At 46.7% G+C, this 113,753-nt stretch overlaps 3 protein-coding genes and 1 long non-coding RNA gene across 7 annotated transcripts; 3 read left to right on the top strand and 1 right to left on the bottom strand.

Moving 5' to 3' along the window:
• Window positions 1-12,982: 12,982 nt before the first annotated feature.
• Window positions 12,983-63,345, top strand: SMYD1 (SET and MYND domain containing 1). Of its 2 annotated transcripts, XM_082194975.1 has the most exons (10): window positions 12,983-13,175; window positions 39,045-39,221; window positions 44,502-44,715; window positions 47,162-47,292; window positions 50,132-50,170; window positions 54,412-54,604; window positions 55,317-55,409; window positions 56,585-56,748; window positions 59,463-59,631; window positions 62,930-63,345. In XM_082194975.1, exons 1-10 carry the CDS (start codon window positions 13,054-13,056, stop codon window positions 63,086-63,088), a joined length of 1,461 nt encoding a protein of 486 aa, XP_082051101.1. In that variant the 5' UTR covers window positions 12,983-13,053; the 3' UTR covers window positions 63,089-63,345. The 2 variants fall into 2 exon arrangements, with proteins under 2 accessions (XP_082051101.1, XP_082051102.1); XM_082194976.1 differs by lacking the exon at window positions 50,132-50,170.
• Window positions 63,346-64,923: 1,578 nt separating this feature from the next.
• On the bottom strand, window positions 64,924-71,816 carry FABP1 (fatty acid binding protein 1). The gene is made up of 4 exons (XM_082195194.1): window positions 71,671-71,816; window positions 70,439-70,611; window positions 68,203-68,295; window positions 64,924-65,039 (listed from the first exon to the last, which is right to left on the bottom strand). The coding sequence occupies exons 1-4, from the start codon at window positions 71,735-71,737 to the stop codon at window positions 64,989-64,991; spliced, it is 384 nt and encodes a 127-aa protein (XP_082051320.1). The 5' UTR covers window positions 71,738-71,816; the 3' UTR covers window positions 64,924-64,988.
• Window positions 70,626-85,339, top strand: LOC309516430. Its single transcript, XR_014212913.1, has 2 exons — window positions 70,626-70,768; window positions 85,236-85,339. It is a non-coding gene; the product is annotated as an uncharacterized lncRNA (long non-coding RNA).
• A 4,484-nt stretch (window positions 85,340-89,823) lies between these two features.
• THNSL2 (threonine synthase like 2) lies at window positions 89,824-109,129 on the top strand. Of its 3 annotated transcripts, none has more exons than XM_082194978.1 (9): window positions 89,824-89,960; window positions 93,256-93,495; window positions 97,097-97,291; window positions 99,096-99,248; window positions 101,384-101,614; window positions 102,598-102,746; window positions 104,671-104,796; window positions 107,133-107,284; window positions 108,798-109,129. In XM_082194978.1, the coding sequence occupies exons 2-9, from the start codon at window positions 93,273-93,275 to the stop codon at window positions 109,006-109,008; spliced, it is 1,440 nt and encodes a 479-aa protein (XP_082051104.1). In that variant the 5' UTR covers window positions 89,824-89,960; window positions 93,256-93,272; the 3' UTR covers window positions 109,009-109,129. The 3 variants fall into 3 exon arrangements, with proteins under 3 accessions (XP_082051104.1, XP_082051106.1, XP_082051105.1); XM_082194980.1 differs by having other exon boundaries at window positions 89,852-89,989; XM_082194979.1 differs by having other exon boundaries at window positions 89,945-90,082.
• The last annotated feature ends 4,624 nt before the right edge of the window (window positions 109,130-113,753 follow it).

Here is a 113,753-nt window from a genome sequence, read left to right as displayed (position 1 = left end):
AGAGGACAGAAAAGTCAACAGAGATACTGACTGCGCAAGTTGTCAGTAAATATACCCAATCTGATTTAAGCCTGTAATTCTATAATATTGGGACTTCTGAGTACAGTGGTGCCCCGCAAGACGAATGCCTTGCAAGACGGAAAACTCGCTAGACGAAAGAGTTTTTCGTTTTGGAGGTGCTTCGCAAAACGAATCTCCTATGGGCTTGCTTCGCAAGACGAAAATGTCTTGCGAGTTCCTGCGGTTTTTTTTTCCCTCCCCCCCTTTTCTAAGCCGCTAAGCCGCTTATCAGCTGATCCGATAAGCCGCTAAGAGCGCTAATCCGTCAATGGGCTTGCTTCGCAAGACGAAAAAACCGCTAGACGAAGAGAATCACAGAACGGATTCTTTTCGTCTTGCGAGGCACCACTGTAGATGTGTACAGGGCTGTGTTGTAAACAACTGGAACTGCAGTTTGCTTTCCTCCGTCATGTACAAATAAATAGCATCATGGCAAATATATTTGCTGTCATGTTTGATATGGGGCCCTGCATTACAGTGCTGAGCTGAAGGCAGTCAATATTTTTGCTCTACTGGTAGTTTGGAGGAAAAGACGACTACAAACACATGGACCCGTGAAAGGGAAAATAACACCTCACGATGACATTCTTTAGCAAAGGTGTTTCATAGTTGTGTGCCTTTTTTCCTGTTGTTTAGTCAAGTCCGACTCTTCGTGACCCCCTGGACCAGAGCACGCCAGGCACTCCTGTCTTCCACTGCCTCCCGCAGTTTGGTCAAACTCATGTTGGTAGCTTCGAGAACACTGTCCAACCATCTCGTGCTCTGTTGTCCCCTTCTCCTTGTGCCCTCCATCTTTCCCAACATCAGGGTCTTTTCCAGGGAGTCTTCTCTTCTCATGAGGTGGCCAAAGTACTGGAGCCTCAGCTTCAGGATCTGTCCTTCCAGTGAGTACTCAGGGATGATATCCTTCAGAATGGAGAGGTTTGATCTTCTTGCACTCCTAGGCTGCAAAAAAACTATAGATTGAGGGAATGGGTGTGTGAAGAGGCTAAAGAATATTATCATTATTAAAATTTCTATACCACACTTCATCTGATAATCACAGTGGGGTTTTCAATATAGAAACACAAAAAGACATAACATAATTATAACCATAAAACAATGCACCCTGAAGTGAGTCCAAAGTGAATTCACAATTTTCCATAACTTCTAAATTTAAAAGCTGAGAAAGGACGGACGCCTTGGTAATTTCCAACAATTGACAGGAATAAAACAGATTTATTTTCACAAAACCTTTGAAGCACACTAGTTAAATGTCCCCCCCCCAAAGTCTTTATCACAACAGGTCTGTTTTATAGGCTGCAGCTGCTTTTGTACAAGACTATGTATTGTGGGGACTATTTGGGGACACGGGTGGCGCTGTGGGTTAAACCACAGAGCCTAGGACTTGCTGATCAGAAGGTCAGGAATGTGCAGGCGACCTTGGAACGGACAGCTCACGGAAGAACCCCGACCAAACCCAAGAGGAGGCGTGTAGTGGTGATAGGGGATTCCCTACTGAGGGGAACAGAAGCAGTGATCTGTGGGCCTGACAAGATGTCTCGGGAAGTGTGCTGTCTCCCCGGCGCTAAGATCCAAGATGTAACTGAACGACTGCAAGGAATCATAAAACCCACTGACAAATACCCCTTCCTCTTGGTTCATGTGGGAACCAATGACACTGCAAGCAATAGCCTCCAGAATATCAAAAGAGACTACGAGGCTCTCGGCAGGAAATTGAAGCAACTAAATGCACAAATTGTCATCTCATCTGTCCTCCCAGTTGAACGACGTGGCCCAGGGAGAGAGGGGAAAATAGTGGAAGTGAACAGCTGGCTTCGCAAATGGTGTAAACAGGAACGGTTTGGATTCTTAGATCACGGACTGCAGTTTCTTGAAGATGGACTTCTGGCAAGTGATGGGCTGCACCTCACAACGGTTGGGAGAAATGTTTTTGCCAAAAATCTCAGAAACCTCATCAGGAGGGCTTTAAACTGACTAATGTGGGGGAGGGAGACAGTGCTCCTGAAGGTAGGAGCCTATCAATTAATGAAGATGATCATCCAAATGTCATAGACCAAATGGAGAAAACAGCACACGGACCTAGTGGTGGGAGGAAAAAATCCTTAAATAAGAGACACGGGGGAATGATTAATGGACTTCAATGTCTGTACACTAATGCGCAAAGCATGGGAAATAAACAAGATGAGCTTGAGCTCTTGGTACAGCAAACTAAATATGACATAATAGGCATCACTGAAACCTGGTGGGATAAGTCCCACGATTGGAATGTAATAATGGGGGGATACAATCTATTTCAGAGAAACAGACCAGACAAGAAAGGAGGAGGAGTGGCGTTATATGTCAGGGATGTGTATACCTGTGAAGAGATCCAAGATTTAGATCCTCAAAGCCAAAGTGAGAGCATTTGGGTCAAAATTAAGGGAGAGAAGAATAACAGAGACCTCATTGTGGGAGTTTACTATAGATCCCCAAGCCAAACGGAGGACATAGATGATGCCTTCCTGGAACAGATGGCCAAGCATGCAAAAGGAAGGGAGATAGTAGTAATGGGGGACTTCAATTACCCGGATATTTGTTGGACGTCAAACTCAGCCAAGAGCATAAGGTCAAACAGATTCCTCACTGGCCTTGCAGACAACTTCATTGTCCAGAAAGTGGGAGAAGCAACAAGAGGAACAGCCATTTTAGATCTGGTCCTAACCAATGTTGATGACCTGGTTAGTGGGGTAGAAGTGGAAGGATCATTAGGCGCGAGTGATCATGCTCTTCTGAAGTTTACTATACAGCGGAAAGGAGCAGCCAAGCATACTAGGACTCAATTTCTTGACTTTAAGAAAGCCGACTTCATAAAACTTAGGGAAGTGCTGGGTGAGATCCCATGGACAACAATACTAAAAGGAAAGGGAGTTCATGATGGCTGGGAGTTTGTTAAGAGGGAGATACTAAAAGCACAACGTCAGGCAATACCAATGAGACGGAAACATGGAAGGTGCCTAAAGAAGCCAGGGTGGCTATCTAAAGAACTTTTAACTGAATTAAGATTAAAAAAGGATGTGTACAAAAAATGGAAAAGGGGGGAAACCACCAAAGAGGAATTCAAACAAATAGCCAGCACATGTAGATACAAAGTCAGAAAAGCTAAAGCACAGAATGAACTCAGGCTTGCTAGAGAGGTTAAAAGCAACAAAAAAGGCTTTTATGGGTATGTTCGTAGCAAAAGGAAGAACAAAGAAACTGTGGGGTCACTCAGAGGAGAAGATGGTGAAATGCAAACAGGGGACACAGAAAGGGCTGAACTACTCAATGCCTTCTTTGCCTCAGTCTTCTCCGATAAAGAAAACAATGCCCGACCTGAAGAATTTGGAGCAAATGATTCAGCAAAGGAAACACAGCCCAGAATAACTAAGGAGATAGTACAAGAATATTTGGCTAGTTTAGATGTATTCAAGTCTCCAGGGCCAGATGAACTGCATCCAAGAGTATTAAAAGAACTGGCAGATGTGATCTGAGAACCACTGGCAGTCATCTTTGAGAGTTCCTGGAGAACAGGCGAAGTCCTGGCAGACTGGAGGAGGGCAAATGTTGTCCCTATTTTCAAAAAGGGGAAAAGAGAGGACCCAAATAATTACCGCCCAGTCAGTCTGACATCAATAGCAGGGAAGATTCTGGAGCAGATCATTAAGCAAACAGTCTGTGAGCACCTAGAAAGGAATGCTGTGATCACCAATAGTCAGCATGGATTTCTGAAAAATAAGTCATGTCAGACTAACCTGATCTCGTTTTTTGACAGAATTACAAGCCTGGTAGATGAAGGGAACGCAGTGGATGTAGCCTACCTTGATTTCAGCAAGGCATTTGACAAGGTGCCCCATGATATTCTTGTAAAGAAGCTGGTAAAATGCGGTCTTGACTATGCTACCACTCAGTGGATTTGTAACTGGCTGACTGACCGAACCCAAAGGGTGCTCATCAATGGTTCCTCTTCATCCTGGAGAAGAGTGACTAGTGGGGTGCCACAGGGTTCTGTCTTGGGCCCGGTCTTATTCAACATCTTTATCAACGACTTGGATGATGGACTCAAGGGCATCCTGATCAAATTTGCAGATGACACCAAACTGGGAGGGGTGGCTAACACCCCAGAGGACAGGATCACACTTCAAAACGACCTTGACAGATTAGAGAACTGGGCAAAAATAAACAAGATGAATTTTAACAGGGAGAAATGTAAAGTATTGCACTTGGGCAAAAAAAATGAGAGGCACAAATACAAGATGGGTGACACCTGGCTTGAGAGCAGTACATGTGAAAAGGATCTAGGAGTCTTGGTTGACCACAAACTTGACATGAGCCAACAGTGTGACGCGGCAGCTAAAAAAGCCAATGCAATTCTGGGCTGCATCAATAGGAGTATAGCATCTAGATCAAGGGAAGTAATAGTGCCACTGTATTCTGCTCTGGTCAGACCACACCTGGAGTACTGTGTCCAGTTCTGGGCACCACAATTCAAGAAGGACACTGACAAACTGGAACGTGTCCAGAGGAGGGCGACCAAGATGGTCAAAGGCCTGGAGACGGTGCCTTATGAGGAACGGCTAAGGGAGCTGGGCATGTTTAGCCTGGAGAAGAGGAGGTTAAGGGGTGATATGATAGCCATGTTCAAATATATAAAAGGATGTCACATAGAGGAGGGAGAAAGGTTGTTTTCTGCTGCTCCGGAGAAGCGGACACGGAGCAATGGATCCAAACTACAAGAAAGAAGATTCCACCTAATCATTAGGAAGAACTTCCTGACAGTAAGAGCTGTTCGACAGTGGAATTTGCTGCCAAGGAGTGTGGTGGAGTCTCCTACTTTGGAGGTCTTTAAGCAGAGGCTTGACAACCATATGTCAGGAGTGCTCTGATGGTGTTTCCTGCTTGGCAGGGGGTTGGACTCGATGGCCCTTGTGGTCTCTTCCAACTCTATGATTCTATGATTCTATGATTCTATGATTCTATGATTCAGGGGTTCGAATCCCTGCCACGAGGTGAGCTCCCATTGCTCGGTCCCTGCTCCTGTCCACCTAGCAGTTCAAAAGCACATCAAAGTGCAAGTAGATAAATAGGTACCGCTCTGGCAGGAAGGTAAACAGCGTTTCCGTGCGCTGCTCTGGTTGCGCCAGAAGCACCTTAGTCATGCTGGCCACATGACCCAGAAGCTGTATGCCGGCTCCCTCGGCCAATAAAGCGAGATGAGCGCCGCAACCCCAGAGTCGGTCATGACTGGACCTGATGGTCAGGGGTCCCTTTACCTTTACCTTTATGTATTGTTTGGACAAAAGGGGGAAAAAATTGTTCCCATAAAGTCAGGTCCACAAGTGGAAGGACAAATGCGCTCTCCAACGAAAGTGCCTATTCGTTTACATTAGTAAGACCAATATGCATCTCAGCACTCTAAGCTTATCTGATTTTTTTGCATCAGAAATCCCAGAAGTGTGCACCAGTATTTTAGACCCTAATGGGCAAGCCTCCAGTTAAAAAACCATATCTGGAAATAGAGAACCAGGAAACCCAAGGCAAAATCCTAAAGGTGAAGAAAAATGGGTTTTATAGATTAATCCTTCAATAAGAATATCACTTTCCTGTCAGGGAATTTTAAAAGATATTCTGCACCAACATATATTTTCTCCCCCTGCTCTTGCTAAAACCAATTGCTAACTATATTACCTTAGTTCTATGGGGCTCCTTAAGGTCATTTAACTCCCTTCTTCACAATTTTAGCTGAATTGGGGCCAATATTTTTATTTTTCAAATGCAAATTATTTGTACTGCAGAAGAGACCAAGCCAAATTAACCTTCCATGCCAAATAATGAAGCTCTAGGTGACAGTTTCCTGAATTGAGGCTGCCCAGTTTTTCACCACATGATGGGGCTATATTATCAACTTATGTCTAAGCTAAGAGAAGCCAGTCTTTTGAATGTTTGCAGCATTCTGGAACTAAAAAATCCCATCCAATGCGGTAATCTCTGGGTTGTCTTGTGAAAGGAAGAATATCTGCTGGATTGCTTGAACTGCTGGCTGCACATCAGCAAATTTCAACAAGGCATTTTATTATTTCAACTTAGCTTTCTAATTGCAGTTCTGGGTATTACTCTGTTTGTTTGATTAATATACATTCACTGTTTGGACTAAGGGACGCTGGTGGCACTGTGGGTTAAACCACAGAGCCTAGGACTTGCCAATCAGAAGGTTGGCGGTTCGAATCCCCATGACAGGGTGAGCTCCCATCGCTCGGTACCAGCTCCTGCCAACCTAGCAGTTCGATAGCACAACAAAGTGCAAGTAGATAAATAGGTACCGCTCCAGCAGGAAGGTAAACGGCGTTTCCGTGCGCTGCTCTGGTTTGCCAGAAGCGGCTTAGTCATGCTGGCCACATGACCCAGAAGCTGTATGCCGGCTCCCTCAGCCAATAAAGCGAGATGAGCGCTGCAACCCCAGAGTCGTCTGTGACTGGACCTAATGGTCAGGAGTCCCTTACCTTTTCACTGTTTGGACTACCTGTGTCTTGGTCTGTGTGTATTCTAAGAGTGGTATATCTCGCTCCACAAGTTGCTTGTAGATTCATTTGATTAAGATTATAGTGTCGCCGACAAAGGTCCATATAGTTAAAGCTATGGTTTTCCCAGTAGTGATGTATGGAAGTGAGAGCGTGACCATAAAGAAGGCTGATCGCCGAAGAATTGATGCTTTTGAATTATGGTGCTGGAGGAGACTCTTGAGAGTCCCATGGATTGAAAGAAGAGCAATTCTGAAGGAAATCAGCCCTGAGTGCTCACTGGAAGGACAGATCATGAAGCAGAGGCTCCAAGACTTTGGCCACCTCATGAGAAGAGAAGACTCCTTGGAAAAGACCCTGATTTTGGGAAAGAGGGAGGGCACAAGGAGAAGGGGACGACAGAGGATGAGATGGTGGGACAGTGTTCTCAAAGCTACCAGCACGAGTTTGAGCAAACTGCAGGAGGCAGTGGAAGACAGGAGTGCCTGGCGTTCTCTGGCCTAGTGACCTCCAGGAGTAAAGGCAATGTAAGGAACCCTGAGCCCTTGCCCCAGGATAAAAATACAATAAAAATACAGTGGTACCTCAGGTTACATACGCTTCAGGTTACATACGCTTCAGGTTACAGACTTCGCTAACCCAGAAATAGTGCTTCATGTTAAGAACTTTGCTTCAGGATGAGAACAGAAATTGTGCGGCAGCAGCAGGAGGCCCCATTAGCTAAAGTGGTGCTTCAGGTTAAGAACAGTTTCAGGTTAAGAACGGACCTCTGGAACGAATTAAGTACTTAACCCGAGGTACCACTGTACAGTTGTACCTTGGTTTTCGAATAGCTTAGTTTTCAAACGTTTTGGCTCCCGAACGACGCAAACTCGGAAGCGAGTGTTCTGGTTTGCAAACTTTCTTTGGAACCCAAATGTCTGACGCAGCTTCCAATAAGCCGTGCCTTGGTTTTCGAACATTTTTGGAAGTCGAACTGACTTCCGTTTGAGAACCAAGGTACGGCTGTAATATGACCAAATCCTACCTACATTTTTAACATCATGAAAGCTGTTTGGAAAGAAATGCTTTTTTTCAGAAACGAGCCGGCCCCCACCTAAACCTAATCTGAAACACCCTCCTAAGCTAACCCAATCTATCTGCTCTTTCCTCACTAACACCTCTAACTTTCCTTCCTCTTTCTCTTAATGCCTCTCTTCTGATTCCATCACTGGACACTTCTGGCAGCAAGAGATGTCACGAAGGAGGGCAGGCCACTGTTCCCTGGACAACCCACCATCGGAATTTGATGCTCCTTCAGAACTTTCAGACAGAAAGTTGGTCTGATGGTCTGCCAGGTTGCTTCAAAGTTCAACATTTCACTCCATTCCTCTATCTCTTTTTTGGGTTCCAAAGGCACTGGAACAGGCCCTATAGATGATTTCCCTTATGGCAGTGTAACACAAGGAAACTTAGTGAAATGGGCATAAAAGGCATATTTTCAGAGCCCAGCACAGTGGGCCGGGGGTGGGGGCACTTGGAGGAAGGGTTTAGAAGCAACCAAAATGTCACTACACTGGCTTGGGATAAAAAATGACCACAACTTTATTGATTCCAGATGTAAGCTGGTTTTGGCATAGGCATTAGGTATGTATCCTGAATCAGCCAACTCGATTGCTGAGTCATAACTCCGTCAGGGTTGATCCTGGGGTTAAGGATCCCTCCATGTCTCAGATCAAATAAGGCAATTCCACCAGGATGCCATCAATCTCCATCTGAGCTTTTGGACAGAACCCTACCCTTGGAGCCTTTTACCAGGGTGCCCCAAATTTTGATCCCCTAGGTTTTTGACTAGATAGATAGATAATCCAAAGACCAGCTCACGTAACATAACACAATAAAAACAGCGTTCATAAAGATAAAATATACAATCGGAGCAGATTGCAGCAATAGCTCATAAAATTGAGATATATACATGCACCTATACAACTGAGATTTGGGCTACCATAAAAAAATTGACCTTGAGGTGCCTCAAAGAGCAACTTCAGCATTTACCTAGTGAGATATTTTATTCTAGAGGGTGATATGTGTTAAGTTGTGGGTGAACATATCAGACAACACAGAGATTTTTCAAACAGCTCTTGTTTATTCACAGGCCAGAACAGAACTGAACTGAGGGGTTCAGTCAGCCTGCTTATATAGAGCACCACTAGAACGCAACAGTAACCATTTTCTGTAACTATCCAATCACTGAATGTCACTTTCAATCCCTTATTTGCATATGTGGACCTGAGTGAAAACTATCTACAGTATCCCCCTGCTGGCCCAGGGTGAGAACTTCAGTACATAACAATCAGTGCCTCCAGATATGGGCACAGAATCTGGCTACCAGCCAGGTCGTCTTGTGATCTTTGCCTAAGAGGAGAGAATTAAGTTTAGACTTGTCTGAAAGATCGGCGAGCCTCTTCAGCAAAGGATCAATGGTGTCTCTACAGATCTCAACATAAAAAGGACATCTAAAAAATATATGTCCAGGGCTTCCTATTTCCCCTAATGGGCAGGCACAAAGTCTCTGTGCGTACAGGACTCTTCTATAGGAGCCTACCAGAACCGGTGAGGGCAAGGCTGAGCTTCCAGCAAGAGTAAAAGCACTTCTTGCGTTTCTGGATGTGAGGAAATACAGATATGTTGCTGGAGCGGCTACGTATCTCCCATTTTCTATTATTTTATAATCGGGGACCCTTGTACAGTCCTGTTGTCTCTCTATGTCCATGATTCTTTGCCTAACCACAGATCTAGCTTGGCCCAGGCCCATAGTTATGAGGGTTTGGGGAGCAAGGTTCAGTTTCTGAAGAGTGTTTACAACTGCTGCCTGCCTGTCAGACTGAAACTGGTCGCTCAGAATCAATGGGGCTATTCCTCGGGGAAGCAGTTTCAGAGTTGTTGTTTAGTTGTTTAGTCGTGTCCGACTCTTCATGACCCCATGGACCAGAGCATGCCAAGCACTTCTGTCTTCCATTGCCTCCTGCAGTTTGGTCAAACTCATGTTCGTAGATTTGAGAACACTGTCCAACCATCTCGTCCTCTGTCGTCCCCTTCTCCTTGTGCCCTCCATCTTTCCCAACATCAGGGGCTTTTCCAGGGAGTCTTCTCTTCTCATGAGGTGGCCAAAGTCTTGGAGCCTCAGCTTCATGATCTGTCCTTCCAGTGAGCACTTAGGGCTGATTTCCTTAAGAATGGAGAGGTTTGATCTTCTTGCAGTCCAGGGGACTCTCCAGAGTCTCCTCCAGCACCACAATTCAAAAGCATCAATTCAGTTTCAGAGTTAGCCACTTATATATATTGATGTTAGACTAATATGAGCTTCGACTTTCATCATGCCTGTTTCTAGTCTGACCCATGCATCTGAAACTCATCTAGGAACTTGTAGAAGGGCTCTGAGGAGTTTGGATTGCACTCTTTCAAGGGGAATGAACGAAGACGGTAGGTTTTTGACTAAAGGATCCAAACCCAATGTCTTTCTGCCAAAGTAGGGGCAGTTGCTATAAGGATAACACCCCCCCCCCCAGACCGGTCCAATTTGTCTGCAGGCAAATTCCTCCCTGGCCCCGAATACAGCAACTGAGTAATTCCATAGCAAAGCCATACACATGCAATGCCTGCGTAACCCCTGGGCAGAGCCGCAGGATGACCAATTTCGGACGGCACTGCCTGATCACAGTGCAGCCAGTTTTTAGGACCCGGCAGCGGACCTGACAGAAGACTGGCTCTGCCAGGTCCACTGCCAAAGGACCACCCCTGAGACCACCAGGGTCATGATTGGCCCAAATGAGTTTAAATTTTGGCAGGCAATCCCACCAGCCCCCATGGCTGAACAAGGCCAACTGGGATGCTAGCTGGTTGCATAGACTAGAAAGTTGGCCTTGTTTGGCCATGGTAAAATACATCTTAGTGTATTTTTGATCTTTGTGGAAGCCACCCAGAGTGTCTGGGGAAACCCAGCCAGATGGGCGGGGTACAAATAATAAATTATTATTACTATTATTATTATTCTCCAGTGGCTGTGTGGGGTCTCAACGGCCGCTGACGTCTGGATACAGAAAGTGGTCTTTCTATTTTTGTGCCGTCCTCCAGAGACATACCAGACCTGCATACCAGACTGGTACATTGATACCACCCCCTTTCCTATCTCGAGCCAATATTTTTATCTCTCCTGTTATAAAAAGAAAACACCTTAAGTCTCTTCCGTCTTAATCAATCCACCTTTGTAGATTAGTTGAGTCAGTCATGTTCACAGCGAGTGCTATTTTTAACTTTGATGCTTTCTAGCCTCAGATTTGAGTCACATTCTTGTACAATTTAGATTTTGATTGTATGTCTTTGTAACTTTTATCCAGTTGCTCTTTTTAAAAATACAAAAAGCCATTTGTGTTTGTTGTACAGTGGTACCTCGGGTTACAGACACCTCAGGTTATAAACACTTCGGGTTACAGACTCCGCTAACCCGGAAGTAGTACCTCAGGTTAAGAACTTTACCTCAGGATGAGAACAGAAATCGAATGGCGGCCTTATAATTGCACACATGTGCTTTAAGGTCTGTGGACAATGACTGATGAAATCTCCAAAGACAGGAATTTCAGAAATAAGACTTCTACTATTCAGGGGTGGGGTTAATCTTCAGAATTCTGCTTAAGCTATTTGTTTTTCTCTGTGACTGAGCGGAAGTAGAATGAATTAAAAGCTACAATCTATGTTATGAACAGTTACAGTCACCATGCAAATGTGCTTAATTTGCACGTGGAACACATCTATTATATATCATAATCTGGTCTAACGTAGTGTGGGGTTTTTTGAAGGTATGTATATCTTGCCTAGGGATGTGGGTGGCGCTGTGGTCTAAACCACTGAACCTAGAGCTTGCTGATCAGAAGGTCAGCGGTTTGAATCCCCACGACAGGGTGAGCTCCCGCTGCTCAGTCCCAGCTCCTGCCAACCTAGCAGTTCGAAAGCACCTCATAGTGCAAGTAGATAAATAGGTACTGCTCCGGAGGGATGGTAAACAGCGTTTCCGTGCACTCTGGTTTCCATCACGGTGTCCCGTTGTGCCAGAAGTGGTTTAGTCATGCTGGCCACATGACCCAGAAAGCTGTCTGTGGACAAATGCTGGCTCCCTCAGCCTGAAAGTGAGATGAGCGCCGCAACCCCATAGTCACCTTTGACTGGATTTAACCATCCAGGGGTCCTTTACCTTTACTATTTGACTCCAATGTGGTTTGAATCCCTGCAACAGGGTGAGCACCCGTTGTCCGGTCCCAGCTCCTGCCAACCTAGCAGTTCGAAAGCACGCCAGTGCAAGTAGATAAATAGGTACCGCTCCGGCGGGAAGGTAAACAGCGTTTCTGTGCACTGCTGTGGTTTCGCCAGAAGTGGCTTAGTCATGCTGGCCACATGACCCGGAAAAAATGTCTGCGGACAAGCGTCAGCTCCATCGGCCAGTAAAGCAAGATGAGCGCTGCAACCCTAGAGTCGTTCGCGACTGGACTTAACTGTCAAGGGTCCTTTACCTTTACCTTTATATCTTGCCTACACTCCCAAGCAGGTTCATGTTTGTTGTTGTTGTTTAGTCGTTTAGTCGTGTCCGACTCTTTGTGACTCCACGGACCAGAGCACGCCAGGCACTCCTGTCTTCCACTGCCTCCCGCAGTTTGGTCAAACTCATGCTGGTAGCTTCAAGAACACTATCCAACCATCAATGGTTCATGTTTACATGAGTATAATCTCATCTTCACCCAAGGGACAAGCAAAGATGTCATGTCTGCTTGGGAGAAGGGTGCCAGATTTCTGCAAGACCTTTGAGTGACTTCCAAGTGCAGGTTGCGTGGCTAGTGCCCTCTGGGCAGCTTATGTGCTTAGGGGACATCTTTTCAGTGCGCAGTCTTCAAATGCAGTCCCACATAACTCCGCCTGTGTGTCAAACAAAGGCAGCATTGTTGAATTTCTTTTTAAAACAGTGCAAACAGCGTCGAATGTTACTGGGCATTGCACACCAGGCATGCTACTTAGCACTTTCACAGCTGTTGGCTCCTGACAGGCAGAAGCATGTGGTTTCTAAAAATACACACAAGAACACACATTATCTTTCCAGTAGGAGGGTGTAAAGTAAATGTTGTGGCTGTCGCATGCACAATAATTTTCATTTTGGGGGAAAATAATGTTGTGTTATTTCATTGGGCTAATGAAACAAACTGTGATCCTACAGAACAAAACTCTCCTCACCCATCCAAGGACACTTTGAAGCTGTTGTTGTGTCTTTGCTATGGAAATTTGGTGTTAGTTGGGAGGTGCCAAGGCAGACCATTTATAGGATTGGCCATCTGGAAGCTGGGAAGCCTTTAAAGAGCAGGAGTGATAAGAGATTTGAGTCACTTGGAAGCCCTCGTCTTACGAGCTTGGATGCTTTGATATAACAAAAGGGGGCATGGAGAACGTGGATGTGTTCACCTGCGAAGCCAAAGGCAGGGGGCTGAAGGCCGTGAAGGAATTTTGGGCAGGAGATGTCATTTTTGCAGAACGAGCCTATGCTGCAGTAGTATTTGACAGGTAAGGACAACCAAAATAAAATGGAAGTGTGTTGCTGAAAATTTGGACCTTGCTGCTGACAGTGAATGGAAGAGGGAGCTGATGTGGAAACAGCTGGCTTTAATTCATCCCAGTCTTAGCAGGGGGACTGCTGTGACTCCTTGTCTAATTTACTAATGAGAAGCATTTCAGGAAGAGAGATGCATTTGGCTGTTAGCTAGAAGGTTAGTGGTTCGAGCCCACCCAGGGACAGCTGTGGACAGGATTCCCGTAAGGGGTTGGACTTGATGACTCTCGAGGTACCTTCCAGCTCTACAGTTCTATGATTCTGGCGGTGCTGTGGGTTAAACCACTGAGCCTCTTGGGCTTGCCGATCAGAAGGTTGGCGGTTTGAATCCCCGTGACGGGGTGAACTCCTGTTTCTCGGTCCCTGCTCCTGCCAACCTAGCAGTTCGAAAGCACATCAAAGTGCAAGTAGATAAATAGGTATCACTCTGGCAGGAAGGTAAACGGCGTTTCCGTGCGCTGCTCTGGTTCACCAGAAGTGGCTTAGTCATGCTGGCCACATGACCCGGAAGCTGTATGCCGGCTCCCTCGGCCAGTAAAGCGAGATGAGCGCCGCAACCCCAGAGTCGGCCACGACTGGACCTAATGGTCAGGGGTCCCTTTACCTTTACCTTTACGACCCTATAGCCAGAATAGAGCTGGTGCAGAGTGGCAGCTCAAAGACTGAGCTGCGTCAGAAAGTTCCCAGTTAAATTCTCACCTCTGCTGTGATCTCACTGGGTGGCCTTAGATAGGTCACTCGTTCTCAGCCTCAGTCTCCCCCATTTGTGCCTTGTGTGGGAATGTTCAGGGATGCAGGAGAGGATATATTGTCTGCTTATATCCTTATCCAACTGGTGTTGACAAGTCCCCCAATATCAGCAGAGTAATACATTCCCCTTTAAGTTTGCAACGGCAGCGTTTGCTTAGGCTCGCTAAAGCCTCTATAATAACTATTCTGGTAATTTCCCCTTATTCCCTCATATATATATATATTTAAAGATATTTATTGAAAGTTTTTAAGATATAACAAAAAAAGAAAAATAAACATACAAAATAAAAAACAGTTAAAAACACACATTAATTTTCAATAACATAACTTCCATACACTTGTTTCCTTGGACCTCCTCATACCTCCCTTCTTTGTATTCCAGTTCGATTTGTTAGTTCAGCAAATCCTTACCATTAAACTTTTACCCATTTGTAAAATCTTTTTTCTTCTTCTCATATCTCTTAAAGCATTACAGCTGGAAACCGCTTAGTTTCTATCCAACATCCTTCTAACATTCATTAATTTTACAATGTTTCTGTAAGTAGTCTTTAAATTTCTTCCAGTCTTCTTTCACCAACTCTTCTTCCTGGTCTCGGATTCTGCCCGTCATTTCTGCCAATTCCATATAGTCCCTTATTCCCTCATAAAATAGAATAGACGACACAGTCTTTTACAAAAGTATAAAAAGAGTTTACTCACATTCTGTTCACAATCAGATCCCAGAAGGCAGACTTAAGCTTAATGAAGTAATATACATTTGGAGTCTATCTCTTAAGAAGACAGTCCCTTTGTCCCCTCTTGGCTGGGAGCCAAGAGGGCATCTTTTACTCAGTAGATGTTGCTTCTTCAATGCATGTGGTGAAAAAGAGATGGAAGAGGGAGATGGCTGCCCTGCCCTGTGCTTTTATCATTACCTGCACAGGTGAGGCCACACCCACCTCTAGTCACATATAGAGGAAGTCTGTCCCAGCCCAGAAGGAAAAAGGAAGTTTCACCTGCTGGCTAGACAAACATCCCTCTCCATGTGCAAACAATAAAAAAATTCCTTCCAGTAGCACCTTTTTATTTTTTTTATTTTGACTATGGCAGACCAACACGGCTACCTATCTGTAACTGGAACCATGTGCAAACATGTTCACTCTGGGAATGTTGTACTTGACTGCTCTTGTGTTTCACATCCCACAACTTGGGGGTAATAATACTGATCTGCCTTACATGGCTATAGGAATTACTGAGCTATGAAGATGCTTTAGCATTCAAAGCACTGCATGGGTGGCAAACATTTATCACCATGGTCACCTGACACTAGAAGTCCTGTATGTCAAGCATATAAATGACTTGTTTGTACTATTCCTCTGAGGCTACCAGATTGCATGCTACAGGGATATTTCCACCCATAGCTGTCAACGTCTCCCTTTTTTTAAGGGAAAGTCCCTTATTCCGAATAGGATTCCTTGCAAGTAAAGGGAAAAGTTGACAGCTATGTTTCCGCCTCTCTTTTATTAATACGTTTACTGTACTGAATTTTTCAGAGATATGTCTCTCAAGGGGTGGGAGTAGGATTAATCAACCTTTTTATTTTATTTTATTTTATTTTATTTTATTTTATTTTAACAAGATTTATATAACAAGAAAACCTCTAAGCTGTTTACAGAAATATAAAACTTTAAAAATCTAAATTAAAAAGTCTAAAACAGGAACTTAAAATCAACAGCAGCTACAAAAATTAGAAAACACATGTAACTTCTGCATGTCTGGATAGGCTTTTTTAACCATTTGCCCAAAGACCCCCAAGATGCAGTATACCAATGAATATTTCCCCATTGAGTTCCTACTTTCCCTCTTATTCTCTCTTTTATTCCTTCTTCTCTGCTACTAAGTGGATGCTTAGTGTGATTGTTTTCACATAAATATATTATGTGATCAAGGATTTCCCCAAATTACTGGGAATCAATCAATTATTATTATTAATAATTTTTATTAATTTCCAAGGAAAAGGATATAAGCATAACATTGTCAAAACAATTGGTCCCCCCTCTTCCACCCTTCCTCTGGAACAGAAGACGAATGCAGCAAATTTGCACATAAACCTATATGTGTAGTTGGCAGATACCAGTCATCAGGGCACTTATTTGAATACTTTATAAAGGGATGCCATGTTCTAGCAAAATCATCCATATCAGTTGCATCATTCAGGGTGTGAACTCTTAGTGCGTTTCTCAGATACTTCCTGTTTCCATGGTGTGATATGAAACGACCAAGTCTTTCCCAATCTTTTGCTATGAGCAACCGTGTCGCTACAAGAAGAAAAATGATAAGTTCCTTGTGCAACAATTTACGTTGAGTATCTTAAAAAATTCTTGATAAACCCAAGCATGGGTTGCATTGTACTTCCTAATTCGCAATTTTGCTTGTTTCCGTAAATACCCTTTTCCAAAATGGTTGACCTATCAATTAACTGAAATGCTTTTTGAATCGAGCAGTTGTGATGTCCCAACTGGCTCCACTGACTCACTCCACCTTGAAACAATGCACTTGCAAAGGTTTCTATAACTCCTTTCTCCCTGGTGTGAACACTATAACTCCTCTGTGCACTGTAGTCAGGAATGGTGAATTTGTAGTGCATGCTCCCCTTAAGTAAAACCCAGCCTCAAGTGTCTTCCTTGAGACATTGATCTCCTGTTGCAGGCCTGTGTTGACAACCTCCCAGGGGGCTGCCGGTAAATTAGTAAAGGTAAAGGGACCCCTGACTATTAGGTCCAGTCGTGTCCAACTGGGGTTGCAGCGTCATCTCGCTTTATTGGCCAAGGGAGCCGGGGTACAGCTTCCGGGTCATGTGGTCAGCATGACTAAGCCGCTTCTGGCGAACCAAAGCAGCGCACAGAAACTCCGTTTACCTTCCTGCCGGAGTGGTACCTATATATCTACTTGCACTTTGATGTGCTTTTGAACTGCTAGGTTGGCAGGAGCAGGGACTGAGCAACGGGAGCTCACCCCGTTGCAGGGATTCAAACCGCTGACCTTCTGATCGGCAAGTCCTAGGCTCAGTGGTTTAGACCACAGCGCCACCCGCATCCCTAGGCAAGATATACATACCTTCAAAAAAACCCTGCACTATATTAAACCAGATTATGATATATGAAAGATGTGTTCCACATACAAATTAAGCACATTTGCGTGGTGACTGTAATTGTTCATCCCTAGGTTTAACTCACAGTGCCACCAACCAAGTAAATTACTCTTCCATGTTTGGAGCCTGAAGTCCAGTGCTATTTTTCTAGAAAAAGGTGCTGGAACTCACAATGAACGTCTCCCTCATTCTCTTAAAATAGCAATGGTGCCCACCTGAGAGGTGCCAGAACTACCGTATTTTTCGCTCTATAAGATGCACCAGACCATAAGACGCACCTAGTTTTTGGAGGAGGAAAACAAAATATTCTGAATCTCAGAAGCCAGAACAACAAGAGGGATCGCTGTGCAGCGATCCCTCTTGCTTTTCTGGCTTCCGGGATAGCTGCGCAGGCTGCATTCGCTCCATAAGACGCACACACATTTCCCCTTACTTTTTAGGAGCGAAAAAGTGAGTCTTATAGAGCAAAAAATACGGTAAGTTCCGGTGCGTTCCAGCTGAAAAAAGCCCTCCTGAAGTCCATCTTCAAGGTTCAGCAGACAATGCACACCCCTTTAGTAGGCCGTTCAAATTCTTACTTCAAGAAATAGGCAAAAGATCTTCTAACTCTCCCTACTACTGAAAGGTAGTAAGAGTTCTGTCTTTGCACATGTCATCTTCTGAATTCTGGGCCCCTTGTAGTACCCAGGTCACAAAATTTGGCAGAGGCTCTGTTGTTGTTCACACTTGACTTAAAAAGCACCCTTTCTGCATTTGGACTCACACAGGAGAAAGTGGAACATATGCTGCAGGCTATTTAGGGCAACTTTGGAATCGGAGGTTGTGGCCGAGGCTGGGTGAGGTTGGAATAAAGCTGGTTGTAAATGAGAGTAAGATATTTCTTGTGAGGTCCAGAAGAGAGTCATGAATTCTCGAATTGCTATTTAAAACAAGTTGATTGCTAGAAACCGAAAATTGCCACGTATTCTACCGTATTTTTTGCTCTATAAGACGCACCAGACCACATGACGTACCTAGTTTTTGGAGGAGGAAAACAAGGGAAAAAATTATTCTGAATCTCAGAAGCTAGAACAGCAAGAGGGATCGCTGCACAGCGAAAGCAGCAATCCCTCTTGCTGTTCTGGCTTCTGGGATAGCTGCGCAGCCTGCACTCGCTCCATAAGACGCACACACATTTTCCCTTACTTTTTAGGAGGGGAAAAATGAGTCTTAAAGAGCAAAAAATATGGTATGTGCTGCCTTCAACCAGTTTGCACTTTAACAAAACTGAAAAACGGGGAAAATTTGCTTCGCTTTATCTTTATCTTTTTAAGGATCTGGTGTACAAACTTTAAAACACTGAAGTTGGTACAGTTTTAAGATGTGCAATGTCTTCCATGCTCACTTGGGTTTGTTTGTTTGTTTTTAATTAACAGTTTTATTGGAGGTTTTCCACATAAATAGGCAAGGCATGAAAGATGTGCAGGCCCATACAACAATGTCTCATTGTGGAATTCTTGATCATTATGTACAGCTGTCTTCTGACAAAAGGGTTTATATGTGTAGTAGCAGGAACTGTTGATGTTACCCTTAAGCTTGTTCCATATCACCATTGCTTGGATAGTAGGTGGTGAACATGCCATTGCTAAATAAAAAGGTAAAGGTAAAGGGATCCCTGACCATTAGGTCCAGTCGTGGCTGAATCTGGGGTTGCGGCGCTCATCTCACTTTATTGTCCGAGGGAGCTGGCGTACAGCTTCCGGGTCTTCTGGCCAGCATGACTGAGCCACTTCTGGTGAACCAGAGCAGCGCACGGAAACACCGTTTACCTTCCGCAGAGCGGTACCTATTTATCTACTTGCACTTTGACGTGCTTTCGAACTGCTAGGTTGGCAGGAGCAGGGACCAAGCAACAGGAGCTCACCCCGTTGCAGGGATTCGAACCGCCGACCTTCTGATCGGCAAGTCCTAGGCTCTGTGCCTAGGCTCTGTGGTTTAACCCACAGCGCCACCCGGTCCCCTGCCATTGCTAAATACTGTATGCACAAACAGATGGTGGTAGTTTCCCCCCTGTGCTGTTGCACAACTTAGAAACCATGGTTGCTCAACTGAAGACTCATCTATACACTTTTGCTTTTTCCATGACTTTCCCCAGAACACAGGACATCCAGAATTGTGTGTGAGCCTTCTTTTGATGAACATTTAATCTGGCTCATTCACCCTGCATGGAAGAAACCAACCATGACTGGGGATCTCACCATGTGGTCTTGGTGAATGGACTGCTAGTTTTAATCACATGAGACGATTTTATTGGTCTGGCACATCACCGGGATGAATTCTGGTCTTCATTGTGAAGCGCATACAGCTTTTCTATTAAGGAACAAACTCCTTAACAGAATTGCTCGCAAGTGTCAAAAAGAAGCCGAGGCCGTCTTGGTGTTTCTGGGTAATAATCCAACACAGATTTAAGAATATTCAATTCTATACTGAATCAGTGTGTTCCAGTAGCTTCTGAGAACAGAGAAATACATTGCACTGGGCCCAATCCTTGGTGCTTGCAACATATCAGATGCACAACAGCAAAGAAAATCTAGGGCGCAAGAATGTCCAACATGTGAGTTGATTGCAAGGGATAGCCAGCCATGCATTCCCAAATCTTTTCTAATCGCAGGGATCTAAAAGTTATTGGTGATATGTCCACATGCCTTAGGACTTCAGTCTCTCCACTGAATGTAGCTGGTAGTCTCCAGAATGCAATGTACTGGAAATCAAGGAGCACATTCTAGAGCTTGGCTCTGTCTCTAATGCGTTGACAGCTTATTCCAGTATCTCACGTTACACTCAAAGCATTCATGTTGGGAGGGAAGCTATGGCAGCTTGTCATAATGTAATGAGCTACTGTCCTGTATCCAATTAAAAGCTTGCATCATTGCTTCGGAGGATTATGATGAAGCAGTTTTTAACAGATGAGATATTGTTTGGTAAAATATAATTGAGGATTGCAGCGCTCATCTCGCTTTATTGGCCGAGGGAGCCGGCGCAGCAATCCCTCTTGTTCTGGCTTCTGAGATTCAGAATATTTTGTTTTCCTCCTCCAAAAACTAGGTGCGTCTTATGGTCTGGTGCATCTTATAGAGCGAAAAATACGGTAGTTCTGGCACCTCTCAGGTGGGCACCATTGCTATTTTAAGAGAATGAGGGAGACGTTCATTGTGAGTTCCAGCACCTTTTTCTAGAAAAATAGCACTGGACTTCAGGCTCCAAACATGGAAGAGTAATTTACTTGGTTGGTGGCACTGTGAGTTAAACCTAGGGATGAACAATTACAGTCACCACGCAAATGTGCTTAATTTGCATGTGGAACACATCTTTCATGTGGCGCTGTGGTCTAAACAACAGAGCCTAGGACTTGCCGATCAGAAGGTCAGCGGTTTGAATCCCTGCAACGGGGTGAGCTCCCGTTGCTCGGTCCCTGCTCCTGCCAACCTAGCAGTTCGAAAGCACGTCAAAGTGCAAGTAGATAAATAGGTACCGCTCTGGCGTTTAGGGAAACTTTTATTGTTTGATGCATTACTATATTTTAATATTTTGTTGGAAGCCGCCCACAGTGGCTGGGGAGGCCCGGCCAGATGGGCGGGGTATAAATAATAAATTATTACAGTGGTACCTCGGGTTAAGTACTTAATTCGTTCCGGAGGTCTTAACCTGAAACTGTTCTTAACCTGAAGCACCACTTTAGCTAATGGGGCCTCCTGCTGCCGCCACTCCGCCGCAGCACAATTTCTCTTCTCACCCTGAAGCAAAGTTCTTAACCTGAAACACTATTTCTGGGTTAACGGAGTCTGTAACCTGAAGCGTATGTAACCTGAAGCGTATGTAACCCGAGGTACCACTGTATTATTATTATTATTATTATTATTAAGCGAAGCACCCACGCTACACTAGCTCTGCATTTATGATGAAGCAGGAATCCTCTTTCAAACCTCTCCTTTCCCCTTCATCTTCCCAATTTTCTTATTTTCCCTCACAGCCCCCAGCACACCCTGTTCCCTGTGACTGGAACATGGCCTTATCAAAGCTGGCAGCATGCCAGGCAGTTGTCCATACTTGACCCCCCCCTTCACGTGTTGCTCATAAGAGAAGGGGGGCACCACACGAGTACTAACATAACACCGGTCTTGAAAGACCTACATTGGCTCCCAGTACGTTTCCGAGCACAATTCAAAGTGTTGGTGCTGACCTTTAAAGCCCTAAACGGCCTCGGCCCAGTCTACCTGAAGGAGCGTCTCCACCCCCATCGTTCTGCCCGGATGCTGAGGTCCAGCGCCGAGGGCCTTCTGGTGGTTCCCTCACTTCGAGAAGCCAAGTTACAGGGAACCAGGCAGAGGGCCTTCTCAGTGGTGGCACCAGCCCTGTGGAACACCCTCCCACCAGATGTCAAAGAGAACAACAACTACCAGACTTTTAGAAGACATCTGAAGGCAGCCCTGTTTAGGGAAGCTTTTAATGTTTGATGCATTACTTTATTTTAATACTTTGTTAGAAGCCGCCCAGAGTGGCTGGGGAAGCCCAGCCAGATGGGCGCGGTGTAAATAAATTGTTGTTGTTGTTGTTGTTGTTGTTGTTAAGTGTGGGTGAACATATCAGACGACACAGTGATTCTTCAAACAGCTCTTGTTTATTCACAGGCCAGAACTGAACTGAACTGAACTGAAGGGTTCAGTCAGCCTGCTTTTATAGAGCTCCAGTACAACGTAACTATAACAATTTTCTAAAACTATTCAATCACTGAACATCACTTTCAATCCCTTATTTGCATAACTATCCACAGTATCCCCCTGCTGGCCCAGGGTGAGAACTTCAGTACATAACAATTATTATTATTATTATTATTACTAGGATGGGTATGTAGCCATTATCTCTGGGATGAGAAGCATGACATCATACATTAGCATAGTTGTCTGCAAAGCAAAAAACCTACATGTGAATAGCTGCTTGCCCATAGGCTTCCTTGCAGCCTGCCAGGACCGGCTCACCCATGAGGCAACATGAGGTGACTCTTTCAGGTGGTAGGAGCAACCGGGGCAGCAGATCCTGGTATAGATCTTTATCCCGCCGTGTTCTTGATGTTCTTTCCTGGTGGGGAGTTGGGCACCATTTTGTGGTTCACCTCAGGTTTCTCTTCCTGATTTAGGTTCTGTTGCCGCCTTTTGCTCGACTATGGAACCAGCAGAAAATAAGCTACAGAACTGATGAGAGATGATAGTTAATGATATTTTAATACAGGTCTTTGAAATGAAGATGTCGCACCTTTGCTCTCAGAAGTCACTGAAACCTTGTTTGTTAGGCAGGCTCCACTACCTTGCGTGCTGACAAGGTCGACAGATTTATGTGGTCTATTTTTTTCTCCCTGGCAAGCTGTCACAGCCAAGACTTGGAGAAGGGCAAGTGCAGTCTCCGTGGGTTTCATTTCAGGGACTTGAGAAGTTCACGTCCAGGGAACTTTCTGAGGAGGGGAGCTTCTGCATCCTCCGAGTCAGATGACATATGGAAGCTGTAGCCCTCCCAGGGTCGTAGGACTTCAGCTTCTATCTCTGTGGCTTTGGTGGCTGGGTGATGGACTTCAACAGCATGTGGAGAGCGGCAGATTCCTCTTCTCTAGTGACGAAACACTTGCAGGAATGGTCATCTTCAGCATACCTGCCTTATGTGATTCCATCCATCTGTCCATCTATCCATCTATCCATCCATCCAACACACAGAGGCGCAGAACATGTCTATGCCCACCAGGCCTGCCGCAGCATCACACATCCCAAATGCCTGCACATTGAGCGCCAATGTTGAAACATATTTGTGCAGGAGTAAATATCCGATGTATATAAAAGACAATTGTAAAGCGTTAAAGACAGTGGATGGCTTGGAATAACTTTTACAATGGGTGGAAAAATAAGTTAATTAAACAAAATACGTAAGGTTAGAAAATATATGATACTTACCGAAGGGGTGGAGGGAAGTCCGAAGCTCGGCAGAGCTAAAGATAATTATGTGGTGCATATAAACTATAAATGTGTTGTAAATGTATGTTTACTGAAAATAATAAAAATATATTGGGCGGGGAAAAGAAACATATTTGTGAACAGCTGCATATGAATGGGCTCTCCACTCAGTCAGGAACCCTGTGTGGTCAATGCTTTCATGAGCTGTATCTTTACAAAGTCCACCTTGCGCGCAACCCCCCCTTGATCAAGGCTAGCCCTCTTATGGTGGTGAGGGTGGTGCTGTGGGTTAAACCACAGAGCCTAGGACCTGCTGATCAGAAGGTCGGCGGTTCGAATCCCCGCGACGGGGTGAGCTCCCGTTGCTCAGTCCCTGCTCCTGTCAACCTAGCAGTTCAAAAGCACGTTAAAGTGCAAGTAGATAAATAGGTACCGCTCTGGCAGGAAGGTAAACGGTGTTTCCGTGCGCTGCTCTGGTTCGCCAGAAGCGGCTTAGTCATGCTGGCCACATGACGCGGAAGCTGTACGCTGTCTCCCTTGGCCAATAATGTGAGATGAGCGCTGCAACCCCAGAGTCGGCCACGACTGGACCTAATGGTCAGGGGTCCCTTTACCTTTACCCTTTACCTGTGTATTTGGCAAAATTGCAAATGAAATAGGAACTAAAAATGCCGGTGAATTTTCAAGAGGACTCTCAAAAAAGTCAAACTGATGTGAAACGGTAGCAAAGTGAACGTTAGACTGGGAAAACAAGAAACTGAGAGAAACGGAGATTCGGCCACTTCAAGAAGTCCTGGTTTCTGTCAGCTGCCATGTCAGCAGGGTGGAAAGGGGCAGCAGAGCTTGTCGCCATATATGGCAGCAAGGAGACAAAGGCTTGGGATGAAAACAACTTCAACTGCTGCCTGAAGAAATAAACCGTCTTAGAGGAGGCCATGATAAACACAAGTTGTAATGAGGAAGGGCCACTTGCATCCCATTTTACTCCTTAGGACTTACAGTATTTTTCGCTCTATAGGGCGCACCTTTTCCCCTCCAAAAATGAAGGGGAAATGTGTGTGCGTCCTATGAAGCAAATGCAGGCTCCTTGGCTTCAGCGATATCAACGCGAAGCCTCCAAAGCGCAGAGGGAGCGCTCCCTCCGTGCTCCGGAGGCTATGCGTTGCTTTCGCTGAAGCCCGGGGAGCGAGAGGCATTGGTACGCACCGACCCCTCTCACTCTCCAGGCTTCAGGGATAGCCGCCTGAAGAATTTGGAGTACAGCGGGAACTCGTGCTGCGCTCCAAAGGCTTCTCAACCTTGCCGCTGCTCCCGGACCTGTTCTGGGGGCTGGGGCCGGGAGAAGTTTGGGCTTCCCCTGCCCCAGCGCCGTGGCTAAAAACGAAGCCAAGACAGAGAGCGGGATCCATCCCACCCACTGTCTTGGCTTCTGCCAAAGCTGCGCGCAACATCTCCAGCTGGGAGAGGTTGCGTGCAGCTAAAGATGAAGTCAAGACAGCCAGCGGGATGGATCCCGCTCGCTGTCTTGGCTGCTTTGCTCTTTGGGGCTGGGGGGGGGAAATAATATTTTTTTCCTTGATTTCCCCCCTTAAAAACTAGGTGTGCCCTATGGTCCGGTGCGCCTTATGGTGCAAAAAAAACGGTATTTCTGAGAAAACATACATAGGAATGAGCCGCACGACCGCACTTCTGTTTCACATCTCCCTGGAAATAAGTCACACTTGACTCACTGCATTGTTGCAAGGATTAATGCAAGGAATTATTAGATCACTACTTCACTATATATCACATTACCATGTTGATGCAAGTGCATTGCAGGCCATGTAAGTCAGCGTCTGACTGAGATACATAAGCACTTCCAATCCAATCCAAATCTTTAATACGGTCGTAGACCAGCATAAGATAAAAGCACGTCCATGCATAAATGAAACCTACTAGATAGGCAGCAAGGCAGCTGCAGAAGCAGAGGGTACACTTCTGCATCATTTCACCCAGTGGTTTTGCAACTTGTTCCTGCCTTCTTGTCTCAGTAAGGTAAAAGGACCCCTGACCATTAGGTCCAGTCGTGTCCGACTCTGGGGTTGCGGCGCTCATCTCGCTTTATTGGCCGAGGGAGCCGGCGTACAGCTTCTGGGTCATGTGGCCAGCATGACTAAGCCGCTTCTGGCAAACCAGAGCAGCGCACTGAAACGCCGTTTACCTTCCCGCCAGAGCGGTACCTATTTATCTACTTGAACTTTGATGTGGTTTCGAACTGCTAGGTTGGCAGGAGCAGGGACCGAGCAACGGGAGCTCACCCCATCCGAGATACTATATATCACAGGGATTCGAACCGCCGACCTTCTGATCGGCAAGTCCTAGGCTCTGTGGTTTAACCCACAGCGCCATCCACGTCCCTTAAATGTTATTTTTTACTTTAGCATGCCTTTGATAACTACATCACAGCATGAGGAGAAGTGCTGGAAAAGAGAGGGGTGGACTTGGTTAGGGGGCAGAACAGAACAAGATACAGTTTTTGAATGTAATCCATTCTGAAAGACCGTTCAACTTCTGAAATGTTTGAAAAACAAGGATCAATGGGCGGCCGGCAAAATCCATTGAAAAATGGAAAAACATGCAGTGGAAGCCTTTGACTTCTGAGGCACTTTTGAAAATGGAAGCAATTATTTCAAGGTTTTCGGCGTTGGGGCTCCAAATCGTTTGGCTTCTGAGATGCTCAAAAACCGAGGTTTCACTGTATGTCCTTTCCTGTTTTGGCCTACATATCTCCTTCCCCATTTCTTTAAGCATGCTGGAGCACTTCCTAAAGTCCAGAAAGTTGTCTGTTTGGTCTGATTATGAAGATAGTTTTGCCTGTTTGTAGAACATGAAGCAGCTGTGTGAAGCTGTGGCTTGGATACAGAATTTGAGCACACTGCTACTGAAGAATGGAGCCTGACGAAAGGAGCCCTTGATGGAAGCATCCCAAACACCTCACCACAAGACAAAAAAAGTACCAGGTTAAAATGTAATTTTGGAGGAGAGCAACAGACGTGTCCAACACACAGAGCAGGGAGTGCCAGCAGTGACTGGAAGGGTGTTTGGTTTTGTTAAAAGTGCAACCACAGGGAAGTGTGTGGCAGTAACAAGAGTCTATTGTAGTTTGTTCCCCTTGGTTTTTTCATGTTCTGTAGGGCAAAAGCAGGGGTCTGCAACCTGCGGCTCCGGAGCCGCATGTGGCTCTTTTACACCTTTGCCGCGGCTCCGGGGCGGATACTAGCGAGGGGAGGAGGGGCATTATGCGCCCCAACACTCCCCACTGTGGCGGGCACTGTACTGGCTGTGATGTCGCATGGGGGCGGTGCGTGCGTTAGTCACGCACTGTCCCAACGTCACCTTCCCACCCACCCACCCGCTACATTGTAAGTGGCATGTACGCTGGTCACTGCATTGAAAGGGGGCAACAGTACACTGGTCACTGTTTTGAAGGGGAGTAAAGAACACACACGCAAAAAAAGGTAACTTGTTAATTTAACGTTTATTTCTATGAGGAGGAGTAATTCTGAGGGGTCAAACAAAGAAATAATAAAAAAGTGACAAAAAGTTATTTTTATAATGACGAGTTTTGTGGCTCCCAGTTTTTTTTTCCTTCGGAAACGGGTCCAAGTGGCTCTTTTTGTCTTAAAGGTTGCAGACCCCTGGGCAAAAGCCTCACTTCTTGACACTGGGCCTCATCCTGAATTCTTTCCTCATCCCCAGCAGTTATTAACTGACACCAGAAGCTCTGTCCATTTCAGCTTCCAAGTCCCTGCCCTGTGATCTATTAAAACATGCATCTTTAAAATCCACATTGCTCTCTTGTCTGAAGCCCAAATTATGCTTGGCACAGGGCCAGTTTAGGCTGGCCAGTATGTGCACACCAAGTGGTATTTTCAAAGACCAGCAATGCCCACAGAGGTTTTATCACTGTTCCAACTTCTCTGTTGTCTGGTAGGTTCCCTATTTCTCTCAAGCCAAGGAACCATTTCATCATCTCTTAAAAAGTGTTGTCAGGGTTACTTCCAGATCCTAGCTCACAGAGGATCACGCTAGCCAGCGATCGTTAAATAAAAGTCTTTATTGAGTTACAGTCTCCATTCTCGAGCTGCTGCGTGCAACCCTACGTCTTATGCTTAGATTGGCGAAGCTCCATCTGAGTCTCCGCCCCTTGCGCACCAACTTAATATCCTAGCCCTGCTCCACCTTTTCCGCCTGACAGTTCTCCTCTGGGTCCCTCTGCCCCCCTGGGTCTCTTCCTTCCGGGATTCTTCTGACGCTGACCCCCCTGACTCTCCTGTCTCCTTGCGCCGGGCTTTAGGACCTGGCTCCCTTTCCGGGCTGCCTACTGCGCCACCTTCCTGTGCATTTGAACTTGGCGCGCGCGCCCAACCTTCCACTTTCCGTCTAACCGTCACTTCGCTCCCCGATGAAGGTGTGGCCACTCCTGACTCGTGCCCTCCCTCCTGTTGCGAGCTGCCAGCGCTTGCTCCCTGGCGCTCTTCCTCTTTCCTACTCTCTGGCGGTGACGTTGGTCCCGATCTCCAACTGCTCCCCTCTGAGTCCCTTCTGGCTCTTTCTTCCTGGGGTGTCCCCCTAGTCTCCCCCCTTGCCCTGGCCACTGGTGCTCCTTTTTGTGAATCTTCTGATTCACTGGAAAGGCTCGGAGATCTCGGGTCGTCGTCATCACTCATCCTTTCTTCTGCCTCCTCCCCCTCGCTCTCTGTTTCCTCCCTTGCCCTCGCCTCTGCTCCTGAACCCCTGACATCCATCCCCCCCTCGAAGCCCCCTCTTCCCCCCTCCCCTCCTTCCGGTGCGGGAACTGGGTGCTGCAGTGTCAAAGGGACGAATGTCGGGTACAGTTCGCTTCCCGTGGCGGGCCTCCATCCGAAGTCTTCCGGGTCTTCCTCCCTGCTCTCGTCGACGACGGTCACCTCTGCTTCCATCTCTGTGCCGCCGTGCTCGAGACCCTGGTCGTCCCTGAAAACGTCCATGTCCGTCTCTCCCTCGCTTGCTTCTGGAGGCGTTGCTCGTCCTGGACCCTCCAGCCACTTCCTGCGCCACTGCTCCTCTGGTCGATCATCCCACCAATACGAGGGTTCTGAAGCAGATCCCGAGGGCGACCCCTCCGGGGAACGGGCGTCTCGTGTCGGTTCCTCATCCGAGTCGAACCCCCGGAACGTGCTGGCTGAAAGCGTGGGCGTGAAAAGCCAGTCGTCGAAAAAGTCCGCTGGCATTGGCCTATGGGGGAAGAGGGCATGAAACTCTTCCTTGAGCAGAGGTTCATCTAAAGCGTAGCCCGGCACCCAGCTGTTGGCACTGGCCGGGGTGCCCTCCTTAGCGAGAAGGTATTCTACCCCCTCTTCCCCCCATCTGGAGTCCAAAATCTCCGTGACTTCGTTGAGGCGCACCTCCTGTGCCACTCCCCGTTGCCTGGTTCCCTCTCGGAGCGGACTCGGCGCCGTTCCGGGTTCCTGAAACCTGTGCGGTGCCTTGTAGGGAGTGAGCACCGATCTGTGGAACACCGGATGCATTCTGGAACCCTCCGGAAGTGCCAGCCTGAAGGCCACCGGGTTGACCTGCTCTTCGACTTGGTAGGGCCCCAGTTGCTTATGCCCTAATTTCTTCTTGGCCAACGACCTGGCCGGCACTGCGTGGGCTGCTAACCAGACCCAGTCTCCCACATGGATCTCTTCGCCAACCCTTCTGTGTTTGTCTGCCTGCACCTTGTATGCGTGTTTGGCCAGCTCCAGGTGCCGCCGCAGCTGATCGTGGACCTCCTGCAACTCCGACGCGAACGCATCTGCTGTCTGCGGCTCCCCCTCCACCAGTCTTTCCAGTCCCGGGAAGGTTCTGGGGTGCCTCCCGTTGTTGGCGAAGAACGGCGTGACCCCCGTGGACACGTGCTTCGTGTTGTTGTAGGCGAACTCGGCGAGCGGCAGGTAATCCACCCACGTCGCAGGCTGTTGAGTCGCATAGCATCTCAGGTACTGCTGCATGATGGCATTGACCCGCTCCGCTTGCCCGTTGGTCTGCGGGTGTCTCGCCGACGCCAGGTTGATCTTGACGTTTAGGAAGCCCATCAGCTTCTGCCAGAAATTCGAGATGAACTGCCGCCCGCGGTCGGACAGAATAGACCGTGGCAGACCGTGAACCTTGAACACGTGGTCTATGAACAGTTTGGCGGTTTGTTCCGCCGTGGCCACCTTCGCACACGGGATGAAATGTGCCATCTTGGAGAACAAGTCCACCACCACCAGCACTGCCGTCTTGCCCCTCGAGCTGGGCAGATCCGTGACGAAGTCCAGGGCGACTCTCTCCCATGGCTCGACCGGAGTTTGCAGCGGTTCCAACAGTCCGGCCGGCGGTCTGTGCACTGGTTTGGCCCTCTGGCAGGTGTCGCACCTCGCCACATAGTCCGCGACCTCCCCTCTCATTCCGGGCCACCAGAAATCCCTGGCGACTAATTCCACCGTCTTCTCCTTGCCAAAGTGCCCGGCAGTGGGCGCGTCGTGCAGCTGATGCAGTACCTTGGCGCGAAGTTCGTCTCCCGGCACGTAGATGGCCCCTTTGCGGATGAGCAATCCATCTCTCAGCTGGAACCCGTCGGTCGCTGCCGTGCCCCTTTGCATCTCTGCCATCTTTGCTTGCGCGAAGGAGTCATTCTGCAACGCTCGTCGCACCGCCTCCAGGTCCACTGTCGCCGCAGCGCACGCCCACACTGTTGGTGCGAAGATGTGCATGGCGGCCGCTGGCGTGGCATCCTCCAGATACTGTGGCTTACGGGAGAGCGCGTCCGCCATGATGTTGGTGTCCCCCGGGACATACTCTATTCGGAAGTCGAAGTTCGCAAAGAACTCAGCCCAACGTATCTGCCTCTGGTTCAGGAACTGTGCCGTGCGCCAGTGCTCCAGATTCTTGTGGTCCGTGCAGACCTGCACCGTGTGCTTGGCTCCAATCAGGAAGTGCCTCCATGCTTTGAACGCTGCATGAATAGCCAGCAACTCCCTGTCCCAGATGGTGTAGTTCTGTTCGGACTTGCTGAGCTTCCTGGAGTAAAACGCTCCGGGCCTCCAAACCCCCTGCGGGTCCTTCTGCAGCAGGACTGCTCCGACGGCCCTGTCCGAGGCGTCTGTTTCAACTCTCATCGGCCTGCTGGGGTCGACATGAAGCAGCTGTTCCTCCGACGCGAAAAGACGCTTGAGTGCCTGAAAGGACTGCTCCGCCTGCGCTGTCCAGATGAACTTCTTTTTCTTGGAACTGAGCGTGTCCGTGATGGCCGCTGTCTGCATAGCGAAGCCTTTGATGAACTTGCGATAGAAGTTCGCGAAGCCGACAAACCGTTGGACCTCCTTCCGGTTGCGTGGGCTTTTCCAATCCAACACCGCTCGAACCTTGGCGCTGTCCATGGCGAGCCCCTTGTCAGACAACTTGTAGCCCAGGAAATCCACCTCCATCACGTCGAACTGGCACTTCTCCAGCTTGGCGTAAAGCCTATGTTGCTGTAGCCTGCTCAGCACTTCCCTGACGTGTCTGTCATGCTCCTGCTGCGATTCCGAAAAGATCAGGATGTCATCCAAGAAACAGACGCACGTCTTGTAGCGGAGCCCCGCCAACACGTGATGCATGAAAGCTTGAAAAACGTGGGAGCCATTTTGCAATCCAAAAGGCATAACTCTATATTCGTAGGTGCCCAGGGGCGTGAACATGGCTGTCTTCCACTCATCTCCTTCCCGCATGCGAATGAGGTTGTACGCCCCTCGCAGGTCCAACTTGGTGAACACGCTGCCCTTGCGTACTTTTGCGAGGAGGTCGTCGATTCGGGGCATGGGGAAGTCCGATGGCTTGGTGACACTGTTCAAAATGCGGTAGTCCACTACGAGTCTTTTTTGGGGCGTGTCTCGCTTCTTCACAAAGAATACAGGACTGCCCCCCGCTGCCTGGGACTCTCGGATGAAACCGCGCTTCAAATTATGATCTATGAACTCTTTGAGTTCCTGCAGTTCGTCTTCAGACATGGAATACAGCTTCCCTTTGGGCAGCGCCGCCCCCGGCAGCAGGTCAATTTTGCAGTCATATGGTCTGTGGGGGGGTAGCTTGTCTGCCTCCTTCTCGCAGAAAACCTCCAAAAATTCTGCGTACTTGTGGGGAATCGCTTGCAGCGTGCCTAGCAGCAGCTGTGACTCCTCTTGCTCCCCTTCCTGCTGGGGCATGATGCAGTGTTCAGCACAAAAGGAAGAGCCGAAGGTCAGCTGCCTCTGGTACCAAGCCAGCGTCGGGCTGTGCTTGTCCAGCCAACTCATGCCCAATACAATAGGCGTGTCCGAGAGTTGAGTGACGTTGAAGCTGATGATTTCCCTGTGATTTCCAAGCCGCAGCACCATAGGTGGCATCTGCTTCACCACTTGCCCCCCTAGCAGCTCCCTGCCATCCACCGTGACAACCTGCAGGGGCAGTGTGGCAGGCAGCAACTGTATAGCGTGCCGGTCGACAAAGTCCTGCCCTATGAAGTCTGCATTGCTTCCCGAGTCGACGGTGATTGGCACGTCCATGGTGATTCCATTGGGTAGCTGGAGCGATGCGGTGAGCTTCACTACTGGCTTGGGCGGGAGGGGGTCCCTGGGCGGTAAAATCTCTGGGGACTGCTTCACTGACACGTCTGGCTGGGCCCCAGTGCCTCTTCCTCCAGCCAGACATCGTCGTTTCCCTGCTGTGGTTCTCCGTGCTGCGTTGCTGCAGTCACCATTGCTGAGGCTGCAGTGTGCTTGTGGAGCCTCCGGGGACACTCTTTCGCCATATGCCCTGGATCCTCGCAGATATAACACTTCCTGTTCCCTCTAGGAGGCTTCGCTTTCACTGCTGCCGGTGCCAGGGCTCTGGCTGCTGACTGAGCCCTTGCACTCCCAACCTCCATCGGTTCCACCCCTCCCCCTGTTGGAGGCGTGGATTGCGCACGCGCTGCTTCTCTGGGAAGGAAGGAGGAGCCTCTGGCTGGTTCGCGCCCGCTGCGCCCTTCGTCCCTGCTCCACGGACGTTCTTCCAGCCGCACCCCCACCGCCAGCGCCCTCTGAATGATCTCCTGCGTGGTCCGGGGTCTCTCCCCCCTCGCAATCTCATCTTTAACCGAGTTGTGCAAGCCCTCCCAAAAAAGGTCTCTGACAGGAGCCGAATCTCTGTCCCATTCCAGGGCACTGACCAAAGCGAAAAAGCGGGCATGATACTGCCTTACGCTGGCCCTCCCTTGCCTTAGTCCATGCACCTCCTTTCGGGCAAGATCCACGTCAATGCTTGATAAAAAACAGCCATCCATCGCTTTAATAAAGGCGTCCGCATTTTGGAGCGCAGGATCCTTATCTCTCCACAAATTGCGCAGCCATGCTTTTGCGTCTCCATGCAAATGGGACATGATGAACCCCACTTTCTCTTGTTCATCTCTAAAGTCTTTGTGCAGTAGTTGCAGTGCACACATTACGTCTGCTCTAAAGTTGGGGTACTGTTGCAAATTCCCATCGAAGTGCGAGACCAGACCGCCTGTGCGTCTCCCCAACCCAATCCCCTCTGATTTGGGTGTCTGTTGCCCTTGCTTCGTAAGCACATCCAACCTGACCTGGAGATCCCTGTAGGCGGCAGCTGCTTCCTCCTCTCTCTTCCTGGACGCCAGCGCCTCGGCATTCAGTCGTGAAACTGCTTCTCTGAGTTCCGTTATTTGCTGTTCGGCCGTCATATTGTCTGCCGTTCGTGAGCTCTCTTGTAGGCACCCGCTTTCCCTCCTCTCCGCGAGGCCGTGGATGCCCACAATTTGACGGGACGGAGCTTACTGTCAGGGTTACTTCCAGATCCTAGCTCACAGAGGATCACGCTAGCCAGCGATCGTTAAATAAAAGTCTTTATTGAGTTACAGTCTCCATTCTCGAGCTGCTGCGTGCAACCCTACGTCTTATGCTTAGATTGGCGAAGCTCCGTCTGAGTCTCCGCCCCTTGCGCACCAACTTAATATCCTAGCCCTGCTCCACCTTTTCCGCCTGACAGTTCTCCTCTGGGTCCCTCTGCCCCCCTGGGTCTCTTCCTTCCGGGATTCTTCTGACGCTGACCCCCCTGACTCTCCTGTCTCCTTGCGCCGGGCTTTAGGACCTGGCTCCCTTTCCGGGCTGCCTACTGCGCCACCTTCCTGTGCATTTGAACTTGGCGCGCGCGCCCAACCTTCCACTTTCCGTCTAACCGTCACTTCGCTCCCCGATGAAGGTGTGGCCACTCCTGACTCGTGCCCTCCCTCCTGTTGCGAGCTGCCAGCGCTTGCTCCCTGGCGCTCTTCCTCTTTCCTACTCTCTGGCGGTGACGTTGGTCCCGATCTCCAACTGCTCCCCTCTGAGTCCCTTCTGGCTCTTTCTTCCTGGGGTGTCCCCCTAGTCTCCCCCCTTGCCCTGGCCACTGGTGCTCCTTTTTGTGAATCTTCTGATTCACTGGAAAGGCTCGGAGATCTCGGGTCGTCGTCATCACTCATCCTTTCTTCTGCCTCCTCCCCCTCGCTCTCTGTTTCCTCCCTTGCCCTCGCCTCTGCTCCTGAACCCCTGACAAGTGTTTACTAGTTAACGCTTTAAAACTCAAATGCCCACATTTCCTCATGCAAACCGTGATCTATAATGGAATCTGAAAGGCAGAGAGAGGCTGGCTTGCAGCTGTTGTGTCACCTTTGACTAAATGTCCCCTACATTTGAAATGGAATTTATGGAGACAGCTGGTTCTTGTGCAAAGAGCAGCTGCAGCCAAACCATTTGCCATGGCCTGAGAGGTGACAAAGGTGTTCTACAAACCAGTGGCGTAGCGTGGGTTGTCAGCACCCGGGGCAAGGCAAGTAATTTGCGCCCCCTAACCCGGGGCAAGGCAAGTAATTTGCGCTCCCTAACCCCTAACCTGCCGCCGCTGCCAGCTTCTTCTTGCTGCTGCCTGGTCTGGTCTGGTGTGGTTCTCTCCCGCGCTCAGCGCTGCGCTGGGCGGCCGCTGCACTGTCCCTCCCCCAGATAGTCCCTCACTCTCTCTCCGCACCGCACGCCTGGCACCCACCCCCTCCACAGTGGGCGGCGACCCAGCGGCTTGGATCAGATTCACACAGCCAGCACTGCAGTGAGAGAGAGTGAGTGAGCCAGGTAGGGGCAGAGAGCTGCGAGTGCCAGCGCCCCCCCCCCCAGATGTTGCGCCCGGTACGGCCGTCCCCCCCTGCACCCCCCACACTACGCCAGTGCTACAAACCGTTAAACAAGACCAAGTTTACAGAGACAGAAGTGCAGCTCATTATTCCATATACAGTGGTACCTCTGGTTATGAACTTAATTCATTCTGGAGGTCCATTCTCAACCTGAGGTGCCACTTTAGCTAATGGGGCCACCGCCACACGATTTCTGTTCTCATCCTGAGGTAAAGTTCTTAACCCGAGGTACTACTTCTGGGTTAGCGGAGTCTGTAACCCGAAGTGTTTGTAATCCGAGGTGTTTGTCACCCGAGGTATCACTGTAATACTCAACTCTCTGTATGTATAACTCCCAGTTGATTCAATTCCATCACCCATTAGGAGTATGACAGAATTGAGCAAGACATTTGTGTTTCGTTTTTTATAAATTTTATTAGTATTTTCCACACAACAATAACAACACAAAAATATCGAAAAATAACAATACACAACACACAAAAACCAACATTCAAAAAACTAAAAATGCAACAACAACTAAAAAAAATCCTTATCATCCTTATCATCTCTATCCTAACATCTAGATACAAATCCCTCTTCCTTATCCTTTCACTTCACAAGGTTCTTCCAGACTCAGCCAGATTTCTGCCCTCGAACCTTGGCTTTTGAGGTATTCATTTAGGCACTCCCATTCTTTTTTTACTTCACTTTTTGGTTTTTGTCTTATTATGTCTGTCAATTTGGCTAATTCTAAGTATTCTGAAACCTTGCATAGCCACTCTCCCCTAGTGGGTAACTGATTCCCTTTCCAGTACTTAGCCACCAGGATTCTTGCTGCAGACGTTGCGTATAAGAAAAAAATAGTTTTGTCTTTTGGAATATCATCATTTAAAAGTCCTAAAAGGAATGCCTCTGGCCTTTTACTATACGATATTCTTAATATTTTCTTTATTTCTTCGTGGGTTGAGCAAGGCATTTGTAAGATAAAGTGTCTGCCTGCCTGCCTGTGTGAATAGCAGTACACCACAAATGTATTACATCTTAGCCTGTCCCAGAGATCATTTGGGAAGTCCAAGCAAAGAACTCTGGTCGCCTAGGGGCCAAACCCCCAGTACAGTTTCATTTGGCTTCTCGTGAACCTATAACCAATGAAATGATTGTCCACAGATTCACCGGTATGGAATATGTGTGTAGAGGGTGGGGGGAGTCTGGATAGGAAGCCTCTTCTCCCAGTAGTTCCATTTTCTGCTTGTGATATCTCATGAATATTTTGCTACTTTATAAACTGCGCTTTATAAATGTATGGTACAATGCTATGAGCAGTGGTGCACAGATACCTAGTATTGCATAAACCGTATAAACCATGGAGTGCTGAGACTGGATCATGAATAATGTGCTGCTGCCACTGTTGGCTGGTATATTGTGTTCCATATGAGTTGAGATGAGTTTAGGAGTGGAGGATGGTTGTGGATTAACATACAGTGTTAATTGGTTCTCAAATGCCTTGGTTCCCAAACGCCGAAAACCCAGAAGTAGGTGTTCCGGTTTGCGAACATTTTTCAGAAGCCAAACATCTGATGCGGCTGTCAGCTATTGTCCCTGGGGCACCTGCACCAATCAAAAGCTGCGCCTTGGTTTTCAAACAATTCGGAAGTCAAATGGACTTCCGGAATGGATTAAGTTTGGTGCTTTTCATAGAATCATAGAATCATAGAATCATAGAGTTGGAAGAGACCACAAGGGCCATCGAGTCCAACCCCCTGCCAAGCAGGAAACACCATCAGAGCACTCCTGACATATGGTTGTCAAGCCTCTGCTTAAAGACCTCCAAAGTAGGAGACTCCACCACACTCCTTGGCAGCAAATTCCACTGTCGAACAGCTCTTACTGTGAGGAAGTTCTTCCTAATGTTTAGGTGGAATCTTCTTTCTTGTAGTTTGGATCCATTGCTCCGTGTCCGCTTCTCCGGAGCAGCAGAAAACAACCTTTCTCCCTCCTCTATGTGACATCCTTTTATATATTTGAACATGGCTATCATATCACCCCTTAACCTCCTCTTCTCCAGGCTAAACATGCCCAGCTCCCTTAGCCGTTCCTCATAAGGCATCGTTTCCAGGCCTTTGACCATTTTGGTTGCCCTCCTCTGGACACGTTCCAGTTTGTCAGTGTCCTTCTTGAATTGTGGTGCCCAGAACTGGACACAGTACTCCAGGTGTGGTCTGACCAGAGCAGAATACAGTGGCACTATTACTTCCCTTGATCTAGATGCTATACTCCTATTGATGCAGCCCAGAATTGCATTGGCTTTTTTAGCTGCCGCGTCACACTGTTGGCTCATGTCAAGTTTGTGGTCAACCAAGACTCCTAGATCCTTTTCACATGTACTGCTCTCAAGCCAGGTGTCACCCATCTTGTATTTGTGCCTCTCATTTTTTTTGCCCAAGTGCAATACTTTACATTTCTCCCTGTTAAAATTCATCTTGTTTGTTTTTGCCCAGTTCTCTAATCTGTCAAGGTCGTTTTGAAGTGTGATCCTGTCCTCTGGGGTGTTAGCCACCCCTCCCAGTTTGGTGTCATCTGCAAATTTGATCAGGATGCCCTTGAGTCCATCATCCAAGTCGTTGATAAAGATGTTGAATAAGACCGGGCCCAAGACAGAACCCTGTGGCACCCCACTAGTCACTCTTCTCCAGGATGAAGAGGAACCATTGATGAGCACCCTTTGGGTTCGGTCAGTCAGCCAGTTACAAATCCACTGAGTGGTAGCATAGTCAAGACCGCATTTTACCAGCTTCTTTACAAGAATATCATGGGGCACCTTGTCAAATGCCTTGCTGAAATCAAGGTAGGCTACATCCACTGCGTTCCCTTCATCTACCAGGCTTGTAATTCTGTCAAAAAACGAGATCAGGTTAGTCTGACATGACTTATTTTTCAGAAATCCATGCTGACTATTGGTGATCAATAGTTTTTGTTTTTGCTATTTATTTTGCGTTTTTGTTTTTGAAGTTGTTTCGGTTTATTTGTTTTTGTTGACTGTGTGGAACCCAGTTCAGTTATTGATTGATTGATTAATTTGATTGTGTGACTGTGGAAATGGATAAAAGCCTCCCATCCAAACAATGACTATCATCAGTGGAGGTAAGAAAAAATAATAATTTTAATTTTTACCATCTATAAATACTGTCTTATTTATTTTATCGTACAGTACATTGATTATTGCTTTCATTTTATGGATCGATGGTCTCATTAGATAGTTCAACTCATGTTAAATTGCTGTTTTAGGGGTTGTTTTTAAAAGTCTGAAACGGATTAATCCGTTTTCCATTACTTTCAATGGGAAAGCGTGCCTTGGTTTTGGAACGTTTTGGTTTTGGAATGGACTGCCAGAACAGATTAAGTTTGAGAACCAAGGCAAGGTACCACTGTACTAAAATGTCTTGGGCAAAGCCTACCCAAGGCTAATGTTTCTTCTGTTCTGTTTCAGAAGGATCGCTGGTCAGATTGTTTCAAAGCAGGATGTACAATTCAACCCATGCCTACATTTATTAACAATCTTTAAAGATACTCATTTTACATTATTGCAGAAGGAACTTATTGCATTTCTTCTTGTACCAGCACATAGCAAAAAATGGCAAAAGATTGGATTGTCTACTATAACAAACAACAGGAAGTATGGACAATTGATTTATCTGAGAAACTAGCTCATGCCCTGAACAATGCAGCTGATATGAATGATTTTGCTAGAACACTGCATCCCTTTATAAAGTATTCAAATAAGCACCCTGATGGCTGGCGCCCACCAACTATGTATATAGATTTATGGGGGAAGTTGTTGTATACAGTATATGGGGAAATTTGCTGTTTAAGAGGGGGAAAACCTGTTGTTTAGATAATGTTATGCTTATATCCTGTTATAAAATTAAAAAGGTAAGATTGGGAGGGTATTGTGGTATTTTACCAGTAAGAGACAAAGTGCACTCCCCCCCCATCCAATGGCTACAAATGAGTCTGTTTCCTTTATTATTTGTTCATTTCATTTCATTATTTCATTTCATTTCCATACGCTTTATATTTTTAAGAAAAATCACAAAGCAGTTTGCAGAATATTAAAACATCAAACAAACAATATGAAGAAAATCAAATATAGAGTATACAGTCAAAGCAACATAATTATGATTTTAAATTACCGTATTTTTCGCTCTATAAGACGCACCAGACCACAAGACGCACCTAGTTTTTGGAGGAGGAAAAGAAGAAAAAAAATATTCTGAATCTCAGAAGCCAGAACAGCAAGAGGGATCGTTGCGCAGTGAAAGCAGCAATCCCTCTTGCTGTTCTGGTTTCTGTGATAGCTGCACAGCCTGCACTCGCTCCATAAGGCGCACACACATTTCCCCTTACTTTTTAGGAGGGAAAAAGTGAGTCTTATAGAGCAAAAAATACGGTAACAGAAAACTAAAACGTTATCTTAAAGATTTCAAAACGAAACATTACAAAGAAGGTCAGCTACAGAATACATGTTTAACACAAACCAAGTTAACAAAAAAACCAACAACTTACACGTTTTTTAAAAACACCACAGCTAAATGAAGTCAAATATAAAATTCATATTTTAAACAGCATACTTAACAAGAGAATAAAATACTATCATAATCATGGCAGGGCTGCTTGGCAGGTACCAAAAGCTGGGGCAAAAGAATCCAGTAGTTGGGGTTTGTTGTCAGGCATAGAGATGTCCCTATGGTCTCACCAGGAACCTCTCTTCCAGCCTCACTCACCTGGTCTGCCACACCTGCTTTAAGCGCCACGAGAAGCTCCAGCGCTGCGGTCAGTGCAAGTTTGCCCATTACTGTGACCGAACCTGCCAGAAGGACGCCTGGGCGAACCACAAGAACGAGTGCTCGGCCATCAAGCGGCATGGCAAAGCGCCCAACGAAAATATCAGGTGCGTGAATAGGCTGATCGCCAACGAATGTGTGTAATTAATTGCTCAAGGGCTATTAATAATAATAATAATAATAATAATAATAATAATAATAATAATAATTTTTATTTATACACCGCCCTCCCCAGCCAAGGCTGGGCTCAGGGCGGCTAACAAGCAATAATAAAAACAAGATGAATGATTACAACTTAAAAACAAGATTAAAATGCAACATTAAAATATTGAAACATTAAAATATTAAAATGCAGCCTTATCACAGGAGGAGAAAGGAAAAAGGAAAAAGAAAGAGGGGAAGGTAATCAAATTGGCTCCAAGCCGAAGGCCAGGCGGAACAATTCTTGTCTTACAGGCCCTGCAGAAAGAAATCAGATCCTGCAGGGCCCTGGTCTCATGAGGCAGAGCGTTCCTCCAGGCCGGAGCCAGTGTTGAAAAGGCCCTGGCTCTGGTTGAAGCTAATCTAACTTCCTTAGGGCCTGGGACCTCTAGGGTGTTGCTATTTATGGACCTTGAGGCTCTCCGTGGGGCATACCGGGAGAGGCGGTCCCGTAGGTATGAGGGTCCTAGGCCGTGAAGGGCTTTAAAGGTCAAAAGCAGCACCTTAAATCTGACCCTGTACACCTCCGGGAGCCAGTGCAGCTTGAAAAGCACTGGGTGAATATGCTCCCATGGCAGAGACCCCGTGAGGAGCCTCGCTGCAGCATTCTGCACCCGCTGGAGTTTCTGGGACAGCTTCAAGGGCAGCCCCGCGTAGAGCGAATTACAGTAGTCAAGCCTGGAGGTGACCGTTGCATGGATCACTGTGGCCAGGTCGGGGCGGGAGAGGACTAACTGCTTGATGTGGTGAAGGTGGAAGAATGTTGTCTTGGCTGTTGCTGTAACCTGCGCCTCCACGGAAAGGGAGGCGTCAAGGATTACACCAAACTCTTAATGGAAGGTAATGGCACTAATTGGGCCCCCGCAAGAGAAGGGAGTTGGTCCCTCATCCCCATGCCATCCTGACCCAGCCATAGGGCCTCTGTCTTCGAAGGATTTAGTTTCAATCGGCTCCCACGAAACCATCCAAGCATCTGGTCAGTGTGTCTGTGGCCGGTAACATTATCCTCACCCATGGATTTGTGCTCACACAGGTTTAGCCATGGACAAACAGAGGAAAAACACAATGGGGCACAATCTTGTCCAAACCTTACCTGTACAATGCTGCCAATCATTGTAGACCAGGGGTCAGCAACCTGAGGCCCATGGGCCGGATGCGGCCCACGAAGACCGTTTTACCGGCCCACGATCCACCCCCAAACCGAGCCGCCCGCCTAGCAAGTCCCCTGTGCGCTGCGCTAAACCAGCGCAGCGTGGCGCGGGGACTCGCCGAGTGGCGCCAGAAATGGCGTCTGCACATGCGCAGATACCAGAAATCACGTCTGCACATGTCCAGGTGCCAAAAATCGCTTCTGCACAGGCACGATTTTCGGCGTCTGAACATGCGCAGAAGCGATTTCCGGCACTGCGGACATGCGCAGATGCGGTTTTCGGCATCGCGCTGCGCCAGTCCAGCCCACGGACGATCTCCGTGGGAGTGATCCAGCCCATGGCCGGTAAACCTTGCAGACCCCTGTAGACAGCATTAGGCCAGCTGGACCAATGATGACTTCCTATGTCCCTATAACCACCCCATGGATTTCCAACTTGGAAATCCCTATGGGTGCATCTACTTCTTTCCCCAAAACTCATAGCCTTCTGGAAATACTACTAGACTTCTAACCACAAGGCTTCTCATTGAAGGATCTCCGTCTGGGCCACAAGGACTGAAGTGAAGCATTTAACAAGTCTTCTGCTCTTGTGCTCTGTCCAGGGTCCTGAAAAATCTGTCTAGGCTGCTTGGCGTCTTGTTCTTCCTACCCAACCCACGAGCGTGGTCTCTCCACAACATGCCATGAGTACTGGGGACAGTAGGATCAGTATTAAGAACTATCACTCGTTAAACAGCTTTTCAAACATCTGCAGGGGACCCAGATGTTTCCAGTGGTAGATCTGGTATAGTCCCACAACCTGATGAGAATGAACAGAGATCTCTGTTCTGCATGTGATGCGGCAATTTTTAAATATTTCTCAACGCTGTTTATTTTTATTTCTTTATTTAGAAGAATTTATAAACCACTTACGGGAGTGGGGTTATTGGTTTGTTTTCCCTTTCCCTTTTGTTTTATTATGCATTTTGTGTTTCCATTTTGTGTTTTTATGTTGTGAACTGGCTGGTGATCTTCAGATGAGGGCAGGATACAAATTTAATAAACAAACAAACAAACAAACAAACAAACAAACAAACAGTAAGCAGTGTACACAAAAACATGATCCTGGTGCACTGACTCTAGAACACCTTCTCAAGGCAAGCCTGCCTGGTTCAAAGCCTGATGTATTTTGGGTACCAGTTGAAGACTTTTTTAAAAATTGCCCAATTATTCTAAATATTGACATTATTCATATTTAAATATTGCTTAATGGCTGTTGCTCTATTATGTTTTATATAATATATGATATTATTATATATATTATGTTATATATTATATATATTATATAACTTATTTATAAGCCTCTCTCAGAGCTCTTTAGGCTAAATGCCTAAAATGACTATTGCTAACCAAGGACAGTTTGCCCTGATTTCTATTGTGGGCACAATGATTTTAAATTACTAACCAGATATTCCCCTCTGGAAGCAAATGCCATCAGTAAAAAGAAGGTGAAAAATGTCTTATTTTTCCACTGTCCACCAATTATTATTATTTTTAATTCCTTAATTAAATAATGATAATTTAGAAACCTCCTCTAACACTAAATCCTGAAACAAGAAGATACTGTATCTCAAGCAGTTAAGAGGAAGATATCTTAAGCTACCGTCAGGAATTTGCACTTGTTCTCTATCAGGATCAGCCACTGTGGGGTTCCTTTATCAACTTGTCCTATTTATAGAAGTGGCTGAAAATACTCCATTGTGATACAGGAGACGGGAAGGTATTGTGAGCTGTAATGGAAAGTATGCTTCAAGCTATGGAGTTAGTCCTTCTGGAAGGTTGCCAGCTGTGACTGTGTTTGTAGCAGAAGGGAAATACCAGCACGAATTTTCCATTCTCAAATGCACAGGGGGCAAATCTGCTTTGTTAGCAAGAGCAACCCAAGAAAGTAAGCATTTCTATGCTGTTAATCTGATGATCCAGTCAACATCGGTGAACACAATGCCAAACCTTGGCCGATGCACTAACTCTCACCGGATCCCAGTCAAAATTCAGTTTTGTTCAGTAGCAACCCCAGAGCTACAGCGAATAAAAGCTTACAAATACCAAGACAAACCACAAGCTACTGAACATAACTGAAATAATTTAAATTATTTATACCCCACGATATCTGGCTGGGTTGCCCCAACCACTCTGGGTGGCTTCCAACACATATAAAAACATAAGGGCTGCCTTCAGATGTTTTGTTCTTTATCTCCTTGACATCTGATGGGTTTATTGCTATACAGAGCTGAATTGAAATGGAAAATGGAAATGCTATGAAGTGTAGAATGTACAGTGGTTCCTCAGGTTAAGAACTTAATTTGTTCCGGAGGTCCGTTCTTAAGCTGAAACTGTTCTTAACCTGAGGTACCACTTTAGCTAATAGAGCCTCCTGCTGCTGCCATGCCGCCACCACCCAATTTCTGTTCTCATCCTGAAGCAAAGTTCTTAACCCGAGGGACTATTTCTGGGTTAGCGGAGTCTGTAACCTGAAGCGTCTGTAACCTGAAACGCCTGTAACCCGAGGTACCACTGTATACAGAAAATGGAAAATGGAATATATATATATATAGCAATTAATACAAGGCAAGATATTATCAAATGAATATCAATTGGGTATGGTCTACATATGGATTAACAAATGGCATGTAATGACAAAGCAATAGGTCAAAGCCAGGGGTCAGCAACCTTTTTCAGCCGTGGGCCAGTCCACCATCCCTCAGACCATGTAGTGGGCCAGACTATTTTGAAAAAAATATATGAACGAATTCCTATGTCCCACAAATAACCCAGAGATGCATTTTAAATAAAAGCACACATTCTACTCTTGTAAAAACACCAGGCAGGCCCCACAAATAACCCAGAGATGCATTTTAAATAAAAGGACACATTCTACTCATGTAAAAACACGCTGATTCCTGGACCATCCTTGGGCCGGATTGAGAAGGCGATTGGGCCAGATCCGGCCCCTGGGCCTTAGATTGCCTACCCCTGGTCAAAGCAAATAACATCATTCCTATCTCCCTCCAGCCCATCTAGTTGTGAAATAATTCTAAGTTCCCAGCATATTAGAGCAGTAAAAATTCATAGTTACCCAATGTAGGGCAGCAGACCAGAACCCCACAACAGTCCTTAGCATAGGGAAAGCCCATGAAGTGAGACAGATAGCTGCAACCCCAACTTCACCCCCCCAAATAAAAGAACGTAGAAGAAGAACCACCTAGCAAAGGAAGTTGGCTTGTTCCATTCATTTTTTTCATTAGTTTACTATTAATATGGTTGGACCCACATAAATGTGGACTATTAATTGTCATAATCCTCCTGGGAGAGGGAAGAAAGATGAACAACTGGGACCCTGTGGTATAAGTGGCTCTTTATGAAAGGGGGATCAGTTTGCCAAAACAAGTCATGGGAGGCCCAGCCAGATGGGTGGGGTATAAATAATAATATATTATTATTATTATTATTATTATTATTATTATTATTATTATTATTATTATTATTATTTTCTCACTTTGCTTGGGTGACATGACTGCTTTTTTGCCACTCTAATCCGAAGGAACTCAGTTCCAAGCAGCTTCCATAGGAAAGACGCAAACATGGCAATGTGTCATCCATTTTAATCCATCATGGCTGCTCTACTGTGTGCTTATAACATACCATTTAAACTTCCTAAAGCTTTTAGCTCAATGGAAGACAACCACTGTGCCATGTTTCCGAATGTGAGAGAAGTACAGTGGTACCTCGGGTTCCAAACACTTCGGGTTACAGACTCTGCTAACCTGGAAGTAGTATCTCGGGTTAAGAACTTTACCTCAGGATGAGAACAGAAATCGTGTGACGGCAGTGGGAGGCCCCATTAGCTAAAGTGGTACCTTAGGTTAAGAATGGTTTCAGGTTAAGAACAGACCTCCGGAACGAATTAAGTTCGTAACCAGAGGTACGACTGTAACCAGGTTTTCTGATTGTAACTCCTTAAGGGCCAGTGGTTAAATGCACATTTTTGGCCTACTAGGTTGGCTGCCCGAATCTTGTGGAGAATAGAGAAAGAAGGAGGCGGCCTGACAGAGGGATGCTTGGTTTCCATTGACAACCTACAGAACCACGTGGACCACTTTGGAGACGAAGAGAAGAAGGAGATGAGGATCGACCTAGAGAGCTTCTTGGAGTTCTGGCCACCTGACAACAAGCAATTTGGCATGACGTACATCTCTCACATATTGGGTGTGGTATGTCTGCCTAGTGACCCAAGCCTGGACGAATAAAGGAAAAGCTACAGTAGTTAGATTGTGCTGCTCATCCCATCATTTAGTGCCACCTTATGTAGGCATAAGGGCCTCTGCTGGAGCTTTTGCATGTGCTGATTCAGGTTATACAACAGAAGGGATCTAATGTGGGCTTTGTGTGGTTCTCAAGACCCCAGCTGACTAACCTTGCTTCAGATTTTGGAGTATTTGTAAGGCAAGAAAACCAGGCTTTCTTGTCCTCCTAGGTCTTCCCTGATATTTTAACATCTTCTATACTTTTTGAAGACCACTTATCTTGCAAGCTGGTTTTAACCCTATTGGTCTCTTTTTTTAATGATAGCTGGTCAGGGTTTTTTTTAGCCCTCTGTTCTAAACCACTGAGCCTCTTGGGTTTGCCGAACAGAAGGTCGGCAGTTCGAATCCCCGCAATGGGGTGAGCTCCCATTGCTCAGTCCCAGCTCCTGCCAACCTAGCTGTTCGAAAGCACGCCAAAAAAGTGCAAGTAGATAAATAGGTACCACTCCAGCGGGAAGATAAACGACGGTTCCATGTGCTGCTCTGGTTTCAGTGTTCCCTTGCGCCAGAAGCGGCTTAGTCATGCTGGCCACATGACCCAGAAAAACTGTCTGCAGACAAACACCAGCTCCCTCGGCTTGTAAAGCGAGATGAGTGCCACAACCCCAGAGTCGTTCGCGACTGGACTTAACTGTCAGGGGTCCTTTACCTTTGCCTTTTTCATAAGATGAGGCTGTTTTTGCTCTGGTTATTCTTTAAGTCTGATGTAGCATTTTTGACATTGCATTAGTTTATATCATTCTGTGCTGGCATCATCACTTTACTGGTATGCGACTTTTCCACAAAAAACTCATGCTCAAAGCTTGTAATGACAATAACAGTAATACACTGTTAAACCTACCTATCGAATGTTATGACAAGAGAATTTTGAGTAACAAAGGCAATGAATGAATGAATGGTCATTTGGCCAATGGGCAGCCTTAGAGCCCTACCCTAACCACAATTCACTATTAGCTGGTCTGCAGAAGCCTACCAAATTTTATTCAAGATGTAGAGAAAGAGTGTGCCTGTAGGAAAGAAAGGATTATTTCCCAAGATTGCACACATGTAAGAGGTTCCAATATTAAACATACTGTTGGATTTTATATATAAAGGGTTGATTCTACTGCTAGTCATACTCATAGCAGACCAATCACCATCATTATTTACATTTACTGGTATATACCGTTCTTCATAGGGACGTGGGTGGTGCTGTGGGTTAAACCACAGAGCCTAGGACTTGCTGATCAGAAGGCTGGCGTTTCAAATCCCCGCGATGGGGTGAGCTCCCGTTGCTCGGTCCCTGCTCCTGCCAACCTAGCAGTTCGAAAGCACGTCAAAGTGCAAGTAGATAAATAGGTACTGCTCTGGTAGGAAGGTAAACGGCGTTCCCGTGCACTGCTCTGGTTCGCCAGAAGCGGCTTAGTCATGCTGGCCACATGACCCGGAAGCTGTACGCCGGCTCCCTTGGCCAATAAAGCGAGATGAGCGCCGCAACCCCAGAGTTGCGACTGGACCTAATGGTCAGGGGTCCCTTTATCTTTACCTTTACCGTTCTTCATCATACAATCTCTGGACGGTTCACAGAATAAAATACAGGCTAAAAACAAGGAAATCATTAAAGCAAAACAGCAAAATAATTACCTCCCTTCCCACAGACACATTTAAAATTTAAACACATTTAATCAGCCTGGTTGAAGAGGAACGCTTTCACCTGGCACCTAAAAATATATAATGAAGGTGCCAGATGAACCTCCCTGAGTTGAGCATTCCACAAACATAGTTTAGTAGACCTAAGTTAGTCATGCCCATTCATTTCAGTGGGTCTCCTCTGAATAGGAATAGCACTGGCTACTTGGAGATTTTGTTGCAGACCTTGTCCTTTGCTATGCTTTGGGGTTGCATGGCAAAATACTTATGTCCTACCTCTCAAAAGGGACGTGGGTGGCGCTGTGGGTTAAACCACAGAGCCTAGGACTTGCCGATCAGAAGGTTGGCGGTTCGAATCCCCACAACGGGGTGAGCTCCCATTGCTCAGTCCCTGCTCCTGCCACCTAGCAGTTCGAAAGCACACCAAAGTGCAAGTAGATAAATAGGTACTGCTCCGGCGGGAAGGTAAACGGCGATTCCGTGCACTTAGTCATGCTGGCCACATGACCCGGAAGCTGTACGCCGGCTCCCTCGGCCAATAAAGCGAGATGAGCACCGCAACCCCAGAGTTGGCCACGACTGGACCTAATGGTCAGGGATTCCTTTACCTTTACCTCTCAAAAACCATCCAGGAAATAGTCCTGAGAATACAGAACCTGGCTGCTCCTGTTCTGGAAATCCACAGCTCCCCTAATCTGTCTTGCTCTTCTGTTTTGCGGAACAGATAAACTGCAATGGCTTCACTCTGAGTGATCAACGCGGGCTGCAGGCAGTTGGTGTGGGTATCTTCCCAAACCTTTGCCTGGTGAACCATGACTGTTGGCCAAACTGCACGGTCATCTTTAACAATGGCAAGTAAGTCATCTCCTTCTGCGCATCAATGTGAGAAACTAAGCTTGTCAACTCAGGGAATTTCCAGAAAATTAATCTACTCTGAGCTGAGAGGTTGCCTGGCTCTGTTGATTCATGTTTTGGAGCTGCATGAAAATACATTCTTGTGAGCGTTTCTGTTGGCTTCTAACATTTCATTGGGACCTAGTCACTGATAAAAATCCTATCAGTTCTTGGGCCAGTGGGGAGAAAACGCATTGGAAAATGGCAAATTTCCACAGCCCGTTGGAAAGTTCTCCTCTGAAAGTCCCATTAAAATGATTGGGAGCTGTATGTGAGCATTACTATATCGGTTGGGTTTGCGCCGAGAACATTGCTAAGGGTTGTGCTCAGAATGTGTGATTTTGACAACCCTGCAGAACAATCTTGGGTCTTGACAGATAAGTTAGGGGAGATGGATAACGCGGGAAGTTTAAGCGAACACCAGAATGAAGCTGCCAAATGCTGGTCTTCAACACATTGGCATATTTCCCCACAAATCGTTTTCAGTTCATTTCTAACACAATTAAGCAACTCTGTGCATGCATTTGTGGTTCTGCAGGCTTGTTGTCATGCAAACTGCATAGCTTTGCAAGATGGAAGCCCCTCTTCACCCCCCCCCCCCGCCCTAAAAGCAGACAGGTGGCACCAGCCTGGCTTTTAAAGAATCTGCAGCTGTAGTTAAAGGCATAGCTGAAATGTCTTTCCTCCAAAACCAAAAGCTCGTAACAGAAACGATGCATTTATCTGCCTGGCAGATAAGTGGTGCCATAATCAGAACATCCTCAGTAAGGAAGGAGATGGTTTATACCAACAGTCTGATCTACAACTGCTTCTTCTTTTTTTTACATTTTATCCTATTAGAGAAGTTTCAAAACAGTCAGACTAAAATATTGCGACAAAAGCACATCACAGTTTGAACAGAACAGAAACAGGAGAATGTAAGTCACAGGACAGATCTGATACCAACTAGTGCACGGGAAGTTTGCTGGGCTGGGGAATTCATCTCATCTTTGCCATCACAATATTGTTGGTTCTTCCCAAACAGCAATTTATTTTTTTAAAAAAAAAAACATCTTCCCTGAAAGCTAGAGAGATCATCCACCAAGTAGCATCAAGGCACAGATCCTATGCTGAGCTTTCGAAGACCTAAGTAAACACTCAAGTAGTTATTATGAAACAATCCATTAGCAGCCTGTTCAGTTTTTAAAGAGAGAGAGAAACTGTGGACTTGGCTATACAGCTGCAAATAAATGTTTAAAATGTGTTGCAAAGTGCATTATACAAATGTGACACTAGATGGCGATGGCTAGCTATGACAAATTCAATACTTTTTTTCAAAACGTTATTTTAAAAAGCAACATTTTAAATATGTGTCTAGATTCCCCCTGTGTTGAGAAGGGGGAATTTGGGGTGAAGAAGTGTGTAACCGTTCCTCTGTCTGTAGTTTCTGCAGTCCAAATGGCTCCCTCGCTGTTGCTCCCCCATTGAGAGGAAGGAAGCTTTCAAACGGGTCTTGAGATCAGCGCTCTCACCCAGGCAGTTTAACGGCACAAATATGAAAAGCACATTCAATTGTACAAAACGTATAGGGAGGGCCACTGATAAAATCCATTAAGAGCCTGACAGAATGAAAAGTCTTTAGAGCCCATTTGCATAGCTGTCAACCGTTCCTTATTTGGTGGGAAACTCCCTTATCCCAGTGCCGTGTCCCGCTGCTGTCCCTTATTGATGATGTCCTTTAAATTTCCTGGGTTTCAAAGGAAGCAGCTCCTCTCTCTCCCTCCCTCCCTGCTGGCCACGGAGGAGGGAGGCTCCAACTGTGTTGCTTGGCTGCTTGGCCTGCCCCCCTCCGGCCTCCTCTCACCAGCCTTGGCCCCCGGGAGCCCCTCCCTGCCGGGACTGGTGGAGCCTCAGGCTCTTTCGCTGCCATCCTCCTTGTGGCCGCCGGACTGAGCTTCTCTGCCTGGGGTCTCCGGGTGAGATGGGCAGCCTGGTGCAGCCTATGAATTGCTGAGGAGCCTTGAGAGGAGAGCGAGTACAACCATAGAGAAAGCAGTTCAGAGAGAGGAGGCGGAGGCGCGGGCAAGTGTTCCAAGGGCTAACCATAGAGGGGGAAACGGAGGAAGGACCGCAAGTGCTTCTCCCATAGATTTGTAGTGGTAGACTAGTATAGATGGTCTGATCTGCAGGTTTAATTCGGGCACTATTCCCCCCCTCCTTCCTCCTGCCCTGCCTGATGGAACTGAGAGCTGCAGATGGAGCACAAGAGAAAAAATACAGAACTGCAGCAGCATATTAGTAGCTTGGACTTCGCTTTGCGCGGAAAGTGGTTGCTGCTTGTAGTTATTTAATTGCAGTGTTTCCTCAGCTGGTGTCTTGAGCAGCAACCTCTGGAAATGAAGGGCTAAAAACCAGCACTGCTCTCCAAAATTATCTGGTCCCTTTTAACTTCGTACTTCAGCTGGTTGACTAAAACCCCTTATTTTGGCTGCTGATCCCTTATTTTCGAGGCTGCTGGTCCCTTATTTTCCAATCTGTAAGTTGACAGCTATGCCCATTTGAAGGCTGCAGGAAAGGGGTGGCAATTCCGTCGCCTGCCGATAGCCTCGTAAAGTCATGGAGGAGAGTGTTGTGGCTTTGGACTCCAACTTGCAATTTGATATGCTACCTTCACTGCTGCCTCTGATCTCTACCTTGGCTCTCGAAAGCTGTACGCTAGCATTTGATGTACTAAATGTATGGATTCAATTTGCTTTTCTTTATTTATTTCTTTAGCGTGTTTACCTCTGTCAAACTGCAGGTGTCTGTTTCTTTCTTTCAGTCATCAGGCTGTAAGATCATTGTTCCACACCCAGATGAGGTGGGTTGGCCTTGATACCATAATATTCCCCCTTTCACTGCTATCCCGCTCGAACACCCCCCATACCGACCCCAAAGTCCCACAGGCAGTAATAACCAAGTTATAAAGATGACTTTGTTTTTACTCTTTCTACCACCTCTATGCAAAGTCCCACTAAACCCAACCCTTCATTTTGTAATCCCTGCATTTGTAGAGTCTTTCTTTAAAAAAGTAGTCATTATGACAATAATTCCCCCTCTCCTCTGACAAACTTCCCCATACCTCTTAATGCCTGCTCCAATTTATTTTGCTCTCCAATTCTTTCATTGGCAATGATAGCATGAGAATTTCTAACGATGGTAACCGTAGTAGATCCAGTAGATCTTTTATTACAAGAGCAAATAACGTGGCATTGTCTGATACTCTGATTTTGGCTGCATTGACAAACACTTTCGGGCCCCTGTTTAGAATCACAAAACCTTAAAAGCGATTAAAATGGCAAAAGCCGCAGGTGTTTACAATATCAGTTTAGCTAGTTCTAAGGCCGCAAGGCGACACCTATTTCTGCTGAGGTCTTCCAAGCAAAGATCAGCCCTCTTGGTGGATCCTCTTTCTTCATGTGGGAATGAGTAGATGTAGATCCCATGGGGACAATCCAGCCAAAGTTAAGTACTTAAAAAAAATATGTCTAATTTTACGTATTAACTTAATAACACAATAAATGCTAAATTTCATTCATTTCAATGGGAGAGAGTTGAGCACATGGTGTCTTAGACTGGCTAGATGCAGAGGTACGGTGGAAGGAACCAGCTGGGGAAACCCCAAGGGAAGAAAACTCAGAGAGTGGGGATTGGTGGTGGGACAGGGATGAGTGATCAGAGGGAGAAGAGGGAGCAGATTTGGAGGAGGAGGTGTCAGAAGATGAAGAGGCAACAGGGTTTAGTGAGCAGGAAGAGGCTGTGGCAGAGCACAGTTCAGACTCCGAGGCAGAAGCAGAGGCTGGGGAGGAAGAGGGCAGGGTGCTGAAGAAGTGAGGGTGTCTCCTCCTGCTACAGTGTCCAGCTCCTCTCCACCTTGTCTCCCAGAACATGGAGAGGGGTGGAGAGGGCAGAGCGAAGAGAGAGAAGGCAAAGGATCTTCAGTCCTTGAAGCTTCTTCATTGGGGGCAAAACCTACAGGCTGTGCTCATGAGCCTTGAGCTGTTTTGTTTCTTTGAATAAAGATTTAACTTCATTGACACCTTGTGAGCTATTGCTGACCTGTCCCTGACTCCTTCCTTGACACCTGGTGAACTCTCCCTATTGAAATCAATGTGTGATCTTCTTCTTTTAATCCTTTGCCATTCATTTCATATTACAATTTTCTGGTGTGTTCACCCTTGCCACTGGCTCCCTTTGTAATGATAACAAAAATTAATAAACCTAAGTACCTCAGTGAAGAAGGGCTTGACAATCAGAAGGTCGGCGGTTCAAATCCCCATTACGGGGTGAGCTCCCATTGCTCGGTCCCAGCTCCTGCCAACCTAGCAGTTCGAAAGCATGTCAAAGTGCAAGTAGATAAATAGGTACCGCTCCGGCGGGAAGGTAAACAGCATCCTGCTCTCAGTCATGCCTAAGTTTGGGGGTTGACCAGCAGTGCCTCCTCTTTGCCCGTGGGGGGCGCTACCAAGGAGGTGGCAGGTCATGCCTCCAAGCAGTGCCCCACAGCTGCCCGAGTTGGTTGGCTCATCTTGGGTCATGGGTGCAAAGTAGGCTCCAATGATTTACAAGGGAAACGGTTGCTTGCATGTCTCTAGATAGAATAGCTGATTGTATATTTTTAAAAAGGCCTTTGTTGGGAGACGTTGCATGCTTGAAACTTAAGTCTCCACAACTAACACATTGTTGTCTTTTTAAACCTGTGTGTATCTAATTATGAACATGGTTAATGTGGCATGTAAAGGAACATCCTTTTTTAAAAAAAGAGAGTGGTGCTTTCAATTGAAAAGTTGTGATTGAATTTGAGTGCACTGTGGCAGATGTTTGCTATTGGTCCCTGCAAATCAGGGCTGGGGAACGCCATCATCCTTGACCATTAGCTAGGCTGGCTGAGACTGATGGGAGTTCAACATCTGGAAGTCTACCAGTTCCTTGGTCCTGCAGCAAATGAGCAAGCACTCATAGATATGTATTCTTCATCTCCTGACAAATCTAGGGTCCTAATGAACTGTTATGGCGTAGCACTGTTGAAACTAAACAGCTGGTGACCTGGTCAAGGAAGTTTGTGAGGGCCTTTCTGAGCTTTTCAAGAAAGAGCAGGTTATATATGCCTAAAATAAATGAATTTTTAAAAAATTAAACAACTCTTGTGGTACCTGAAAGTCTAGCACATTTACCACTGCATAAGCTTTTGTGGTCTCTGTCCCACAATAATAAAATTGCCATAATAAATGTGTCGGTCTTTAACTTGCCAAAGACTCTTTATTTGTGGCAACAGACTAACACAGCTACCCCTCTGGAAATTAAGGGGAAAGGTGGGGGGAACTGAAAGATCTTTACATGCAACATGCTTAGAAGAATTGCAGCTGGAAAAAATTGACACAATTCTGCAATCTGGGGAGTCCCAAAGCCTATTTAAGCAGCCCTCTTGAAATGACAATAGAACACAATAGGTTTCGGATGGTATGGTACAAAAACACAGAGATGTGTTCGAAATGGAGATCTTTCAAAATGCATTCTTGTTTATGGAGCGAATGATGTACCTGTGAGGATAGCCCAAATGCTGGCATTCCCATGGGGGGCAAAATAAGAACGTTTACTTTCCACATTCCCCATGCATTCTCTCAAGCCTGATGCCTTTTTCCTGGAGAATGATCGAATGGTGCATCAGTTCAGCTGCTAAAGCTCAGGGAGTCTGCCTTGAGTAATGTATGGAGGACCAGGTAGATTCAAATTTAATAAATAAATGGGATTCCTCTGGTGAACCTGGTGTCCAGCTGTGCAAAGGCTCAGCTTCTTACCACGTAATCTGGGTGACCAATGTCCTAAAATCAGACCCAGTGCTACCTTCAAGTACCGTATTTTTTGCTCCATAAGACTCACTTTTTCCCTCCTAAAAAGTAAGGGGAAATGTGTGTGCGTTTTATGGAGCGAATGCAGGCTGCACAGCTATCCCAGAAGCCAGAACAGCAAGAGGGATCCCTGCTTTCACTGTGCAGCAATCCCTCTTGCTGTTCTGGCTTCTGAGATTCAGAATATTTTTTTTTGTTTTCCTTCTCCAAAAACTAGGTGTGTCTTATGGTCCGGTGTGTCTTGTAGAGCGAAAAATACGGTAATTTTCTGATTTAAAGGAAATTGGGAAGTGATGCTGGCAGCGAGAGGGAAAGTGCTGACAAAAATCTGACCTGTGTGCGTGAGCAGCAGAAATAGAAATCCACTGACCAAATATATATATATTGGTGCTCTGAGCATATGGTCAAGGCTGTATGTATGCTGTGATCATATGGAAATCCAGAAAATGCATGCAATGTTCCATTAGTTGCACAACTAAGGCAGCTTTCATTTCAAAGCAACAGCTCTGATTTCTGATTCCTTGTGATGTACTCTAGCAGAAGTAGGGGGAAAGAGTGAGGTAGGGGGGAAAGCCCAATTAATTATGCAAAGTAACAAACCCCGCCAACATTTTATTGATTTGCATACATTTATGCAGGTAGCCAGGGGACGCGGGTGGTGCTGTGGTCTAAACCACAGAGCCCAGGGCTTTCCTCTCAGAAGGCCGGTGGTTCGAATCCCCACGACGGGGTGAGCTCCCGTTGCTTGGTCCCAGCTCCTGCCCACCTAGCAGTTTGAAAGCACGTCAAGTGCAAGTAGATAAATAGGTACCACTCTGGCGGGAAGGTAAATGGCGTTTACATGCGCTGCTCTGGTTCGCTGAAGCGGCTTAGTCCTGCTGGCCATGACCTGGAAGCTGTCTGTGGACAAATGCCAGCTCCCTCGGCCTACAGAGCGAGATGAGCGCCGCAGCCCCAGAGTCATTTGTGACTGGACCTAACGGTCAGGGGTCCCTTTACCTTTTATGCAGGTAGCCAAATACAGCCTTCTGTCATGCAGGATTTGTGTTACCTTGGTACAGGGTTTTGGTTGTGTGGAAAGGACGCACAGCTCTGGGAAGGAATCCTTTCGTCCTAGGCATTGTGGGTGGTGGTGCGTCACTCCTGATATTATTATTACTGGAAAGCTACACAGACAAGTCTCTGGTGTTTATCTTTGCTTGTTTGACACCAGGATCGAGTTGCGTGCTCTGGGTAAGATCTCCGTCGGGGAAGAGCTGACTGTTTCCTATGTAGATTTCCTCAATGTTAGTGAAGACAGAAAGCAGCAGCTGAAGAAGCAGTATTATTTTGACTGCACCTGTGAGCATTGCCAAAAAGGAATCAAAGACGACCTGATGACGGCTGTGAAAGAGGGGAATGAAAAGGTATGAGACTGAACTTGAACTAGTTCCTTCTACTTGGACTACTGCAATGTTCGAAGGTGACCCAGAAATTACAACTAGTCCAGAATGCGGCAGCTAGACTGGTGACTGGGAGCGGCCGCCGAGACCACATAACACCAGTCTTAAAAGACCTACATTGGCTCCCAGTACGTTTCCGAGCACAATTCAAAGTCTTGGTGCTGACCTTTAAAGCCCTAAACGGCCTTGGTCCTGTATACCTGAAGGAGCGTCTCCACCCCCATCGTTCAGCCCGGACGCTGAGGTCCAGCTCCGAGGGCCTTCTGGCAGTTCCCTCATTGCGAGAAGCCAAGTTACAGGGAACCAGGCAGAGGGCCTTCTCGGTAGCGGCACCCGCCCTGTGGAATGCCCTCCCACGAGATGCCAAGGAAATAAACAACTACCAGACTTTTAGAAGGCAGCCCTGTTTAGGGAAGCTTTTAATGTTCGATTTATTACGGTATTTTAATATTTTGTTGAAAGCCGTCCAGAGTGGCGGGGTATAAATAATAAATTATGATTATATTATTATAAAATGAATTTCTGAGCTCTGGCTGGTATACACAATCAGGAATGTAATTGATCCTGGATTTTGCTAATGAAAAGATAATTGGGTTGCCAGCTGGGCAGTTTTGGAAAATTCTGACAGGAAGAGCTAAAGAAGCACATTTGAATCGTTTCCCCTTGCCTCCTGCAGCCATCCAAGGAAGTGGTGATGGACGTCATCCAGTTCTCCAAGGAAACCCTGGAAAAGATTGATGAGGCTCGTACCGAAGGGATATACCACCAAGTGAGTCGCAGAAGGCTTGGTCCTCTGCTTATTAATGTGTTGAGGAAACCCAGACCATTACATCTCACGTCTACATTATTTTATCACTAGGGACATGGTGGGAGAAAATTATTGTCATGATCCCCATCTGCCTGCCCAAAAGAAGGCTCTGAGTGATTGGGAAGATCAGTGATACAATACATGAAAATAGTTCCTTCCCTTAACTTAACAGAAATATTTAGCTGCCAAGCAAAGTTTAAGGTTTTACCATTTGTGTATAAAGCCCTAACCAGGCCAGGTCCTTTTTTACCAGAAAGGATGCCTCCCCCTAGGAACCTTGTACCTACGGGACTGCCCCTCCTGGTATGCCCTGAGGAGGTCCTTAAGGTCCATAAATAGCAACACCCTAGTGGTCCAGGGCCCTAAGGAAGTCAGATTAGCCTCAACCAGGGCCTTTTCAACTCTCTGTCTCTGCAGGATCTGATTTCTTTCTGCAGGGCCTGTAAAACAGAGTTGTTCCACCTGGCCTTTGGCTTGGAATGAGCCTGAACCCCTTTCCTTTACCTTCTGTGAAGGAACCTCTATTTGGGGACTTCCCTGGCTTTTTTCTGGCCCACGTAGGACCAGTCTGGATAGTTGGCCTTGATGGAGATTTGACGATTTCTCCCCCCAAACAGTTTTTGAGCTGGGCTTCCACTGAAATGAGACTGCATTTTAAGTTGTATTTTAATCCTGTTTTTAAGTCGTATTTTAATCAATGGTTTTTATACCTGATGTTAGCCACCCTGAGCCTGGTCTTGATGATGATGATGATTATCATCCAACTCAGGTGGTTCAGTGGTGTCCTCTTGTGGGTACCACATACTCCAGGAATTTGTTTAATGAGTACCTGGGACTTTTAGTGTGAGGGTTGAGAGCAGGATGGGGGATCACATTACCCCAGAAGGAGCACCAGCGGCACTACCCTACCCCTAACACACCAAACACCCCATTCCTGGAAAGGAATAGCTATCCTCTTGGGAAACAAAATATCATTTTGGATATGTGTGTTAAGTGGGTACCGAAACCAGTCATTTATGTCCCAACTCCCTTGTAAAACATCATGTCTCCAGAGCTATGTACTGCAAAGGCAGATTTGTTCTGCCACAAGTGTACCTCTTTCTATGATGTTCCTTTCTCTGTGTGGTTTGTCCTAGGTTGTAAAGCTGTGTCGTGAATGCCTGGACAAGCAGGACCCAGTGCTGGGAGACACAAACCTTTACCTACTCAGAATCCTCAGTATCATGTCGGAAGTTCTCTCTTACCTCCAGCTCTTCGACGAAGCAGCTGGTTATTCAAAAAGAATGGTGGATGGTTACATGTATGTATATCCATTTTATTCATTTATTTGGAATATCTCTAGGCTGCTAAAAGTTACCAAGTATTGTAGCAGCGTACAGCCGCAATAAAAATGCAACAAATAAAAATGATTTTGAAACAGTTTTCCAAAATGAAACATGATGCTGACTGCAAGCCAACTCACCTTTCTGTAACAATGTTGTTGTTGTTGTTGTCATTTAGTTGTGTCCGACTCTTCGTGACCCCCTTGACCAGAGCATGCCAGGCTCTCCTGTCTTCCACTGCCTCCCGCAGTTTGGTCAAACTCATGCTGCTAGCTTCGAGAACACTGTCCAACCATCTAGTCCTCTGTCGTCCCCTTCTCCTTGCGCCCTCCATCTTTCCCAACATCAGGGTCTTTTCCAGGGAGTCTTCTCTTCTCATGCCTCACCTTCAGGATCTGTCGTTCCAGTGAGCACTCAGGGCTGATTTCCTTCAGAATGGAGAGGTTTGATCTTCTTGGAGTCCATGGGACTCTCAGGAGTCTCCTCCAGCACCATAATTCAAAAGCATCAATTCTTCGGCGATCAGCCTTCTTTATGGTCACGCTCTCACTTCCATACATCACTACTGGGAAAACCATAGCTTGAACTATACGGACCTTGGTCGGCAAGGTGATGTCTCTGCTTTTTAAGATGCTGTCTAGTCTGTAACAATAGGGGAGCTTTAAAGCATCCAGTGAAAGCTGTACAATGCTTAGGTTCACCTGGCAGTTCCATCCTTTCTCTGCTCTTCCGTAACTTATTTGCATATATGAACATTGTAGTTAATATATTCCGTGTTGCCAGTACAGTGGACGCTCAGGTTGCGAATGTGATCCATGCGGGATGTATGTTCGCAACCCGCAGTGTTCGCAACCCACAGCGGCGTGTCTGTGCACGCGTGGGTTGCGATTCAGCGCTTGTGCGTATGTGCAGAGCACGATTTGGCGTTTCTGCGCATGCATGACTGCCGAAACCCGGAAGTAACCTGTTCCTGTACTTTCGGGTTTCGGTGCAACCTGAAGTGTCTGTAACCCGAGGTATGGCTGTAATGCTTCTTTTTATGATGCTACCAAAATGTCCATCATCAGGTCAGGTATGTGTTTTTTTCCCAAGCACCTCTCTTTTGGGCATGAACTGAGTAGGTGCGCAATTCATAGCGATCTATTCCTGTTTTACCCGGGGTCCCCTGTTGGTGCAGTTTGGAGCGAGGGCTGGTGGCAAAGCTGTCCGCAAGTGAAGTAATGGAGTCAACTCGGTGGAAGGGACAGGGGAAGCATCAGTGCTATGGGGGCCAGCGATGGAGCAAGCCGATTGGGCGACTGGGGCAGCGTGTGTGCCCTGCACCCAGGGGCGGGGCCAGCTGCCCGTGGGGCGGGGCCAGCTGGGGCAGGACATTCTGCGGGGCCTCTGAGGAGTCTGCCTGCCTCCTCCCACTCAGCCGCCCTACAACTGAGGGGGAGACGGGCAGGCGGATGACGCCACCGTGTCACTCCCAGGAGAGACGCGTGGCTCAGGCGCGCTCCAGGCCCCGCGGTGAGTGCCGCCTGGCATTTTGTCACCCCCCTCAGTGGTGACACCCAGGGTGGCCCGCTCCCACCAAACACCCCTTCCTCTGCCCCTGATGGGGGCTAAATCTCCCCCATGCTCCTGGTGATTTCAAAGTCTGGGGCAGGAGGCACCTTCCTATGGCATCCTAGATTGTAACTGTTTACTAGTCCCTTAGCAATTACAGGGAGCCATAGAGAATAAAGTCTATCACTGTCTGCATCATCCAATCCTTGATCATCACCATCCGAACCAACCTTTAAGTGGTCATGTGCGAAATCCCTGCCAACTAGCTGCTTGTCTTGCCCTGTACGTTTCCAAGCACAATTCAAAGTGTTGGTGCCGACCTTTAAAAAACGGCCTCTGTCCAGTATACCTGAAGGAGTGTCTCCACCCCCATCGTTCAGTCCAGAAACTGAGATCCAGCGCAGAGGGCCTTCTGGCGGTTCCCTCACTGCGAGAAGCCAAGTTACAGGGAACCAGGCAAAGGGCCTTCTCGGTGGTGGCACCTGCCCTGTGGAACGCCCTCCCACCAGATGTCAAAGAGAAAAATGACTACCAAGCTTTTAGAAGACATCTGAAGGCAGCCCTGTTTAGGGAAGCTTTTAATATTCAATAGGTTATTGTATTTTAGTGTTTTGTTGGAAGGCACCCAGAGTGGCTGGGGAAGCCCAGCCAGATGGGCGGGGTATAAATAAATTATTATTATTATTATTATTATTATTATTATTATTATTATTATGCATCCCAAAGATCCACGAAATTACATTGGCAGGATCCAAGGGGCTCCAGGCTTTCACCCTCCCATAACCGTTTACCCCACCTTAAGCTTAGTATGTTCACTTTTTGAACACCTATTTTTGAACACCTATCCATCCGTTCAGCTTGTGCCTCCAACCATTCAACATCACAGCTTCCAAGACATGGTCCAAAGGCACAGTAGCAATGGTTGTATAGTCCCAGAGACCTAGCATATCTTTCCATCCATTATGGAGGCTGTAGTGATTGGTGGAAGGAAGAATGGAGTCAAACCTCCTTCTTTGGACTGAGCCCTCCATGAAGCAAATCGCCACATCTCCAACAAGCTGGAAACCCAAGCAAGAAGCAACATCTATGCCCCAGCACTGATTTGCAAATGTCAAGTGGCTTCCTTGTGTATTTCCCCTAGGAAACTCTACCACCCAAACAACGCACAGCTAGGGATGGCGCTCATGAGAGCTGGAGTGACTCAGTGGCATGCTGGCCTCATTGAAGCAGGCCATGGGATGATTTGCAAAGCCTACGCTATTCTTCTGGTGACCCATGGCTCCACCCACCCAATTACCAAAGATCTGGAGGTAAGTGACTCGTGGTATTGTGAGGCTCCAGGAACGAAGAGTGGTACCTCTAGTTTGGACTCACAGCTGTCCATGGAGGCACAGGTCAAATCTGTGTCCAGGGCAGCTGTTTACCAGCTCCATCTGGTACGTAGGCTGAGACCCTATCTGCCCGCGGACTGTCTCGCCAGAGTGGTGCATGCTCTGGTTATCTCCCGCTTGGACTACTGCAATGCGCTCTATGTGGGGCTACCTTTGAAGGTGACCCGGAAACTACAACTAATGCAGAACGTGGCAGCTAGACTGGTGACTGGGAGCGGCCGCAGAGACCCTGGGGCAAAGTTCTCAACTCGAGTTAATTGTACAGTGGTACCTTGGGGTACATACGCTTCAGGTTACAGACTCCGCTAACCCAGAAATAGTGCTTCAGGTTAAGAACTTTGCTTCAGGATGAGAACAGAAATTGTGCAGCAGCAGCGGGAGGCCCCATTAGCTAAAGTGGTGCTTCAGGTTAAGAACAGTTTCAGGTTAAGAACGGACCTTCGGAACAAATTAAGTTCTTAACTTGAGGTACCACTGTATTCCTAAACTGGAGAGGGGAGAAGTCTGTGTGGATGGAGGGGGGAAGGAAGGCTGAGAGAGAGAGAGAGATGGAGAGAGCTACAGTTACCTGAGGCCACCTGGTGAGATCATTGCAGAGGTGATATTTGAGGTGAGGACTTTGCTTCAAACGGCAGCTGTCTCTCCCTCTCACCTCAGTCACTAGGCTTCACTAGCTACATTAAATACACAACCATCAGGCTGTTCAGTAAATTTACAGTGTTACCTCAGGTTACAGACACTTCAGGTTACAGACTCCGCTAACCCAGAAATAGTACCTCGGGTTAAGAACTTTGCTTCAGGATGAGAACAGAAATCGTGTGGTGGCAACGGGAGGCCCCATTAACTAAAGTGGTACCTCAGGTTAAGAACAGTTTCAGTTTAAGAACAGACCTCCAGAACCAATTAAGTTCTTAACCCGAGGTACCACTGTATTTGGAGATGGTTCATAGGGAGAACAAATGATGTTGAAGACCCTCGAAACTGGATCTCCTTGCCAGCTGCTCCAAGGGGCAAATTGTTTTCAGGCAACCCTCTGGGAGGTGCGCTAGCTACAGCCATTCAGCTCTGTTCACATGTGCGCAAGGGCCAGACGGACTGCACAAGCGAGCCAAGTGATTACTTGGCCTTGCAATATTTACAGCAGGGGTTACAACTCCCATCTGTCCCAGGCAGCATGGCCAATGGTCAAGGGTTATGGGAATTACAGTCCTGCAGTATGAAGGACCACAGCTTAGTCACCCATAAAAGTAAAGGGACCCCTGACCATTAGGTCCAGTCATGACCAACTCTGGGGTTGCGGCGCTCATCTCGCTTTATTGGCCAAGGGAGCCGGAGTACAGCTTCTGGGTCATGTGGCCAGCATGACTAAGCTGCTTCTGGCAAACCAGAGCAGTGCACGGAATCGCCATTTACCTTCCCGCCGGAGCAGTACCTATTTATCTACTTGCACTTTGACATGCTTTCGAACTGCTAGGTTGGCAGGAGCTGGGACCGAGCGACGGGAGCTCACCCTGTCGTGGCGATTCGAACCGCTGACCTTCTGATCAGCAAGTCCTAGGCTCTGTGGTTTAACCCACAGCGCCTCCTGTGTCCCATTAGTCACCAATAGGGGACCCAAATATAGCTTTCTGCAATGCAAGAAATTATTATTATTATTATTATTATTATTATTATTATTATTATTATTATTATTATCATTATTATTATTATTATTATTTCTTCTATACTGCCTCTCATCCAAGGATCACAGGGCAGTTTACAATACGAAAACAACTAATGACATACCATAGTAGCAAACAAAAACATTAACACCCTCCACACACACAATAACACCCCCACTACCTGTGTTCGAAATTCGCCAGGCCACTTGCGACCAAGCAAAGATGCCCAGGTGCCTCGATGGGTCTTGTCAGGGAACTGCCATCAGTTCAGGAGGGGGAGAAGAAAAGCTGGATAGATTACAGAGAGCCCCCAAAGATCGTGGAAAGCAGCTCCTCTTCAATGGAGGAGAGTAACCACGCCTCCAGTGGAGAGGAGCTGTAGGGTTCGGAGGAGGCGAGGCGTTGCCAGGACACTTTGCCTGGGCAAAGCGGGGAGGGGAGGGGTCCACCGTTACCCACGCCCTCCTTGCGCAGTAAGGTTTCGCACCAAGAGGGGAGGCACAGACTGGGCGTCAAGAAATTACTTTGCTGGGGAAAGTTTAAGCCCCGCCCACTCACAGATTCTGCCAGGGAATGAGTCAGCCACGGGAGAGTGGCGCTCTGGACAGTTAAAGTTAAAGGCTTCACAGCCAAGCAGGGAGGTACCATATTTTTTGCTCTATGAGACTCACTTTTCCCCTCCTAAAAAGTAAGGGGAATTGTGTGTGCGTCTTACGGAGCGAATGCAGGCTGCGCAGCTATCCCAGAAGCCAGAACAGCAAGAGGGATTGCTGCTTTTGCTGTGCAGCGATCCCTCTTGCTGTTCTGGCTTCTGAGATTCAGAATATTTTTTTTCTTGTTTTCCTCCTCCAAAAACTAGTGGTCTGGTGCGTATTATAGAGCGAAAAATACGGTATTTGCCTGCTTGCTCTCAAGCAACCCCCTTGGAAACCTAACAGGTCTTGACTGTTTTAACACACTGGCAACACCTCCTGGAGAATTATATCCTCTATGAATTGCTGGAACAAAAAAAACTCATATTGAAAAATACGACTTTCAAGTCGTCTGGCCCCCCAAAATGGCAACTAGGCATTCTGTTTTGGCAACTGTAACCCTGATTTAAGCAGCCATTTGGCACCTAGCTTGTATATCTGAGTTTCTAACACTGCCCACTAAACACTCTGTCCGTAGCCTGACCAGTGGGATCTCAACTTGAACAGAAGAGCATGTTTCTAGCTGACACTTAAAAATGTGTGGACTTTATGAAACATCAGAAGCCACAGAGTAGGGGCTAAATGAGAGTTGCATTGGCCTTTATTAGTTCGCATAACCCCTAAGAGCAACCACTTGCGGTATGACTAGCAGAAGCAATGTAAGTGATGGAAGATTATCATAATGAAATTCAGATTTTTTAAAAAACTTGTTTTTGCGCAGAGGATGCACAACGTGCAGTATGACAAGGCAAAATGTTAGCACTTTGCGATGGAAACTGGGTTTCAGGGATGAGGGCTTCCTCGCGCATCGCAAGCAGACTCTCAAGAAATTAGCTTTGTGTCTCATTGTCTCCCTCCTTTCAGGCCATGCGCGTTCAGTCAGAGATGGAGCTGCGCATGTTCCAAGAGAATGAGTTTATGTACTACAAGATGCGAGAGGCAGCTCTTCAGAACCAAACAATCCAGGTCATGCCTGAGCCCGCCGCCAACGAGATATCACCTGGCATCTTCCAGAAGAAATAAGAATGGGATTCTTGGCTGGCCTGGAGGTGTCTTGTTGAATCCCGACAGCTGGTGCAAAATCAGCCATTTTGGTTCTGAACAGGAAGGAAGTGCCAAGGAAAGTGAAGGTTTGGTTCTGAATGTCCAGCTCTCCTGAGGACAGCACCAGAGAGACATGCTTTTTCTACATGCCCAGCATTTTGAGTTAGAAACATTTCACGGGAGGAGTCAAAGCCTACATTCATTGATTTCAATGATCAATAAAGTTATTATGACACATGTGGCTTCAACACTTGTTTCATTCAGTTGTGTTTGTCTTACTTTTGGAAGAACATCACTTTGCCACAGTTTGTACATCCATCTCAAACGGAGGTTACATTTATATTATTCCTTAAAAAGCATTTGATTATTAAGATGTTGCCTTAAGTGTGTCCCAAGTAAGGTCAAGGTAAAGGGACCCCTGACCATTAGGTCCAGTCATGGCCGACTTTGGGGTTGCGGCGATCATCTCGCTTTATTGGCCGAGGGAGCCGGTGTACAGCTTCCAGGTCATGTGGCCAGCATGACTAAGCCGCTTCTGGCAAACCAGAGCAGCGCATGGAAACGTCAGTTACCTTCCCGCTGGAGCAGTACCTATTTATCTACTTGCACTTTGACATGCTTTCAAACTGCTAGGTTGGCAGGAGCAGGGACCGAGCAACGGGAGCTCACCCCATTGCGGGGATTCAAACCACCGACCTTCTGATTGGCAAGCCCTAGGCTCTGTGGCTTAACCCACAGCGCCACCCGCATCCCATTGTGTCCCAAGTACCACCCTTCATTTGCACCAGGCCTAATGGCAACCGGCATACCAGTTTAGCTTAGGTCAGGGGTTGACAAGGTTTACCTTGCCTGGGCCGGATCACTTGGGTGGAGATCCTCCGTGGGTGCCGGAAATCGCTTCTGCACATGCCCAGACGCTGAAAATTGCACCAGCACAGAAGCAATTTTCGGTGTCTGTGCATGCGCAGAAGCGATTTCCGGAGCCACGGAAGAGAGTCCCCACACAGTTTAACGCAGGTTTAACGCAGCATGGCGGGATTCGCTGAATGGGCGACTCAGTTCTGGGGCGGCTTGTAGGCCAGTTAAACGGTCTCCACAGGCTGCTTCTGGCTCATGGGCCACAAGTTGCAGACACCTGGCTTAGGGTTTCAGAAGATAACAAATCTGGGGATTCTTAAAGCAGCATTTATTTCCACTTAGTCCCTTCCTTTTTCTGGCTGAATGTCTGTCCTAGCTAAGCTATCCAGCTTTTCCAATGACCTTATGGGTGTTCAAAGGCCTTATGGGTGAAACCCAAAGTCCTCTGCTGATTCCTTCCACTCACAAGCCATCAAGCATGAATCATAAAATATCATAGCTGTCAACGTTTCCCTTTTTTAAAGGGAAATTCCCTTATTCTGAATAGGACTCCTCGCAAGAAAAGGGAAAAGTTGACAGCTATGTAAAATATTAGGAGATTAGGATTGCCATATTTCAAAATGTGAAAAATCCAGACAGAAAAGTTGGTGAGCTTGTTTTTTGTTTTTTAAGTTTTGGCCAAAGAAATTGGGCGTTTTTGAAATCTGCAAAAATGACACTGCAGACATGGGCTGCCATATGTCTGGAGTTTTCCGGACATTAGCCGATTTCCGAAAGGACACTGCTTGCGGCTGCAGTATTCCTATATGTCCAGAAAATTCCAGACGTATGGCAACCGTATAATAAATCCTGTTAAGTTGGGAGAGAGACCCAACCTGACCCTAACTGCTGCTTTGGGCACTCTTGTCTTTGATAGCTGTCTTCCATAGACCAATAATGACGGCAACGAAGAGGCGTTTGCATACATTTCACTTTATTGTACTACTTTTACACAGTAAAAGTACAGAAATGCCTGAGTTATCTAGATTCTTTTGCTGATCCTCTTGTATTGAATGTCACCCATGCTTAGCGTCTAGAAAGGGAAGAAAAAAACCAAGAGCTTTAATCATCCACACTTTATATTTAATTTCTTTTTTTAAAAAATAATTTTTTTCATTGATACTTTCTCCCAAAAGAGATCAGGGCAACATATCCATGTTTGCAGTTATTACCTGGCTGCAAATCTGCATTGCTAAACTTAGAGGAGCGTGAATTTCAAAGGATGACTGTGTTCTGGTACATGGATTGTTTATGGAAGGCTTGAATTACCGTATTTTTTGCTCTATAAGACTCGCTTTCCCCCTGCTAAAAAGTAAGGGGAAATGTCTGTGCATCTTATGGAGCGAATGCAGGCTGTGCAGCTATCCCAGAAGCCAGAACAGCAAGAGGGATTGCTGCTTTCACTGCACAGCGATCCCTCTTGCTGTTCTGGCTTCTGAGATTCAGAATATTTTTTTTCTTGTTTTCCTCCTCCAAAAACTAGGCACGTCTTGTGGTCTGTTGCGTCTTATTGAGCGAAAAATACGGTAGGTCGTTTTGCCTAGACATGCAAACTGAATTTCCTTGCACCCTGGTTCCCCAATAGCTGTGCCCTGGTTCCCCAATAGCTGTGATCCTGTGCCCAGCATACATGATGCAAGCAAACCTTGAACCCAGAGTCTTGAGCCTACTGCACATTTGGTATATATGGGTCCCCCAAAATATTACTCCCATTTCTATTCGGTATCACCAATAATTATAATAAGGTAACAATCACTGATATATTGTCTGCAACCAATGCCTGACACCCTGTTATCTGACCCAGATTTTGTAAACCACTCTAGAATCATTGACAGTGCTTTTTTGAAAATCCCCTCATAAATAAAAATGTAATCAATATAGACATAAAAAACCAATAAGGGGATTTTGCCTCCTTCTCAAAGTATATACATTAATACTATGAGAAACCTTTTTCAGGATCAGTGGCGTAGCGTGGGTTGTCAGCACCCGGGGCAAGGCAAGTAATTTGCGCCCCCTAACCTGTGGATTTGCGCCCCCTAACCCCCAGATGTTGCGCCTGGTGCAGCCGGCCCCCCCTGCACCCCCACGCTACGCCACTGTTCAGGATGACCTCAAACTTCAAGTTAGCCTTCCCAAGAATGACTAATACTGGATTTGTTCATGGGATGGGATGCTGTTCTCTTAAACATCTGCACCAGGAGTGTACAACTTGAAACAGGATGACCTTTAAAGCCCTAAATGATCTTGGTCCAGTCTACCTGAAGGAGCGTTTCCACCCCCATTGTTCTGCCCAGACACGGAGGTCCAGCGCTGAGGGCCTTCTGGCAGTTCCCTCACTGCAAGAAGCCAAGTTACAGGGAACCAGGCAGAGGGCCTTCTCGGTAGTGGCACCTGCCCTGTGGAACGCCCTCCCACTAGATGTCAAAGAGAAAAACAACTACCAGACTTTTAGAAGACATCTGAAGGCAGCCCTGTTTAGGGAAGCTTTTAATGTTTAATAGACTATTGTATTTTAATATTCTTTTGGAAGCTGCCCAGAGTGGCTGGGGAAATCCAGCCAGATGGGCAGGGTATAAATAATAAATTATTATAATTCTCCACTTAGCAGATGACCCAAAGGCTGTGGCCCCCTGCCATACATTAAAATATTTACATTCTACCTGAATTTGAAACCAAACCACCCAATGCATTGAAACTGAAAAAGTATGGATATGAGGAACATGCTAAATCCTTTGATACTGTGGTACAGGGTAGCCTATGTGGTGGACCCCAGATATTGTGGAACTACAACTCCCACCAGCCTTGACCATTAGCTATGTTGGCTGGCGTCAAAGAGTGAGCCTTCAGTAATCACAACATTCAGAGTTGAGTTATTAGCAAAAACACAATTTCTGCACTGCAAACCTGGCTGAGGGTCAGGCCCAAAGAGGACAGTAAATCTTCTCTGGCAGGTCTTGCCCCCAATGAAGCAGTTGTTGAGACTGAAAGTCCCCATTTCCCCACAGCTGTCTTAAGTCCCCTCCTCTCCAGGGTTTCCCCCAAGCTATCAGAGACTGCATCTGCGTTCAGCCAACCACTTCTCCGCCCTTTTCATGCCTCTTCTGGTTCTGGGAGACAAGGGGAAGGGGAGCTTGTCAGAGCAGGAGGGGGAGACACCCGCGACTCTTCACTGCCCTGACTCATCTCTGCATCTTGGCCTCCTTCCTCTCTCCTTGCCTTCTTCGGTTTCTGCCTCTGGTTCTGGACTTATCTGTGCCACTGTGATGGCCTGGAACTTGGGCTCGGACTTGGAGCCAGAGAAGTCTCAGTCCGCACCGGATCCTTTGCCTCAGGCGGCATCTGAACCAAGTCTGGGGCCTGATTCTGAAGAGACCTAGTCTGCAACAAGCACCAGCTGGGCCGAGTCAGGGGCCTGAGCCTGCCCTGGCTCCAGATGTGAGGATTACCTCATTGCCTTCAGCTGGGCCATCACTTACAGCTGCTCCACCACCAGTTGGGTCAGGAGAAACTGAGGCGGCCTCTGGGTCTAGCAACCCACCGACATCTCCCGAGCTGCAGAGACCAAGGTCTGGGAGAAGGAGAGACCTGAGTACTCGCAGGAGGAGTGCTCGCCTTCGGGCAAAACAGGGAGGTGAGTCGCTGGGGGATCAGGACCGGCCGTTACCCCGACAAAGAGAAAAGTCTGTCGGACCCCAGGTTGCGGGAGCAACTTTGTTGTTTGCTAGAACCTGCCTGAGACCCTGTGCCTGACCTTGACTGGTTTCCTGCCTTGTCCCTGTTGGATTTCCTCGTGGAATCCTGGGATTCCGGATCGGACCTGGACCGCATTGCTTGGGTTAACCCCTGGGCCCAGCTCAGCCATTGACTCTCCCACTTCTTTAAGCCCTGTAACCTTTTCAGCTTCTGCCACCTCCTCTTCCAGTCTTCTCCCTCTGACTACTCATCGCTGTTCCACCACCACTCCCTGGGCTCTGAGTCTCCTTCTCTTGGTGGTTCTCCAGCTGGTTCCTCTCCCAGTCCATGACAGTTGGGACTGATGGGAGTTGTTCTCCAACAACATTTGGAGGACGTTAAATTGTCTCCTCCTGTTCTAGAGGCCTTAACTTCCAAGGCCCTCTGAAAATGGAGCAGTTAGGGTAAAGTATTGTAGTGGTGGTCCAGGCTGCAATGGAGGCCTCAAGTTTAGGTTGACTTACATTAGTGATGGTGTCCCCGCTTATTTCAGTGACAGACTTTATGCCCTTCAGGTTCACAACCATCTTGTTGTCTCCTTCCATTTGAACAACGGCCTGTGGGAGAAGAAAAGCAGCCGCGATTGGGTTCCAGTTTAAGCGCTGACATTTTCATGTACCTTGTCAACATGTTCATAAGCCCAAGTTTTCCTCCACACATGAGGGGTGCCCAGTGAGCTTGCCTTTTTATTGTGATCTATGGCAGTTCCCCCCAAACTTGGGTCTCCAGCTGTTTTTGGATTACGATTCCCATCATCCCTGACCAGCCAGGGATGATGGGAGTTGCAGTCCAAAAACAGCTGGAAATATAAATACCTAATTAGGAGTCACTTGAAAGTACCAAACAGGCCTACGGTGAAATTAGGATTTAATTAAATAAATGGGATTTAGAACAGTAAGAAAAGTAAATAAGATAATAGTTGGAAATATTTTTGTTTAAGAATGATATTGGAAAGCTGCTACATGCAGATACAAGGAAATTCAGAAGGGAGGGATTTGAGGAAGTCAATTAACAGTGTAAACAAAATTGGGTTTTCAAGGGATATGGGATTAAGATTACTTTTTATTGTTGTGGTTTTGGTTCTTTTTTAGTATTGTATTGTATTGTTTTCTCTTTAATATGTTTTTCTGTTTCTGTTTTTCTTTTTTGTTATGTTGTATTTATTATAACTGAAAAATTTAATAAAAAAAATTTTTTTTGGGGGGGAAACAGCTGGAGACCCAAGTTTGGGAAACACTGATCTATGGTAATGTGTCAGTATGGCTCTGTGAAATATGTTACACCTCTCTGCTTTCATTAAGTGAGAAATATGCATGTATATGATCAAAGAATGTGGTCTTCCCACATACATTCCCTGGGGAAAAAATGCTTTTGCCTGCTTCATAATATTTCTTTTGAGGCTGCTGTATATGATATGGTTACCAGACGTCCCCAGTTCCTGGGGAGAGTCCCCGGATTTGCAAATCTGTCCCCGAACAAATTCCGTCCCCGGAATGTCCCCAGATTTGCACATTTGTCCCTGGGAAACATGGCAGTGGCAGCCTGAGCAGCCCAGAGCCAGCCTGGTAGCGCAGTTGGCTCTGGCTGGCTTCAGGAGCTGCTTGCTGCCGTGGCGCCCACCATTTTTCCTCACCGGAAGTCCCCATATGGTGTGTCTTGTGTGCAGATGATGTGTCTTGTGCGATCTCCTGCCCCCTTCCCCCTTTGTTTTGACTGATCGGGGGAGGCTCGGGAGTGGCGGGCGGCCAGCCGTTGCCCAGTTTCTTAAAAATTCTGGTTACAGGTAGGTAGCCGTGTTGGTCTGCCGTAGTCAAAATAAAAATATAAAAAATAAAAAAATATAAAATATAAAATATAAAAAAAATTCCTTCCAGTAGCACTTAAAGACCAACTAAGTTAGTTCTTGGTATGAGCTTTCGTGTGCATGCACACTTCAGATACACTGTGTATCTGAAGAAGTGTGCATTCACACGAAAGCTCATACCAAGAACTAACTTAGTTGGTCTTTAAGGTGCTACTGGAAGGAATTTTTTTATTTTAAAAATTCTGTACATTTATGTTTCACAGGGTGCGAAAGAAGGGCTTTGCACCTTTATACAATATGCATGTGTGCTTGGGCCCAGGGTCTTTTGCCTCACTATCACCACTACAGTGGTACCTCGGGTTACATACGCTTCAGGTTACAGACTCCGCTAACCCAGAAATAGTACCTGGGGTTAAGAACTTTGCTTCAGGATGAGAACAGAAATCGTGCTCCGGCGGTGCAGCAACAGCAGGAGGCCCCATTAGCTAAAGTGGTGCTTCAGGTTAAGAACAGTTTCAGGTTAAGAACGGACCTCCGGAACGAATTAAGTACTTAACCCGAGGTACCACTGTACTGACTCCCTGTTGCTACTCAGCTTCAAAAAATAATAATCAATGTGTCCCCGGATTCACTGAAAAAAATATGGTAGCCATAGTATATGGGGAAGATAGAGTTTGTGTATGTTTGTAGGTGGGATCTGATTGTTCTCATTAGAAACTAGCTTCCTGTTCAAAGGAAGCCAGCCCTGTATCAGGTGTGGGGAACCTTTGATTCCCCAGACACCGATGAACTACAACTCCCATCAGCCACTGCAAGCCTGGCCAATGGGACCTGTCATTCAGCAAGATCTGGAGGGCCATAGGTTCCCTGCCATATATAAATGGAGAAGACTCTACCTTGACCCTCTCTCCTGTTGGCGTCTGCAGCTCAGCCTCCTCTCCGATTGTAAACTCGTTAGTCAACACCTTGCTTCCGGTTGTCACGGTGACCTTGAACTTCTTGCCATTCTGAACAATTTCAGAGATGCTCTTGAGGTCTTTGCCCTTTTCAATCATCTCATCGGAAAGGCCTGGGCAGAAGGAAATCAACAGTCGTATGCAATGACGTAATTCAGGGGTACCTCAGGTTACAGACGCTTCAGGTTACAGACTCCACTAACCCAGAAATAGTGCTTCAGGTTAAGAACTTTGCTTCAGGATGAGAACAGAAATCGTGCGGCAGCAGCAGTGGGAGGCCCCATTAGCTAAAGTGGTGCTTCAGGTTAAGAACAGTTTCAGGTTAAGAACAGACCTCCAGAACTAATTAAGTACTTAACCCGAGGTACCACTGTAGATCATTAAATAACCCTATGGCCCTGAGATCTTTTGATAAAGGACAGTATATAAAATTAATAATAATAATAATAATAATAATAATAATAATAATAATAATAATAATAATAATAATAATAATAATAATAGAAGAAATGGGGGTGGGGACTTCACAGCTCTCAAACTCTCAGAACATTTCCACATGAAGGTTGCAATCCTATGCCCATTTAGGTACTCTGAATCACAATACCACTCACTTCTAAGTCACACAGATAGGATTACATTGTTTGAGAGTCTTTCAGGTAGTTGTTCAAATGAAAGAAAAAGCTATGGAGATACATTTTTGTAATGCAAAGTGAACAGTCTGGGAGAATGTAGATTTTATATTCACATTAGAAATCTGACTGAGGTGAGACCTGTTACAACCTTCCTTTTTGAAAATACGCTTAGCTACTACACTCTATCAGACACAACCTCTTCACGGCTTAGAATTGGATAGTAGTACATCATTAATTCTGCTCTTGCGGCATGAAGATTGCCACAAATTTTAAGGCAGCTTATTGTCACTATGCTCTGTATGAGACCAAAAGACATATTCGTTCATTTTAATACCAGCAGGAAAGTAAGGAACATAAAAAGGACAACATGTGATCATAAAAATCCCATCTACACAAATTACATTTGAGACAAAAGTGCCATAATTATTTTTTAATTCTTTACTGCTTGCTGTTGGATTTCAAATACCTTTTTAAAAGACAAAAATGAAGACCCTGGCAAGGCAGGGAGCACAATTTAACCACCTCATTTGACCAGCTTACCAATGGCTTTCATGAAGGGCTCAAAATTCTCATGGGTTTGGAGTTCGAATTTTCCGTTGAAGCTCATAATGGCGATGCGTTCTTCGGAGAGATAAGAAGAGAAGGCAGCTCCTCCGGAGGCCGGCTCTTCCTTTTATAACCCTCCCTTGCCTTGAAACTTGGTCAGAGGTTAAGTGATTTCACTCCTTCCCCCTTTTGCTGAAGCATCAACTTTGTACCAAAGTGATAGGCAATATCACTAAATCACCTGAGCTAAGTGTAATTGAGAAGTCGCACTTGCCGTGTCAGAAAGCCTCTGTTTTCTGCAGGTGGAATGCATATAATAAGAAACATTTGTTAAAAGCTAGGGCAAAAATATGCAAGTGACGTTGAAGATCAATCTGCATTCTGTAGCAGTACTACAAATGTTGGAAATGCTTGTGAAAGATTGAAAGTTTAAGGAGGAAATTGCTGCAATAAGCATTACAAGTAAACTCAAACTCACTGGTCAGTGAACTTTCCATTGATTTCTCTGGGTCTGCCCTGAGCTTAATTGGCTATCACTCATAGTGTTTTTTCACTGGGTCGTTACTACTACTACTACTATTATTATTATTATTATTATTATTATTATTATTATTATTATTATATATTGCCCTTCATCCGAAGAACACAGGATGGTTCACAACATGAAAATGCAAAATGAAAACACATAATACTGTGATAGGAATTTTATGGTCTTAGATATATGGTAATGTTCATAAGTGTACCGACCAAGCACATACATAGATCAGCACAGGAAGGCCAACCTGGAACCGTTTTGATTCTTAAACTGACCAAATCTTTTCTCTGCAAGGTCAAAATGGAAAAGCCTCCCCATTGTCTTTTCCTTCACAAATCCTGTCTTAAGGATATGTCTGTTTGAATAGGGTGTGAGCCTGTGACCTGGCCCAGGAACTAAGTATTTATCACTACAAAAGACTGGCCAGGCTACCCAGGAAATCCAATCAAGTAACCTGCCAGACAGGAGATAAACAAGGACAAGAGAAAAACAACATTTAAATTTCTGTGATGTATATATGATGTTTCTGGGGGTAGTCTTGGGTTACACCCCTTCTGTGATGTATGCATGATGTTTCTGGGGGTGGTCTTGATCTACAGGGTGGCAATTTCAAAAGTCTTTATAAGGCCTTGCACACCATTTTTCGGGGTTCGTCCTCCTTTCCTGCGTGTGAGGGGAGCACCCTGTTGCAACAGATCCATAAAGATCAGGCTTACTAGCTGCTTTGCTTTTCAATATTCTCTGGTTGGCTTCTGTTATTTTCTCCTACCAATAGGGAACCTATGTAAGGACTCTATATGGGCTCTTGGATACCCCATAAGGGAAAAGGGCAAGTTTTGTTTACAACAATACACAATAAATTTCAAATTAATTCATCAGTATTAACACTGATGTTGGAATTCTTCTCTAGAGCAGACTTTTAATTGGTCTGCTGCCTTAAACTGAGCTATATTGGTATGAAGGTAAAGTCAAACAATCATTTGCCCTGTTTTGAGTATGTCTGCCATTTTTATAGTGGTTTAGCCGCATGGCTTTCATGTTATTTAATACTATTTGTTTCATTGCATTTCATACTATTTGAATCCTGGAATTTGTGATTTGGTAGGGGTGCTAGGAATTATCTGTTACAGGTCCATAAGCCCTGCTCTCCATTTACAGAATTGTAAATTCCTAGATTTGTTGAGAATAAATAATTGTCAAATCACTGTACGTATATGGTGTACATCTGCGCTAAGAATCCTCTGAGACAAAGAAGCAAAATTGTCCGTCTTCTTCAATCTGTTGCACAATGTGGTTGCAACAGAGCAACGTGTATCACCAGAACAAACAGTCACATACTTTAAAAATAATTTTCTCTAGTCACTGCCATGGACCTAAGGAAACCCAGTTTCTAGTTTCTACACTCCTAGAACTATTTCCTCTTTCTCCTTCTTAATATTCCCTGAAGCTCTGCTTGCTGACAACTCATGAAAAGGTAAAGATAGATAAGTAGAACCGGTTATGTATGGGGAAGAAGAGGTCAGGCGTCTTTCAGAAAAGCAGTGGAGAAATGGCCAGATCACCTCTGATACACTGCAATTGAGTTCCGTCCCTTCCAGCCATATTTCATCTGAAGCCACTTCTGTACTGTACAGTAAAGGGAAAGGACCCCTGGGCGGTTAAGTCCAGTCAAAGGCGACTATGGGGTTGCGGCAGTGGCGTAGCGTGGGTTGTCAGCACCCGGGGCAAGGCAAGTAAGTTGGGCCCCCTAACCCGTGGATTTGCGCCCCCTAACCCTCAGATGTTGCACCCGGTGCGGCCAGCCCCCCCTGCACCCCCACGCTACGCCACTGGGTTGCGGCGCTCGTCTTGTTTTCAGGCCGAGGGAGCCAGCGTTTGTTTTGTCCACAGACAGCTTTCCGGGTCATGTGGCCAGCAGGACTAAACCGCTTCTGGCGCAACAGAAAACCAGAGCACACGTAAACGCCGTTTACCTTCCCGCTGCAGCGGTACCTATTTATCTGCTTGCACTGGTATGCTTTTGAACTGCTAGGTTGGCAGGAGCTGGGACAGAGCAACAGGAGCTCACCCCGTCGCAGGGATTTGTCAAGAGACGTGGGTGGCGCTGTGGTCTAAACCACTGAGCCTCTTGGGCTTGCCAATCAGAAGGTTGGCGGGAGTGAGCTCCCGTTGCTCTGTGACCCATGACCCCTGTCATTTGGTGGACCATCTACAGTGGTACCTCAGGTTACATACGCTTCAGGTTACAGACTCCACTAACCCAGAAATAGTGCTTCAGGTTAAGAACTTTGCTTCAGGATGAAAACAGAAATCGTGCTCCGGCAGCGAGGTGGTAGCAGGAGGCTCCATTAGCTAAAGTGGTGCTTCAGGTTAAGAACAGTTTCAGGTTAAGAACAGACCTCCGGAACGAATTAAGTACTTAACTCGAGGTACCACTGTATTTCCCATCTAAATGTAAACAGCCTGAAGTAGACAGAAAGTACTTTGTGCCTTCAGAGTTTTGCCTGGAGACATATAATAAATAGTCCACCCTCCCAGCACTGAAAATTAAAGGCAGAGAGAAAGAGAATAGACCTGTTATACCATTAGGAAATTTGGGGATTTCCCCACTCGCCCACCCACTCAATTGTCTCTTGCCAAATTGACCGTCTCGTTTCCCCGCCATAGGCCTGTTTTTTTAAAAAAATATTTTGCATCTTACAAAAGCTAAACAAGTAGAAGCATTACTAAACTTCTTAGGCATTTAAGAAGACTTAGCTGAATCCATTTGGAGACTAGTTTAGGCTTGGGGGGGGGGGGAATTCCAGCCAGAAACTGGTAATTTTCCCAGGCATCAAAGAAACAATTTGCCTCTTGTCATTTACTGCAAATGTCACTCTAACGTGATCCCCTGGAGGCTTTACAAATAATCGTCATTATTCTTTTCCACAAATCCAGCAGTATAAAGCTTTTTAATAGATGGAATCACTGGCTGAATATACAGTTCATCCCCTCTCAATCTATTTGCAATGGCTAAACGTTCAAACTTTTAAATCACACCTTCGGGGGTTGGGGTTGTTGTTGTTGTTATTTTTTAAATCTGATGAGAAGTTATTCCAGCTGCCACTCAAATTCTTGAAGACCTGCTGGTATTCAAGGCAGGCCTGCTTCTGGAAACTCATCAGTGCTGCATGGGATAAAGTAACTACCGTATTTTTTGCACCATAAGACTCACTTTTTTCCTCCTAAAAAGTAAGGGGAAATGTCTGTGCGTGTTATGGAGGGTATGCCTACGGGTGGCATGCCTACGGATTTTCCTCCTCTAAAAACTATGTGCGTGTTATGGTCGGGTGCGTGTTATAGAGCGAAAAATACGGTAATTCCTAATGATCTCAGGTGGCTTTTCAGCAAAGAGAAGGTGAAATAAACTTGGGGACAAACTTCATAGAAAAGTCCCGTGCATGGAAGATACAAAGCTCTACCTATTTCTGGGAGTTAGCCAGGGAGCAAGCTCGCTAAGCCTTTCAGTGTGGTGGCATTGCACGACAGTAGAGACTCCACTGGGGCCCCGGCCAGGTAATTGCAGCCTAAGCACCCCTTCTTGATAGGTGGGGTGTGCGTGTAAGCCCCCGCTGTCTATCAGGAGCCAGATCCTGGCCTGCATCCTGGTTTGGCGAATGGGCATACAGGCTTAGACACGGGCTGTGGCAGGGGGCGGAGCCGATAGAGCAGGGAAGGCTACTCTTGGGTCCACTCGCTGGCCATTTAAACAGCCCTCACCTGGGGCCCTACCTTCTCTTCCATTGTCGGGTTCTCCACCCACCCAACCTTGGTTCAAGGTGATAGTCAAGGACTTTGCTGTGGCTACGGGGGTTGTTGTTTTATGGGGCCGGGTAGGAATTTGTCTACCGGGCAAACTGGCTCCATCCCGCGGTTTTGCCTACCTCATAGCAATTGCCGCAACTGGGTTGGGCATTGGGGCATTGGGGGATTGGATTGGACATTGAGTTGGGCATTGGGTTGGGCATTGGATTGGGCATTGGATTGGGCATTGAATTGGGCATTGGGGCATTGGGTTGGGCATTGGGTTGGGCACTGGGGCATTGGGTTGGGCATTGGGGCATTGGGTTGGGCATTGAGTTGGGCACTGGGGCATTGGGTTGGGCATTGGGGCATTGGGTTGGGCATTGGGTTGGGCATTGGGGCATTGGGTTGGGCATTGAGTTGGGCACTGGGGCATTGGGTTGTGCATTGGGGCATTGGGTTGGGCATTGGGGCATTGGGTTGGGCATTGAGTTGGGCACTGGGGCATTGGGTTGGGCATTGGGGCATTGGGTTGGGCATTGGGGCATTGGGTTGGGCATTGAGTTGGGCACTGGGGCATTGGGTTGTGCATTGGGGCATTGGGTTGGGCATTGGGGCATTGGATTGGGCATTGGGTTGGGCACTGGGACATTGGGTTGAGCATTGGAGCATTGGGTTGAGCACTGGGGCAATCCATTGTCTTGGACGGAGGGGAGGTAGTAGTTTCCGCCTGCCCCTCCAAATGCTGGGGTATCCCATTAAAGGAATCTGGGAAGAGTGGTCATGTCCGCGTGCCCAGGTGGGGCCAGGGCTGAAGGCCCTGCCCCAGTGTGATGGCCTGGGACTCGGGCTCGGGCTCGGAACCAGAGGAGTCTCAGTCCGCACCGGATCCTTTGCCTCAGGCGGCATCTGAACCAAGTCTGGGGCCTGATTCTGAAGAGCCCCAGTCTGCAACAAGCACCAGCTGGGCTGAGTCAGGGGCCTGAGCCTGCCCTGGCTCCAGATGCAGGGATTACCTCGTTGCCTTCAGCTGGGCCATCACTTACAGCTGCTCCACTACCGGTTTGGTCAGGGGAGGCTGAGGCGGCCTCTGGGTCTAGTAACCCACCAACATCTCCTGAGCTGCAGAGACTAAGGTCTGAGAGAAGGAGAGACCTGAGTGCTCGCAGGAGGAGTGCTTGCCTTCGGGTGAGACAGGGAGGTGAGTCACCGGGGGATCAGGACCGTCCTGGATGGGGCCCTGTGGCTGCTGTTTATAACTTAACATGTTAATAGTGCTCATGCAATTGCTGCAATGTACATTGCTGCAGAGGGTTGCGGGTTGCGCTGTGGTCTAAACCACAGAGCCTAGGGCTTGCCGATCAGAAGGTTGGCGGTTCGAATCCCCGCGACGGGGTGCGCTCCCGCTGCTCGGTCCCAGCTCCTGCCCACCTAGCAGTTCGAAAGCACGTCCAAGTGCAAGTAGATAAGTAGGTACCGCTCCGGCGGGAAGGTAAACTGCATTTCCGTGCTGTCAGGGGTTCAGGGACAGAGGCACAGGTGAGGGGGGAGACGGAGAGCGATGGGGAAGAAACCCAGGACAGTGAGGAAGAGGATGACAATGACTTGAGGTCTTCCATGAGTCTCTCAAGTGAATCGGAGGATTCCCAGAAGGGGGCGCCCCTGGTCAAGCCAAGGGGGGTCACAGGGGGGACTTGCCAGGAGCAGGGAAGCAGCAGGGAAACCCCGAGTGGGAGTGGGAGATCGGGGTCGGCTTCCCAGGAGGAACGGAGTGAGAAGGGTGGAGTTCCCAGTGTGACACACGGAGCAGAGCAGGAAGGAGACAGGGGAAGGAGATCGGGGCAGGACGTCCTGCTGGAAGGGGCGGAGAGTAGTACAGGGAGTAGTGTAGCTGTCAAAAGGAAGGTCAGGGGTAGCGAACGCGCGCCAAGTTCAAATGTGGAGGCGCGCGGAAATGCAGAGAGCCCGGAGGAGGAGCCTGGCCCCAAAGCATGAAGGAGGGGGGAGCAGGCATTTGAGGGATCCGCGTCAGGGGAGAGCAGGAGGGAAGGAACCCAGGGGGGCAGAAAGACCCTGCGGAAAAGAAAGGACAGGAAGAGGTGGTCTAGCACAAGCCTCTTAAACTGGTGTAGAGGCGGGACCGATTCAGAGGGGACTTCAAATGTCTAGGCTAAGAGACGCGGGGCTGCGCGCCTCGGTTGTGGAACCAATAATGAACTGCAATAAACATACTTGTATATAAGAAGAGCTTGGCGTTGGTCTTTTGTGAGCTGAGACCTGAGGCAGCCCTGACACGTGCGCTGCTCTGGTTCTTCAGAAGTGGCTTAGTCCTGCTGGCCACATGACCCGGAAGCTGTACGCCGGCTCCCTCGGCCAATAAAGCGAGATGAGTGCCGCAACCCCAGAGTCGGCCACGACTGGACCTAACGGTCAGGGGTCCCTTTACCTTTACATTGCTGCAGAGACACCTGCCCCATGATTTTTACGGACCTCCTTTGTTCATATTGAGGAAGGCAGTTAGTTTTTTCCCTTCCCTTTTAAACTATTGCTGAGCCCTTCTGCCAGCAGCCATATATGTAAATATACTGTGTATATATAGGTAGTCTGTTTAATTTAACTGCTGTTTGCTCCTTTTATTGTATGCCATTTTGATCTTTTTAGAGAGGAGGAACAGGATATGAATGATTTTACATAAATACATGGGTGGAATTCAATGCCATGCAAAGGTAACCAGTCCATCAACCCAAAGATTTCTCCAAGTGGAACAATATCACCAGTCCCCTCCACTCCATGCTCTTCCAGAGATTCTCATGACCCTTTGGAGCAAATTTGGGGAGGGCACAAGAGGGCACACAGGGGGAGGAGAAGAGGAAAGTCCCGTTGCACTAGCAGGACTCGCTGCTCTTCCAAGTCCACATTCCCAGCAATTTTGCAGTCCTGTCTCAGCGACGTTTACACTATAGACGTCCACAGAATGTGGTCATGTCCACAGAGCAGAAGATGACAGGATCCCTAAGGACGTACTCTACGGAGAGCTGGTTTCAGGCACTGGGCCCAACTCTGCATTACAGTGGTACCTTGGTTTATGCACTTAATCCCTTTCCAGAAGTCTGTTCTTAAACCAAAGCCATTCTTAAACCAAGGCGTGCTTTCCCATAGCAGCGGGGGACTCAATTTACGAATGGACCACACGTTCTGCTTCCAAGGCAAAATTCACAAACCAAAACACCTACTTCTGGGTTTGCAGAGTTCTTAATCCAAATTGTTCATAAACTAAGCTGTTCTTAAACCAAGGTAAGGTAAAGGTAAAGGGACCCCTGAACATTAGGTCCAGTCGTGGCCGACTCTGGGGTTGCGGCGCTCATCTCGCTTTATTGTCTGAGGGAGCCGGCGTACAGTTTCCGGGTCATGTGGCCAGCATGACTAAGCCGCTTCTGGCGAACCAGAGCAGTTCATGGAAACGCCGTTTACCTTCCCGCCGGAGCGGTACCTATTTATCTACTTGCACTTTGACGTGCTTTTGAACTGCTAGGTTGGCAGGAGCAGGGACCGAGCAACGGGAGCTCACCCCGTCACAGGGATTTGAACCACCGACCTTCTGATCGGCAAGCCCTAGACTCTGTGGTTTAACCCACAGCGCCACCCGCGTTCCCTAAACCAAGGTACCACTGTACAAAGATGTCTGGAAACATGACATGAAGGCTGGCAACATCAATCTCTCTTGCAGAGATCGAGCCTGGAGACAGACAATCAGGTCATGTTTCCACAGCAGTGACCAGAGAAGAAATGACCACTGGGACGAGCACAGAGAGATGAAATGCCCCGGTGCATGTGCAGCAGCACAACCGGACACCTTCCTCTGCCCCAGCTGCAACAAAACATGGCTCTCCTGCATCGGTCTCTACAGTCGCAGCAAGTGCTGCGACCTTCCAGCAGTTGAAATTCAGTCCCAAGGAACACCTGTCTCCTGAGACAGACAGATGCCAGCAACAACATGGTCCGTAGAGGGGTGGGGTGGAGTATAAGAACCACCGGTCTAGACTCTAGACCAGGGGTCAGCAAACTTTTCCAGCAGGGGGCCGGTCCACTGCCCCTCAGGCTTTGTGGGAGGCCGGACTATATTTTGAAAAAATAAATAAAATGAACGAATCCCTATGCCCCGCAAATAACCCAGAGATGCATTTTAAATAAAAGGACACATTCTACTCATGTAAAAACACGCTGATTCCTGGACCGTCCGCGGGCCGGATTTAGAAGGCAATTAGGCCGGATCCGGCCCCTGGGTCTTAGTTTGCCTACCCATGCTCTAGACGGCAGCTAGACTGGTGACTGTGAGTGGCCGCCGGGACCACATAACACCAGTCCTGAGAGATCTGCATTGGCTCCCAGTATGTTTCCGAGCACAATTCAAAGTGTTGGTGCTGACCTTTAAAGCCCTAAACGGCCTCGGTCCTGTATACCTGGAGGAGCGTCTCCACCCCCATCGTTCCGCCCGGAAACTGAGGTCCAGCGCCGAGGGCCTTCTGGCGGTTCCCTCACTGCGAAAAGCCAAGTTACAGGGAACCAGGCAGAGGGCCTTCTCGGTAGTGGCGCCTGCCCTGTGGAACGCCCTCCCTTCAGATGTGAAGGAAATAAGTAGCTATCTTATTTTTAAAAGACATCTGAAGGCAGCCCTGTTTAGGGACGTTTTTAATATTTAATGCTGTATTGTTTTTAACACTTGATTGGGAGCCGCCCAGAGTGGCTGGGGAAACTCAGCCAGATGGGCGGGGTATAAATAAATTATTATTATTATTATTATTATTATTATTATTATTATTATTATTAGGTTTCATGCAACATATGTGTGACAGTGGGATTTGACAGAGAAAAGCAAGGCAATCTTTCTGCAGGCAATGGCTTTCCCACCTACCTTGCCCCACCCTCCAGCTCCTGAGAGCCTTTCCCAGCCCATGACTTTGAGAACAGCGGAAGCAGTTGGAAAGAGAGGAGTTCAGGGACAGTTTTTAAAAATAATTTTATAAGTTGTGCATCCTTGTTTCTCAGTTTGAGCCTTTTACATGGTTTTGTACGCTTTCTGGCATTTTATGCACTGTGATTTGCTGTTATTTTATTGGTTACAGATTAGTAATTATTTATTGCAATTGATAAGTGTAAATTGTTAAATTATTATTTGCTGGTGCTTAATTGTACTGTTTACTATTGGATTCTAATGGATCATTGAATATTGCTTTATTTTATATAAGTTGTTTATTTTGAAGTTATTGTGATTTTTTAAATGTAGGATCTGATTGCTGCTATTAATGTTTGATGCTTTATTATGTTTATGTGTGTTGGAAGCCACCCAGAGTGGCTGGGGCAACTCAGCCAGATGGGCGGGTTTTTTTTATTTAAAAAGAATATTATTATTATTATCAAGCTACCTAGCTACCTTGGCTTCTGGTGTCAGATAAGTTGAGTGTTCTCTGCCCCCCCCCATAAACATTTGCTTTGCAGTTTCACTTCCACTAGAGATTAAAGGGAACCTAAACTCTAGTGGATATTCTTGCAAAACTCGCCTACCCTGTTGGGAAACAGTAAAACCCTTCTTTCCCACATGCATGGTTAAATAGATGTAATAAACAAAAATCTGCCCTTGTTCCCTTACGGGGAACACAAGAGCCCTTGTAGAGTCCTTTGTAGGTTCTCCATCGGCCGGAGAAAATAACAGAGGCCAACGAGAGAATATTGAGAAGGATAGCAGCTCGTAAGCCTGATCTTTATTGAACTGTTGCAACAGGGTGCTCCCCTCACACGGAGGAAAGGAGGAGGACCTCGAACAATGGCGTGGAAGACCTTATATAGACTTTTTAAATTCCCTGCCCTGGAGCTCAAGATCACCCCCCACAAACATCATACCTAAGTCACAGAAAAGGCGTTGTTGTTTTTCCTGTCTGCCAGGTTGTTATGTACTGAGTTGAATAGGATCCAAAATGCCAATCATGTGAAATTAGCCAATCATGTGGGGCCCATTGTGTAAATAATGTATATAAGGCAGACATTCTGGGGGAACTTCCATTCCTCCTCACCACTAGGAGCTGAATAAAGAGCATGAAATCCACTCTTGACTCCGGAGTATATTTCACAGGTTATCTGATAATGCCTTATCTGATTGCCTTTCCTGGTAATCTGTCAGCCTTTGAGATGGTGATTTCCCAATTCCTGAGGCAATGGGAAGGTTCCCTGACCCCCCCCCTCCTCGCAGAGAAAACATTTGGTCAGTTGGGGAGTCAAAATGGTTTCAGGTTGGTCTTCCTGTGCTGATCTATGTACGTGCTTGGTTGATACATTTATGAACATTTATTATCCATATTATTATTATTACTTAGACTCACCATTCTCTTAAATAAATCATTGTAGTGAGTGTTGGAGATCAAAAGGTCTGCCCTGTTTCCCCAAGCTATTCCTGATGGGTTGCTTGAAGCAAAACAAAACCACTGCAAAACCAGTTTGGTACGTTATTCCTGCTCTGCCTTTTTGCTGACTCACTTCTACGGTTTCCATTGTTGCGCGGCAGTCCAAGCTGGTAGAACCAAGGAGATGGTCGAGTCAACCAAAATCCCCCTGGGGCACCTTCTAATGGCAGGGATTGGGAGCCTGGTCTCAGCATTTCAGGATCATTGCAGTCCACATCCTCAGAGTGCAATATGTAGTTATGTGTCCTGACATAAGCAAGCAAAAGTCCTCTCCCCAATAAGGCTTAGAAGCAAAGTAGATGCTTTCTCCTCGGTTTTTGGAGCTGGGCTAAATAACTGTCTTTTTTTTCCCTTTCAATAATTTTTATTAATTTTTTCCCCAAATGTCTTAAACACAATGCAGCTTAACAATGTTATTCTCCTTTCTATCTATATCTTATCCGAATTAACTTCCCTCCACCCGTCTTCTGGCTTCTCTACATTGCTCTTACTTAAGCGTGATTACTATATATACATTCTATAAATGTCTATAATTCTTTAATAAATTGTTGTATTATACTTTAGACATTTGTTGTTTAGTCGTGTCCGACTCTTCGTGACCCCCTGGACCAGAGCACGCCAGGCACTCCTGTCTTTTACTGCCTCCCGCAGTTGGGTCAAACTCATGCTGGTAGCTTCTAGAACACTGTCCAACCATCTCGTCCTCTGTTGTCCCCTTCTCCTTGTGCCCTCAATCTTTCCCAACATCAGGGTCTTTTCCAGGGAGTCTTCTTTTCTCATGAGGTGGCCAAAGTATTGGAGCCTCAGTTTCAGGATCTGTCCTTCCAGTGAGCACTCAGGGCTGATTTCCTTCAGAATGGAGAGGTTTGATCTTCTTGCAGTCCATGGGACTCTCAAGAGTCTCCTCCAGAACTAGAATTCAAAAGCATCAATTCTTCGGCGAGCAGCCTTCTTTATGGTCCAGCTCTCACTTCCATACATCACTACTGGGAAAACCATAGCTTTCACTATACGGACCTTTGTTATTACAGCATTACATCTTGTGGTCTAACCAAATGTTTACAATAAACATTATGAGTTTTATTTCAGTCCTGTGAGTGGGCACATAGAGGAGGGAGAAAGGTTGTTTTCTGCTGCTCCAGAGAAGCGGACACGGAGCAATGGATCCAAACTACAAGAAAGAAGATTCCACCTAAACATTAGGAAGAACTTCCTGACAGTAAGAGCTGTTCGACAGTGGAATTTGCTGCCAAGGAGTGTGGTGGAGTCTCCTACTTCGGAGGTCTTTAAGCAGAGGCTTGACAACCATATGTCAGGAGTGCTCTGATGGTGTTTCCTGCTTGGCAGGGGGTTGGACTCAATGGCCCTTGTGGTCTCTTCCAACTCTATGATTCTATGATTCTAAATAACTGTCTTAACCACAGTGGCCTGGAAAAAAGCTGGGGTTTCACAGTGTGTGTGTGTTTGTGTGTGTGTTCACATGTTCCATTATGATCTGTGTACCTATTGTGTGCACAAATGATTGAGCTTCACAAAACCGCAGATGTGCAGCCTTCCACACAAACACTTGTACATGTGCAAAGGCACTTTGCACCTGTGTTCAGTATAACGTGTGAACAAGCCTGATGTGAACCAAGAGTGTGGGCCCTGCTGCCTTCGTCTCTCTCTGTTGATTCAGCTCTCTCATGTTGCTCTGTGGACAGGACTGGTTGTAAAGGATGGCGCCTGCAAAACTCCTCCAGGTGGCATTTTCTGCCCTTGACCAGCGTGCAGAGTTGTAACTCGGCCATCATTTTCATTGCAGCTACAATGTTACGAAGTTATGATGATAATTCAGGATAATGGTTTTCTTTAATCAATGGACTGCTAAGCCATGTAGTAATAACTATAAAGAAATCCGGCGGCGCCAGGTTGTGCAGATTAGATTAGATTACTGCAGTCAATGGCGGTTTATGATCGGTCTTGCAACTGATCACAGACAGTCCCTGTGTGACTGCAGACTGTATATGTACCGCTGCGTTAATAAAGTACTGTATTTTTCGCACTATGAGACGCATCAGACCATAAGACGAACCGAGTTTTTGGAGAAGGAAAACAAGGGGGGGGGGGAATTCTGAATCCCAGAAGCCAGAACCTGAAGTCTGTAACCTGAAGTGTCTGTAACCCGAGGTACCACTGTGTACAAAAATACATACCCATTACAAATTATCTTTTTATAATATACTTAGATGAAACAGCTACTTAGTCTATAAGAGAACAAAGTCAGAAGGAAGAAAATACAAGGAAAGGAGAAACCTAAAAAAAGAGAACACAAGAAAAAAAGAAAAGAAGGAAGGAAGGAAGGAAGGAAGGAAGGAAGGAAGGAAGGAAGGAAGGAAATAAAAAATAAAAGGTCTTCCAGTTCTCTGTCCTGCAGCTACATATGATATTCATTCCTTAAGATAGAACCATTCTGTCTTTTCAGTCTTCAAATCCAGATACAGTGGTACCTCGGGTTAAGTACTTAATTCGTTCCGGAGGTCTGTTCTTAACCTGAAACTGTTCTTAACCTGAAGCACCACTTTAGCTAATGGGGCCTCCTGCCACCGCCGTGCTGCTGGAACACAATTTCTGTTCTCATCCTGAAGCAAAGTTCTTAACCTGAGATACTATTTCTGGGTTAGCGGAGTCTGTAACCTGAAGCATATGTATCCTGAAGCGTATGTAACCCGAGGTACTACTGTATCTCGGGGTTACATACGCTTCAGGATGAGAACAGAAATCGTGCTCCGGCAGCGCAGTGGCAGCGGGAGACCCCATTAGCTAAAGTGGTGCTTCAGGTTAAGAACAGTTTCAGGTTAAGAACGGACCTCCAGAACGAATTAAGCTCTTAACCCGAGGTACCACTGTATTACGAGATCATTCTCACGCAAAAAGTCCACAATAAATTTCCAATCCTTAGCAAATGTCAACAATGACTTCACTCTCCACTTGTATATTTGTCAATAAAGCAAGGGCTGGAAAAATCCCACAGCTCCCCTGGGCTCTCTCCAGCCAATGGCCACCAGCCTGGACCCCACTGGCACCCAGTACAGTTGTCCCTGCAACTTCCTGGGCCCCCAAACAGACTTGAACGAGCAGCGCTGCGGAGCCATTTCGGGACTGACCTTTGGCTCTGCAAATTGGCCTCATCTTGGCTCTTGTCCTTTGGTCTCAGAACAAACAGTGCTGCTGATGTGTCTCATTTTACAGCCTCTTGTGAAAAGCTGCCAGTTAAGGCAGCGGTACAAAGGTCTCGGCTGTATCCTTTCTCAACTCGTCCAACGGCTTCCGTCCTACAAGGCACCTTGACTTTATTAGCTCGCAAAATGGATTATGATGACATCGGGAGGTGCCTAGAAGTCTTAATTCACATTTACAGATAGGTAGCCGTGTTGGTCTGCCATAGTCAAAATAAAAAAAATCCTTCCAGTAGCACCTTAAAGACCAACTAAGTTAGTTCTTGGTATGAGCTTTCGTGTGCATGCACACTTCTTCAGATACACTGAAACAGAAGTTGCCAGATCCTTCTATATAGTGAGAAGGTGGGGAGAATCTGATGTCAAATCTGACATCAAGAATCACAAAACAGAGAAACCAGTAGGAGATCACTTCAATCTCCCAGGACATTCTATACAAGATCTCAAAGTAGCTGTTTTACTACAAAGGAATTTCAGAAATAGACTGGAAAGAGAAGCTGCTGAATTGCAACTCATTACCAAACTTAAAACCATGGAGAGACCTGGTCTGAACAAAGACATTGGATTCTTATCTCATTATACATGACTAAGCCATTTTTCACCTTCTCACCCCTTGCCTTTTCCTGTAAGACCTATTGCAGTCGTTAAGAGTCGTCAACAGGCTCATCTCAGCTATCTGCCAATCTCCCATTCCCACCACCCTTCTGAGTAATACCGCTCCCCACCTTTACACTATATAGAAGGATCTGGCAACTTCTGTTTCAGTGTATCTGAAGAAGTGTGCATGCAAACGAAAGCTCATACCAAGAACTAACTTAGTTGGTCTTTAAGGTGCTACTGGAAGGAATTTTTTTATTTTAATTCACATTGTCGCAGGAACGCCCCCCCCCCCAATCATTCAGTTTGTACAAACTTCACACACGCACACTCACTCACTCACTCACTCACACTCACACACTACATATGCTATGCTACGCTTCTGTTATAAATTCATAGAAAATCAACCATATATCAGATCTGCACCGTTCTACTTTTATTTTACTCCATGAAGGAAGGACTACAAAATGGGGAAGGTTTGATACAGGCCAGCCATAATCCCTTGAGCATACCAGCACCTACACAGGAGCCCTGCCCAGTTGCTATGCCAACCCTGATGGTCCTAGACAGAAGACCATCAAGGTCACAAAGAACTTGCATATGGGAGTGGATTCAGCACGGACTGTAACAAAGGACAATGATCCGCTCTTCCCTCTGGGGGCAGGAAACTGCAAGCTCCCCTTTGTCACCTGGAAAGTACTCATGGGGAGGGGGAAAGGAGGAACCAGCCAGGTGACAAGATATTCGGGTTACCACCACAACTCCTCCCTCAAGCCCTCCTTTTCGTGATGTAGTTGTGATGTAGTCTTAGGGGTGTAGTTTGGGGGATTAGTAACTAATAAAAGTTGGGGTCTTCTTTTGTCCTCGGCTTCCATTTTGCTTCATCTTGTTGCGGGTGGGAGTCCTGTCACGGCAGTATCCAATAAAGGCCAAGCCTACAAGGCTACTGTTTTGCTCCAAGTTATCCTGGTTGGTGTCTTGGTTTTTGTCCAAGGGAGCCCTCGGATTTTTCCGTTAATAACATTCAAACATTACCTTGTGTTAAGGGATCTCATGCAGGAACACAGAAATCTGCCTTATACCAAGTCAGGTTATGAGTTTATTTAGCTCAGCACTGCCTCTATTGATGGGCAGCAAAGAGCCAAGAAGTGAGGCAGACAATCTCTCTGAGCTCTCCCTGGAAATGAACCTGGATTATTCTTCAAAGTATGTGCTCTGTCGCTGAGCCACACCCTTTCTCCTGAGCAGATTCTTCTTCTTATTCACTTCCTTTCTGTTATGTACTGAAGTTCTCACCCTGGGCCAGCAGGGGGATACTGTAGATAGTTTTCACTCAGGTCCACATATGCAAATAAGGGATTGAAAGTGACGTTCAGTGATTGGATAGTTACAGAAAGTGGTTACTGTTGCGTTGTAGCGGAGCTCTATATAAGCAGGCTGGCTGAACCCTTCAGTTCAGTTCTGTTCTGGCCTGTGAATAAACAAGAACTGTTTGAAGAATCACTGTGTTGTCTGATATGTTCACCCACAACTTAACACTTTCTATACCGCTTTATATTTTAAAGGGGGAAAAAAATCTCCAAAGCAGTTCACGGCATGTTATACGCTGAAAGAAAATTATATGAGAATGATGGTATTTAACTCCTAGCAAATCAGCAAAAAATGTACAAAACAGGCTCAAATGTATGCTGGGAATGTAAGGGAAAAGAAGGCACTTTTATCATATGTGGGGGAAATGTAAGGTAGTAAAAGGATTTTGGAAAATGATATATAGTGAGTTGAAAAAAATGGGTATTAAGGGGGTAAAAATGAGGAATGATATTGGGATATATGTATACAGATAATAATGTTAAAATGTCAAAGGATGGGGCAACTTTGATTGTATCATTGTAGCAATGTAAAATCAAATAATAATAATAATAATAATAATAATAATAATAGGACGCGGGTGGCGCTGTGGGTTAAACCACAGAGCCTAGGACTTGCCGATCAGAAGGTTGGCAGTACGAATCCCCTCGACGGGGTGAGCTCCCATTGCTCGGTCCCTGCTCCTGCCAACCTAGCAGTTCGAAAGCACATAAAAGTGCAAGTAGATAAATAGGTACCACTCTGGTGGGAAGGCAAACAGCATTTCTGTGTGCTGCTCTGGTTTGCCAGAAGCGGCTTAGTCATGCTGGCCACATGACCCGGAAGCTGTACGCCGGCACCCTTGGCCAATAAAGCGACGGCCACAACTGGACCTAATGGTCAGGGGTCTCTTTGCCTTTACCGTACCCAAATAATTCAATATCTCCTCAAACCAATCCTCCTCTTTCTCACTGACCTTAAACCCTTTCATTCTGTGTATCTTCACGCTTTTATTTTCATTTGGAATGCTTATTTTTAAGACCCTCTCCTTCTATCCTGAAGAATCTGTATCTGAAGAAGTGTGCATGCACATTAAAGCTCATGCCAATTAGCTGGTCTCTAAGGTGCTACTCTGCTCGGCGTAGTTCATAGCTTCTCTGAGTTCTTCAAGCCCCTTCGCCACGGCAAGGCAGTGATCCATGAAGGGAGAGCTGGACCATAAAGAAGGCTGATCGCCGAAGAATTGATGCTTTTGAATTATGGTGCTGGAGGAGACTCTTGAGAGTCCCATGGACTGCAAGAAGATCAAACCTCTCCATTCTGAAGGAAATCAGCCCTGAGCGCTCACTGGAAGGACAGATTGTGAAGCTGAGGCTCCAATACTTTGGCCACCTCATGAGAAGAGAAGACTCCCTGGAAAAGACCCTGATGTTGGGAAAGATGGAGGGCACAAGGAGAAGGGGACGACAGAGAATGAGATGGTTGGATGGTGTTCTTGAAGCTACTAGCATGAGTTTGATCAAACTGCGGGAGGCAGTGGAGGACAGAAGTGCCTGGCGTGCTCTGGTCCATGGGGTCACGAAGAGTCGGACACGACTAAACGACTAAACAACAACAAGGTGCTACTCTAAGGTGCGAAAGGCTGGGCTGGATGAATCCCAAGCCGGAATTAAGATTGCCGGAAGAAATATCAACAACCTCAGATATGCAGATGACACAACCTTGATGGCAGAAAGTGAGGAGGAATTAAAGAATCTTTTAATGAGGGTGAAAGAGGAGAGTGCAAAATATGGTCTGAAGCTCAACATCAAAAATAACAAAGATCGTGGCCACTGGTCCCATCACCTCCTGGCAGATAGAAGGGGAAGAAACGGAGGCAGTGAGAGATTTTACTTTCTTGGGCTCCATGATCACTGCAGATGGTGACAGTCACGAGATTAAAAGATGCCTGCTTCTTGGGAGAAAGCAATGACAAACCTAGACAGCATCTTAAAAAGCAGAGACATCACCTTACCAACTAGCGGAGTCTGTAACCTGAAGCGTATGTAACCTGTGGTACCACTGTAGACTGAAAGTCGAACACGACTAAACAACAACAAAGGTGCAACTGGAAGGAATTTTTAAAATTTTGTTCCTTCTATCCAGATGGGCTTCATCGCGGGGAGGATTTTAATCGAGAACCGGAAGTGTCCGTTCGTGGGAAAGTCTCTGCGCTCCTTTACCTCTAGGGGTTTTTGCGATCCGCCCAGCAGATCTCCGGATCTCCGGCCTGTCGGTTGCTTTTGCAAAGAGCCTCGCCTCCCCGGAGGAAGGGGAAGGATCTGCGCCAGCGAGGGCTCCGTGCAGCCGGTAGGAAACGGAGTTGCCTTGACTCCAAAGTGCGTTCCCACGCGAGAGGGAGCCTCCAAGTTCTGCGCGCTTTTGCGCGCTCGGAGCGGAGTGGCCCGTTGCGCGCCCGCCCCGGGAACCGGGTGGGTTTGTAGCAGCGCAACACGCGTGTCTTGGGAATTCAACTTGTGGCTCACCGTGGGGACTCGGCTCTGGCATCTTTCTCTCCATCCCGTTATGATCACAGGGCGAGAGTGCTCCTGAGCAGGTGCAGAGCGTTCAGGGCCGGACTGAGACCTTTGGAGGCCTTAAAAGATTTGGGTGCGCCCATATCATGGGTGTAGCCAAGGTGGGAGAAGGGAGGGGCGGCTGCCCCTCCCCAATCAGTACAAATACAGTGGTACCTCGGGTTACATATGCTTCAGGTTGCAGACTCCGCTAACCCAGAAATAGTACCTCGGGTTAAGAACTTTGCTTCAGGATGAGAACAGAAATCGTGCTCTGGCAGCGCAGCAGCAGCAGGAGGCCCCATTAGCTAAAGTGGTGCTTCAGGTTAAGAACAGTTTCAGGTTCAGAACGGACCTCCGGAACAAATTAAGTACCTTTACTTAACCCGAGGTACCACTGTACATAGCTATTGTATTTTAGTGTTTTGTTGGAAGCCGCCCAGAGTGGCTGGGGAGACCCAGCCAGATGGGCGGGGTATAAATTATTATTATTATTATTATTATTATTATTATTATTATTATTACTGAGATTCTGTTCTCCCCCAACAAAAGGCCTGGCCTCCCCTAACAAAAATCCTGGCAACGCCCATTGGGTCATATGCTGTATATCCAATTCAGAATATAAACACTAATAAACTGTAAAATGAAATTTTATTTTGGGAAATGAAATGAAACCTGCAGTAAGATGGAAAATAAAGTTGATATTTGACCCCCCCCTCCTTTTTCCAATTGCAAAGCCTTTGATGGGAGCCTCAAAATTAACCACACCAGGTAACATCAGAGGGAAAGGTGACACAAGTGAATCCCATTCCACTCCATTGACTCAGCTGAAGCCCTTTGGCTTCTCCCTTCCCAGGCCTGTCTCCTTGCAGTGACTCTCTCTCCTACCCATAATGGAGCAGTACAAAAGGTCTGGTACCCGAGGATGCTCATTTTCCAGTTGTGTCATGCCTGTAATCCATTTATAAACACACACACACAACCAGTGCGGTGTATTGGCTGGAGAGCTGAACTAGGAGCCGAGAGACCAGGGCTAACAAAAAGACAGCACATAAATGTAGCCTATGCAGCACAGATAACTCTGTAACCATGTCCATCCCCTAAGACTCTTGGCAAATGTCTTCTGCTTTGTTGTCGGTCGTACATTTTCTACCAGTTCCTGCAAAGAACGACATGCAGCCCTGAAAAACAACAACACTGATTTCAGGCAAGGCCAAAGTGCAGGCTTTTATCTGGTACTCATCATGCCGCCCCGATGAGGCCAGTCGTTCAGTGCTGCTGAACTTTGAACCTCATTCTTGAGATCAGCTGCAGTTTGCAACTCAAGCTGGGCTAATTGGACGCTGTTGGCGCTTTGCTGGAAGCCAGCAAAAATCAAAGTTCTGGCATTTCAGGCAAAACAAGTGAGCCATCAAAATGCAAGGCATGAGTGTTGGATTAGTGTAGCTGGCAATTTTCAGTAAATGCCATGGACCCTCTTTCTCCAAATTTGAAAAATTTCCTTCCACCACCTCCAGTTTGCTATAAATGGAGACTTTCGCCCATGCACCCCATGAATAATTTTGGTTCAGCCTGTGCCAAATATTTAAAGGATCTCCTACTCCCTTCCCATCAAAGAGCTTTTATGCTTGCGAGACTAAATGCTTTCGCCTCTGCAGTGATCAAAGGCAGAGTCCAGTGCTGGATTTACATATACAGTGGTACCTCGGGTTTACATACGCTTCAGGTTACAGACTCCGCTAACCCAGAAATAGTACCTCGGGTTAAGAACTTTGCTCCAGGATGAGAACAGAAATCGTGCTCTGGCGGCGCGGCAGCAGCAGGAGGCCCCATTAGCTAAAGTGGTGCTTCAGGCTAAGAACAGTTTCAGGTTAAGAACGGACCTCCGGAACGAATTAAGTACTTAACCTGAGGTACCACTGTAAGCTAAACAAGCTATAGCATATCATGTCTGTGGCCACAGCATGAACCACAAAAATCATACATCCAATGTTTCGTTCAGAATATTTTTTTCTTGTTTTCCTCCTCTAAAATCTGGGTGCGTCTTATGGTCGGTTGCGTCTTATGGAGCAAAAAATACGGTGTTCAACACAAAAAACAGCGACCATTTGTTGACAACAAAGGACAGCTGGACATATAACAGTAAGAGCTGTTCGACAGTGGAATTTGCTGCCAAGGAATGTGGTGGAGTCTCCTTCTTTGGAGGTCTTTAAGCAGAGGCTTGACAACCATATGTCAGGAGTGCTCTGATGGTGTTTCCTGCTTGGCAGGGGGTTGGACTCGATGGCCCTTGTGGTCTCTTCCAACTCTATGATTCTATGATTCTATATAAGGGCCCCGTTACCTTCAGTAGCTTAGGGCCTCATCAAACCTAAATCTGGCCCTGGCAGATTCTCACACATTCCATTCAAGCCTGTTTGTGTGCCTGCAATCGAGAAGTACAAGATTCAATGGACCACATTCTCTTAGATTGCCCTTTGCACAGCAGACCTCGCCAACTGATGCTGAGCAAAATGTTGGACCTCTGGCCCACAGCTCTGAGAAGAAGCCAAAGAAGGTTTCTCCTGGCAGATCAGGACGAAGATATTACTGCTTTAGTAGCTTCCTTTTTAGCCACAGTCTTACCCGATATGGTTCCCAATGAACTATCCTTTTGGGAATTAGACAGGGTATAGCACAGGCATAGGCAAACTCGGCCCTCCAGATGTTTTGGGACTACAACTCCCATCATCCCTGACCACTGGTCCTGTTAGCTAGGGATGATGGGAGTTGTAGTCCCAAAACATCTGGAGGGCTGAGTTTTCCTGTGCCTGGATATCCAAATGCACACAACCATAGTGTGACCTTTTAACCCTTGATAGCTTCACCCTTGTCTTTTTCATTATTCCAGTTAATTGAAATGTTTTATACTGAGGTGCCAATAAAGGTATTTGATTGACTGATTGATTGTTTCTGGTTCAGGATTGCCAAATCTGGTTTCTTTCTGGTTGCTAGAAATACACAGGAAGGCAAAAGTTATGAGATGTATCCATAGTCTGAAGATCTTCAGGTCTGAAGATAATTTGCTGTAATTGCTTTGTGTGTTGCAGGGACCAAGAACGGAAACATGAGGTATGTCAGCACGCGAGGAGGAGCTGGAAGTGTCGATTTTGAAGGTGCTCTTTTATCAGGCTATGCAAGTGATGGCGGTCTTTTCATGCCTCAAAAAATCCCAGCTTTAGACTCTGCCACACTTCGAAAATGGAGCAGCTTCTCTTACCCAGAACTGGTGAAGCAATTGTGCTCTCTCTTCATTTCGCCTGAGCTTATTCCGGAAGCGGAACTAAATGGTAAATGAATCCAGATCGGCTATTGAGATTTGACAGCCTTCAAAACTACCGTATTTTTTGCCCTATAGGACGCACTTTTTCCCCTCCAAAAATGAAGGGGAAATGTGTGTGCGTCCTATGGGGCAAATGCAGGCTTTCACTGAAGCCTGGAGAGCGAGAGGGGTTGGTGCGCACCGACCCCTCTCTCTCTCCAGGCTTCAGGAGAGCCCCAGCGCCAGCCCCACAAGGTCGGGGGACAGAGGGAGGCGGAACGCTGCCATCCCGCTGTCTCCCGAAGTGGTTTGGAGGCTGACGGTGGGGAGACCCCGCCGCCAGCCCCGCAAGCTCCGGGGACAGTGGGGAGGCGCAGCGCGTCTTCCCGCTGTCCCCGGACCTGATCTGAAGGCAGGCGGCGGGGAGAAGAGTGCTTCTCCCCGCTGCCGGCCCCACAAGCGCCTGGGGGAAAAATAATTCCCCCCCCTTTATTTCCCCCCCAAAAAACTTGATGTGTCCTATGGGCCGGTGCGTCCTATGGGATGAAAAATACGGTATGTTAGATTTATTTCATGGGAAAATGTTATTTGCTCCCTTTCGTATAATGTAATTAATTTCGGGTGACTCGACAGCAGCGGTAGATGTGCTGGTAGTATTGATTATTCTTATTGTGTTTTATTCAACTTTATCTCCCCCCCCCCATTTTTTTATTCATTTTATAACACAAATAAAAAACACAAACAGAAAAGACAAACAATATGAACAAATTCTTGTCATATCCTTATTTTTCAAAACATTGTTAAGTGGACTTCCCCAAGTCCCACCTACTTGATTTTCATTTTACTTCATCTTTAGCAGTTTACATATATCATAATTTCTAACCATCTTTTTTTTTAATCACACTTAAAATAACTTCACATTTTATCACTTACAAATAATACTATTTTAAAATACCCTATCTTCTACTTCTAACCCTACAACCTATATCCACTTCCAAAGTTTTCTAAGATTTAAATATTAACCTATTTTTCCAAATATTCCTTAAACTTCTTCCAGTCTTCTTCCACCGTCTCTTCTCTCCGGTCAGTCTGGCAAGTTCCATATAGTCGTGTTTTATTCAACTTTATCAGTGTGCCTTGTGCAACAAAATCTCAGGTCCCTGTCTTCAGGGCAGTTTGAAATTTCAGTGAGAGGGTGCTAAAGTTGGGTTCTTGTTCTTTTAAACAGGAAATACAGTCAAACCTTGACTCCCTATTGCCTTCGTTACCGTACATTCCAGCTCAGAATTAAGTGTTCCAGTTTTCGAACATTTTTTGGAAGTCGAACGTCCGACTCGGCTTCTGCTTGAGTGCAGGAAGCTCCTACAGCCAATCGGAAGTCACGCCTGGGTTGTCGAACATTTTGGAAGCCGGACGGGCTTCCGGAATGGGTTAAGTTCGACAACCGAGGGTTGACTGTAGCAGTCGTGGGTGAGGATCAAGATCAAAAGTGCAAGAAGCAGCAGCCAGGGGGTGGGGTTAACCCTTTCCTTCTGTGCTGCGTTCCCAACAAAAGTTCTATCACAGGCATAGGCAAACTCGGCCCTCCAGATGTTTTGGGACTACAACTCCCATCATCCCTGACCACTGGTCCTGTTAGCTAGGGATGATGGGAGTTGTAGCCCCAAAACATCTGGAAGGCCGAGTTTGCCTATGCCTGTTCTATTGGAACCAGCAGGAAAGAATATCTCTGACCAGCCAAATAGTATTGGGGATTGGGATGCAAGACCCCAGTTGAGCTTCAGACCATATTGGGCGGCTCCCAATCAAGTGTTAAAAACAATACAGCATTAAATATTAAAAGCTTTGCTAAACAGGGCTGCCTTCAAATGTCTTTTAAAGATAAGATAGCTGCTTATTTCCTTCACATCTGAAGGGAGGGTGTTCCACAGGGCGGGTGCCACCACCAAGAAGGCCCTCTGCCTGGTTCCTTGAAACCTCACTTCTCGCAATGAGGGAACCACCAGAAAGCCCTCGGCGCTGGACCTCAGTGTCCGGGCTGAACGATGGGGGTGGAGACGCTCCTTCAGGTATACAGAACCGAGGCCGTTTAGGGCTTTAAAGGTCAGCATCAACACTTTGAATTGTGCTTGGAAACGTACTGGGAGCCAATGTAGGTCTTTCAAGACCGGTGTTATATGGTCTTGGCGGCTGCTCCGAGTCACCAAGTGTAGCTGCCGCATACTGGATTAGTTGTAGTTTCCGGGTCACCTTCAAAGGTAGCCCCACGTAGAGCGCATTGCAGTAGTCCAAGCGGGAGATAACCAGAGCATGCACCACTCTGGCGAGACAGTCCACGGGCAGATAGGGTCTCAGCCTACGTACCAGATGGAGCTGGTAAACAGCTGCCCTGGACAGAGATTTGACCTGTGCCTCCATGGACAGCTGTGAGTCCAAAATGACTCCCAGGCTGCGCACCTGGTCCTTCAGGGGCACCGTTACCCCATTCAGGACCAGGGAATCCCCCACACCTGCCCACCCCCTTCCCCCAAAACAGTACTTCTGTCTTGTCAAGGTTCAACCTCAATCTGTTAGCCGCCATCCATCCTCCAGCCGCCTCCAGACACTCACACAGGACCTTCACCGCCTTCGCTGGTTCTGATTTAAAGGAGAGGTAGAGCTGGGTATCATCCGCATACTGATGAACACCCAGCCCAAACCCCCTGATGATCTCTCCCAGCGGCTTCATATAGATATTAAAAAGCATAGGGGAGAAAACGGAACCCCGAGGCACCCCACAAGTGAGAGCCCAGGGGTCTGAACACTCACCCCCCCACTTTCTGGACACGGCCCAGGAGAAAGGAGTGGAACCACTGTATAACAGTGCCCCCAGCTCCTCTAGATGGGATGAACCAGGGTTCTGCTTGCTACACCTCTTTTGTCTGACCACAAAGATTAGCCTAAATTTCTGGACCACTGGCATTGCATTTCCCCTAATTAAATATTGCTGCCCTTATTCTGGAGTGCAGCATTACTGAGGTAAAACTTGACTTGACCGTTATGTTAATATGTCTGAAGGGCCAATATATTGCTGTGCCATTTTTAACCCCCCCATGGTAAATCTTTATTGGTTTAAAATACAGATCATTTACAATGAAGGTAAGTATAAGAGAATTGAATACAAAACACACACACACATCAAGACATAAGAACAAGAAAAAAGAAGATAAAAAGATAAAAAAGAAAAGAAAAAGAACCAAAAATTTATGCCGAATCATAACCATCAAATTATGCATAAAACTTCCAATCATTCTCATTATACTGTTTATATAATCATAATTTTATCACACAGCTTCACATTATATCCTTTTTCATGTATCCCACTAAAATATTCGTTTCATTCATTTTTGCTTACAGGTATAATTCCAGTTCTGCTAAGATGGTATTATTTGTACAATATAATCTTATATATTCCTTAAATATTTTCCATTCTCCATATATATTTTGATTTCAAGCTCCTCTTACTTTTTGCTAGTTGGAAATATTCTATCATGAGCATCTGCCATTCAATTATTGTTGGTATTGTTTCGCCATATTTTCTTTCATGGTTCCAAGCTAACGATGTCTTTTGACTTGTCGTCTTCCGCTAGACCTGATTGACAGAGCATTCAGCAGGTTCAGGCACAAAGATATTGTTCACCTGTCAAGACTGGAGAAGGGCTTAAATGTTCTGGAGTTGTGGCACGGCGTAACATACGCGTTCAAGGACCTCTCCTTGTCCTGCACGGGGCAGTTCCTGCAATATTTCCTGAAGAAGAAGAAGAAGCATGTCACAATTCTAGTGGGTATGTTTGCAGCTAGGACTAATGGATTTCTGCTCGTTTTTTAATAATGTGCTGCCTTTGCTCAAAATCCATTTATTACCGTATTTTTCGCCCTATAAGACGCACTTTTCCCCCTCCAAAAATGAAGGGGAAATGTGTGTGTGTCTTATGGGGCGAATGCAGGCTTTCGCTGAAGCCTGGAGAGCAAGGGGGGTCGTTACACACCGACCCCTCTCGCTCTCCAGGATTCAGGAAGCTATCCGCTAGCTGTGGGAGACCCAGCTCTCCCAGGGCTAGCGGAGAGCTTGCCTGCACCCAGAAGCTTGGGGCGCGCTGAGCTCCGCACGCCCCAAGCTTCGGGATTAGTGCAGTGCTCCGCTAACCCTGGGAGAGCTGCGCGGATCTCCCACGGCTAGCGGACTGCTTGCCGGCACCCAGAAGCTTGGGGTGCGCTGAGCTCCGCACGCCCCAAGCTTCGGGATTAGCGCAGCGCACCTGGGGGGAAAATAAATTTCCCCCCCTTTATTTCCCCCCAAAAAACTAGGTGCGTCCTATGGGCCGGTGCGTCTTATGGGGCGAAAAATACGGTACTTCTTTTCCCCTGGCCTGGAAGTTATGTATTTGCATTTAGGCCCATTCTCGTGTGTTCTATAACCCACTGCCACGGGCTGCATATTTTGGGCACTTCGACAGAGTAGAGAGTAAGGAACAGGGCAGATAAAAATCAATGATTTTTTAAAAAATAAAATAAAATCTGAATTTTTTATTTAAATCAGATTTTTCCCCACTCCTTGAAATTTCTGTCTTCCTGATTTCTGATTCTTCCAGCCATTTTTGCCATTTTGGCATAATCCATCAACTTGATCTGCCGTTCTTCTGTGGTTGGGACTTTATCGGCCATGGCCATAAATTTGGCTGGCTTTAAAAGACGATTAAACAAGTTCATGGAGGATAAGGCAGTCCTTGGCTACTAGCCACAAAGCTCCACTGTCGGAAGCAATATGTATTTTAGATCCCAGTTGGTTGGAATCAATAGTGGAGAATCAAAAGTGAGTGTTATGGTGCAAAAAATACGGTATATAAAATACATTTCAGGGTTTTGAATCAATAGCCAAATAGTGGATCTTATTCTGATTGCCCCAGCTAAAAACCTTGCAGCCTGTTATGTACTGAAGTTCTCACCCTGGGCCAGCAGGGGGATACTGTAGATAGTTTTCACTCAGGTCCACATATGCAAATAGGGGATTGAAAGTGATGTTCAGCGATGGGATAGTTGCAGGAAATGGTTACTGTAGCGTTGTAGTGGAGTTCTATATAAGCAGGCTGGCTGAACCCTTCAGTTCAGTTCTGGCCTGTGAATAAACAAGAGCTGTTTGCTGTCACCGACTCATCTTGATCTGCCAAGACAAAGGACACTGTGGCAGTGTCTGGGCGATGCAGAATGGACAATAAAAGAGGGGTGATAACCTCATTCCTCAAGTCTTTATAAAGAGTACTGCTATATCCACAGGGACATAAACGTTTTTCATGTGGAATCTGTTGGAATGGTCACTCAAGTACAGCCAAGGGCAAGACATTCAATCCTGCGAGAGTAAAAGCACATCTATATTTTAGAATTGCTAGGTTATGCAGATAGGGTGCCAGAGAGTCGAAATGGGTAGGTGGGAAATTGTCATACCATGGGAGTGGGAACCTAAAAGTGGATCAGCGTTATTGATGGTGTTTCCTGGGAGTCAGTTGCTTAGCCTGGAGTGCGCCTTCTTTCCCTCTGACCTTGCAGACTCCCAGCAAGTCTTTAACAGTCTTGGTTATTTTTTCTAAACAGGGACTTCAGGGGATACTGGGAGTTCAGCCATTGAAAGTGTCCGGGGTGAAAAGAACATGGACATATTTGTTCTGCTGCCACGCGGCCTCTGCACTCAGGTGCAAGAGCGGCAGATGACGACAGTGGTTGAAGACAACGTCCACGTGTTTATCAGTGAGCGACTCCATTTTTAACTTCAGAATGCTTCTGGGTTCGGTCCTTGTGGATTTGTTGCCTAGTGGGCAGTAGTGGTGTGCAGTGCTTTTCTCTGGGGGCACGCATGCCCCTAAACATTTTGTAAATCTAAGTTTGGCCTCATTGAGGGGCAGTATTTCAATATGGGGGACGTGGGTGGCGCTGTGGTCTAAACCACGGAGCTTAGGGCTTGCCAATCAGAAGGTCGGTGGTTTGAACCCTGTGACGGGGTGAGCTCCCGTTGCTTGGTCCCTGCTCCTGCCAACCTAGCAGTTCAAAAGCACCTCAAAGTGCAAGTAGATAAATAGGTACTGCTCCGGCGGGAAGGCTGGCCACATGACCCGGAAAAACTGTCTGCGGACAAACGCCGGCTCCCTCCGCCTATAGCGCGAGATGAGCGCGCAAAACCAGAGTCGTCCACGACTGGACCTAACGGTCAGGGGTACCTTTCCCTTTACCTGTTTCAATATGAGTAGGAAAATGAGAGTACCCCTAAACTTTTTTTTTATAGAAAAAAAGCACTGGTGATAAGTATTAAAGTCTGTGTGAGGATATGCAGCCAAGTTACAAATGCACGATTGGTAGATAATCCCAAACTATCACATCCTCTAAACTTGTGTGGTCGGAAGGTGAACAACCGAAACTTAATGTTTTCTACTTTCAGTCACTGCACACTCTTCTCTTTACCTGCAATGGGGTAGGATGTCTGTGAGTGCTCCAACAGGGAGCTCACTCCATTTTGGACTATGGACTTTTGTAACTTTTAAGAATTATTACCTGCCTGATTTTTATCACTGTATTTATTGAATCCTGGCAAGACTTTGCCAAGTGAGCAAACCTTGCATTTTTCTTGTTTACTTAAACAGTCTGAGAGTGATTTCATTGTTAAGAGGGAAACGTAAAAAGGGAGACAAAATCCCAGTCTGCCTAAGCATCCTTGGATATCATGATTATTCTAGAAGGCTATGCACAGAGCTTTCTTTTCAGCCAGAACACTGAATGGCACCATGTTGGCTGCTCTCGGTGTAGACAGTACTGAACTCAATGGACCACTGCCAGTGTTGGGAAATCTGCAGTCAAAATCACAATTACCGTATGTTTGCTAAATAAGTATATGAAGGGGTTAAGACTCACAGAGTTCCTTTATTCCTAGAGAAGACAGATCTGTGTGATGTTATACAGTTGTACTTAGGAAATTGAATGGAATCCGTTCTGGAAGTCCGTTTGACTTCCAAAACATTCAGAAACCAAAACATGGATTCTGATTGGCTTCCTGCAGCCAATCAGAAGCCTTGGGAGCCCAATTGGACATTCGGGTTCCAAAAGAATGTTTGCAAACCGGAACACTCACTTTCAGGTTTGCATCGTTCGGGAGCCAAAACGTCTGAGTTCCAGGGCGTTTGACAACCAAGGTACGATTGTATTCCCTACACCCTGTGCTGGGAAATAGGGCAAAGGATCTTAATCTTTTCTCCTTCCTCCTAGCCTCTATCTGTTTTTTCTTTTCAAGCCAGCAATGTGAGCAGACATACATGCCTGGCCTCTGCTCAGAGCCCAGTAAAAAGCACAAAGTGTTTTTACTCTGCTAAAAGTGCTTCATAGCCTGATTACTCTCGTACGATGGTACCTCTGGTTGTGAATGGGATCCGTTCTGCAGGCCCATTCGCAACATGAAAAGAGCGCAACCTGCAGCGCTGTTTCTGCGCATGTGCGGGTTGCGATTTGCCGCTTCTGCGCATGCGCATGACGTCATTTTGCATTTCTGCGTATGCGCGAGCATCGAAACCTAGAAGTAACCCTTTCTGGTACTTCCGGGTCGCCGCGGGACGTAACCTGAAAGAATGTAACATGAAGCGGACGTATCATGAAGTATGACTGTATTTCTCTCACATACGCACATGGGACGGGAGGTTTAAATTTTAGTTTACAGATTTCATCCTCAACCCCTCACCATTAACTGGTAGGTCCTTTTACAATCTTTGGTGCCCCACTTCCTTCACCATCCCCTTCTCCTCTGGGCTGGCAATGGTGCAGTGGAGCGAGGCACTCTTCTGTGACACGACTGATGTAGCACTTTTCATGCTTGCGTCTTCCATCCCTGCTTCTCCCTCCAGCTGAAGGCAACAGTGATGAAATTGATGAGCCCATCAAAGAACTGTTTGCGGATGAGGATTTTTCAAGAAGACACAACCTGATGAGTCTGAATTCGATCAACTGGTCCAGAATTCTGGTGCAGATTGCTCATTTTTTCTACGCCTACTTCCGGTGTGCTCCATCTATGGATGCTGCTCCGCTGCCAGTTGTGGAGGTGGTTGTTCCAACTGGGGGAGGAGGAAATCTCACAGGTTAGCAAAAAAACAACAACACCAAAACGCTTCCTTGAGTTGTGATGAATTCTGCTGGACCTGTCTGAAAGTTTCATCGCTGGAGATGGGAGGAGCTGTAAAACGAGCAGCACGTCAAAGACAACTTTTTATTTTGCTACTTTAGTGCAAACCTAGTACTCCTAAAGGGTGCTGTGGGTTAAACCACAGAGCCTAGGACTTGCCGATCAGAAGGTTGGCGGTTCGAATCCCTGCGACGGGGTGAGTTCCCGTTGCTCTGTCCCTGCTCCTGCCAACCTAGAAGTTTGAAAGCACGTCAAAGTGCAAGTAGATAAATAGGTACCACTCCGGCAGGAAGGTAAACGGTGTTTCCGTGCGCTGCTCTGGTTCGCCAGAAGCGGCATTGTCATTCTGGCCACATAACCCGGAAGCTGTATGCCGGCTCCCTCGGTGCTGCAACCCCAGAGTCATCCACGACTAGACCTAATGGTCAGGGGTACCTTTACCTTTAGTACTCCTAAACAATCTGGCCAAATTTCTGAGGTTTGCTGAATATTTCTCCTAGTTCATCGTGGCTCACTGAGCCGCAGGCATTGACTGAGCCCCTATGTTTAATTGTCATAGACCTGGGATTGGGCAGCTGGAATACAGCCAGTTTATGTAACCAGAACAACTAAATTCTGCAACCTGCATAAATTACATAAGCAGAGCGGAGTGCATGCTTTACATATTTCTGCAGTTTTGCTGTTTTGCATAATTTGGCTGGCTTTCATCACTCATGGATGACAGACAAGGAACCATGCAAAACATATAACCATAAAACATAGCAATTAAATTAACAGTAAAATGCCACCAACTTCCAATATCACCAATCACAACTGTATTCAGTATTGACAATCAGATCAAATAGAATAGTTGAAATGATTTCGGAACCATATTGTGCAGCTGCTTTATGTAAGGAGATCTGTGGTACAAATTACTGATGGTTTGTTTCTTTGGTCCAGCTGGATGTCTTGCACAGAAGATGGGGCTCCCCGTTGATCTCGTGGCAGTGGTAAATGACAACGATGTGGTACACAGAGCTATCCAACAGGGTGATTTCTCATTGTCCAGGTCTGTGAAGTCAACACTGGCTTCAGCAATGGATATTCAGGTAATTTACCTGGAGAGGAACGTGCTGTTTAGTATGGTAGAAATGTGAAGACAAGCTCAACCTCTCTTTCAAATCAGAACCAGTGATGGTCCTGTGTGAGTGTCTGGAGGTGGTTGGAGGATGGATGGTGGCTAACAGATTGAGGTCGAATCCTGACAAGACAGAAGTACGGGGACAGAAGGCAGGCAGGTGTGGAGGACTCCCTGGTCCTGAATGGGGTATCTGTGCCCCTGAAGGACCAGGTGGGCAGCCTGGGAGTCATTTTGGACTCGCCGCTGTCCATGGAGGCGCAGGTCAATTCTGTGTCCAGGGCAGCTGTTTACCAGCTCCATCTGGTACGCAGGCTGAGGCTCTACCTGCCCACAGACTGCCTCGCCAGAGTGGTGCATGCTCTAGTCATCTCCCGCTTGGACAACTGCAATGCGCTCTACGTGGGGCTACCTTTGAAGGTGACCCGGAAACTGCAATTAATCCAGAATGCGGCAGCTAGACTGGTGACTGGGAGCGGCTGCCGAGACCACATAACACCGGTCTTGAAAGACCTACAATTGGCTCCCAGTACGTTTCCGAGCACAATTCAAAGGGTTGGCGGTGACCTTTGAAGCCCAAAACGGCCTCGGCCCAGTATACCTGAAGGAGCGTCTCCACCCCCATCGTTCTGCCCAGACACTGAGGTCCAGCTCCAAGGGCCTTCTGGCGGTTCCCTCACTGCCAGAAGCCAAGTTACAGGGAACCAGGCAGAGGGCCTTCTCGGTGGTGGCACCCTCCCTGTGGAACGCCCTCCCATCAGATGTCAAAGAGAACAACAACTACCAAGACTTTTAGAAGACATCTGAAGGCAGCCCTGTTTAGGGAAGCTTTTAATGTTTGATGCATTACTGTATTTTAATATTTGGTTGGAAGCTGCCCAGAGTGGCTGGGGAAGCCCAGCCAGATGGGTGGGGCATAAATAATAAATTATTATTATTATAGCTCCCTGAGCCTCCCCCAGTCATTCTCCATTGATGGGCCATTCCATCAGCCTTGCTGGGAGATCAGCTCCATTGGCCTCCTCTCTCCCCCATTTGTCAATCATCATCGGCTATTCCATCAGGCTGACGCAGAGGAAGAAATGGGCTGTGGCTCTGCTTAGGAACCAGCCACATATGGCTTCCATTCCAGCTGGCTTTTTGCAGGAACTACTGGGCAAGAACTGGTGCCTGAGTTTGACTGCCAGTTTGACAGCCAATTTCCTCCCTTTCTCAAGGGAAAAGGTAGTGAGGGAAACACCGAGAGTTAGTTTGGGGAAGTCTGTTGGGATGTTCTTCCTGGATGAAGCCCTGGTTGGTGAAGGAAGTCCTTGCAGAGTGACTCAGCTGCCTCAAGATCCTAAGACCGTTCCCTTGAACTATATAGAGAAGGGATGGAGAAACCATGGCTCTCCGGGTGCTGTTGGACTCCAACTCCCATCAGCCATATCCAGAGGTCAGGGATTATGGGAGCTGTAGTCCTGAAAAATCTGATCTCTCTCCCTGATTTAGAGCCACACCATAGCCCTATGGGTATTCTGGAATGTGACTGTCTACAATGGTACCTCGGGTTAAGTACTTAATTCATTCTGGAGGTCCATTCTTAAGCTGAAACTGTTCTTAACCTGAGGTACCACTTTAGCTAATGGGGCCTCCTGCTGCCACTGCACAATTTTTGTTCTCATCCTGAAGCAAAGTTCTTAACCCGAGGTACTATTTCTGGGTTAGCGGAGTCTGTAACCTGAAGCGTCTGTAACCCGAGGTACAACTGTAATGAGATTTGTTGATGGGTGCCTTTTTCCTGCAATCCATTTCCTTTGGCTCCTGCATAATCTTTCCCGCATCTAAATGCTTGCTTGCTTCTGACCATAAACCTCCTTCTAGAAAACGGCTTGTGCCATCTTTTCCTTTGCTAGGAACCTTACAACATGGAAAGGATCTTTTGGCTGTTCTCCGGCTCAGACAGCAACTTGGTCCGAAGTGTGATGGAAGAATTTTACTCCGCTAAAAAAGTCCAGCTCCCGTCCCAGTTGCAAAAGAAGGTTAGTTATGATTTGCCTATGATTCTTCAGCTTGCTTTTAGTTTGAAGGCTCTCTTTCAGGAGCGGCTGCCGTGCAACAGGCCTCACGTCAGAAGCATCGCTTCCTGGAAGGGAGAGGAGAGGTATTGGTGGGGAGATATAATAATAATAATAATTTATTATTTGTACCCCGCCCATCTGGCTGGGTTTCCCCAGCCACTCTGGGCGGCTTCCATAGAAACCAAAAATACATTAAAATATCACACGTTAAAAAGTTCCCTGAACAGGGCTGCCTTAAGATGTCTTCTAAATGTCAGGTAGTTATTTATCGCTTTGACATCTGGTGGGAGGGCGTTCCATAGGGTGGGCGCACACTACCAAGAAGGCCCTCTGCCTGGTTCCCTGTAGCTTTGCTTCTCACAGTGAGGGAACCGCCAGAAGGCCCTCAGCGCTGGACCTCAGCGTCCGGGCAGAACGATGGGGATGGAGACGCTCCTTCAGGTATACTGGGCCAAGGACGTTTAGGGCTTTAAAGGTCAGCACCAACACTTTGAATTGTGCTCGGAAACGTACTGGGAGCCAATGTAGGTCTTTCAAGACCGGTGTTATGTGGTCTCGGCGGCCGCCCCCAGTCAATGCAGTGATCAATGCAGTGCTTAGGGATGGCAGGATGCAGCTGTGCCAATCAACCAGTTGCGATGTTCACTGGGCAGGTGATGTCTACAGTTTCTCTGGTGGAATCTAGGTAAAGGTAAAGGGACCCCTGAACATTAGGTCCAGTCGTGACCAACTCTGGGGTTGTGGCGCTCATCTCGCTTTATTGGCCAAGGGAGCCGGCACACAGCTTCCGGGTCATGTGGCCAGCATGACTAAGCCGCTTTCTGGAGAACCAGAGCATCGCATGGAAATGCCGTTTACCTTCCCACCGGAGCGGTACCTACCATATTTTTCGCTCTATAACATGCACCCGACCATAACACGCACCTAGTTTTAGAGGAGGAAAACAAGAAAAAAAATATTCTTAACACAGTTGGTGTATGATTTTTGTGGTTCATGCTGTGGCCACAGACATGTGATCTGACAGTGAGTTTGGAGTAGCCCAATGCAAAAATCCTGAGGATCCATGTGGATCCGTGCTTTGTAACCACGTTTTAAGTGGGGAGGGAAGGAAAAGCACTCAAGGGACAAGGAACACGCGTGGGGTGGGTGGAGAAGGATGCTGTTAATAATGCAGAAGAGGGGTATAAGGGGAGAAGAAGCATGCGTGGGGTGTGTGGAGAAGGATGCTGCTAATAATGCAGAAGAGGGGTTTAAGGGGAGAAGGAACACACGTGGGGTGGGTGAAGAAGGATGCTGCTAATAATGCAGAAGAGGGGTATAAGGGGAGAAGGCTCCTCTCCTCTCCCACTTTGCTCCTTTAAAGCAAGCAGGCTCTGCTTTTCTTCCTCCTCCCCGCTCATCCCCGGCTTAGCGAGCTGAAAAACTTTGCTGCTATGTAGCGAGCTGAGTGGGGAGGAGAGAGGGACGGAGAGCCTGCTTGCTTTAAAGGAACCAACCGGACAGGAGCCGCTTACACTTGTGTAAGCGGCTCCTCTCCTCTCCCGCTTTGCTCCTTTAAAGAAGCAGGCTCTCTGTCCCTCTCTCCTCCCCACTCAGTGGCTCTTCTCCCGCTTCGCTGTTTCAAAGCGAGCCACGGAGGAGAGAAGGAAGGGAAACCATGGATCCTCTGCTCACGGCTGCAGCAGTTCCCCCCAGCCACCCTTAGGCATTCCCTCCATAACACGCACAGACATTTTCCCTTACTTTCTAGGAGGAAAAAAGTGAGTGTTATGGTGCAAAAAATACCATATTTATCTACTTGCACTTTGACGTGATTTCGAACTGCTAGGTTGGCAGGAGCAGGGACCGAGCAACGGGAGCTCACCCCGTCACGGGGATTCGAACCGCCGACCTTCTGATCGGCAAGTCCTAGGCTCTGTGGTTTAACCCACAGCGCCACCCGCGTCCCTCTGGTGGAATCTACACATATATTTAAAAACACTGTGGAAAAAACGTACATAAAGCGTAATACAGTGGTACCTCGGGTTAAAAACTTAATTCGTTCTGGAGGTCCGTTATTAACCTGAAACTGTTTTTAACCTGAAGCACCACCTTAGCTAATGGGGCCTCCTGCTGCTGCCGCACCACCAGAGCACAATTTCTGTTCTCATCCTGAAGCAAAGTTCTTAACCTGGGGTACTATTTCTGGGTTAGCGGAGTCTGTAACCTGAAGCGTATATAACCTGAGGTACCACTGTATTTGCAGCTGTATCCTCTGAGTCTGGTTACAGCTTTCTGAGTCCTCTGTCTCGTTGCAGCTTTCTGAAGGTCTGAAGTCTTGCTCAGTCTCTGATGAAGAAATTGTCCAAACCATGAGACGCTGCTGGGAGGACAACCGCTATCTCCTCTGTCCCCATTCCGCCACTGCTGTTTGCTACCATTATAAGCGCTCCAGTTGTCATCCAAGCATGTAAGCATGAATTTGTCTGCACGCTTTAGTAGCTTTCTTATTACAGAATTATATATATTATAGAATATTGTAGTATTATTATAATATACTTGTCAGGGAACTGACATCAGAGGCACGGGAGAAGGAGAGGGTCTCTGATTCTGCAGGAGAAGGTCCCAGCGCTAGGGGGAGACTCAGCTGGGAAGAAGGGGAAGGGAATAAGTGTAACACCAGGGATCCAGGAGAGCAACGGGACAGGGAGGTGCAGGGGCTCCAGGACTCTTTGCTGGAAGTTAGTGAGGAGAGCCCAAGCACCCCGCTGCCCACGCCCACCCTGCGCAGGAGACTCCCGCGCAGTGAGAGGCGGAGACACTTGGGCGTCAAACAGCTCTTATGTTGGCAGCGCTTTAAGAAACGCCCACAGACAGATTCTACGAGTGACTAAGGGCAGCCATGCTGAGATGGGCTGTGCAGTCCGAAGGGTTTAACCAGGCAATCTAATGCCCAAACAGGGCAGGATTACGCACGAGTAACTCCCAACCACTACAATACTAAAGCATGCAAATGAATATAGCAATTTTAAAAATATATTTATTATTTATTAATTAATTGCATAAATAAATTATATTGCAGCGATAATAAGATTAATAAAATCATAGTATTAACAACAACAACAACCTGTGCTTTTTGTTTCTTACCAGTATAATACCCATCCTGAGAACATAAAATGATGTTGATAAAAAGGTGCTAACCTTTAAAGCCTTAAAATGCCTGAGTCCTGCATACCTGAAGGAGCGTCTCCACCCCCATCATCCATCCCGGACACTGAGGTCCAGCACTGAGTGCTTTCTGGCGGTTCCCTCGCTGCGAGAAGTGAAGTTACAGGGAACCAGGCAGAGGACCTTCTTGGTAGTGGCACCTGCCCTGTGGAACGCCCTCCCAGCAGATGTCAAGGCAATAAACAACTATTTTACTTTTAAAAGACAACTGAAGGCGGCCCTGTTTAGGGAAGTTTTTAATGTCTGATGCTGTATTGTTTTTAATATTCGGTTGGAAGCCGCCCAGAGTGGCTGGGGAAACCCAGCCAGACGGGCAGGGTATAAATAAATTATTATTATTATTATTATTATTATTATTATTATTATTATTATCCACTCCCCCATCTGCAGCATGGGAGATAATACTATAAATTTAGCTTGTAGTTATTTATCTCCTTGACATCTGATGGGAGGGCGTTCCACAGGGCGGGTGCCACTACCAAGAAGGCCCTCTGCCTGGTTCCCTGTAGTTTCCCATCCCTCGGAGCTGAACCTCAGTGTCCGGGCTGAACGATGGTGGTGGAGACGCTCCTTCAGGTATACAGGGCCAAAGCTGTTTAGGGCGCAATATGTGAAGGGACCCACAAGGATTTGAAGATCAACAAATTTACTGTGGCAAGAGCATTCTTTGAGACGGAACCCATTCAGTCCTGTCCAAATTTCAGAGACGTTTTGAGGTTTGAGATGTGCTCATTTCCTCTTTTCTTCCGCTCCAGTTCCAGGTGTTGCTTGGCTCCTGCCTCCCCTGTGAAGTTTGAAAATGCCGTTCTCAAAGCCGATCTCACCCTCGACATCTCGCCTGAGATACGGAAGCTGAAAGACATGGAGACCAGATCTTGTGCCCTGAAGAGAGGCGATGACTGGGCAAAACTACTGCGGCAGCAAATAGAAGCAGTTGCGAAACAGAGAAATCCTACGCCAAGCTGAACATTTGCAACGAGTCCCCTAGTTGATTGCGCCATCGAAGCCTCCTACTTTTGTGCAAGGCATATGATAAGAAAGCTGGCGCTGCTTTCGCTAATGAATAAAGCATAGTTGTGTCACAGTTCTTTCAAAATCATCATCATCATCATCAACAACAACAACAACAATAGTACAGTCATACCTCGTGTTGCGTTTGCTTCAGGTTGCGTGTTTTCAGATTGTGTCCCGCGGCGACCCGGAAATACCAGAAAGGGTTACTTCCGGGTTTCGCCGCTCGCGCATGTGCAGATGCTCAAAATGACGTCACGCGCATGCGCAGAACTGGTGAATCGCAACATGCACAGACTCGGGTGGCGTTCTGCTCAGGTTGCGAACAGAGCTCTTTGCAACCAGAGGTACCACTGTAATAATAAATTTATACCCCCCCCCCCCCAAATCTGGCTGGGTTTCCCCAGCCACTCTGGGCAGCTCCCAAGAGATTATTAAAAACACCAAAACATTCTGCATTCTACATTTCATAGCATTTCCATTTTCCATTTCAATTCATCATCATAATAATTCATTATTTATACCCCTCCCATCTGGCTGGGTTTCCTCAGTCACTCTGGGTTGCTCTGAACAGAATATTAAAAACACCAAACATTAAAAACTTCTCTAAACAGGGCTGCCTTCAGATTTCTTCTAAAAGTCAAATAGTTGTTTATTTCCTTGACATCGGACGGGAGGGCGTTCCACAGGGCGGGCGCCACCACTGAGAAGGCCCTCTGCCTGTTTCCCTGTAACCTGATTTCTTGCAGTGAGGGAACCGCCAGAAGGCCCTTGGTGCTAGACCTCAGTGTCCAGGCTGAACAATGGGGGTGGAGACGCTTCTTTGGGTATACTGGGCCTATTACCTGCTAAAAGTGATGAGCAGTTGTTGTTGGCATTTGTCTGCCTCAAGATACAATGGAGTGCACTTCTGGGGGTGAAATCAAATTGCTGGGGAATCACAGTGCCTGTTGTGGTTGCGGAGACCAGTAGCTTGTAACTATTGTTTCTGCTATGGAAGTGAGAGCTGGACCATAAAGAAGGCTGATCGCCGAAAAATTGATGCTTTTGAATTACGGTGCTGGAGGAGACTCTTGAGAGTCCCATGGACTGCAAGAAGATCAAACCTCTCCATTCTGAAGGAAATCAGCCCTGAGTGCTCACTGGAAGGACAGATCCTGAAGCTGAGGCTCCAAGACTTTGGCCACCTCATGAGAAGAGAAGACTCCCTGGAAAAGACCCTGATGTTGGGAAAGATGGAGGGCGCAAGGAGAAGGGGACGGCAGAGGACTAGATGGTTGGGCAGTGTTGTCGAAGCTACCAGCATGAGTTTGACCAAAGAGCGGGAGGCAGTGGAAGACAGGAGTGCCAGGCGTGCTCTGGTCCATGGGGTCACGAAGAGTTGGACATGACTAAACGACTAAACAACAACAAAGCATAAATGTAAGGGTGGCATCTTGCCACAAGGGGGCAGAGCCACCTAAGCTTTGATTTGTTTAAAAGCTCTTCTGATCCTAACTGAAATGATTCAAGAACACTCACTTCCTTGGGTCTGAATTATACGCAAGTAAAACCCCGGAGCCAAGTCTCTGCAATACCTTCTGCTTCTTGCGTGGTTGGCAAGGAATTTGGTTCCATTCACATTTTAATACTAGCCAACCTAATACACAGTTCACAAAACGATATATGGATTGAAATGCTGCTCTCCTTTGATTTTTGCACTTATTTAGATTTTGTGGCCCAGTTCCAGTAAAATAAAACACAAAAATGAATGTATTGGATGGAAGGGTGCATGAAAATACACATATTAGAGAAAGCAACGTACCAAAATACAGTCATACCTTGGGATAAATATGCTTCAGGATAAGTATTTTCGGGTTTCGCTCCACGGCAACCCGGAAGTAACGGAGCGTGTTACTTCCGGGTTTTGCTGCTCGTGCATGCGCAGACGCTCAAAATGACGTGACACGCATGCGCGGAAGCGGCGACACGCAGACACGCTGTCACGTCTTACGTTCTGTTCAGGATTCGAACGGGGCTCCGGAACGGATCCCGTTCGCATCCCAAGGTACCACTGTAATGCATTGGGTTGGTGAAAATTGCTTGCGAAATATGTATATTAGCAAAATTGCATAGAAAAATGGGTCTATCAGGAGAAAGGCATCTTGGATGCTGGCAATTTTCGCGAGAACATAAAAATATAATACAGTAATCACAAATGGATGCTGAAATATGGTGAACTCACATTATTATTATTATTATTATTATTATTATTATTATTATTATATGCCACTCATCTGACTGGGTTACGCCAGCCACTCTGGGTGGCTTCCAACAATGTCTTCTAAAAGTCAGATAGCTGTTTTATTTCCTTGACATCTGCTGGGAGGGCGTTCCACAGGGCGGGCGCCACCACCGAGAAGGCCCTCTGCCTGGTTCCCTGGAACCTCACTTCTCGCAGTGAGGAAACTGCCAGAAGACTCTCGGAGGTGGACCTCAGTGTCTGAGCTGGACGATGGGGGTGGAGACGCTCCTTCAGGTCTACATGGTAGAGGCCATTTAGGGCTTTAAAGATCAGCAGCAACACTTTGAATTGTGCTCGGAAACGTACTGGGAGCCAATGCAGATCCTTTAGGACCAGTGTTATATGGTCCTGGCGGGCACTGCTAGTCACCAGTCTGCCAGCCACATCAAGTGAAACAGACAGTGTGTGCTCCTGCAGAAAGACAAAATAACTCAAAAAGAATAAATAGGCTTTCCTTGTGGAGGGGGTGAGCTTTGGGCAGAGGAGAGCAATGCTATAGAGGTTGGGGAGATTCCCTTGTTCTCCTCCCAGCCCGCCATATTGGATGGGTGTTTCCCATCTTCCTCCCATTGACCATGCCAATGTGATTGTTGGTGAGATTAAATATGGGCGCTCCAAAGCAGGCATAGTTTGGGTGTGTACTGGAGGAATCCTGCAGATCCAAGATCTCCTCTGATCCACTCCCAGGATGCCCCATTCAGGCCTCTACTGGTGTCAGAACACCAACGGCAAAGGAGTTGTGGCAGCAGTAAAGCTTTCCACAACAACAATAAATGGAACTTGGGTCACCCTCAGTGGCCGGCCAAATTGCACAGCATGAGAGGTGCCCGCCAAGACTGTTGCAGTCTTGCGGGTTTATGAACGCCCCAGAGATTATTGCGATCCCTCCTGAAATATGAAGGTCTCTTTGTTTTAGGAGAATGGCACGTATCGGACGCTGCATAATATGTGCAAATTGGTTCCACTAAGAAAGTATTGCATTTAGCATTAATTCTTTAGATAGTTCCTTATTATGTAATTACATAAAGGTGTTTTTTTTTAATGCTCTTCAGCCAACAGCTTTTTAGGCACACCACTTAGAAATGCAAATAATTTATTTAACAATTTAAATGAATAAATATATAAACGCCTTAAACGAACGCTCCCCAAGCAGCTTGCAGGTGTTGATAAGAAGTCAGTTCCTACCCTACAGTTTACCATCTCAAAGACCCAACATGAAGGGAAGAGGGATTGGGAGGGAGGGATGAAGAAAAAATGCAAACTTGGACACTATTTCTTAGTTATGGAATTCTTCTAATGGCCTGGTGGGAAGATTTCAAGGAGAAGCCAGAATGTTGCTGGTCTTTCAGCAGAGCAGAGACCTCGCAGGCCCATCCATCTCGCTCCCCTATAGCTTGAGATGATAGAAAAGTCCTGTAGTGATTGATCAATGATGGCTCCTTCAACATTCAGGCCGACACTTCCTGATACACTCATCAACTGATCGGCCAGTGTGTTTGAACTGAGCTATTACATTTGTGTTTTTCGATGACAGCTGTCCCTAAGGTTCTATAAGTGCGATGAGTCCCATTCATGGCTTTTCATCTGATTTTGTCCAAGGCAATGACTCAATAGTTGAATTGGAGTTGGCTTTGCTTTTGAATTTTGGTTGCTGTAATGTTTATCTTTCCTTCTTTGAATCTTATTTGGGGAGAAAAAAGAGAACAAAACAAACAAGGGAGTGTGAACTGTCACAAAGGACAAAGACCGCTAACCCAGAAATAGTACCTCGGGTTAAGAACTTTGCTTCAGGATGAGAAAAGAAATCGTGCAGCAGCAGCAGGAGGCCCCATTAGCTAAAGTGGTGCTTCAGGTTAAGAACAGTTTCAGGTTAAGAACAGACCTCCAGAACGAATTAAGTTCTTAAGCTGAGGTACCACTGTACTAGTATTATGAAGAGAATATTATGAAAACTTATCTGAAACCACATTCTCTTCATCAGGCATGATTGTACAAATCCTTATCATACCTGCTTTGTCACATTTCCCCCTCTGAAGTGGAAAGCCCAGAACTCTTGAGCTTTTCTTTCGAGGTGATGAGCCCCAGTCCTACCACTTTGGGGCACGGGTGGCGCTGTGGGTTAAACCAAGCCTAAGACTTGCCGATCAGAAGGTTGGCGGTTCGAATTCCTGTGAAGGGGTGAGCTCCCGTTGCTCGGTCCCTGCTCCTGCCAACCTAACTGTTCAAAAGCACATCAAAGTGCAAGCAGATAAATAGGTACCGCTCCGGCGGGAAGGTAAACAGCGTTTCTGTGTGCTGCTCTGGTTCGCCAGAAGCGGCTTAGTCATGCTGGCCACATGACCCGGAAGCTGTACGCCGGCTCCCTCAGCCAGTAAAGCGAGATGAGCGCCGCAACCCCAGAGTCATCCACGACTGG

This window comes from Podarcis vaucheri (assembly GCF_965113315.1).
Source record: "Podarcis vaucheri genome assembly, chromosome: 13".
Lineage (NCBI taxonomy): Eukaryota > Metazoa > Chordata > Lepidosauria > Squamata > Lacertidae > Podarcis > Podarcis vaucheri.
Note: the sequence above shows the minus strand (reverse complement) of the source record. Positions and strands in the feature narration are given on the sequence as shown.

Coding starts and splice junctions, on each gene's coding strand:
- THNSL2 (XM_082194978.1), top strand. CDS start 93,273: ATGAGGTATGTCAGCACGCGAGGAGGAGCTGGAAGTGTCGATTTTGAA. Junction 99,249..101,383: donor CAACGTCCACGTGTTTATCA/GTGAGCGACTCC, acceptor TTCTCCCTCCAG/CTGAAGGCAACAGTGATGAA. Junction 104,797..107,132: donor CGTCCCAGTTGCAAAAGAAG/GTTAGTTATGAT, acceptor GTCTCGTTGCAG/CTTTCTGAAGGTCTGAAGTC.
- SMYD1 (XM_082194975.1), top strand. CDS start 13,054: ATGGAGAACGTGGATGTGTTCACCTGCGAAGCCAAAGGCAGGGGGCTG. Junction 55,410..56,584: donor CCGAAGGGATATACCACCAA/GTGAGTCGCAGA, acceptor GGTTTGTCCTAG/GTTGTAAAGCTGTGTCGTGA. Junction 56,749..59,462: donor AGAATGGTGGATGGTTACAT/GTATGTATATCC, acceptor TATTTCCCCTAG/GAAACTCTACCACCCAAACA.
- FABP1 (XM_082195194.1), bottom strand. CDS start 71,737: ATGAGCTTCAACGGAAAATTCGAACTCCAAACCCATGAGAATTTTGAG. Junction 70,612..71,670: donor GCCCTTCATGAAAGCCATTG/GTAAGCTGGTCA, acceptor CCTTCTGCCCAG/GCCTTTCCGATGAGATGATT. Junction 68,296..70,438: donor CAACAGGAGAGAGGGTCAAG/GTAGAGTCTTCT, acceptor CTTCTCCCACAG/GCCGTTGTTCAAATGGAAGG.